The following is a 109,002-nucleotide window of genomic DNA, read 5'->3' as shown; positions in this document are numbered from 1 at the left end:
AACATTGCTTACCCTCTGACTATACCAATTAAACCACCTCTCATCTCCATTCACCTGATTAAACCTGCCCTGCGACGCCTCTGTGTATTCAAACAGTCTCTGTAAGGCAATGAAAATGTTCACACCAACCAAAGTCAGACCTTACTGCTGCAGGAAGACGAAAGTTCCCCATGGTCATCTATCTGAGAATATCTGTTGTGTAGCTAATGTGTGCTGCTGTGAGGAAAAGTTTATTATTTCATATGCAGTAACTATTATGGAAAGTTCAAAGTATCCACCAAATCCAATTATTAGTCACAGCTGCTCCAGAAAAAGGACTTGATATTAAGAATGAGTGGCATGAAGATTTGATTATATTAAAATATAATGTCCAAATCATAATGTTATTATTAAATTATCCTTGTTTCAAATCTATATTCTCTATCCCTGCTGCTTGTCTGAGAAGACAGTGTGTTATTTTAGCTCTGGCTGAGTTCCCCCCCTAGAGACTGAGAGTCTGTAATCCTTCACTGGTTTACTGTAATTACTGAAGACATCAGGCTATTATCATGACTCCTCCTCATCCAGACTCCTCTCCTTTCTCCTTAGCTCACCTTCTCTTCTACTCCACCCACGGTTGGTACTTACCTTACTTCTGTTCTTTCCTCAACCTCTCTGTTTTCCTCATTCCTCAGTGAATAGGTTTTTTGATATGATATCCACGACTTTTGTTTGCTTTTTTGTTCTCAGTGTCAGTGTAAATATGATTTGAACTTGCATAACCCAAAGGCAGTATCTCTAATTATATCCAGATATGTAGTTCAGTGCATGCAGTGAAGAACCGGGCTTTTCTTTGGATGACAAATAATAATGTACTTTACTGCAGAGCATCATATAATTTGCTGTGCGCTCAAAGCCTCATTAAAACAAATGTATGATGCGTGAGAAACTAAGTGGCAGCTTTTTCAAAGGAACTGGTTGTGCATTATGGTGACAATGGTTTTCTTGAACCAGCCCATGTACATACACACTCATTGCTGTTCTTAAACTTATACTCATTCAAAACTTGCAAGTGAATCAGAGATTGACGATTAAAACAAGCACACAAACGAGTATTAACTTGCACATATGTCCAAAGGTATAAAAGTCAACAGAGATTCAGAAGAGGATAATCATACCAATTTCGTCATCAATGTCTAAAATCCTACCCAGAGGCCTTTTGGATATAGATCAAACATTGCGGTATGTAACTGCCAGAAGTTCATGACGTTCAACAATTACAATGGAAAAATTATGTCTGAAAATCATAAATCATATACATTACATTATATAGAAAGATGGCTACTGAGGTCATGACTGACACGGTCACAATGGAGAACCATTGGGCTATGAGTCTGTAAGGCCAGTGTGTGTTTACTTTGGGCTGGGCTTTTTAGAGAGAATTGGCTTTTGAATTTGTGTCATTGTTATCACCAGAGTAATTACCCCATGAGGTGGCACACACAAAGCAAAGGTGTTGTATGTATTGTGTTTCAGTGATGTGTACAAAGTGGCTGCTTTCATTTGGGTGTCATGGAAAAAACAGCTCTCAAAATCTTGGCAAGATTATGATTCAAATATGACAAAATGACATGGTGACAACCAAGAGCGGAAGAATATCATGGTAAAATAATAAAGTAGGCTTTCTTTATTATTATAAGTTCATGGTTTAACCTGATTTGGGGATTAGGTTCTGGTCTTTCTCAGGTTATGAACTCTCATTTCATGAAAAGTAGCTACACCTCCCTGAAACTATCACATGCAAAAAACTACTTGCAGGAAAATAATACACGTGTGCTATGAAGTTACTTTGTTAACACTTTATTATATTAACTCCAAAGTCATTATGTTCACAGCATATAAATTGACAACTGTTCACTATGCCTGTTAAAGTCCTCAATAATGATATGGAACTTATTACCTTTAATATTCCCTCTCTACCAAAAATCTAGTACACAACTCAGCACTGATTGGATTAATCCACTGTTCAATAAATAAATGGCAAATGTTCTCACATTCCCACAGCTACATTTTGCCAAGTGTTGAAAGTAGGACATCTTCTCTGGGCCTACAGTATGTGTTATGAAACTCCATCTCACAAAAGCTGCAAACCTTATGCCACCAAAGGTAAATGGGTTCAGCCATATGCCAAACAGGTGACTAAGTAAGAGTAAGTGACAACACACAGAGCCATCTCTAAACCTCACAGAGACACCTGACATGTGACCAGACTGTATCAAACAAGGCTACATCCTATTTGCTGCTCTGGCAGAGAATTAGTTGCAGAGCAGAAGCAGTGTGGATCACCATGAATCCATCCACCATGTTCCTGATGCTGTGGTCTTTCTCATAGCCTTTCTGGTGGAAAATGGGGGAGAGATAGAAAAATCTTTGTTGAAACCAATATAGAGAGGAAGATAGCATATGGGCTCAATCTGGAAGAAGATCAGGCAGGCTACAGAGGACAAAATGCCCTGGTTCAATACTCACATGAAATGCCTGCTGGATGACATGGTCATCAACTTCTCTGAGGTCAGACAATTCATTCTAGCCAAGTGTGTTTTTGAGTAAATTAGTCACTCCCATCCCCATAGATCCCCTTTAACAACAAGACAGTTGGTCCTGTTATGAACTTCAAAATGGTGGATTTTATCCAACTCTGTGCCTTGGATTTACAGTATACAGTATGGCTGCCACTCTGTGAATCTGATGTGTTGAGAAGCATGTCTTTAGACAAGCACTGGATTTATTAGACCTATTGCCTAAAATTGGTCTAATAATAATCATTAAATATTTAATTTTAGGTAGCCATTTATGGCCAGGTACTGCAGATGGAAACTGGCACATTTACAGAACTGTTTATTAATGTGCACTGTGCCTGTCAAAAAAACAAAACATATAACAACAACAAAAACAACAACAACAACAATACTACTACTAATAATAATAACCTTTATTTATGGAGCACTTATCAAACCAGAGTTACAAAGTACTTTAGAAGATAAACAATAAATAAAAAAGAAAAAAAACTACTAAAGGACAACTGCACGAGGAAAACAAGGATAAAACAAAATACAGAAGGCAAGCCTACAATAATGCAACATCTCTGCAACACTGCAAACGCCTCCATGTGATTCGCACATCCTGATTTATGATTCGGTACATTCCACTGAGATGAGGCACGCGCAGGTAGAAGACCTTTGGCTCGTTAACTTTTTACTATCTGGACAGACAGGCAGAGACACACGAGACCATGTAGCGCAGACTGGCTCCAGGTGGCTCATCGTATGTTCGAGGAAAGTTATTTGTGAGGAGGAGAGGTAAAGGTTTAGACACAGATAGACAGGGAAACTTCAACCCAGACAGTTTCGACATCTAATTTCTTCTTTTTTCGCTCCACTTTCCCCGAGAAGATGAGTGGTGGCGTTACGCGGACTGTGGAAAATGTTGGAGAGGAGGACAACAAAACTAATGTGAGTAACGAAAAATCATCGTATCAGTCCCACATGGATTTGTAGTGTGTCTGTGGTTTGTAGTGTGTCTTTGGTACTTAATTGTGAGATTATAGTGGCTTTATCGTACTTTGTGGCATTGTGCATCTTATGTATCTCACTATAACATTCATGTAATATTACTGTAATATTCCTACTATGTAATAGTCCTACAGTGTATCTGTGGCTCTAAATGGTGAGATTATAGTGCCCTTATCGCACTTCATGGTATTTGTATCTCCTATGGTATCACTATAATATCACTATAGGATATTAGTATATGAGGTTTATGGGTAGGTTTGATTGTAACCAGTGATGTAGTGGTAAATAAAAAGCTAAATGGACTCCAGTACGTGATCACCCCGTGACAAACAGCCACTACAGTCATAGAGCATTAGTTTATATTTTCTTGAAAAGCCCTATTTTCATGTAACTGCGGCTATGTCAGTCTGGTGGTATTAACTATAATGTATACTGTGAATTTATGTAGATTTATAATATCTTGGCTGAACTCATATTTACTAACTACTAACTAACTTACTAACTAATTTACTTTAAAAAAAAAAAAACAGCTCAGGTGGGTTTACTTGCCACTATATCCCTCATCCTCACAAAGGGGTAAAATAAAACTGTCTATGAATTCAATGGCTGGTATTTGTACACTATAACTGTTGCATGTTATGTTCTATAAAACCATTAGAAATACTTAAAGGTCACACAGAGCCAGCTATGAATCTGTGTATCAACTTTAAAAGAACATGTTCTTCTTACATTGCATAAGAGAACATTACTCGTGTTTATCATTAGGCTAACCTTTTCTCAAACAGTGACTATCCATGTCACTGTAAAAGTGACACTTTCACTGGGACTTTAACTCTCCTTTTTCCTTTGAAGAATTAGATAGAGATCAGGTGAACCATAATGCTCACACAGAAAAAAACAAACAATCTAACAAGTGGTTTACTCCTTCACATCAAAATGGAGTGAGATGATTTCACAACAAAACTCAACTTGTTTCAAGAAGGCTCTTGGATGGAGTGATATCTTGAAACAAGTGGAGCGGTACTTCCGACTTCACTGGAAACTAGTGAAATAATTACACCCCACTGCCAGGCCTGTTTACAATAAATGGCTTGTCCCAGAATGAGAAGGCCATTGACCTGCCATTCCAGAATTTGGAATTTACAGTGTGTTCCATGCCAGGAGTTCCAAAGAACTCAATAAAAAGAGAGCAAAGACCTGTTGTGTTGGCTCGTTGGAGGAAGAATCTTTCTACTCAAGGCCAGATATACAGTGTATACAGATAAACACAATATAAAAAAACATGTGCATGTGTCCATAAGCATAAATAATGCTCATTGTCTTGGTAGCCCACTTTGGAAAATATCCCCTGTTAAACGGGAACAGAAGAATGGTTTCCAGCCAATATATTTCATTTCAGTAGCATGTATCAGGTTGAATCCTGGATGATAGTGCTTTGACCTGACAAAGTAAGCAATGTGTCTTTCTCCTCTTATAACTGTGACACAATTTGTGGAAAATCCGGCCTTTCACAGCTTGTTGCATAATGCTGTTATACACTTACTTGTACCCAGATACCGTACTGATGGATGTTTAACAAAGGGACAAACTTTTATGGGAATTATTCAAATGTTTGCTTGACTATAAGGTAACTTATTATCAAAATGAAAGTTATTCATTGGCCTGTCATTCAGTTTCTTCGTACTGCTTCCTGTCATAATGTTATTACATGCTGGTGGTGGTGGCATGAATGAACAAATAATTTGTTTATACAGTTTTCTGGCAGGACCAGGAGAAATACCTAGTCATGCCCCAGCGTAGGCTCACATGTTGGCTGTGGATCTCTGGCTCTGCTGCCAGCTTTGATGGAAGCCAGCTAAGACTGCCAGAAAGTATAAATGATTAGAAGAGAACTCAGCTTTAGGCCGGTTTTCATGGGAGTTTTTCCTTGTCCTCAGTTGAGGGCCTGCGGTTTGGGATTGTCGTTTTCATCTATTGTTCTTATAATGGTGATTAAGGGCTATACAAATGAACTTGACTTGACTTGACTAGGCTGTCGCTCTGAAGTCACTGGTTATGATTGTTACCCAGTGTGTTGTTTCTGTACTGACAGTGAGTCCTGTAATCTCACAGCGAGCATTAGCCTTGACTTATTTTGCATCCTGTTCTGCAAACCCCATGGCTTCATATTTGTTCAGTGGATCTTGTTTCTTTACACTTAAGCAAATTTATGGGATTAATTGCTTTTTCTTGATCTTGACAAGTGACATTTAATTTGATGGGTGTGAGAATGGCGTGAGAACGTATAGAGCAGAGCAATTATGCAAGAACTGCTGAGAGCGGGCCAGGCCATATTATTAAAATAGCTTAGCTGTAGTCTTATGTGTGTTTGCCACACACTATATACTTAAATGGGGCTACGTAAGATAGATCCACTTTCAGCTGGATGTGTATGTGACACTGAGGATATTAAATGGTATGGGTGCGCAATTCACATGGGAACAAAAGGATAAGCAAATATAAATATATGCAAACAGACTGAGAAAAGGCAGGTCATAATGTACACACTTGAGGAAGCCTGCTTCACATGCATAAAGTCTAGAAAAAGAAGAAAAACTATACAATGGAAATATATATATAATATAATATACATTATTGGTAATGAGAAACAATGAATAAAAGACTAGTAGATTCAAATGTTCAGTTCAGAAGTTTCAGGTATGGATATTCAGGGGTAGACGGAGTGGAAAATAATCAGATAGTTAGAGATACATGGGAACACATACACACACACACACACACACATACACACACACAAACAATATGCACGTATTTGGACTGAATGCCATTGGCCTTGTGTTTGCACAGTCCTGTTTACACTGCACATCTCACCAGGCCAGTGCCTGTTATATAAAGAGGCTTCATTAATCACTCTTATATAACTCACACCACACATTCCTCATGGTGCCGCTACCGACCACTGTCACCATGTGGGGGGACAAATGAAGCCTTCTCCATTCCAGAGTTATATTTAATGATGAATCATTGTCCCCACTGAGTGATATGAAATATGAAAAGCATTTCAGCAAACGTGCAGAGATTACTGTAAAACTGTTGGAAACTATTGGAACATAGCAACGTTTAACCAATTCACCTACTTACTGTGAATGATTTTGCTTGACAAAGATTACGCATGAGTTTCAAAATATTATTCAGTTTGGATTCACCGTTAACAAAACTTTCTGTCCAGGACTGTGTAATCTAATCAATGATTCAAGGTCCCTTCCAGTGAAGTCCTCCTCTTCACTGTGTACTTGGCCTTGCAGTCCTGCAGGGGAGGCTAGTAACTGTGTGCCTCCTGAACTGATGGCTCTGACTGGAGAACAGTCTGGAGTGAAAAGGGTTGGGCAGCTGGTGGAGCCTCTCCCAGCCATGTAAGGCAAGACAGCCGTGGCTTCCCATGCACTTAGTCACACACCCACAGACAGTCCCGCTCACATCACCCTGATCATCACCGGGAAGAGTCACAGACATCTTCCTCTGCCCAGGTAAATATCAAAATGATCCTCGGTGAGATAATGGAAAGGGTTTGCGTTTGGGTCTGTAGAGTCTGCAGTGAGTGATGGTTTTTGTGGTTTGTTGTTTTGTCTGCTTATGAAGTACAGCGAAATGTTTATCTACATGATTTAGTGTTTGGTTGTGTCTTTGTAGTGACCTTGTCATACAGACACATCATGTAACAAACTGAACATAAGAAGAGATATTGCTTTTAAATCAACATTGCCCTTTTTTTGCATTAATGTGATTCATTTATTGGGTTTGAATGGGTTAATATTCCAGGCTAGGCGGTAACGACAAACAACATTTTGCTCAATCTTAGTTCTTTCTGTGAGTTAATCCTGATAATGCTTTGCTGGAAACACAACACTGGTGCAAAACCATTGCCATTGTGTCAGACAGAGAGCAACCTTGAAACTTATTTAGAGACACCACCCATTTGTCAGTTATGTCACATGGTAAAGTGATTCAATTTCTGTTGACATGGTGACACATACTGTAGGCATTAATCAGAAGAGAAGAGTTTGTAATTAACATTGGACTTGGCATTATGTGGAGCAGGACTTGCTGATATCCAGAAGTTGCTATCATGGTTCAAGTTTTTTATAACTATTCTTATCATTTTAAATAGCCTCTGTCTGATCGTTAAACCTTACAGAGGAAATGAGTCCATAACAGTATTGCTTGGTAATAAACACTCAGTGTTTTGACTGCTCTCAGAAGATTGATGGAAGTCACACTTGGCTGTGAACTCTGTTGGTACTGTGTATGGGGCTGCAGGTGCTGATGTATTGCTCCACTGTGCATTCAAAAGGTCAGCTACTTGCCATGAACCTAGTAAATTAAAATGCTCCTCGGTAATTACTACACATTAGATTTTATTGTCCCAGCAGTATTCAAAATATTCAACAGCAGTTTCCAATCTTCCCATCTCAGTTCTCTTGTATCTAGTCATTTAGTATATAGGTTTATAACTAGGAATGGTTGTTTTCTTAATCATTTTAATTGGTCACTTAAGATATCAGTCAGGTCCAGCAGTGATGTCACCTCCGAATCAGTAAACAGCAGTCATGGAGGGGTTTACGGCTCGATAACTGGGATTGGTTGCGCTGGTATTGATCGTGGGTGGTCGCTAACGGTACGAGGATGCTGTGGCAGCCCAGAGGCTGGGGGGAAGCAGTGATGTCACCTCCAAATCAGTAAGCATGAGTCATGAAGGGATTTACAGTCTGAGTGTTTTGATATTTACTGCAGGTACAGTCACATATGGATGATGTGTTCTAGAATGTTGTTGCTTTGTAAAGATCTACTTTCTACTCTACCCTACTCTAAACTACTCCTTTATTCTTTTGTACTCTGGTCTACTCTTTTGTACTCTAGTAAACTTTACTCTACTGTACTCTACTTAACTCTATTATTTTTTACTCTGCTCTATTCTCTTGTACTAACTCTGATCTACTCTACTCTGCTCTACTCTATTCTTTTGTACTCTGCTCTATTATTTTGTACTCTAGCAAACTCTGATCTACTCTGCTCTGCCCTACTCTATTCTTTTGTACTCTGCTCTATTATTTTGTACTCTACTCCACTTTGCGCTCTTCTCCACTCCATTCCTTTGTACTCTGCTGTTTTCTTTTGTATGCCACTCTACTCTATTCCTTGGTACTACTGGTGCTCTGTTCGTTGGTACTCTACTGTACTCTACTTGATGATGATGCTGATATCTCCAAAACAGTAAACAATTTAGTGCACGAGTGTTGAGCTGTATTCCTCTGCAGTTATTCGTGTCGTGAATTAGATGAGTGCAATGTTTGTCTTTACTGTACATGTTGTTATTATTATTGTTGTGTTATGGGACGCATGGTGGCTAACTGAGTTTCCCTCTCTGGGGATTAATAAACTTTATCAATCAATCAGTCAGTCGAGAGCCGCGGAGGGTGAGAAATGTCCACACCTGCTACAGCAGCACTGTGACTTCCTGCTGCCCGGGCTCCATTGTGTCGTGTGACGGGAGCGGGACACTGGAGACAGAAAGCAGACACCCTCTGAGGGACGACTGCTGCTGCTCCGCCAAGAGCTGACCTGTGAAAAGAGAGCTGAATACGTGCCTCCAGTGGCAGATTATTTACCGGCTTGTTTTTTTTAACACTACATCCGTGTCTCTGTGTTTTTGTTTTTATAATAACACAGTTTAGTATCAATGGATGTCGTGAAAATTAACCTCCAGTGGCAGATTATTTACTGCCTTGTTTTTTTAACACTACATCCGTGTCTCTGTGTTTTTGTTTTTATAATAACACAGTTTAGTATCAATAGATGTTGGGAGACTTTGTTGCAAAGTGTGGGGTGCACAGTATGGAGGCAAGAGGTTTGGGTCCAATTAATGTCTGTGACCTAGATGGAATTCGCAAAACCAGTAGATGCTAAGATCCTCGGTTTGGACTGTTGTGACCCCCATACCGAGTTGTTTATGTAAAACACAGATCACGGTGGATAGTGGCCACACATTGCATGTGAAGGTTAAGATATGGTCGACTCATCAAAGCTTGGCAAACTATTTCTGAAATGTTGTTTTGCCATAAACATTCACATTGATTCCAGATCTTCAGCAGTGTTTGGCTTGGTATTAAGACAGATATGGATTATATGCAGCATCTGCATGTGAATGAATAGCATGCCGCTGAAGAGCATTTTTTCTAACAATCGCTGTCACATTTATACACAATGGCAGCGTAAGAGTTCTTTGTATTGTATTTGTTGGATGTAGTTTGGCTTCTTCAGTAGAATCCATTGTGTTATGCAAGACATGAGGAACAATTACCTGTAGGCTTGATGTTGGCTTTTGATGTTATCAGACGCACAGGGATCTAATTACAGATGATTCATGCCTCGGAGGGAGAATCAATCAGTTGAAATGGAACAGTGGAATGGAACAGTAACCTAAATGACTGTTATTGTTATTGTTATGAAAGCTATTCTCATCAGATACACAGAACCTGGAAGATGACTACATAACACTCGCCTTGCAGCCTTTGTTTTCCCTGTCTTCTACCAGTGAATTCACGGTCATTCCTGCCAAGATGGGAAACACAATAGAAATGTAACTGAAATGTTGCCTGAGCTGCACAGGCAGGCCTGATGGAGCAGCCCTCAGGTGTCTCTGCCTCTCTGCCTCACCGCTGGAGCCACATGTTTACTGCACTGTAAAGGCGCACAGCAGATAAAAGGACTGATCACATTATACACATTATAAGAGTATGAGTTTACACATGCCCACATGGCAGAGAACAGATATGGAGTAGAATTGGCAGTACAACCTTCTTTTTTTTTTTTAACCTCAGCGTCTCATATTTTTGTAGCCATAACCACAAAATTATCCAGTAATTTACCATATAACTTCCCGTTGGAACGCGATCACAAGTATGGGCCATTTGGGCTGTAATGAGGCTATTTGTTTAATTACCGCCCCATAATTAGGAGTGTTTAATATTCACCTCTCTATCATACATGATGACTTCTTGAAACTATTGTCAGGCTGATGCGACTTTGACTTTTGCACTCCTTGGTAACTGCAATGTGGGCAATTAGGGAATTTAAAGTGATAGTCTGCAAGATTCTTGTTTTTCTTGATTTAGACGATACCTTTAGTGATAAGCAGTCTTTGCTTTGGTGTTTTGCACTCAATATAGACACTGGCCCAACATACTGTAATAACAAAGTCACTCAGTATAGACTGTGGCCTCTTACTTTTCTTCAACCTTCTTATGTTTATTCCAAACAAAGTGTTGTTGCTGCTTCCATAAACAGTAAAAGCATCACTTTCTGTGCAACAGAGGCTTTTTCCCAGGAAAGAGGGACCAGCTCATTGGTATTTAGAACAGCAAATAAACTGGCGATGTCACTATTGTATGGGATCAATTGGCAATGGAGAGTAGCAAAACAGTAATTTATTTATATGAAAAAGTTGTGGATTATTACTTTGAGCTCATTCTACTGTTGTACTTATTGTTTTCAGTTTGGATAAGTGTGTCAGCCAAATGCCTAAAATGCAAATATTTTTTGTGGTGTGAGCGGCAAAGAGACAAAGCATAGCGAGGAATAGCGTGTGGTGAAGGCAGAGAACATTGTGTCCCTTGAAAGCGCCTCCCAGGGCGTGTTTCTCCCGCGGTCCTCTCTAGAAGAGAGAAGCCCTCAGGCTGCCGCTCGCTCAGATCAGAGTGATATATGTTGGCCCATCTGTCTGTCACAGCCTCAGCTCTGATGGTTTTCAGACCTCGCTATTACACACAAAAGATTGTCATTCAAGTAAAACCATTTAGCCTGTGGTTGACATGCAAAACAGAGGAACGGTTGCTTATGTTACCCACAAGAGTCATAATGTATTGCTCTTCTCTGATCTTTTAGGCCCATACATCTTTTGTGTACACAGACCATATTATGGTAGCCATGTTCATACATACTCTTTAAAACCATTTATATATACACATTCATAGGCAAGCTTCTTTTTTTTTTTATCTCACTGGGTCACATGCGCGCGCACACACACACACACACACACACACACACACACATACACACACACAAAGCATACACAATTCCAAAGTAGATAAGAAGATAAGATAAGAAAAAACTTTATTGTCCATTAAATTTACATAAAATGGAAATTTGTCTTTGGCAATCTGGCAACACAATAAAAACAGACAGTACACAGTATAAAACAAACAGTGCACAGTATAAAACAGACAGTGCACAGTATAAAACAGACAGTACACAGTATAGAACAGACAGTGAAGAGCAACTAAAATACATAAAATACAATACATAAGATACAATACAATACACAATAGACATTTTGTCAGCCCCAGCATGTGTCTATTTCAGTATTGTCCTTGCTTTTAATGCTCTACATGGAGCTGCTCAGAAAGCCTCTCATCTCCCACCTTCAAGCCTTTTTCATCATTTCCTTGTATAGACACACACACACACACTAACACATTACAACGGCTCCTTCCCTCTGTCTCGAAACTGATGAGATCTGAGAGGATTGATTGGAGAGTGATGAAGGTTAGTGCCTGTGCAGACAAGCTGCTGACGCTGCTGCAGGGAGTCTGTCCTGTCATGCTGTTATGTGGTAGTAGGATGTGGTTTAGGGCCGTTTCTCAGGAAAAAGAGGGAGTGGTGGACTGGAGTCTGTTGATTGGTGCTCCCAGCAATCAAGTGTGGGATAAGGTTTATAAGACGCTATCAAGCACAGCTGCCAAATTGCTGCATAATTCTGGGTCCATTTTTTTTTTGTAAGTATCTGCTGTTAGGATACTTTCTATATTCCTATAGTCTTTGATTCAGCCTATTTTTACATACGCTGATGCATGAATTTTTTTATTTTAATGGATAATGTTCTTGACTAACAGTAGTTCTGAAAAATGAATATTGGATTACAGGTATGTATGTTTGTGGTGTTGGAATATAATTTGCATATTGTTGAAGAGTTATTATTGGTGTAGCTGACGACAGGCTGTGGTATGTAGAGAACGTGTCATCAGCTCTTTAGCATTCCTGCACTGTAACTGCTGGTGTCATTCCCATGGAAAGCAATTAGAGGTGTGTGTAGTTCTTTTATTAAATGTACACTTTGTACATTGTGTGACCAGTGTCACTGTATCGTGTGAGAAAATGTTTCTACCAAAACAGATTAGGCTGATTAAAATATGTGATGTTACAACTAGAGATTAAGGTACTGGTTTAGGACAAGGGCATGAATCTAAAATATTATCAAGGTAAAAGTAAGAAGATTGCTGATATTCAAGAAGTTCCTTTGCGTGATTTAAAACATTGGGAAAACACCTGCTTCTGTTGCATTTTATGTGGTGTGGAGGAGTCACACCTGCCTGTGAAACCTGTAAAAATACCTGTGCCTGTCATGGAAAACACATTTTTGCGAGTGCAGTTTCAGTGAGGTACCAGTGCAGATTAGTAACTGTAAAATAAAATTCAATACGACAAAAAAAATCAAGATATGAGATTTAGGTCAGTCAGAAGCTCCAGTTGTAGTTTGAGTATCAAGTCCATGAAAATGGAATAAACCTTAAACACTTAAAAGTTTGAAAGGTTTTGAATTCCATCCACTAACTGAGTATATATAGTTTTATTATTATTTTATTGTGGCCAAAGTATCATAATAATCTGATGGGTGGTTCTCTGATGATTCCTACCTCTGGCATGGACCCAGATCACCTCAACAACGAGGTTATTAGAGATCAGTTATTTATTGTTTAAAGCAGTGCTGAACTTTTCGAGTTGGTGTCTCCTGTTGCTTTTGGCTGTGAAAGTGACTGTGCCATTTGGCTTTTGGTACATATCTGATAGCTATCTGGTGTATTATGTAACAATGACGCCCATGGAGTTTAATCAAGGCCACTGATGATAGCACATACTGTCACGGTTGTGACTTTCAGTCCCTTTGTTCATTGTCTAGGTTTTGTATTTCTTTGTGTCTTGTTTCCCTGTCTGGTTCTTTTAGTTCTATGTGTACCTGTCTGCCCCAGCTGTGTCTGATTTGTAATCACCTCCCCATGTGTATATTAGTCTTGTTCCCCAGTCAGTCTTTGTCGGTTCATTATTTTCTGTCATGTGTCTGTTAAGTGCTCCCGTCTTTGTTTACCTGTTGTTTCCTGCACCCGTTATATTAAACTCCCAGTCTTGGGGTTTGATCACTACCTGCCTCGCTGTCCTGCATTTGGGTCCTCACCACACCTCACCGTGACACATACAGCACAAACTAAACCATAAAAAGAGCTTGAGAGTTTTTATGGGCAATCTTCCTGAATATTGAGTGATGATATCAATTCTGTCTTCCCCTCATGTGGGGTGGAGCGCAGTGTTTACTCTTCAAACTGCCCTTTTAAAGAAAAGACACTGCACAAAAGAGATATACTGCATAGATGCACGCACACACACAAACAAAAGACACATAGGGGCAGGGATTAAGCATAATTCAGGCTGTTGGTAGGATAAAAAGATAGAGCGGCAATGACAACAATGTTACATAACAGCACTAACCCACCTGCGCTGACTTCCCTCATCCTCCCCTGAAATGGATTTTGTTCGTGGAAGAGCCATAATGACTTGTTTTCTTTGCCCATTCAGAGGAGCAGCAGTTTGTCTAGAGCCATTCCTCAGGTCCTTAAATGGGTGTTGGCAAGGAGGATTATTTCTATTCAAAGCAAGATGGAATTTGTTTACCTTGGGGAGAGTTTAAATGTCAAACACTTTTGTTATGTAAAAACGATTTAGTAAAAAACATTTAGAATATAGATGGCAGGGGAGTTCAAGGGAATTTCAGTTGAGGGACGTCCCATCAGGCACACTACAGAGACAAAAACCTGTGATCAACGAGTAAATGAGCTATACATTAGTCAATACTGGGCACACTTACAGGACTACTTCAGAAAATAATAAGCCAATAATGATGCATTATGGTGAATGCAGGAAAAATATGCAATATCAAGACTAGGGCGGGTGAAACAACAGCCAAATGTACAACGTCTACTTGAAACAACTTACTGTATCTCTCATTCTCTTCCTATGGCAGTCACTCACTGACACACACACACACACACACACACACATACACACACACGTAAAGAACAACACAGCAGGTTATGACCAGCCTTGACCAAGTAGAAAATAAAATAGAATAGAATAGATTTGTTTTTAAACACGTGGTCCTGTGGCTCAAAAGTGAGTCAGCCCATGTGGATTTTCCCAGAAATGCCGGAGAGTCAGCCCGGGTATGCTGCTAACCCAAAATAACTTTCGAAAGTAAAGTTGTCAAAGCATACTGTACAAAACTGACAATTCTCATATTATCTGGTTATGTTGCTATGGGGACAAAGCTGCTGAGAGTGACTCAGCGGCCACAGATGCGTTAGTGTTGGTATTTTTGGCCCCGCTGGACTGGACTGGTTTCACTTCTCCAGTCACTAAATGGGCTGTTTGGTCAAACCTCCAGACTTGGCACGGGGACACAGTGGAAACCTCCCCTCATTGTCTGTTGCTCATGGAGACTGTGTGGCATTCACTGAGGAACTTTACTCACTTTATGGCTCACGCTACCCCTCCGCTCTCCTCTTTCTCTCACTTTCCATTTTGGTCCTCTCTCCACCAAGCCCACTCCCTCTCTTTATTGGTTCAGCCTCGTTTTTCCTCATAATCCCCACAGCTCCTTTGGCCCTCCCGTTCCTCTTATCCTCTCATCTTTCATTTCAGGACGGATTCGGGCGGCTCAGACTCGCTCTGCAAGACCACAATCAGACGGCCCAGACCTCAGAACAGCTCAGCAGAAAGGTAGGTACATGATCAAAGAGGAAAAATCATTTTGTCATGTAGTTTATTGATTGAAAGATTGTGTAGAATGGAACATTTACTCTTAACTTGCTCATAGATTTTGACGTTGTCTAACATACAGTATTGTTTTTATTACTCAACTTTTTTTTCTCATTAAGACAAGATTTCATTAAGATTTTTCACTCATTAACACAATTATCTTTTTTTTTTTGGTTCATTTTGCTGACTGTAGGCAATCAGCATAGCGACAGCACTGCCACAGCAACCCACTGAGGAGCAGCTTGGACTCATCACACCCACAGAGGAAAAAGTAGAAGTCATCAAGGTGTGTTTGTGTGTGTATGTCAGCATGCATTTGTTTTCGTGTATTTATGTGTTTGCGCATATAGCTGCGTGCCTTCCTGCATACCTGCGGCATGCATGTGCTCACCTGCGTTACCTAACATAATCCTCCTGTTGTGTTGTGCTGTGCTGTGCTGTGTTGTCCAGGTTTACCTCGAGGCACGTCAACAGAAAGAGGAGAACCACCAGGATAGTCTGAAGATGCTGACGGACGAGGTGTCGCAGATACAGGAGGTCAGTGGCCCACTGGCAGAGCTGAGCAACATTCCCAACAGCAATTAGAGACTGACTCAACAGGCATCAGCTTGTGAAGTAGCCCACATTAGAATGGCATGAAAATTAACTGGCTACAAATAATCTGTGTGTGTTTGTGTGTGTATGTGCGTACATGCTTAGTATTTTTAGGTTTTTATATGTGTGTGTGCTTGTGTGGGTGTTCATGTGTGTGTTTGTGTGTATTGTGACCCTTCTGAGTGACAACATCTTACGTTTATAATGTATTATGTGTATTTGTCCATAGGTGAGGTACTGTCTGAAGACTCTGAGAGAGCAGATGGCAGCCAGGCAGAACACCAACAACAACAAGGTACACACCCTCTATTTTAAAGTTAAAGATGCCATGCTGAGTGAATTCTGGTCCATATTTAGAAGAATACCAGGAGTAACTAACTCCTCTAACCAGCCGCCACTCTCTTTCCCAGTATCCCGCCAATGGCTACAGAGTCTCCGTGCCTAGCAACCAACCAACTGTCACCAACGGCAACGCTGGTCGGACTGAGTCAGAGGATCATGTAAGTCAGCCTTCTCTGTTTGATTTGGAATGTTTGATGTGACTTTTAGGCACATGGTTTGATTATTCATCAGTGCTACATGAGTGCTTCGTGGGAAATGGTTGGATCATGTGTCTACAAATAGAAACTAGTTGAAACTACAGTAGTTGTCCCTAGTTTGAATACATTCAAATTTCTATTCAAATGATAGGCATAACTTTCATAATGGAAAAATGTCTGGTGCTCCGGTTCTTTTCCACTCATGCCAGCCAACTGTTTGCTGTTCCGTAAAATAGTGCCAGACCCTCAGACGCTGATAACAAAACTTATCACACACAGCGCAAGTGTTCACTTACATACTGTCTAACAATGCACACACAGACATACTGCCCACACACTGACACACTGACACACCTACGCACAGAGCATGATATCCTCTTTCCCATGCATTATTTGACACTCAGCACATCATAACATCTCCAGTAACAGAACACCAGTCATCCATTATCTGCCTATGAAGTAGTTGTTGGAACAGGGACTCCATCTGAGGGAATGTGTGTATTGTGGCTATCCAAAACCCAGTGACCTGTATGTGTGGTATGTAGGTAAGCGAGAGTCAGGTTACACTGCCCTCCGTTCTCCATTCTAGGTGGTGTCAAATTATACAACAATGCAAAGTCCACTGTTTGACCTGTAGGGAAAAGCAATTACTGTGTCCACCCAAGAAACAGCCGTGAGATAAAAGATTACACCTGGACAATTTAATAAGACGTCCACCTTCATGACTACCTACTTAAAGCAGTATTCTACTTAGTTTTAACATGGGGGCTTATTTGGCACTTGACCAGCATGAAAACCAGAATATAAACTACTCACCAAGATCGGATGCAGCTGGGACGAGTTTGTAGCGTTTGAATGAGGCCACGAAAATAGCCTGAAAACTTAAATTTAACACGTTTGTGAACAGATTCAACAACAGATCCCGCTTTTAAGACAACAAAGCAATTATTGGTCCATCCTGATTTTGCATCTCTATTCTTGGTTTACTCTAAAATTAGTATTTAGAAATAAAAGTAGATCCGGTTAGATCCTCCCAAACAGGACCTATCTCTCCTAAATGGTATCCCTCCGCTATGTTCTCTTCTATCAATAAAAATGCTACTTGCCGAAATTATGTTCTAAAACGTTGGACCAACAGTCAGTTGAATATCACAGTAGCAGGATCTGTTGTTGAATCTGTTCACGAATGTGTTAAATGTCAGTTTTCAGGCTATTTTCGTGGCTCATTCAAATGAATGGGAAGTAAAAATCTGAACGATACAAACTCGTCCAGCTGCATCCGATCTTGCTGATTGTTTATATTCTGGTTTACATGGCAGTCAAGTGCCGAATAACCCCCATGTTAAAACTACGTGGAATATTGCTTTAAACGCTCCTGTTACCTCAGGCTAGATGAAACAACCTTTCACTTATCATCCTCCCTTCGCAAATGGCCTCTGTTTCTCTTTGTGCTAGCTCTGCCTTGCCCTCAGGTTCTAGCAGTGTTAAACTTAATTGAGCATGTCACTTCCTGTCTGCCCCCGCCCTGTGCTCTCAGGTCGGAGATAATCAGGAGGAGAGTCTGAGGCTCAGGGAGGCGACCAAGCGTCTGTACTCGCAGCTGAAGGAGCTGGAGAAGAGGCACCAGGAGGAGAAGGACAGACTGCAGGTCTGTCTTATTAGATCAATAACGTTACTAAGAGACTCCCTGTCTTCAGTTATGGCTCACTCTGTTGCTGCTGCTCTCATGTTCCCGTCCATCGTTGATAGTCCTCATTATGTAAATATTATCTCTTTCCACATGCTGCTCTACATTCATCTATGTCAGGTCATCTAGGGACATCGCCCACATGAAGTCATTTGTGCCAATGGAAAGATGGCAGAACTGTGCTCGATTATATAATAGATTCACCTCTCACATTATATACTAATGGATCAGTACAGTAGTCTCATTATTGTGTTAGAGGCATTGATATGACTGTCCTAGATGTAGAACCATTTAATTTGAACCCTGACTCATCCTCAATTACTCATTTTATTCGTTTTAATTGCCTGTGATCAGCAAAGAAACCCATATCAAGATTCAGACGACAATACAATGTAATTCAATACATTCAGACAGCATAAAAAAGAAACCAAGCAAAAATTACGAGACAGAAATCCCACTTTCTAATACATGAAGTGAACAGTAAAAGCTGATGAGAGGAAATAGTGTATCTCACAAATCATCAGCTAAACAGCATACATCACCACCTAATGCCATAGGAAACCCCAGAGCAATCCTTACTCTGTGGCTCCCCACGCAGGCGGAGAGCAGCGAGTACCGCCGTCGTCTGGAGGAGCAGACCGAGCGGCTGCAGGAGGCAGAGGGGCGGTCGGAGGAGAGAGGGCAGCGGGTGGAGGAGCTGCAGAGGCTGCTGGGGGGCATGGAGATCGAGAGCGCCATTCTCAGAGACAAGATGGCCGCAGGCGAGGCGGAGCTGCTGCAGCTTAAAGAAGGGAAGGAGCAAGGGCAGGAGAAGGATCAGAGGTGAGAGGAGGAGAGCCACTGCGACGACCCGAAGTTCAATCATCGGCCCGAATGAAGCTTAGAACCTAGTTTTGGTTTCTGACAAGCCAAATAATTATATCCCCTAATGTTAGTTTATTTGTTTCATTATTAATTTTAGTAGGATCCGCTTACATTAATTTGGTAGTTTCATTATTATCCCTGACACTTTGCCAAAAAGCATACAGGCAGTGCCAACTAATATGACTCCCTGTAGGAAATTACAAAACAACTTGCTTATTAAGATGGTTTTCTTGATGTGTGTGCGTGTGTGTGTGTCTGTGTGTGTGTGTTGGCAGGAGTGAAGAGCTGGAGAGAGAGCTGGCCATCCTGAAGGAGAAGATTCATCACCTTGATGACATGTTAAAGAGTCAGCAGAGGAAGGTCCGCCACATGATCGAACAGGTAGAAACATGCATGAACTCACGCAGCTTGTCGAGCACAAAGGAACGCACACGTACACACACACAATGCAAATGGACTTTCCAATGCACACAATCAAACAGGAAGCCGGTAATGGGGAGATTAGAATTCGAGGAGGCGGACACATAAAGTGTAATTGATTTGAGGGAGTGGAGCCAGGCGGAAACGTGCGGTGAAACTCAAAACTCACTTGTCATGAATAAGTGATGCTGCATCTGCTCGTGTTGGGCAAGTGAGTTGTTTTCCTCTTGAGTATCTCACAGTGTGTGTGCGTGTGTTTTGTCTGAGTACAGCTGCAGAACTCCCGGACAGTCATCCAAGAGAGAGATCGAGTCATCAGGGATCTGGAGGAGAGGGTGGCTTACCTGGAGGCTGAGGTCAGAATTCACAGTCAAAGCCTCATATTACTGCAGTTTAAGTGACTTTTTTCCTGCCTTCTGTGCTGCTGGCACATCAAGTTGAAAACTCTGTATGTTTCCCAGTAGAATAATAGCTGAGATTGTTGTCCTAGATGCAAAACCCTCACACACCAAACTGCTTTACACCAGCAGCCTGATTGAGGACACACGTTCTAACCTCTGCAACCTCTTCCCGTCTGCAGAACAGAGAAATGCACGACCACATGGAGTACTTCCTGGCCGGGCAGAACCCTCCGCCGCTGACATCCACTGAGAACAAGCCTCAGGTCATTTACAGGTGACAAAACACATCCTGTTCTCCATTTCTGCTCATATTTCTATTCTCTGTACGATGCAGTTCTCATCATAGACTTAGAGGATGTGTGTTTACCAGTCATGCTAGAACCAAGTACCCAAGTTAACCCTCATAACACTCATTTATTTGATTTTCATTCCTCTCTCCCCACAGCAAACCACTCACACCGTCAACACTTACCAACAAGTCCCTTCCTTTCATCAAAGTCATCGAGATCAAGTCCTGAACAGTGAGAGCAAAGGGAGGGATGAGTGAGAAAACGCCACAGCCCACACCTGTGCAAACCTTTCTGATGCAAGTGAAATACTGTGTAAATATCTATTTAATCACCTACCCGTATATAAGATGTAGGTTTGTAGTGATTTTGAAAGGCTGGCTTCACAGACCTCATGGTGACAAAGCACACTGGTCTACTGTTATGAGGCATGGCTGCTGTTGAGGCTGTTTTGCATACCTGCACTGGCTTTGTCAGTGTCTCCCATACAGAATCTAAACAAGGAAAGTAAGAGGGAATTCAAACTGGGATCCGATGGCAGGCAGTATCCTAAAAAGGAGACAAGGAAGGAAGCGGTGCAATGCAAAGAATTTCACTGAACTACTTGCATGATGTGCATAGACATAAATCCACACAGTACATGCAGTACTTTGTCAGCAAGTCAGGCTGGATGCAGTAGCAAGAGTTCAATAAAGTTCTCTGTAATGGAAAGTTTTACGCCTCCACTCCCTTACCATGCAGAATTTGAAATATGCAACTTTAATAGGTCATGGTAAAAGGAGGGTTGGGAGACAGAAATGGCACAGTGGCAAGAGACTGCTGAGTTATCTTCCTAGATGTCTCTGTCTTACACATGCACACATTGTGTTGAGTGTTTCGGCACTTCCTGCATCCCACAGCCTATGCAACCAGAATCCTAAGCATCCGGGTCCAAGGGTCAAAATCCTCAGTGCTTTGCACCTCGTTGCCAATGGCGCGCATGCAGTTGGCAACATTGTAAAAATGATTTATGCTTAACCTAAATATATTTCACTGACATTAACATGGGGTGAATTTCATGATCTAAGAGTTAAGAGTGGTGATGTTATTTTGTATATTAGAATTTCGACTTCCTTTATTTTAGTTTTACTGGAAAATACGTGAGAGGCTACATGTAGTGATAGTGGCTAGTTGATGCTATATCATTAGGTTTATAGCTAATTTTCTTATCTAAGCTGCCAAGTGCTGCCTAAACACACACGATTATAAGAGCATATCTGTGCTAAGAGTGCACATTTAATACTATCAACCTGTATTCAGTTGATGAACCTCTGATGCATACTTAGATTCTGTAATTCTACATTGTTTATACAGACATTGCTGTTTCTTTCTATGAAATGTTTTCTTCTGTTACAATCTGTGTTGAACACTTTTATAAACCGAGTGACTATTTACTGTGAAAATGATCCTCCACTGTAGATAGATATTCTGTAGCGGGCAACTGAAGTGCAGTCTGTGTCCTTTTATTGTGATCTTTGTCCTATTAAATATTATTTAAATGTGTTAAAAGAACTGGCTTGTTTTCCTCATTTGTTCAACTTGTAAAGTGTTAGAAACCTAAAAATCGAATTACCTGAAAGTCAACTATTGTCATTAAGTGTTTCTCTATTGTTGCAACGTTACCATCACTGCTTAACCATCTGCTGCCACCTAGTGGATATATTAAACACACTGATAATGGTATATGGTATATGGTTTATGTCAAATCACAAAAGTGATACAACCTCACAAAAATACAAATCACAATATCATATTCCATATAAATAATATCTTACAATTATACAAACACGCAATGGCTCAAAATGTACATTTACATTTGCACATTTGAGTTGAGTAAGAAAATAAAATGAGACATGGCCAACTGCCATCCATTTAGTCAATTTTACAAAAAGTTGCAGTAATTCATGAAAAACAGATTGGCCAGGTGGAGCTGTGATATTTGTCTTCAGCTCATTAGGTCCAAAATAAGAACAAAAGCTGTGGTATGAACAATGTGCACATTAGGGCTGCATAATGTTGACAGAAACAACTCTTGACTGCAATATGAATTGCTCTAAAATTGAACCTGATGTTTTCTACAGCATTAATTTTTGAGTACTTGAAAAAAATGAAGGGGATTATATGCTAATGCTTACATGAGGCATTGCCCTGTCTGAATATAATGGAGGATTTTTCTCCAATGCCAAACTTCATTTGTAGGCCAGGATTCTGCACAACAGAAGAACATCTTGTACAAGAGGCTCTCCGAAACCCCTTTAACTCTGAAAAATAAAGTCTCTTACAATTCTGTTTCCCAGATAATTGTGCAACTCTTGTGCACACGCATACACACAACTCTCTTAACATTTTTTGCTGCTGTCACGGCCTCGTTTGCGGTCTCCTCACTGCACACGACAGTCCCCAGGGAAGATGGTCATAGTGGTTTCTGACAGTCGGTCTCTCACAGCGTGCTCTCCAGTGTGTTGTAGTTGTCCTTGAAGCTCTTGAGCTCCAGAAAGTGTTTGGGCCTCTTGCTGCGCTGGCCAGTGGAGGGCAGGTAGGTGACCTGGATGGTGGAGGGGGTGCTGCGGACAGGAGAGCCCGTCAGGTCCTTGGCTGCAGACTGGTGATGCTGGTCCAGGCTGGTGGTGCTGGAATAGGCCTTCACCCTGAGGGAGGGAGGGAGAGAGAGCGAAAGAAAGAGAGAGATACACAGAGAGAAGGAGAGAGATGGGGAGGGAGGGAGAGAGAGAAAGAGAGAGAGAGGGAGATACACAGAGAGGGAGGGAGGGAGAGAGAAAGAGAGAGAGGGAGATACACAGAGAGAGGGAGGGAGAGAGAGAGAGATACAGAGAGGAGAGAGGGAGGGAGGAAGAGAAAAAGATAGAGAGGGAGATACACAGAGAGGGAGGGAGGGAGGGAGAGAGAGAGAGATACACAGAGAGGGAGGGAGAGGGAGTGAATGAGTGAGCGAGAGAGAGAGAGAGAGAGAGAGAGAGGTTACTATGAGGCTTACTATGCACCCTAGAAGGCACTATACAAATAAAATGTATAATTAGTAGTAGTACTAGTAATAGCAGTAGTGGTAATAGTAATGGAAATAGTAGCAGTGGTAATATGGAAATGTCCAACAAGAACAAATTCATATTTAAAATGATGGGCTGTCATGTCACAAGCTGAAAAAAGCCAGTGAGCATGTGCAGCACTGATGCCATGTAAAGTCTGAAGAGTGCAAGCAGGTGCTTCTTCTGCAGGCATACTACCACAGACCTACTGTACATAATGTATGTTTTACGTACGTTTTATGTACGTCTTCAATAAATTAAACTGTGTGTTCCATAAATGATTTGGTGGGCCACACTACAGCATGAAGCTAACTTTACCTAAACTGGCCTTAGTGGTATGTAGATTCTGAATTTTACCAGCCAATGTGATTTCTTATCAGTCAAAGTAGTTGTTTTACAATACAGAATATCTTCCATCTATACAAACACTCAACAGATCAAAAGGTACATTTAAATGTGCACATTTGAGTTGAGTAGGAAAATACAAGGAGACTAGGCCAACTGCCATCCATTTTGTTGTTTTAGAAAAATCAGCAATGATGATTAATGAAAAACAGATTGGCCAGATGGACTGTAATATGTACTGCTCTAAAACTGGACACGAGTCTTCCTACATCATTTCTTTTTGAGCACTTAAAAAAAATGGAGGGGATTACATAATGCTTACACCAGGCCTCGCCATGTCTGAATGAACACATGTTGACCGAACACTTGTTAACTTGCCAAAATGGCCAGTGGAAATGACCAGCCGCAACACAATTTCAAGTTCGGACCATAGTATAATAACACTTACACATCGGCTAGTTCATTGAGAGCCTGCTGGTATTCCAGAAACTCAGCTTCCCCGAACACCTGAAACAAAGAGTGAAAGTCAGATCATCAACATGTTAACACAACCAATGACAGAACTACTGTTTCCCATAATAATCTTGTCATCACCTGTCACTGTCACACACACACACACACACACAGACACACTTGTACCCACCCCGGTCCCGTGGCGGGCGCTGTCGTAGCCCTCCAGCAGGCTGTCGATGAGTGCGCTGCGGCTGCTCTTGATCAGAGAGTGGGAGTTGCGCAGCTCCAGCAGCCAGTTCCTGAAGTTGCGTCCGGTAAACGCACTGGGACACCGGCTTATCTCCTGCAGGGGGATTCCTGAGGTCAAAAACAGAAGTGAAGATTAGTTTAGATGAAACTTTAATGATCGCCGACATAGAGCACATGAGGCAAATTAAAGATAATACAACATAGAATTATGACAACAAACATAATAAGGATAATACAATAAATACATTAATAAAGATACAGTGTCTTCACAGACAGATTTGCAGATGTTTGCAGTTTAGAAAGTTACAATTTACATCACATATGTGGGGTGTGAAAAATATGCACTGCTGCCTCTCCACAAGAGGTAAGAAAGGCAGTCGATTGTTGTGAGAGATGATGATGGCAGTGATGAGATGAGAATAAAGGATTTCTCATTATGTGATGCTGCACTGATGAGAAGAATAATACATACAACTGCAAAGTCGGGGAGTTGAAGTATCAAGATATGTTTCTCACCTGAGTCACGAATGGCATCCAGAGCCTTCATTCTGTACAGGTAGTTGTAGCAACCTTTGGATTACAAACACATTTTAGTCATGTCACATTACAGAATATAAGACAATGTTGACGTCAAAGAGTTTCAGAAGATTGCAGAATGAGCTTAGATGGTGACTCACTGATCTGTGATCCATGTTTTAGCCTGTCGTCTTCTTCTGATAGGAGACGAGGCTCGAAACGGATCTCCTGAACTTTAGACAGTCGTGAGTCGATCTCCTCCTTCAAACCCTGTAATCCATCAACAACAACAGATTATGAACTCTCTCTCTGCACTCTCTCACTCTCTGCATGAAAAAGATGTGGAAAATAAGAGTACCTTGGGAGCATTGTGTCCAATAGGGGCATGGGGACCCCGGCGGGACCTCATTGCGAAACGCATGATCTGCCTCTTGACGAAGATGAACAGCAACACAAACACCTGCACGAAAAACATGACGCGCAGGGGCATCAACTTCAACTTCCCCCTGGAACAAGCTTTATACTGTCAAACAGATGAGACGATGGTTAATATCCAAGACATATACTTACCAAGCTTCCATACGCCATGACCAGAACAACATTAACCCCAGATAACGGTGATGATGACTCTGCCATTTTCTCTCTATCAGGTGTTTTAGTTTGTCCCCAGCTTGATTATGTGGCTAACAGGTTAGCTACGTTAGATAGCTATTTAGCGCCAGTTTGCTAACTTTAAAAGAATGAGCCCGGCGCCAATCGATTGGCTATCTTGCGACTAGAACTTGTATATTACTTTGTAGCCTTGAGAGGATATTGCTAGACTAATCTGTACTGTAATTCGGCCCCTCTTCATTTTCAGTAACATGGTTAAATGCGCAGTATGGCTAGCTAGGTGCAGCAGCGAGGACGAGAGCGAAAGCTGTTTTGCGACGCTCCAAATTACCGTAATAACTGTGTAAGAGTGCCTGACAAAACAAGCTATGGCTATGTTCAGTTTAGAAGGCACAGAATAGAACTAAGTAAAATTGCCATTAATGTTATAACCATGGAAGTATTATATTATCGGTTATAACAAATAGCTTGCATTGCACAAGGTAGCAGACCGAAAAAATAGGACACCAAGTATTTTTCTGCTGCTAATTGGGCTGTGCTGCGTTCTTTACGCAGAAAATTATAATTTTGTCAGTGGCATAAAGAATTCATGGCTCTGGGCCAGTGTCCTTCCACTGAAGTGCACACTAGGATCAATGTGTCAAATTAATATTAATAAAAAAATAATTTAAGGGATTCAACACTCTTGTGTTGACAGCAAGATTGTAAATACATGTTGTTGTTTTTTTTATCAGGGAGGTGGCAACCTTCTGTCATATGCTTCTGTTTGCCAAAAGTCTATTATCTGTGTCGTGCATCCGTACCATTGAAAAAAAATTGTCAGACGTTCATATTACAGCTATAAGTGTGTGGTCACATGTTGTGGGTCCAGTTTCCTGAAGCGCTCTGTCAACCACGTGACGCAGCTATCCGTGGTGTCAGAGTGGAAAAGAAACAGGTAAATTCAGAGTCTCTCGCTTATTGTGTGAGCGAGTCGGTTCGTTATATTTTCTCAACTTAGTTGTATCAACTTGGGGTTCAGGAACTATATCCTGTCCTAAATCCGACTAGGAGGTCGACAACGAGACCACTTGGTCGGTTGTATTGCAGAATATCTAGCATTGAACCGGGTTTCTGGTCAGTATCGCCTGTTATTTATTTTCATTTTATGGGCCTGCAGGCCTACATTGAGCCTCGGTGTCTTGCATTTCGATAGCCCAACCATCTCATTTCATCAGGGTCAGAATGGTGGGGGATGTTGCAGAGTGGTGGTGCAACTTGCGAAGCTGCTACATAGCTGACTAGCTAACGTTGCCTAGCTATGGGAAACGACGTTAGTTCGTTTAGTTAGCATAGCTAACATTCGTTGGCTAACAACCAGTGGCAATCGAGTGGCATGGGCGTTTTTGGTCTGCCTCGCCTAACATGAAAGCAGTAGTATTAGCCGTGCTGGTCGGTAGTAACGTTAGTTGGTTAGCTAATTAAGTATAGTGGTGGGTTAACTCTGAAGCGAGGTGGCGTTAGTTAGCTATCCAGCTAACGTTGCCAACACACAACGTTCTAGCCAGCTTTCTGCACCTAGCTGGTTAGCTAGCTAGCGGTAGTTAAGTTAGCCTCGTTGTCGCCATGAGGTGAGGCTGTGAGAAGCGGAAGCCCACCGAGACTTAAAAGCTGGACGTTTTCCCTTCAAGTATTAGCAAGTTGGCTAGCATTTTGGCCATGTGGTTGGCTAATGGTGTTGAATATGTTCGACGGGCCCTGGCTGTAGGCTTGATCGTAGGCTAGTCCAAATAGGGCTTTACGTAACGTTTGCAAGATTAACGAAACGCCAACGTTAGCAAGGTTACCAGTTTTGTTATCAAGCAGACAACTAGTGAGCTGCCTAACTAAGTATGTGTTTGTGTCCTGTCTTCGTCATTTTAACTATCGGATACGATGCAAATCTGTCTTCCACTGGCTTTATGATCATACCGTGTCGTTTGACAACATATTTTAAGCCGATATACACATCAATGTATCATGTTGTGACGGGGTAGCTAAGTTCTCTACTTGTAACTTACAATGCAAGTATTGTGTGTATCACCCAGTCGTACCGTGACACACTACTAACTCCCGGGTGAGACCCCGCTTTTAGCTACGGCTTTAGACGATGCGTTGAAAAGGCGCAGTTTGCCACTGTTTTCAGTTCGTGTTTGTAAACGACGCTGCTGCTGTCTTCCTGGATACCACTGTTGGTATTCTTTTCCCCGCTAGGCCATAAACGACATTGATCTATGAGGAACTAGTGTGTCAGGTGTACTTGACATAAAGTAGGTCATAGTCATCTGTAACACTTATCCATCCTTTCCTCCTCAGGTGTTATCCCTTTGTAAATACTGTTATTTGTATATACTGTAAATGATGACGTCCATGGGCGGAAACCGAGCCCGGGGCAGCTGGGAGCAGACACAGGGCCAGACACAGAGCCAGACACAGCACAAGCAGAGGCCTCAGGTACCCTCACTTCTACTACCTGTCACAGGGGGGACATGCACAGAGATACCCATCCTTGGGGCTCAGCAATACGCAGCAGAGCTGAATATTATCAAATTAAATGTATTTCTAAAGTTGTTTTTTGGGCCTTTTTTTATTTATTTATTTATATTTTACAAAACCAGTTTACCACTAAGTTCTACATATATAATACGCCTACTCAAACAATTGGCTATTATTTCACAATGTAATTTTGCATGACTGTCCCTACATCATGTATTTATAGGCAAAGCTGCTCTGTTGCACTATTGCTGTGTAAGAGCATATGAATACAGTTGCCAATTACAGTTTTATTACAAAGAATATTCTTTAGATTAACATAGGCTATTGTCTCACACTTGACAAAATGTAGGCTAGTTGTTGAATTCTGTGAGTTGATGTTTTTAGAATCATTTGTAACTAGAGATCTATCAATCTACGAATGGCTAAATGCAAGTTTGTCATTTCTGTTTCCACAAGAAAACACAAGTAGTGCTTATTTTTTGTTGACTCAAATGTTTGATGTTCTTCTTTTCTCGCGTAACAGGCTACCGCAGAGCAGATCCGACTCGCACAGATGATTTCGGACCACAATGATGCTGACTTTGAAGAGAAGGTCAAACAGGTGAGAAGATGCACAGCATCCCATCGTACCAATTCACCCACACACAGCTTCCCTGTGTGGTCTCTCTGGCTCATGTGAAAATGGTAAAGCAGGACTACTATGGAACAAATACTATGAAATCTGTTTTGATGTCCTAAAATTTATTGTAGCCTGAAATTGCTGAGAACTGAGTTGAGTTCTCAGAAGCAAACAAAGCCAGTGTCACTGCCATCCTTGCTTTATATTAAGTGTAGCTGTCTATTAGATACACTCTGATCAATTCAGACCCAAGCCAACAAGATCCTATTTACACAGGAAAAAACACAGGCCTTTTCCATCTGGCTTAAAGATTTTTAGCTGTAGGGAGAATTTCTGTAATGTAAACATGGAGAATCTGGCTTTAAATCTAGCTTTGATCTGTCCACTATGAAAGTAGTGGGATCAGTCTACCTGCTTTACTGTTGACCAAAAAAAACTTTGTCAGGCAAGTGCTAAAAACATCCTCTAAGGTCAGAAAAGTCATGTTTTACTTCTGTAAACAGGTCACCAGGACCTGATTTTATAAATCCATTTGTTTACTTAGTCCTTGATTATAGTAGGCAATCAGAACATGATAAAAACTAATTTATTAGGGGCAGCAGGGTGACAGTGGTTAGACTAGACAGACACATTAATTTGTATATTACTTCTATAATGATAGAAATTATATTTGCCTTTTGATATTGCTACATTTCCAGTTGATCGTTTTTTAACACAGCTTGTTCATAAGAACCTTTATAAATCAGACCCCAGGTGTGTCGGCCTTAGGTCACCTCTGTGCAGGGCCAGTGTCTCATCACCCCACTCTTCCTTTTCCAGCTGATTGACATCACAGGCAAGGACCAGGATGAGTCTATGATCGCGCTGCACGACTGCAACGGAGATGTCAACAGAGCCATCAACGTGCTGCTGGAGGGCAGCCCAGATACTGTGAGTATTGGCTTTGTGTGAGGGCTTAGTGCTGTGAGGGCCAAATCCCGGAGTAAACAGCGTTACATTGGGTTAGATAACTATGATGAGACTAACACTAACTGTAGGAGTATTGCTCCTGTGAAGATTGATGGGTACAGTATGACGCTGTATGACAACACTGCTGGTGGTTTCCTACTTTAGGCCCCCACTCTAAAACTGCATGAATGCATGTAAAGGGTAAAAGCGGTGCACCAATCAGGGTTCAACATGAAGAATTTTCTCCACTTGCCTGGTCGGGTCAATATGTCAGAGGTCTACTTGCACCTAGTATGTTTTCACTGGCCCAGCAGGCAAAAATGAAAATGACTTCTTTTTCATAAATTTAATTTATTACTAGAACATGTTTATAATGTACATCAGCAAAATGATTGAAAAAATACATGACAAAAAGGTAAATAAGTGATTGGAATTTTACAGAATTATTAAAAAAAATCATACAATGGCATTCACAAAGTATGAATCGGCCCTTGTTGCACTTATTGTATTCATAGATGAGCCCTAATATTTAAATGATATAAGCTTTTCTGTGAATATACCCAGTAGAATATGGAGAAAAAAAATGAAACAAAAAAAAAAAAAGAGTAGAAATTCTTTGATTCATCCGTCTTGCCAATACATTAATCAGACCTGATAAGGGGTTGTCAGGGAGTCTTTTTGCCAAGATACTGCCTCGGTGCTGTTGGCTGTTTTTGTGTTCATTAAGTGTGTGTTTGCGGTGCCTTTTTAAAAACGAGCCGACTCGATATCCCTTACTTGGAAATCACCGACAAGCAGGACAGGATTGATTTTAGATTTTGCTTTGTAATTTGAAGTAGCCAGTGCCATGTCTGCTTCACACAACTATGAGTTGCTGCATCCCTGACAAACTCAGAAGTGGCATCCAATCTTATTGGTCAGAAAAAGCACAACAATGAGCTGTGGGCCAGAACCTTCTTTTTTTCCCAATTGGGCCACTGACTGAGCAATTAACTGGCACAAATCAATGTTGTGCTGGCTCCGGACCATCAGGCAATCCTTACTGTCCAACCCTGCCAATATTTTTGTATCGACCGTATATTGGCATGGCTTAGGTGGTTGCATGTTGTAATGGCAGTGGTCTGTTAATTCACTTGACTTGTGTTAACCTGCACTTACTTGAATGTGTTTTTTCCCCCCTTGGTGGTTCAGTAAAAGCTCTCAGTATGCTCAGCAGGACTTGTCCTTATAGGAAAAGTGGTCTGACTCTGTCTTCACTTCTTCCTCAGGACTCTTGGGAAATGGTGGGGAAGAAGAAAGGAGTGTCGGGCCAGAAGGAGACCGGCCAGGCTGAGACCGGAGAGGAAGGAAAGGAGAACAGGGAGAAAGGAGGAGAGAGGGATGTGGCACGTCGTCGAGGTGGAGCCCCGCGCAGGGGCCGTGGGGCCAGCAGGGGACGAGAGTGTAAGGGTTTTTTTCTTAAGTCTCATTTCTTCACTTTGGCCAGCATCTTTCAGCAAGTGTCCTCTTTGTTGATTTTATAGCTTATTCTTAATTTTGGCTTATGAAACCTCAATCCATCAAACTAACTACAGGATGCACTATTTTAGAATGATCTATTTTAATTATACTGTACCTGCATTCTAGCTTGGAATTGCTTTTGGCTTTCTGTTATCATCACCATCACAATTTCTCTCTGTGAGAGAGCTCCACCCTCTTCCCAAACCAGTACAGGCTGTAACGCGCAAGAATACTCACTAAGTTTGACATTGTTCATTATGCTACTGCCAACACCAAATTACTCATTCAGTAGCTGGTCATTATTTTATGGCAGATGTTTTCTTGTAGGTTTCTTCTATTGCCATCTAATCTAGTGTCACTAACGGAACATGTCAGACAGCACACCAGTAGACCCTTCCTAGCCCTAACTATGGTCCTGAAGGGGGGACAGTGTGTGCCACAGCAAAATGAAAGCCAGCAAGAGATTCCTCCTTCACCTTCATTCTGAAAGAGGGGTATACTGGGCTCTCACACAGCATCACAAATTTTTTTAAAACAGTTTTGCGATGAACTACAACACATGTTGATAGTGCTGAAGACACAAGCTGGCAGAAATTACTTGATGTTTTGGGACTAACTACTAAAACGTTCTATTTTTCTTTGTGTGTGATTGAATAATTGCAATTTTCTATTCAGTTATTTTTATAGTTGTTTTTGCTACTTTTATCACTTTCTTTTTTTTGTTTTGGCAACAGATACTGAAGTATTTAATGCCAATAAAGCTCATTTGAATTGAATTGATAGTTTTAAATGATTCTTCTGGACTGTGCATATAGTTGTGACATAGTGATCATGTCTGACGCCGTTCTCTCTTCATCTCTCAAGTCCGTGGTCAGGAGAATGGCTTGGATGGTGGCAAGGCTGGAATAGCTGGAAGAGGCACAGAGCGAGGCCGAAGGGGAAGAGGCAGAGGAAGAGGGACCGTTGGTAAGTGACAACCCCGCCTCATCCCACATCCCCATTAGTGGACCTCATGTATAGGAAATGTATCTAATCAAAATGATGTGGGGGGGGAAGGGGGGGTTCTTTTTTTATTCATTTCTTTTTTTTAAATTGGTACCATTCTTTCTTGTGACAATTGTCCCACTAAGAATCTAAAATGAGTTCCCCGTGTCTCCCCAGGAGTATCTGGACGGCGGGGAGGCAGGTTTTCGGCGCAGGGCATGGGGTAAGGGAACACCTGCGTTGCCTAAAACCAGAGGGCCTTTTGTTCCTCTTTTACCTGTTGCCATGGTCACCAGAGAGCAGGACCCCAGCCTATTGTTTAGCCTTAATCCAAAGGAGGGAGGACATACGTCAGCCAATGGAATGGAACAGCGTGGGTCGAATACAGCATTTATGTAACTCAACTCTTCAGAGAGTGCATGGTGTCTATAAACAATTCATCTAAAGTGAAATTTGGATAGATCCACTCAGTAGAGTGACAGCAACCCAATTGGTTAACGCTGAATGTTTCTGCTCTCTGGTCCTGGCGTATGGCTTTATTCAGTTTGTGTTTTGCCTATATCGGGCATCAGTTTGCGTGTGTGCAGTGAGTAACGCGTTTATTTATGTGTTGGTGTCTCTCACTGGCAGCCCTTGTCCTAGTCTGTGTCATGAAGGAGGAAGTGGGTCTGCCTTCAGCTGTGATGACATTATTCTTAATTCATTACACATTTCATTTTCACTGTCATTTCTAAATGGGCAGCATCACAGTAGGCGTCAAGTTATGTCATTCTAATTCCTTCCCATTGATGATAAGCAAGGAGCAATGAGGTGTAATGAGAAAATTCACTGCGATTATGAATCTTAAAGCTTCTTGTTGGGTTTTGCTGAAGGAGCAAGTCTGACATTATGTGGCTTCCTCTGGTGAGGCCATGGGTTGGGTGGCTTCCTCCTAAGACGAGCCTGAATGTCATTTTCACCTCTGCTGAGACAGAAAGTGGTGATCGAGTAGTTCCAAGCTAACGGTGTAATTAATGTAAACAGAGGCTCAGAAGTTAAGGGGATAACCAAAATAAAACAAAGAGCTTCCTTGTAATATGCAGTAGGATGTTTGTTGAAGTGGTGGTGTGCACAGTAACAATAAGGTTAGGAAGCGTCATGCATCTTCAAGGGATTTTATATGCCCTGAGTTTCTGTGATTCTGTGAAAATGTTCCACAATTGTGAGTTTATTCTTAATCTCTGCACAAATGCGTATTACAAGGAATACTGTAATGTGCTTTGTTTCTTGCTGGTTCCAAACTAAGCAGCATGTTTGGGTGAGCTGAGAGCGCGGGCTTCCCACTTACAAAAGCATGCGGTGCTAGCCAGTAGGTTTTCATGTAACACCCCCCGCCCCCCTCCTCCCCCTCCCCTGACTCCACCCCAAACATCTTGTTGCTAACAGTGACAGTTTGCCAGCTTGGTTTCAGTGTCAGTTAAACTCAGTGGCTTCTATCTTGCATTGTAAACATTTTGAGCTGGTTTTGTCTCTAGTGAGCCTCACTTTGTCTTGCTGCACAAAAGTATTTAGAGGAATACAAAGGCTTTTTGGGCAGATAAGCTCTTTGATCAATGTAATGTTGTGTGATAAGACGATTGGCAGCAGTTTTGCCTCTTTGTGTGGCAGTTGGTGCCTTGTGCTGATGCTTTTGAGATGATGTTAAGCTAGCTTGTACCATCCACTTAACATACTTGGTGTGCTTAAAAATGTTAGCATGCACCTAAGCAAACTAACACTGTACACACACCAGTGAAACGGCTACCACACTTCATTGCTCAACAGCAAGTTGATCAAAGAGATTTGTCAAGAAGTTGGTGTATTCCTTTAATGACTAGTGTGCTTGGAGGAATAACGATACATGATATCCACCAAGAATACAAAGATGAAATGCTGTTTTCCACAGGCGCTGGCTGTCGGCCAGATAGCTGATTACTGTCTCCTGTCCAGACGGTTACTTTTTTAAACGTTAGGCTAATTTTTGTTTTTAATGCAGGCGATCCTCCTTAATCTGATCGTCATATTGATGTTAGGAACCTTGAAGTCGCGTGTTAGACAGTGCAGGAACCAGTGCCAGGCGCAAAACTGCTTTGCATCTTAGCCAATCCAACAGGGCGTCCTACTGTGAAAACTATCTATGTCTTTATATATGCTTCAAACTGCTTGCATGTGTTTGTAACGTTATTCTAACAGTTTTTACTTGTCAGATGTGTTACTTGGATATAAGGTGAACCCACGCACGTGCGCTTTGTTGTTACTCGCCAGTTTGATTTGACACAACACAGTGCGCTGACAGGTGCCAAGGACGATCAATCGTTAACCCACGACAGGCTGCGGTATATTGAAATTACATAAGGTGAATTGTCTGCCTGATAAGCAGATAGTCAACAATTGTTTTAGCGTAGCATTTGTTACTCTGGGATAGTGGGTTTCATCTAACTGTTGTAGTTCACTACCCATTGTATTCATCTACCTAATATCTTTTGCAGTCACTTCTTAGTGATTAAGGTAGTCAATAATGAATTAAAGTTAAAGGAAGTTTTTTATATTTTAGTCTTTTCAGGACTGCACACGCATGAATAATATGAATGATAGTGGTTTAACTTAAAGTTACACAAATAGTCCTGATGACAGTATTTGAGGTAAGCACATTAAAGTTGCAAATGGTGGGTCCATAAAATGCGTTTTTTGTGAAAATGAAGGCAAAGATGTTTTTAGCCCCACGCCAGCAGGGGCTCTATGGATGGTATTGTCAGTCGGTCAGTCGGTCGCTCTGTTCACCACTTCGTGGGTCACATGGCCCGCAGGGAGTTAGACTGCAGACTGTCAAGTGGGAGACCCGAGTTCGATTCTCAGCAGAGATGCTACCACAAAATTCAACGGCTTTTAAGGTGGTGATTGCCAACAGCAAAAACTGAATTTTAAAGTCTTAAGTTTTTCAGATTGTTGAGGGTACACTATGTAAGTGGAGAGGATTAATGCATTTGCTGTTGTATAATGACTATGGTTGTCCAGCTACCATTTCTGTCTGCATGCGGGTTAGGGCTTATGGTGAGTTTGGTTTCTTGGACTGTGTAATGACCCACCCAGGGTAAAATCACACTGACCTGCCTTGCATTGTAGAGTGACTGACGGGTAATTAGTGTTTGTTCCCAACACATGCAAGTTGAAGGGCTTTCTGCTTACGCTGCTGCTCTGGAGTGTGTGGCTTTTGGAGCTTGAGTTTGGAATCTGCATGAGTGTTTTAACTTGTTTCCTCTCAATCAGATGCTGTATGATAAGTAGTATGAAGTAGTTGAGTTTTATTAGTGTATGTTAGCCCTTTGTTTTTAACGATCTAACACCTGTAGAGAACTGCCACTGCCCTCACCGTGCAGTGTTCATAGATGTGTTTTTGGAAGTGTACAGAATCTATAGTGACAATGCATGTGATTTCCCTAAACTCAATACTTAACCAATAGTTGCCTGAAAAACACATGCTTTATCTTCTACATTCCCATTGTTGTGCTTCTTGTAATCGTTGCCATTATTTTTCCTCTAAAGCCAGATTGATAAGGGGCCCAGATATGATTTTTCAGGAGATGAGAGGTGAGTGCACCGCCACTGGTGTGTCAGTTTTGCTTTTTGCGGGGGGTTTTAGTGCCATGACACAGGATAATCTGATGAAAGACATTATAATCACAACATATTAGAAACACACAAGCCCCAAATATATAATATAAGGAATACTCCAGATTCTAGACATAAATGAAAGTTGCTTGACTTGAAAGTAAGTGTTGTACTTCACTAGGCTGCTGGTTAAGTTCAGCACACTCTCTTGTTGGCAGTAAGAAATCAAGTAGCTTTAAAAGTTAAAGATTTTTTTACAGCTGTTATTTTCTCAAAATACATGGATGTGTCAAGATTATTGAAAAAAAGAAAAGAGTTAATAATGAGGGACAGTGAAACAGTGCTTCGATGCTTACCGGCTCCTCGTTTCATAAGCCTTCCATTGCACATACTCTCGCTGACAGTGACCGCATCACCTCAATCTCCTATCACTTCCTCTTCCTGTCTTCCTGCTACAACCTCACTTCCTCCTGTAGTGGTTCTGTAGTTAAATGATTAGCCCATAACAATATAAATGCCAGGGTTAGGGATTTATTCATGCTGTACTCATGCACTCGTACTGTAAAGTGCTATGGAGAAAACCAGCCACCAGATCAGTTGGTGTCCACTGGTTTGATGCCCTTAAGAACTGAGTAGGGATCTGCTTCCACTTACTCTCTCCAGACCAGTGGTGGAGAAGTTGCAAAATGGACCCCAGATTTGTATGTGTGGGCACCCAGCTCTGGTTGATGTAGGCGTTAGCACAGATGTCCATTCAACTGTTTGGTAATGTAGTCAGTAGATGGACACAAACACTGTAGTAATGAACTCTTTTATCGCTCTCTTTTCCAGAACATTCAACCCTGCTGACTACGCTGAGCCAGCCCAGACAGAAGAAAACTACGGAGGGGGCAGCACCTGGAACAACACGGGCAGCATTGAGCCAGAGGAAGGAGCTAGTAAGTTAATTTATTGAGAAATGTTACCCTCCATTAAAATAAATTAACATAATAAATAAAGCACCTGCTTTCAGTGTGTACAAAGTTGAAAATCATGTAGAGATTCCCAAGGAAGTTCCTTCAGTGAAGATGAAAAGAAGGTTTACTTGCATGCCAAAGAAGACTTTCCTTTTGATGTTGGGTGTAGAAGCTTTCTTCATTGACCATGCACACTGTTTACACCTACCTGAATCCCTGATATATTGTCATCCTCCCAATTCTTTGAGCCAATGTCGGTGTGTGCAGGTGACAAGAGGGTAACCATCTCGTTCCATTATATCCGACTCTGATCTCCTCTCCTCACCCCCATCTTTATTTCCAGGGCTGGAATACTCTGCAGGAGAGGGAACAAATTACCAGCCCAAGTTCGACTCCGCTCCTGGTAAGCCTGTCTTTCTTCTGTCTTGTTTTTATGCATCTCTTATTCTGTTTGAAGCTCTGTTTGCCCGTTACGTTGGTATTGAACTGTTTCTTTCACATTTAGGTGCCTGGAGGACTGCTACAGAGGAATGGGGCACTGAGGACTGGAATGAGGATGTGAGTATCTCTTGAGCTCAACTACATGTTCGTGCTTCAACTGTAAACGCTTAATTGAGCACTTCTAAAGAAAAATCAAGGCTCTGATGCAGCTGTTAGTGCACAATGCGAATTAATTTTGGCCAGGAAAACTGGAATGTTTTTTAAATGCATATGTGTTTGTGTTGATTGTTTTTGTTTCCCTCCCAGTATAACTCATCTTTTTTTCTGTACTCCTGTGTAGCTGTCTGAGACCAAGATATTTACAGCTTCCAGCGTGGCCTCCATGCCTCTGCCTCAAGAGAATGTTACCATCACTAAAGGACAGAGGTGGGTCCCATACACCATTAAGACTGACTCATGCTTCCCAGCAAAGTCATTGATTCAAAGAGAAATTGCAGTGTTTGCTTGGTTCAACTGTTGTGAATTCACCTTACAAAGGATCAATCACACGTATGTCCAATCACTAGGAGTCGCTAGTAGTTAAGGAATAGAATGGCGCTTCCTCCGCACAGCTGAATTGACAGCCTCACATAGATGTGAAAAGTAGCAAGGAGTGGCCAATCACTGGCAACGATTAAGAATCTAAAAAAAAAAAGATTGCTGCTTCAGTTGACATGGATCATGTTCCTAAATATTTTTCTGTGCTTCTGAATATTTCTGCCTTGCTGTAGGATTGACCTTGCGGTGCTCCTGGGGAAGACTCCCCCATCCTCCTCCTCGGAGACAGAGAACCCCCCTATGGAGGCCACCCAGCCCCCCTCCCTATCCCAGTCACTGGTCTTCAGCAACTCCAAGCAAGGGGTGCCACTGTCCCAAACATCCTCCAGCACCCCTTACACCCAGCACAGCATGGTGAGACTCGATGAAAAAGTTGTCATCATACTGAACCTTTTTAATGAAATGGGTACATGCATCCTGGCTCTTACTCTCCTCTGTACGCTATTGGTCTGTTGTGTTCCTTGCAATATTCTGCAGGATGTTTTTTTTTGTTTTGTTTTTTTTTTGTTACGGTAATTTAGGTTCTGCCTTATGTCCAAAATATTAAACTGGTTCTAATCTATGATTTATAGCCTGTGAAATTCAAAACACAACATCAGAAATGAACTGTCAATGCCAGATGGACCACATGTCTACACTACTAACGTCCTTTTGGCTGCCGCAAATTAGCTTATATTTTTATGACCTACATTGTTCTTTTCTAAACAATATGTTGTCTTATGTGTTATGTTCCAACATTGCAGGTCAGCATGCTGAGCAAGGGCTTCGGGGATGTGGGCGACCCTAAAGGAGGCAGCACCGGGACCACCACTGGCTCCCAGTTCCTGGAGCAGTATAAAACGGCCCAGGCACTGGCCCAGCTGGCTGCCCAGCACTCCCAGTCAGGACCTCCCAACACAACCCCTTCCTCCTGGGACACCAGTGCCACCACACTGGGGCAATATGGTGAGACGACACGCTGTTGTGTCTACTCTGCAAAACACTTGCTGGCTTTTTTCAACCCCCTTGAGGATATGTGATAATCATTAATGCATTTAAACATGGTTGATATTGTTTACTTTTTTAAATGGATGTAAGAATTCTTTTCAGTCTTTCTTTCTAATTGCCTCCTTTTTTTCCTCCATTGTCCAGATATGAAGACTCAGCCAGAGTCTGCGGTGCATACGCCCTTCACCAAGCGCCAGCCCTACCAGGCCACCACCTCAACTTCGTCCATGCTGGATGCGTTCCTGCAGGACAAAGGCCTGCCTCCTTCCTCCGTCTCTTCCACTTCCTCCTTGCCCCAACAGACAACACCCTCGCCCCATGTGGTGCCTCCCCCTGCCTCTTCCCTCCCCAAAATGGTGGCGGTCCCATCTCTAGGTCAGCAGGTTTCTCCAGGTTCTTCAGACGCCCAGGGCTCCAGTCCACTGCCACTGCAGCAGCACAAACTCAAACAGCAGAAGAAGAGGACCTCCATTACCACCAAGGTAACTGCAAGTGTATTTCAACAATTTTTAAACACTGCTGGTTGCCTGATCCTGGAGCAGGTCTTGATTTTTGGAATTGCACAAAAAAAGCACACAAAATCTTTCATGAATGATAACATATTGATATCATTCATACTGCCCAGCCACTTGGAACATCATATTGAGCAGTGACTGTATCTGGGCAAGAAATTAGAGGCAGTCACAAGAACTGTGTACTAGCTGCTTACAAGTGTAGGCTTGAGTTTAGCTAAGATGGACATCAATTCTTTGACATACCGAGCTGATGTAGCTACACCTGGAGAAGCAGGGGGATTTATGAGCCTGGGGAATGTTCATTGTCATCGCATTCCATAGCTGAAGGCCCTCCCCATCATGGATATTTAAGGGAATACCAGTAGACCAAAGCAATTGGGCCAAGACAATTCATGAAAATATTGTGCAAATGTAACTTCCATCATAAAGTCCATTAATCCACGCTGATCTTACTTTGCGTCCTGCCTGCTGTTGCAGATTTACTGCATAATCACCCCTTGCTGTCATTACCTAACGGCCTTCTAAATGTTACTTCAGATTCCGGCAATGGCGGTGGAGATGCCTGGCTCAGCAGACATCTCTGGCCTCAATCTTCAGTTTGGAGCGCTGCAGTTTGGGTCTGAACCAGTGCTGCAAGAATATGACTCCACCCCCACCACCACCACACCGGCCAACCAGGTTCAGAACAGCCTCTACACGAGCCCCAGCAGGTGTGTACATCTCTCAACTAGACGACACTGCAAAGGTGTTCCAACATGTGGGCAGATGTGATGTGAACCATATCGGAACCACTCAGTTCAAGAGAAACTGATGTGATTGCCGTCTTTGTATGTCCCACCGCTGTGGTACTGCATGCAGGACATTTGGTCATAATGGTGGTGTCTTGTCTGTCTGTGTGTAGACACATTCTTGTGAACACAATAACTCAAGAACAATACATGATAGGAACTTTTTGGAGCACCTTGCTGCATGAATTTGTATATTAATGAGGAAAATTGATTTTCTGCAAACTACTATAACTCCTTAATGCTTTAAGATAAGGAGTTTATATTTATACCCCCTTGTGTTTGTGAAGACAAGTATGTTGATATAGAAATATTTGCTAATTAATACATGAATTAGCTTAATTAATGACCTGATAAGCACAACTGGTTATGTTTAATATATCATGGTGATTATGGCAGGACATTAGGCAGCTCAAGTGCCTCTTGTCTGAGAAATGAGAAATGAAAAACATCAATCAAACAGCTTTTTGTAGTAGTATTGGGTCATAATGCTAGCTTCTTCATACCGATGCAAATTGTCTTAAAAATGTATTTTAATCTTAATTAGAATTTTACCTAGTACAAGTCAGAACCACAAACTACTTTGCAAGAACACAACCAAATTACAGTGTAAAAAAAATGACCCTGTTCTCTAACGTGTTCTTGTCTGTGCTGTTAAAATCCCCAGTGAGTCGACTTCAGCTCTTCCCAACCCCAACCAGATGGACCTGTATGATCAGAGAGCGTCTCAGACACGCCGCTATCCTCCCTCAGTCTCCTCCTCCCCTCAGAAGGATATGCAGCCCAAGGTGAGGCTACAGTCTCACTCCTTTTTACTTTAACCGATAAACGCTCTGTGTGAAGCATGGTTAGCATTGAGGTTAGAGAAGTGACCTTGTTAGGGTTGCAGTTTCAAACCGCCTGACCAAGTTGGAAATCTGGGCAGGGTAAAGTAGATGAGTAATACTCTCCTCACCCTCAAAATCAACCTGAAACCTGTTTCCTCCCCTTCATCTACACCTCCTTTTCATGACAGATGTGTGTTTTCTAGGTTATATCAGTAAGAGATCATTGCTTTTGCCTGGATTCAAGTGTAGCAGGTGTTATTAATAAGTTGTACGCGCAGTGTAGATGGTCTTACAACTTACATCATCTTATCCTCTCATCCCCCAACCTTCCAGTTTTTTCGTTTTGTTTATTAGGTCATGGTCATTATAATGCACTAATGGTTTCAAACCTGACCTATAGTTACAATGCTCTGCACATCAAATGAGGTTCTTGGTGATTCTGTTGCCAAGAGCCCCGTACCCGTTCAACTACTTATCAATGGACTGTTTCCATAGAAACCTGTGAGCTCACCTTCATTGTTTTTTTTGGGGTTTTTTTACAGAATGGCTTCAGTTCAATACAGGCAACGCAATCTGTGGAAGGTGAGTGTCATGTTATTCTTTCAGGCATTGTTGAAATTGCCTGTAGATTTGGCATTCGTCATCCGATTTTTGTTTCCCAATCTCCATTCTAGATGAGAGTTTATTCCAGAAATCTCCTCTTTCTCTCTCACTCCCCAGCTGCAGCAGGCCCTGCAGTATCAGTGAAGCCGGTCTCTGATTCGGTCACACCGGCGTCAGTCTCCAACATGGGCACTTTGACGGACAGTGGCTCGGTTCCCGCCTCCTTGTTGACTTCATCCAATCAGACGTCCCTTAGTGCTCTGGGGCACAGTGAAGACCTGCCCCCAAGCACCATCCCCCCACCTCAGCACAACAAGTAAGATTCAACTGAATTTACACACTCATAAACTGGAGAATTAATTCACATTTAATTTTATGTTCCCTGGAGGGACTTGAGTGTTGTGAATTGAAGAATTGTGATGTGAATTGTCTTATTTGGTGATGGTTCTTGCCTTCATGCCTGAAATGCTCTGAACATACCTTTCCTTCTTCAGCTCTCTGCCGTCACAACAGAACAGTCTTGTTCCATCTTCAGTCCGTACATCCAACTCAAGCTTACTGGTGAGCTATTTGTGTGTTTATGTCTGTATCTGTACCAGACCCTTTCTGGGAAGGGAAGAACCTCCTCAGGGTAAAACCTTGTTAGCATGTTGTCTTTTGCATTACGTGCTCATTGAAAGAGCATGTTAAACAATTTTTTTTTTTTTTTTTTTTTTCTTAACCAGACAGAAAAAATGAGTTGATCTTCACTTACGTTGTTTATCTGTGTTTGTGTGTGCGTACACGCTTATGCAGGGGCGTGTATCTGACTCCATCTCTGTGAGCAGCATTTCCAAAGCTGCATTTCCTCTGATAGCGGATACATTAGACAGTTGTCCGTTCACCCTAATGGAAATGTAATCTCATTTATCCTAACCACATCTTTCTGGCTGCCCTCCTTCCATCTCAACAGCACCCCAGTGTAGACGGTGACTCGAGCCTGCACTCCTCCTCCTTCCCTTCCTCCGTCTCAGCCGTGGCCTCTTCATCAGTCCCCTCCTCCTCTTCCTCAGCGGCTGCTGCAGCACAGGTCTCCTTAGGGGCACCTCAGGCCTCCTCAGTGGGCTCCTCCACAGTGTCGGCCCCCTCCGGCCTCGGCCCTGTCAGCAGTCTGGCCATGGGCCTCAACACTGCCTCCATGGGCACTCCAGTCGCCGCAGCCGCCGCTGCTTTGGTCTCCACAGCAGCCTCAGCCATTCCCTCTTCAGCTACTTCCTCATCCTCACGCAGCTCTGCAGCATCCTCAGGTAAGACATAAGACATGGACTTTTTACAGGTGCAAAAAGAGAAGCGAGAAGAACACTGTAGTGAGATACACACTTGCTTGATACACGCTGCCTCGCTCATAGATTCCTTTCCAAGTCATGTATGTTTCAGATTGTACTCTGAAATATTTGGTCTATCTGCAGTGTCAACACTGTAAGATGTTAAGAATTAATAACTTTGCTATTCTAATATGGATAGAGAGACTGGCAGAATCACTAGTGAGTTAGATGTAACTTGCATGTACTTTGGCCCATGTGTATTTATAGTTTCTGTTCTGAATTGGCATCTAAGTGGATAAGTTTTTTTTACAAAGTCTTGGCTTGTTCAGCAAATAGATACATTTATTTTTTATGTTTTACATGGTCTTGTGCATACAGGGAAAGCACCTCCAAACCTGCCCCCTGGAGTGCCCCCTCTGCTGCCCAACCCGTACATCATGGCCCCTGGACTACTGCACGCCTACCCAGTAAGTTCCTGACACCACACCGTGCTTGATGACATTTTCCTCTACTGAAGACAAGCTCAATCTAATCTGATCCATACCTATATCTACCACATTGTTGTTCGAATCATAGTAATGCCGTTTTCTGACACATCCTTTGTCTCTCTTAGCCTCAGGTGTACGGCTATGATGACCTACAGATGCTACAGACCAGAATACCGCTGGTGAGTTTTGAATTGTGAATATAAAGATCAGCTGCTACAACAATTTAAGTCTTTACAAAAGTCATTATATATATTTTTTGATTCATAACCAAATTTTTATTCCATGAAAAGCCTGATTATTTTCTCTCTGCCTTTGCATGCCATCAGGATTATTACAGCATCCCTTTTGCGACCCCCACAACGGCACTGACTGGCAGAGATGGCAGCCTGACCAGCAACCCTTATTCTGGTGAGACATCCTCTAGTAGTTTGGTCTGTTTGCATAATGAAGATGGAGCTTGCTTTCTCTTCTAGGCAGTTAGTTGCATGTTGAAGAAGCTTTATGTGCGACCCATTTCCCTGCCTAATTTTCAAGGTTGATTGAGACTACATGTCAGCAGTGCACACCAGTTGACCCTGTTCTGCGTCTCCATGGTGATAGGGAGTCAGTGTGTGTCAGAGCAACTATAGCAGTAACCACCAGATACAGTCAGAGTTAGGCTGTTGTATTGAATGGGTGTTGATGTTACACAGATGTGGGCACTGGATGCACTCTGGCATGTTTTCTCTGTTTGATTGTTTTCATTTTACTGATTTATTTATTCATCTCCCCTAGAGTACATTAGTTTGAAATGCCAACATAAAGTCCTAGTAGAAAGGTGTGGTTCTAATACATGAAAGACGCATCCCATGTTGGATTCTTGATGGGAGCTGTGCCTGGCAGGATGACAATGCCCAGCCCCCTTTCACTGGTCACACAGTGGTTTTAACAGCAGGATAATATTGGGCACATGCCTTGGTAAACTCATTAACTAAATATAATACCAACAGATCATTTATAGGACAGAGATGGCACTCCCAATTTGACCTTGCCGAATCATATTAATGTACTTACCTATCAGTCTCTATGAGACTGTGACTGTGTGCCCTGTCATAAAGATATAGGGCAGTGGGATAACTTTAAATCATTGTTGGTTATGATTAGCAATGACCTTCCCCTCTAGAAGATGAATGGATTAGTGAGTCTTTTCTGCTGGTGTTTCCTTTTGTCTATGTCCTTTGTTGGTCCTTTGTTGTTTATCTTGGATTTTATTATTTTTCAGAAACTTAAAGGAATACTGAGCAGGATTTCCCCCCTTGAAATAGCATAAACTCATCCAAAAATGACCCTACTCAATCATTACTTATGGCCCATTGGTAGTCTGTGACAGTGTGTGTGTCTACAGAGAGTCTGCCTATTTCTGAATGTTCGGGACGTTTCTGGGCGTCAGCCTTTTGGCAGTGGGTGTGTCCTCCTGCAACCAAAACCACTGCTAAATCATTTTATATCTAAAAGTCAAGCTGGCTACAGTAGTGGTCCTGAACTCTAATACAGAGTAACTGGAGTTCTGGTCAGAGCTAGTCTGTCGTGAGCTGCCAGCTAGCTACCGTAGTAGAAAAGCTGATAGTTAAGCTAACCGGCCCCTACCTGTCCAACAGAAAACAGGCCAACTCCGTGTCGCTCTTCGTCCCCATCCTCTCCTTCAATACTTGCCAATGGTTGAAAGCCAACTCCAGATTCATTCTCGTTTTGGAATAAGCCTTGTCTGCTTGGCGTTTCACCTCACTGTACTTTTTTTTACTGTTTTTTTACAGTTCTGGCAACCGCAGGGAGGAGGGGTCAATTTTGAAAGTTGTGTTTACAAGTCACAAGCAGCAAAATCCTATTCAGTATGCCTTTAACTACCATTGATTTGATTTAGAATAACTGATGTTTTTTGTTGTTTGTTTTTTTGTATTCCTGATTACATCCCTGGTTTATATTCTCTTTGACGCTTCTAATCATTTCCCGCTTGGTTCCGTCCTGTCTTCCCCTGTCTGCAGGTGACTTATCAAAGTTTGGTCGAGGTGATGCATCATCCCCAGCTCCAGCCACCACATTAGCCCAGACACAGCAGAACCAGACCCAGACACATCACACCACACAGCAGCCGTTCCTCAACCCTGCGCTGCCGCCTGGCTACAGCTACACTAGCCTCCCATACTACACTGGCATGCCAGGCCTGCCCAATACCTTCCAGTACGGACCTGCTGTGTTCCCGGTGAGGAATCTTAATAGTTTCCACTTTGTGAAAATATCAGACAGTCTCTGAATCTGGATGGGCGGGGACTCACTTATTTGTCCCTCCTGTCTGGTTGAAGGTATGCAAAGTATGCAAATTAATTAAAACCAGCTGGTGTAGTGCCCTCCATGGCACATAGTTGCCCATCCCTGGGTTATGAGGAAGTAGTTCGAGAAAGGATCAAATATTAATGAGTACTAGTTTAAGGCCTTCTTGGGAAAATCTTCAAATGATTGATGTGACGTCTCTCCTGTAAAGCCACAGCATAGGCTACATCTGAAGAGTCCCAAAGCAGATATACATCATTACAGCAGGGGTGATGGACCCCTACTCTCTAAATGATTTCTAACATGAAAGTCAAACTTGTCATGCAATCTTGGTGAGGTTGTAAACTTTCATAATTGTCCCCCACAATGAAATTGACTTGGGATCGTCCTGTCTGTCCATCCGTCACGTGCAATACCTCAGACACCACTGATGGAATTTTGACACATCTTGGGGAAATGATGCATCTCACCGCTGCACTTCATAATTAGACTGATTGGCTCAATAGGGGGCACTACAGTAACAGGTCAAAACAAGGTGACATATTTGTCATCGATTTGAATGAGACTGCATCTTTAGTGGGGGACGACATTTACGATTTCCTTGTTTTATTTGCAACACGGCACAATTGTACGGGATGTAGTTGTTTTTCTTTGTGATATTTGAGTAATATTACATAGCCATTGTTTGTCTGAAATAGTGTTTAAGACTGAAGCCCCTCTTTTTTTTGTTTTTGTACTCGCCGCCTATACAGTTCAAATCGTTCTGCATATTTATTTTTAGATTGAGGAGAAATGGCATGTCATGTTTCTTGTTTTTTTGGTCCAGGTGGCTCCTACCTCGTCAAAGCAGCATGGTGTGAACGTCGGTGTCAACGCCTCAGCCACACCCTTCCAGCAGGCCAGTGGCTACGGTTCCCATGGATACAGCACTGGTGAGGCACCAAACGATACTTTACAGCACAGGTCACGGAAACGGCATGTTTTGAGTGGTCATGCAGGTCCAGCTCTATATACCTGCATACCTATAACTGACTGTTGATTCTCATAATCAACCCATTGATGTCTCATTGGTTTTGGATGCATATTTCATTTGAGCTGTGCAATATCTATAAGCATAAACATGATGCTGTGTCAAGGCATTTGTTCATGGGTTGTAAAACATTTCTTAAACTTGTCTGCTGATTCTCACTTGAACTGTTGGTCTCAAAGTTAAGAAAAATGTTATTGTTTTCAAATTAACAATGAGCATGAGTAACGTTCGGTTTTATTTGTGTCCAAACATGCTGAGAGAACATGGCAAACTCATTTGCATCTTGAATAGCAATTGTCATGCACACCAGGAAGTACTCTGCACAAGGAATGTGGGCAGTGAAGTTTCGTTCCTCAACAGCTCATCAGTGTGTAGTAGCAAGGAAATATCTATTGTCCCTTTTTTTCTTTTTTTAAATGGCTTCCCATGGCTTATGGGATTGCCAATTACAATTAATGGGAGTGGAAAGGGGGGCTCGAGCAGTGGCGCCTGGCTGTATCAACTTATAAGTAACCGAGGGGTTAGGGTTGTCGGTCTCCTGTTGCTGTCTTCCATGGCTTGCTTTGCTCATTTCAGAAAGCGGAGTTTGCCCCAGGGCTTCACCCTCCATCCCATCTCATCACACGCATTCAGCATACACACTTTGCCTTCCACCACCAAACAAAGCACCAATCATCTTCCCATATTTCTTAACTTGACTCTCATTTTCTCTGTGCCCATTTTCTGTCATCAATTTCAATTCTTTTTCAACATTTCACTTCCATTCATCAATATGCCTCCGGTCATCTACATACCTTCTGTTTTTACAATCTTTTTTTTTTTTTTTTTTCTTTTCAATTCTACATTATTCTCATACTTTAATTCATCACTCATATCCACCTTTGGTCACACCACGCGCAGCACCTGTTATTTGTTCCAAGCTGCACCATCCGCTGCTTTCTGCCATCACCCAACCCAAGCTCACTTTCCACCCCCCCTCCCCACCCACCTCCTCCCTCCACACACATACACCCTGCCTGCCCCTCACCTCCCCCACCCCCTCCCCTCAGACTTGGGTCAAATAGTACTTGCAAATGATTGTTAGCGTTGATTCTGACCTGTTTGTTGTACCAGATGGGTGGGCCTTGCCGCATAGGACAATGCAGTTGGTGCCAGAAAGTTGAGGCAATCACAACAAAGTATTCAGATGTCAGCATAGTCTATTTTTCTCGAATTGCCTCAACTTACCTGATACTATCTGTGTTGTCCCAGTGCAGTAAAACCCACCCATCTGGTACACGGATTAAAACAAACGCTATGAATTATTTGCAAATACTATCTGAGACGGGTCTGCGTCCCCTGCCTGGTGTGTCTAACGCTGTGGGCTGCGGCTGTGTGTCTGACTGTTGCAGGCTATGAGGATGTGGGCCAGGCTTCAGGGAGTGGGGATTTCTGTAAGGGCGGATACGGCACTGCCGTGGCCGCTGCCGCTTCTGCACAAAACAAGCCAGCCAGCTCTGTCACCGGGCCTGGAGTCGGTGAGTGCCGCCACATGCCAAATGAAACCAAAAAACCCTCTCCCCTCCCGTCTTCCTCCTTGTGTCACCAACCATCCTTCTCCCCTCTTTGCTCTCGTTCCTTTGCCTCATCGCTGATGAGCTGCGCCTGCGGGAAGACCCCGGGACTTTATGTACGCTGTTATGCAGCCCGCCTCTCTTACAAGCCTAGTCTGCCACTCTGTCTGTTACATCTGCTCCTCCAGGGCAACTCATCACCAAGGTCCAATCTGTTTTAGGTTTTTATATCGTCTTACTAGACAGCTGTGTAGTATCCGCTTTGGAGTCTAAAAGGTGATAGCGCTAGTCAAAAAAAGGGCTGTGGCCGCCTTAAACGGGTGATGAGTAGCTGTGGTTGATGCTGTCCCATTTTCCCTGTGTGTTGCTTGCTTTCCACTCATGTTGTCATTGCTGATACGTGCGTTTCCCAGAGGAACCTGCTCGCTGTCCTGTGGGTGAATTAGGTTACAGCCTAGGAGTTAAAAGCAACAAAACATCTACAGTACCTGACTACACCACAATAATGCCGTGTTCTACAATGATGCCTGAGTATACTTGGTTTTAATATTGCTTCTCGTCGAACGTGGCTGTGAATTGCAGTCGATCCACTGAACCAGAAACCTATGATGCTTTTGTTGTAAAGGCATAACGACTTCTCAGCTCAGAACGGTGTCTGAATGAAAATAAAGTTGTGTAGTACAGGTGTGCATGAGGGTTTGGTCATCTGTATTTGTGCTCTTATTAGGTTTTGGAGTATTGTATAGTGACATTTCTCATGACAAAACTCACGAGAATAAGTGAGAACCTGCATGTGGGCAAGAGGACTTTTGCCCACCCCAGGAAATGGCACCACTGCTCACTCTGGTACTTCCAGCGAGTGCAGTGACGGCTCTTGCACAAGAGAGCTCTTCTTCTTTGTGAGCAATGTTGCCACTTGCAAGCAGAAATCCATATTTGAGCGTGCATACGACCTGAAGGACTGAGCGAAGTTGATTCCCCCACACACAATTACTCTGTGTGCTCTCCAAACCTTTTTTTTTTCTGTACTCAAGCTTTATTTCATTTTGACAGTCAGGGACATGCTCAGCGTTTGCCCATCGTGTCCATAAATTTCATCAGTTGCTGTAAAGTCCTCATCCTTGTTTGAAACAGTGTTGTGGTTTTCTGTGACTCTGAATCAGAAAACGGAGCCCCTCTAGTACAGAAGCACTCCATCTTTTTCTTTTTAATCTGTATTGATGTTGCACAGGGTACAAGCCAATCGTAACGGTTTTGGACAAAGGAAGAGACTTTACAGTGAGCAATGAAATTTATTGACACAATCGCCCTGCGCTGAGCCCGCCCCCGACTGTCAGAACTAAATAAAACTGAGTGCAGAAAATACTTGGAGAGGTCACAGTAATTGTGCGTGGGGAATGAACTTTACTCGCTCCTGCAGGCTGTGTGCACGCTCAGATGTGAGCAGTATTGCAGCTTGCAAGCAGAAATCCATTAAGATGAAGTTCCTTCTCATGCGAGAGCTGTCACTGCACGCGCTTCTCACTTCTCGGGTGTTTTGTCATGGAAGTGCCGCCGTAGGTTTGAGTCTGTCCAGTTTGAGTCTCACTCCTGTTCGGCACACCAGTTGGCCTTGTTCTGCATCTCTGTGGTGATACAGGGGGTCCGTGTGTGCCAGAACAACTACAGCAGCAACCACCAGATACAGTCAGACCTAAACTACTGTGGCTGACTGGAACTGATAAGCTGCTACACCATTTCTCTCTCCCCCCTCTTCCTCTTCATTATCTCACCCCATCTCTCTCTTTACTGTCCTTTTTTAATGCCGGGGAGTTCTACTGAAATAGTCTATGAATTTGTTATTCTGCAAAAGGAGATATTTACGTGAAATTTCCCAAGATTCTTTTCAGTTGTTTTGAGCTATTAGAAAAAGTGCAATCCCTTTACATTCTCAAATTGCATTGTTTATTGTTTATTTGGATCCCCATTAGTTGTTACCAAGGCAACAACTACTCTTCCTGGGGTCCACAATTGCCTGAGATGGGTGGAAGACAGTGTGGACAGTCGTGTTTCCATGACTATAATAACCATCTACATTTTTTTCAGAATTGTAGATATTTGATGTAGGTATGGGGGAAGTGGCTGTCCATAAAATTTTATTTCAACCATCTCAGGCAATGCAGTTCGATTAGTTAATAAGCCAAAACAAAATATTTTGGATGTGTGTTTTTTTTTTTTATCTACTTTTGCAGAATAACAACCTGTTAAATGAATTTCAATGGACTTCCCCATGAACCGTTACTGTTATTATAGACTCTATAGCAATTATGCTAGCTGGAATCAGAAAATAACCTTGGACAATCATCTTGAACCTGGCTCTGCCTCATTTGATGGATGTTCCTTGTTTCTCCTTCAAATGCTCAATTTTCCGATTTTTGGACTAAGTTTGTCTCCTCTTTCCTCTCTGTTTTCTCTGCAGGAGTCTCTGTGACATCAAGCAACACGGGGGTACCAGATATTTCAGGGTCTGTTTACACAAAGACACAGGTAATTATGCCAAGCCACTGAGCAGACTGTCCTGAATTTGCAATGACACAACATTTATGTTTAGATGAATATTTCCAGCACCGACTCTCAGGAAAGCACTTTTTACTTCATGCCTATCTTTTACCAGTGAATATATTAACTAAATGAATGAGAATGTCTTAGCCTTTCAAAATGAAAATCAATGAAGTACTGATTGATAGTGACCAGATTTGCCAAGTTGGACCAATAGAATGGTTGTACGTCGCCTTCTTGCTCTGCAGTCATTGATTGATATTGAACAAATATCATTTGAACCAAACATAAAGGTGTTAAGTCTGTTTTTCTCACTTCATCCTGCAGTCGTTTGAGAAGCAGGGTTTCCATGCCGGCACGCCGGCAGCTTCGTTCAGCCTGCCCTCGGCCCTGGGGAGCGGGGGACCCATCAACCCCCCTGCCGCCGCTGGCTACGCCCCGGCCCCCTTCATGCATATCCTGGCACCGCACCAACAACCCCACTCTCAGATTCTGCACCACCACCTGCAGCAGGATGGACAGGTAATGTCGTTCTCTGGGTCTCTGTGGCTGTTTCTGTCTGTCGGCTAAAATACACAGCACCAGAACAACTGTATACATGCAACACAAGTTTCTGTTTTGTCAGTAAGGCAAATCTGTGGCAGATCTGCCTGATTATGTAATGGACAGTCGCAGTGTGCAAAAATTGACACCCACCAAGCGCCAAATGCTGCTAAAATGTTTTAAAAATCAATAAAGGTCAAGGGCTGCCAACGTTTTAAGACGATAACATTTCAGTGCCTCTGCTCTGTTAACTCTAACATGCTCTGTTGTCTTTGGTCTCTGCCTGTCTTCAAACTTTTGGCAAATTGCTGGCCACTGTACACTGACTGTGAGCCAATCAAAGCAAAACAGTGTTTCTAGATCAAGCAGGTGCTGGCTCTACTCAAAGCGGTTGTGTCTAAACTTCTGTTTCTCCACTGCCTGGATGGTTAACTAGCCTAAAGTTAGTTGAAACTTAATGTTATTCGCATGTGACAACACATAGCAGGTGTGAGTCCACCAAAAAAAAAAAATGGTGAAGACAAAAAAAAAAGACCACTGTATAAGTGAGCAAGTTGAAATTCAAAACAGAGCACCAAAACACAGCACCTGGAAAAAATTAAATTGGTAGGGTGACATATCTCTATGAAAAAGGTATAGGGACCTATTCATAATTTTGTATGCAAAAAATTATTCTTGGCAGATGATGTTTTTTGACAAGTGAGCCAAAAAGTTCAATTTGGGACACTGGGCTGCTCCAAACCATCAATATTGGCAGAAACGTGTGAGTGTGTACATGCCGCACCTAAAGAGCGAGCTGCTCGGTGTTGGGAGTAAACACACAAAGGATGCAGCAGCATGACTTCAGTCTACAGCAACAGACTGACCTCTCTCCTCTCTCAACAGAGTGGCACCGGACAGCGCAGCCAGAACGCCTCCATTCAACAGAAGTCTCAGATCAACAAGTCGGCGTACAACAGCTACAACTGGGGGGCGAACTAACATCCACCGCCGGGGCCCCCCAGCGTTTCCAAAGTGATAGAAACGGGGAGAGGAGGGGGGGGGTCATCGCTCCTCCACATAAACGGTCTCCATATAACCTCCCCCTCTCTCCCGCAGAGATTCCCTCCCCACTCTCTTGGCCCAGCACCCCGGGCAGAAGGCGGTGCTGTGCCGAGAGAACGAGCGCTGTCGTGCGGCACGGACGGGTGGGAGGGGGGGAGAGGGTCAAGAGAGAGAGAGAGAGAGAGAGGAGACGGGAGCTAAATGGTTATAGTAACACACCGCTAAGAGGTGAAATATTGAGTGTTGGGAATTTGTATCGTGTTCATCCCCCACCCCACCCCACCCCTTTTTTTCTTTCAGTTGTATGTAACATAGAACTGTTTTCTAAAAGAATGAATGTTTCCTGTTTGGTCCTTTTTTTTTTTTTTCTTTTTTTTTTTTTCTTTTCCCTTTTTTTACTGATGGGGAGGAATTAAGTAATATCTGAAGGTGGGGGGACAGGCTGGTTTTGTATTTCTCACCCTCAACTCCCCACTCCTTAATCTTGGTGGAAAAACTATCCCTCCCACGCATAATATCCAAACAGATTAATTGTTTCATTTTGGGTTTTTTTTGTTTTTTTTGTTTTTTTCCATTTTTATGTCATTTTAAGTTTCAAGAAACGATTCTCTAAATTGGCAGAGTTGTGAAGTTTATTTTTTACCAAATATAGATATATTATATATAAAGACGTATAAGCGAGCGCACTGGCTTGGAATGTGAGGAAGGTGTGTTTGTTTTCATGTGACTGCGTGCATGTTTGTACACACGGAAGCCGTGGGTGTGTACTGTGCTTTCTGTTTCCGCCTAGCACAGGATTTTTCATAGTGTATAAAATTATTTTCCATTTTCAGACACTTGTACAGTAACTGTTCCCATGCATTATAAATATGTTACATAAAATCCCACCTATTCTGCAAGAGATGTTGAGAATGAATGCCAAGGCCAATACACACCCAATTTGCCTTCCAATGTGTGTGTTGTTTATTTTGTTTGTTTTTGTTTGTTTCTAAGCCCCGCCCCCCCACGTCCTCCCTCTTCCACCACCTGTCCCCTAACATATTGTAAGGAAAACTGCAGCATTGAATACTGATGGACAGAATTGTACTATGGGTTTTTTTGTCAGTGATTTATTTTTCTTTTTGTACTGTGCGTTTTAAAAAAAAATTTAAATGGATAAACTTGTCTTGTACATATATAAAAAAAACACAAGTACTGTAGTCCTTGTTTGTTCGATGGCTTTCTCCCTTCCCTTCTCAAATCCTCGCAGACTTGTTAGCTTTTTTTGTTTCATATGTTTTTTATTTTGTAAAAATATATAAATATTAAGTAAATAAACAGGAAAAAGACATTTTCATCATTTTGGATGTGAATGTCTTTTTTTAAGAAACTTTATTTTTGTATGTCATGTGGCTTGTAAATACAGCAGCATCTTTTTCAGAGTTGGTTTGACAGCGATGCCCAGCACTTGGTCCGTGGACTGGCATTCTGCACGTTGGCCTTCATTTGTCCAACAGTTTGAAATGTGAAATTCAGATTTAATAATATTACATTTTGCTAAAGTGGATTCACAAGAACACTTACAGATAGGCTCGTGCCACCAAGTGTTTGGCACCTCCGAGACCGTCCAGGGTCGAGGTTATCCGCTGGGTTATAGTACTTTCATCTCATAGTTTACTCTGGAGGATCAGCAGCACCAAATAAAACTCCACACACACTGCTTCCCCATACATTTGATTTTTTGTTGTCATTTTACACTACAAGATTTTTGCTGCAGTGTTTGCTTCAAGGTAACCCATTAGATGCAGGCTAAGTGATTGACAGGGAGATGAACAATGCTCTAACAGGGTAAACCTAAAAATAATCCGGTGTCCACACTAAACTTGCCAGATGATTGCTTATATGAAGACTTTACCTTTTGTTTCAAGTACATAATTACACATTTTTAGAAGCCATAGCCACAGGCAACAGTGCTGCTGGTCCTGAAGTGAACATGCTCTTGGAAGTGGTTTAACCACAAGAAATATCCAGTTTTCCTCCCCATGTGGAGTGATATAGTATTTAAGTCAGGTTATCACAGATGGGATGACTGGGAAGCTTTAGGATATACACTGACAGGGTTTATCCTAATGTGACTGGTATAATTCATTAATTGATATTTAAGTAGTGGAGGGCAATATCAGCATCTATGGTCCCAAGAAAATAGAACTGTCCTATTTTGGGGAGAGAAACACAAGGCTTCATTCAGAAACTATCATGTGTTTTTATAATCAACAGTCAAAATACCTAGTGAACACATTTCAGCAACCATGCCACTATTGCCACATAAAACAAAGTATTTATTAAGACACAGTGGCATTGTTTAATATCAGTAAATTGCAGTGTAGTTTGTATGTGACAGTTTAAAACTGATTATCCTGAGGGGTGACATCCCTGTTATCGTCATTCACAGGTTCCAAAGATGCTGTCTTTTTCTACAATAATTTTCTCGGGTAAGTGGCCCAAGTTTAAAGGAAGAAAAAATTTAGACAGAATAGTGCCTGGCATCAAAAGGCGTGTTGGATATTGATGATGTACACTCTAGCCTTTGGGACGTGCAGACCGGCATGTATCGGGGGCGGGCCTGGGACGCAGCCAGAGCAAGGAGGTTCTATATTACTGCGAGTGAATACATGAGTGCTCTGTTTTACGGTGCGCGTTGTTTCTGTTAGTTAGGGTAAAATTATAGTTACGACTGGTTGCGTCATTCTCAGAAACATCGAGAGCACTTTACGGCATTGTTGACAAGTGCGACTGTCCTCCGCCCCACACTAGTTTGTTGAAGTTCTTCGTGATGATTTAGTTTTCTACAAAAGTTGACATTAAATGAGTGTTTTTGATTTATTTCGCGGATTCTTCGGGGTACCTGGAGGCCACTACCGTGGAGAGGGCCGAAGGTGAGTTTATGGACTTGGAGACAAGCACACAGCTGTTGTTAGGAAGCTAACGGAACAGTTAGCTAGGTGCCTTCATTCGGCTGTGTCAGGTACCCTAATAGGTTTAGGTAAAGTTACCCTTGTCCCAGGACAAGATTAGCTTGTTTGTGTCCAGGCTGACTACAGGGGTCCGTCGGCTTGCCAACCCACCGAGCACTAGACGTCATTTCAACGTCGCGTCTATGCTTTAGTTCCCAGGATCTTTGGCAATGTGCAGCTCAGTTTTAGACCAAGCAGTAAATACACTATTACATATTTAAAGAATGCATAAACAGCTGTAAATATTTAAAAAAATATGCACCAGAGAAGTCAATAATGCTTTATTGTTATAACGTTATACCCCAGAAGACGTAGACGTCCACTAAACTTGGAACTTTTAAACTTCATTTAGTCTCATTTTAGCCTAGACATCTACAACTTTTAAACGGCTAGTCAACGTAAAATTGCTCAGTGGGAAGTTGTTTGATTTTAGTTATCTAATCTATAGTTATAAAATCTATGCAAGCCGCAGGATTACAAATATTTAATACTTGCTCTGAATGATCCAGTATGGATTAAATATGTTAAATTGCTGGAGATTTCATGGTTTCATCCTTTTTTACATCATATTATCAGGGACCCCTTCTTCGACGGCATGACCCATGATGATGACGACGACGACGACGATGAAGATGACGCGGATGGATTCTACTACGACGGTTACCAGGGAGACCAGCAGGACCCCTTCGATAACGCCTGGAGGTTTGGCTTCAGCCTCGGCCCGGAAGGCATGAGGATCCAGGAGCCTGCTGTCTTCGGCCAGGTGTTCAGGGAGATGGAGGAGATCTTCTCCCAGCTGGGCCGCTGGGAGGGCCAGCCCGGGTCGGGACACTTCGGTATGACAGTCCTGATCCCTGTCCACACATCCAGTCCAGTTCCTTTTTCCATTCAGCATGAAACATCTGTTGAATATAGATAAAGAAATGACAGAAGTAAGCCATGACAATAAATGCTTTTTAAATGTCAAGTTTTTAATCTCTTCCCTCCTTGCTGGATTTAGAGTGTCTTGGACTTTGTGTATACAGCTCAAGAGTTTACTTGTTACTCACTGGAGGTTTTCAATCTCTAGTATCTCAGTTTTCTATAGTTAAAGTTACATTTTTGTGTCTTGGCATCATCTCAGTCTATTGTACTTCTCTGCTATAGATACACACAGGCCATCCAGGTAGTTGAGGGGTGCAGCTAACTTGTTCTGCCTAATATCCTCTCTATCTGTCTCCTTCAACTGTCACTGTGTCGTCTTCCAGATGTTCCCAGCATCATGCCTCCACCGCCACGGGACAGAGCAGAGAGGGGTGGGGGAGGATCCAGCGGGAACTCCCTGAGAGACTTTATGCTGAAATCCCCAGATGACCTGCCTCGAGGACCTGAAGCAGGACCGTCTGGAGAGCCCAGACATGGTGGCACCCCTCCTTTTCAGTCACCAGACTCGCCCGGCTCTCCATTCCATGGCTGGACTCCTTTTTCTAAGGTAAATGAGACTTCAGCCCCTACTTCCCTTCTTCCTTCGAATGTCATTTTGTAGAGATAGCGATGTTTGATTATTTTCTGTCCTCCTCCAGATTGTTTCTTGTTGTCTTCAATGAGCTTAGTCTTGGATTTTCTTTTCTTTTCTTATTAGTTCCATGATATTTGGAGACGGGGGCTACAGAGAGGTCCAGAGGAGGAGCGTAGAGAAGACAGAGGTAGTTGATATTTTCAACCTTTCAGTTAAATAAAGGGTAGTAAATGCATTGCAGGATTTTGCTCTGTGTTGCAACTGATTTTTTTGTCCCGTCCAGATCTGGATTCTGCGGTGTCGTCTGGAGGCCTGGATCAGATCCTGACTCCTCCTCCCGCTCAGCCGCCCAGCCAACCCAGGACCAGATCCTTCTTCCAGTCCGTCACTGTCACCAAGGTGGTGAAACCTGACGGGGTGAGAGACACAGTTCCCTTTATTTTTTAATGTATAATAATAATAATAATAAATTTTAATGAACTTTCCATTAACAGCACATTTTAAACAGCTAAAAGGACAATTCAAATGGTCTGTGAAGCTGAATGGGTAGAGCATGGCACTAACACTGCCAGGGTTAAGGCTGTGATTCCTACTTTTACCATGCTAAAACGTATTCACTTATGATACTGTAAGACCCTTTGGATAAAAGCATCCACCAAATGGCAGATGTTAAAAACATATATAAATTGTTCTATGACATAATACCAGTGCACAAAATGTTAGAGTATCTATATCCATTGTTCTAATCTTATTTTATGAGACCTTTTGATTATGAAAATAACTTAGAAGTCTTAGTGTGAGAATTCCTGTGAAGATTGTTTATTCTGATGTGTGTGTGTGTGTGTGTGTGTGTGTGTGTGTGTGTGTGTGTGTGTGTGTGTGTGTGTGTGTGTGTGTGTGTGTGAGATAGACTGTGGAGGAGAGGCGTACAGTCAGAGACGGCCAGGGAAACGAGGAGACCACAGTCACACGCTCAGGAGGTCCTGGGAGCCTGGAGGGGCGAGATGGTCAGGGTGGACCAGTCACTTCAGGTTAGTTTATTCCCACTGAGTGTTTTTAAACTGCTACAGAGCATTTTCAGATTATTTTGACCAGTGTAATCTGGGATCAGTTTAGCAGTACTGGTCTCTTTACACCATTTTGAGCAACAACATGAATGCAGTTCTAACACAGTTATTTTTGTGTTTTTTATTCCAGGTGGTCCACACCCCTTTTCTGACATGCGGGATGATGACTCTTTATTCTCCAAGTTCTTTGGGGGGTTCAGATAACTTGTATAATGATAAGTAAAGTGAACTGTATGCTCTGGACTCCATAGAACATTGATTTTTTTTGTTTTGTTTTCTTTTGTTTTTTCAAATATATCACTGTTTGAGTGTTATTTTAAAGCTGAGTGTTGTCATATTTATGGAGGATTTGAAACCTTTATTTTGTTTTGCCCCTCTCTCTATATATGGACAGATTGCTTTACCTTTGATTGCCAAAACGAACGCTTCGCATTGAAGTTAGTGGCCTGTTTGAAGATGGCGCTGGGGTTTCCAGTTGACCCAATCTAGACTAGAGGCTGCCAATCCCGTTGACTAGTGATTTTGTAGGATAAGACACATCAGGCACTAAACAATCCACATTACATATTTTATTTTTGTATTGTCCTGTAGATAGGCCTATATGAATGTGACTGTATGATGGGCAAAATAAAGACTCTTAATATATTTATATAGCTGTTGTTTGCCAGTTATTTTTGGTTTAGTCCGATAGTGAGTTTAGGCTAAACCGTACAACTATGAACCTATTTATCTACAGAACATGAGCAAAGATTCTGGTATATGGGACATCTGTGTTACTGAATGTAAGCTGCTACTCTTATCATATGGTTCCAGGAACTAGAAAACATTACAACTTAAAATAGAGTTGAAAACAAAGTGTATAGATTTGGATGGTTGATGTAACTCGACTATGAAGGGTTAACTTTTATGTTCTTGTTTACCTGCATTCTGTATTTCTACATACTGTTGTATTGCAGATGCTGTGCTGTTTTTCAATTTTACCATTCTTATTTCTATAACAATTCATATGGCCGAAGTGCTTTCCAGTTTCATTCAAATTCATGGCAACTACAAAACTACAGAATTGTCTTGATGAAGCTCGTTGACGTTGGGTATTATTGGCTAAAACTAGCTTGAGAAACAAAATTGCAAGATACATGTGGCTAGTTTGATCTCATTATCTGATTGGATACTAGTGCTGAGGTTTATCTTTCACAGTAACAGCATTTTGCTAGATTTTTCACAGTCCTGGATATTAAAGAGCGCTTGAAGCAGGCAAACTCAAATACAGAGTATGTATTGTATGAAAGCATAAGGAACAGACGGATATTGGTCATCTTGAGGAAGAGAGAGCTGAACTGGAGAAAGATTTGGACAGACGGCAACAGCAAGGATGAAGAAAAGTCTGAATACATGGAGCGCTTTGGTTTGGGAGTGTATGAGTTCATTTTTAGGTTCACATCCTGATAGGGTATTGTTAAACCCAACCTTTCCTTGCTTGTATTTTGCACTGTGTACTATTTTTGATTCAATAGTGAAGGAGTGTTGTGCTTGAGGAGAGTCCAAAATTAGATGCCAGTGGAACTGAAGTGAAACTGAAGCAGAGCAGCACAGCATTAAAACACACTGTTCTCTATTCTGTGCTGCCAGGACTCTCTGTTGAACAGAATGCAATGTCCTACCAGCTCTCTCTCTCTCTCCTTTCTCTCTCTCTTTTCACCAAGCTTATGCCAGTGTTGCGCTCTCAGTTAGGATCCAATTTCATTCCTTATCAGTTTACAGCTTGTTTATCAAGGTTTGGTATGCATGGATGCAACAAATAGAGCAGACCTTTGGGAAATCCACCTATCCACCTCTCCTCATTTGCCTCTTTCACCCTCTACCTCCTCTCCCCCTTTCTGCCATCCTTTCTCCCTCCCTCTTTCTCCTCCAGATGTTTGCAGCGGCCCAGGTGAAGACGGTCCAGGGAGCGAAGGGCCGCTGGCATATCTGTCAGTATGACCTCCTCAGTCGGGGTCGTGGACCTCGGCAGAGACGTCTCCGATGAGCACGATGACTAGATTCGTGTTCAGTTAATATAAAGAACCCAAGGCGCTCTTTCATGTGCGAAGATTTCAAAAGCCCTTAGTGGAATGGCTACTCCTTATGTTTTGGAAAAGCTGCCTTCATTAGGGGAATGGAGATAAGAGTGGCTCGGCTTCAAACAGGCACTGCCTCTGGCTTCAGTGAGCACCTTTCTTGCAAGCAGTTTTCACAAACATACTGGAATTATATAACACAGTGCACAATCTGGTGTCCTCGCTCAACCAGCTACATGTTCACGGTCCTGTCTGGGCCTAAAAGCACTTACAGGGACTCCAAATCCTCTCATTGGGATATGCATTTTTAACAGCTTAAGATGATCTTTGCTCACTCCTTCAGCTCATCCCCTTTCTGTTTCTACACCAACTCTCAAAGGAGCCCGTCTGAACCCAGTTCTACCTCTGAGCTGTCCCGGTCTGAGCCCCTGTCATACTAACTTTCCCAGGTCCTGGGAGCCTACATAGCAGTTTTCCTCATGCATTATGGTAACATCAATCTAGGTTAAGAAATTCTCACATCTCTCGCCACTGAACTATCTAAAGCAGAAATGGCAACAAAAAAAAATCTCAGTATTTGTGTTTTATTTTCAGAATAAATAAAATGATTGAGGCTTTACAGCTCTTTCTCCAACCTTCTGTCTGTCTGTTAGTTGAACTAAATGTCATTATGGATTACAGTGGAGGAGTCCAGCAGGGGAAGGACCAAACGAAACAGCCTCCGTTTTTATCACCTATCCATCCAATTTCCTCTCTATGGGGTGCAGTTTCCACCAGGTAAAAGGGAGGTGAATGATTATCAGAAAATACATACCACTCATGCCATATGCACTGCTGGCATCTAAAATATTTGGAACAACTTCTTAATATTGAGTTGCATGAGCTTTCGAGCCATTGCAGAATAAACTCTAAAAAAAAAAATCTTCTTTAACCTCTGTCCTCCCCTTCATCTGCATGCTCCCTTCATGACTGCAATGGTTTTAGTTGGGAAATCTTTATAGCAAGGATATGTGTTGTAATATCTTGCACACTGTATACTGTAAAGCCTTTGAGACAGTATAGTATAGTGAGTAGTGTTTATTATTATTACAGAATATAGTAAGAATGTCAACTTATTGACATTCATACTATATGCCAAATATTTCCATTTCTTGTCAGCTTTATTATGCTGTGACAGTTTATATAGATGTGGAGAAATGTATGGCACATTTGATCAGAGCAATCAAAGAGCATTACATACATACATGGAAATATTATATATTGCTGTGATACAAGCAGACCGCACATAGTTTGCTTAAATTGTTGGACACAACCTTTGCAACGTTTGAATTGTTTATCTTATCACCTGAGTCAGATGAAGACACAGAATTCTGAGTTGGAGTTTCTTATAGAGGGACAGATCCTGCTTGCACTCATCCATGGAGGGAAAGGCATCCTTCACATGTAGAAGAGGAAAAGAAATTTAAGAAATTTAATAACCAATCAAATGAGAGGAACAATCAGAGGCAATCCCAGGCAGGTGAGACCTCAGCCAAGCAGTCAAGCAAACCAACGTGAAGCCTATTTGAAGGAGTCCTGATGTATTTTGGCCATGCAGGCTGTGATTTTGGCACCAGGATGTCCCACAAAGCCAGCTACTCTCCTCTCATGCGTGCAGACACACCACCACCTGAGCCATGCCATAAAGCGTGTGACGTAGCTCATAACTCCAGTATGAAAGGGCAAAGCCTGCTCAGTCAGGCAGAGAGCGGAGAGCTGCCCGGGTCGGATCCCCCTGATGAGGCGGGCGCAGGTCTGAAAGCTGCTTTTTGGCCGGACGGTGCAAAGGAAAGCTCAGGGATGGAGAGGCTTCTGAGGAAGTGTCACATCAGAAACCAGCTGGTCAGGGAGTGCATGGCTGAATGCCTGGGAGTCTACGTCATGATTGTGAGTGCTTTTCTTACTTTCTCATGTTTTGGAAGTCACTTTATGGATTTGATCTTTTCTCAGTTGCTTTGGTTAAGGTAAAAGAGGTGAACCACGTGTGTTGTCTTTATCCAAACCGTAGTAAGCAGGAGTCTCTTGGGGATTTGCTGACATGTTGGTGTGTAGAGGTTTTGTGTGACAAAATCTCTTATCAGTTTGTCAAAGTACGGCCAAGGATTCAGTGGAACAGATAAAGTAGATGCAACCTCTGTAACTTCAAACTCATATTCAGGTGGATTTGAATTATTACATGATGTGTCCACAACTATTCATGATTCCATCATAGAAACCTGCTGAGGCAAAGACCGTTCCTGGTCATCTTTGTGTGTAAAATACAGGTTTCTGCATTTGTTTAAGTGGTAAAATATAGAATGTGATCAATTCATTCTTAGCCCATGCATACAAATTCTCAATTGATCACTGTATTCCACAGTATGAAGTATTTGATATAGTTTCTTTGCGGTCTGGATTTAACACAAATGAAAAGGGTTTACTCTGTTGTTTTGGTGCAGCTAGTGGATCCTCACAATGGATAACCAAGGACTTTGGCCCGAAAGAGAGAGAGAGAGGGAGGGAAAGAGAGGGAGAGAGAGAGAAGGAGAAGGAGTGAGAGAGAGAAAGGGGGAGATGGGACAGGCGAGGTGAGAGCGAGGATTTAGGAGAGAGAGCAGTGTAGGAGTTCCCTAACAGTAGATGGATGATAGTGATTTGGAATAAAAGATGTTTGTCCATCTCTATTTGCAATGTTTGGGTGGTTTTGTTCTCTCTGAACAGTCCAGACTCACGGTCTGTGTCGCCTGGCAGGGCAATTAACAATTACAACTCGAATCATAAAGCAATACGCTTCCTTAGAAATGGGGGTCCATAAAAAGTGAAATTACACTGAGGCAGTCCTATAATCATTGCTTACCCATGCCAGAATTGCCTTAACTGTTCAATGTGAATATGATAATCTAAATTAGGCGTTTCTGTTTAAATCAATAAGTCTCATAACTCACATACTTTCTCTATATCTGGAATACTGCAATCTTCAAATACAGTGTAAAGTCTTGCAGATTGTATTCAGGTTTTCAGATGTTAGACTGCTCCGTACCTTTTTATTTACACTCAATGTGTCATATTCTGCTGCTACAGCTCTCCTGTGTGTGCAATTGCAGCTCTTTGGATGCGGCTCCGTTGCCCAGGTGACGACAACTCAAGATAAGAAAGGGCAATACCTGTCAATCAACCTGGGCTTTGCTCTGGGAACAACGTTTGGGGTCTTTGTGTCTCGTGGCGTTTCAGGTGAGATGTGAATGAAGGATGCAACCAACACGGACCTTTTTCAGAAATATTCACAACTATATACAAGATTATCAAGGAGTATTTGAAGAGTTCCTTTCCAACATGCAATATAGCAATTTTAGGGGACAAAAAATCATTACCTGAAATTCATCATTCAGTAGAAGGAAAGAAAGGAAGAAAAAAAAAGGATCCAGTCTGTAAAAACATTTTTGTCACCCAAGCTTTCCTACTGTCCTTTAAAAAATATCAATGTTTTAGATTTGTGTGATTAATTCACATTACTATTAATTCATGTAAAAGTGGCACTTATTTTAATATGGCGGATATGTCATTTCGGAACCAAACTCTTGATTTTATTCTCCTTTTAAGGTGCTCATCTGAACCCCGCTGTCTCTCTGAGCCTGTGCTTTCTGGGCCGACATCCTTGGATAAAGCTGCCTTTCTACGTCTTCTTCCAAGTCCTTGGAGCCTTTCTGGCTGCAGCCACCGTTGGCCTGCAGTACTATGGTGAGGCAGCAGCAGTGATCCCTGCAATTAGAATCCGTTTATTTGCCAAGTACACTAGCTGCACGAGAGTTTGTCTCGGTGGCCTTGAGGCAGAAACATACAAGTAGAGTGCAAGAGGCAGTTCCATACATACAACAAACAGCAGACTATACTGTACACCATTCATCAAATATACATTCAAGTTGGTGTGAATTCAGAATAGAAAGTCTGGTAGTGTCTGGACATGTATATAAGTGTTTGTGTGTGTGTGTGTGTGTGTGTGTGTGTGTGTGTGTGTGTGTGTGTGTGTGTGTGTGTGTGTGTGTGTGTGTGTGTGTGTGTGGGATGAGATGCTCGCAGATGCCATCCAGTCGTACAGCGGAGGTGAGCTGACAGTGACGGGTCCCACTGCCACAGCGGCCATATTCTCCACCTATCCTGCTGACTACCTGAGTCTGTGGGGAGGCGTCATGGACCAGGTCAGACCCTGTCGCCCCCCTCAGCCACATCAGGCGGAAAGAGAACTCTCTGCCTGGGTGGCACGCCCAGAATTTAGTATTAGGAACATAGAAATCTGTTGAACTCGACTCGCCAAATCAGCAAAAATCAGTCAGGTTTGGATGTCTTGACTTCATGGAAAGAGATGTGTTTTGTAATATTTCACACATTGATTGTATACTGTATAATTTAATGTGGTAGTATCACTGCTGTGGTGTGCTCACATTGCCCTCTGTCCATGTGAGGAGAAGTATGACAAACCATGCTGGCAGCTGTCATATTAATGTTGGTCATTGCAGAGGTGTGGTCACCGACTCACCGTATCTGTTATCTAGATAATGTGTGATATGATCTGTGGCTTCCATGCCACACCGTACAGGCGATGATGTGTAATCAGAATCAGTTTCCTGCACTGTAATTGCACAGAAATTTCTCATGGTGACCTTGGTGCAGAGATAAACTTAGAAAAACATCTGAAGCTCTTGGACACATCATTGGTGACATAACCGGGCGATGTCTTGGGTTTCAACGTGCGTACAACATGCACAAGATGTGACGTAATGGTACCGTGTTCTCCAGGTGATTGGCACCGCTGCCCTGCTGGTGTGCGTCCTGGCTCTGGGCGACAGTAAGAACTGCATGTCTCCTCCCGGTCTGGAGCCGGTACTGGTGGGAGCGGCGGTGCTGGTCATCGGCGTCTCTATGGGATCCAACAGCGGCTACGCCCTCAACCCCGCCAGGGATTTTGGGCCTCGCCTGTTCACGTACATCGCTGGCTGGGGAGTCGATGTTTTCAAGTTAGTGATGATCTAATTCATTCCTTGACTAAAGACACTGTTAGTGGGAGATTAATGACGATGATGGAAACGATTATTCTGTTACTGTCTCCCCAGGGCCGGAGGTGGCTGGTGGTGGGTGCCATTAGTGGCCACGTGCGTCGGGGCGCTGCTGGGATCGCTGATCTACGAGCTGCTGATTGAAGTCCACCACCCACAGAGTCCGACTGAGCTGCAGGCCCTGGGTCACGGGGCCACTGAGGGCAAGACGGGGGTGGAGCTGGAGGGGGTGGAGCCAGACTCTGAAAAACCCAAGGAGGGGCAAAATGGGACCATGTAGTATAAAAAAAAAAAAAAAACTCCCAAGGTTCGACAGTTTGGCATTCTCTATTACGATAATGTCCAAAACAATAAATTATTTTTAGACCTGGGGACTATATAAATGCTATTTATGATGTAGTACACATTGAAACTGCTTGTGTGTGTGTGTGTGTGTGTGTAGATGTGTCAGTCAATGGCTTAAGTATTGGAACCACTGGGTAAGTCGGTTTTGATTGCAGTAATCTTGTTTTGTGACATAATTTTACATCCAGGCAAAACATAACCTCTACTTTTTGCTCAGTAATATGAATTCCAGGTGATTATAATAAGAACCTCTTTCACTCCACTATCCCAATACATTCCTATCTGTGAACACAAATAATCCTCCGTTATCTCACTTTCCTTCATTTCCCTTCTGCAAGTTGTAAAACGCTGCTCCGAATGAGACGCTTGACTCTGGAGATGAACCTGCTGCATGAGGCAATCTTCTCTCTTTCACACATTTATTTTGAAACAGCACAAAAGTGTATGGCATTTCAGCAAGCAGACCACAACCATGGAAAAGAAAATGACATGAATTTCCACTATTTTGCTATATAAATATGATATGACATATAAAAGATACAAACAAAAAAAATCCACCCATAGGCCTCCTTCACGCGACCATGAAGGCTGGTTTGAAACATACAAAAGAAATGTGAGTACAGCAAGCACTGATTCTGTAGATAAAAAAGAACCGTCTCAAAGAGATAAACATTTGTATTCATACACATTAAGACAACACAACCCCCACGCTCTCCCTCTGCTTTTTAATTACAATGTATAGCTACCTCTGGGGGGGGGAGAATTCTTTTTTTAAACTTCAAATCGTTTGGAAAAAAAGGGAACGGTACAAGTACAAATACTATACGTATTCACATTATCATAGCAAGTAACTAAAACCAGAACGCTTTCTTTTAGTGTAATTATATGTATTTACATGTCAAAACTCGTACACATATACTACTGGCAGGAAGCCTTACCTCTCTTGTCTAGCTTAACGGTTAATAACATCACATCATTCACGCTACACAGGTTACAGTATTCCAGTAACCTCGTTTTCCTAATGAAATGCCTTCAGAGATTCACATCTCCTCTCTCTGTTGCATGTAAATCACACTACTTCTACTGTTGCATCCAGTAGTAAGATTTGACGCAACAGACTCGCACAAATACCAACAGCAGTAATGCGTTTTGTATAAATAAATATTACAATATCGTTGCAACATAAAAATCAGTGTCTAAAATTCTCCAAACACTCCCCTTTTTGCTTCAGATGTCTACGATCAACTGGGCACCGACTTGAGAACAGTACTAATCAGCCTCTGACACAGAAATAGGGCTGGAAATACTGATCTGAGGCCAGCAAGAAGAGTGTTTCTTCATACAGTGGGTTTGAGAGAATGAGTTGGATTATTCAAAGCAAGGACTTGAGACAAACGATGAGTGTGAACGCCATGGACAATGTGGAATACAAAAATGTCGGCACGACAATTATTAGAGTACAGTGGGAGATGTATTGAGGAAGTTTGTGTTACATGAAGAGACAGGCAAGTAGCTACAGTCAGTGCAGAGTGAGAGTGATGGTAATGGAAGGACAAGACGTATTAGACAGTATGGCTGATATAAATGCTTTGCTCAGGGGGATTGTTCGAGAGCCTTCCACTCAAGAGTCTATCACAGGTGTGTTCAGTTAGGTGACCAGTAAAATGATCAAACATGCAGTTACAATCGCACAGAGAGGTGCTGTAGATAGAGTAAAACACAGTTTATGGTGGCTAAAAAACTGCACAGACGATCCGAAGCAGCTCTCTCTCCTTATAATCAACATTCATCCTTTTAGAGGAATATTCTACAGCCTCTCTTCTCGGTCAAGCGCGTGACTCTTAGCTCCTCGTCTAGCCGATGTGTCCGTCTCAGAGGCCCCGCCCCCCTCTACTGGGGCTTGTCTGTCTTGTGGGCGGTGATGAAGGCCATGCCGTGGGTCCTGAAGTGGGTGTTGAGGTCCGAGGCCTTGTCAAAACGCCGGCCGCACACCTTACAGCTCAGACTTCCCTCTCCGTCCTCTCCCTGGCCCTGAGGGGAGGGAGCGGGCGACCCGTCGGGAGAGCCGGAGGCGCGCGGGGTGCCGCGGTCCGCGTCGCTCTGGGGGTCCCGCACGCGGTGAGTGATGAAGCGGTGCCTGCCGAGAGACCCGGCCGACGCGAAGCAGACGCCGCACTGCAGACACTGGAAGGAGGCGGTGTCCGCCCGGTGCTGGGGGATGTGACGCTGGAACTCCGCCCCGTCCTCGGTGGAGAAGCCGCAGGGGACGCAGCGGAACACGTTGTCTTCCTCCTCCGGCTCGGGCGCCGCCGCCCCCCGGGTTCTCTTCGCCGGGCCGCCGCCTTCCTCGCCGTCCTCTGTGGCGTTTTCTTCCTCGTCTCCCGCCCTGGCTCCGGGAGGTCCAACCTCACCGTCTTGCTCTGAGGAGCTGCCCGGGCCGTCTCCTCCGGTGGCTGCGCGCTTCCTGGTCTGGGGGGCACCCTGGGGAGACAGAGAGAAAGGAGTGTGTGTGGGTTGGAGAAGAGGAAGACAAAAACACATATAGCTAGGAAGCAAACGGTAGGGGGGGGGGGATCAAACCTGAATGAATATTGTGTAAGTGCAGTTGGCCTATTCATGTCCACTTGGGTTAAAGAATCAATACTGCAGTGTGCTGACTGACCTGTCCATCTGTGGTTCTGTGATGGAGCCGAATGTGCTTGTCCAGTAGGAACCGACTGCCGAACGTGCGCTTGCCTTCTGTGCAATATCTGCAAAATAATCATGCACACACACACACAGAGGCTTGAGTTAAGTCACTATGATCAATAACCCCTATTAATAGTGACTTCACAGGTTTAAGTCACTAAAATTCAGTCTTCTCTGAGGTGAAGCCAGACTAGAAAAATTACAGGCCTGCTCAACATACCCTGATGGTTAAAGACTAAAAACCTTGTTCGTGAGAAATCTAAATTGAAAAAAAAATTCAGTCATAGATGAGATGTCTAACAATTTCCGAAAAAAATATTTGGTGAAAGCCAAAGTGACTCACTGGCAATGGAAGACTCTTTTGTTGCCCTCATGAATGACGCGCTCATGACGCCTCAGGCTGGAGGATGTGCTGAACGTGCCTCCGCAAATACGACAAGGGAACTTTGGAGTTGGTAGCGTGTGCACACACACACACACACACACACACACACACAGTGAGGGAGAAGAGAGAAAAGATGGTTAGAAAGATGTTGTGTCTCAGTCAATAGTGCTATAGTAAGGGTGGGAAATTAACACCAGCCACCAGCAAATACTGGTAAATTTAGATTGTGGCTGTTTTTTTATGATTTTTAATGACTTTAATGATCTAAGCATGGAAATTGAAACAGCAACAGCAACTGTGTGTGTAAGAGAGCATGTAACACCTTGCCATGCTCCATCTTCACGTGACTGAGATAGTCTTCGTTGTCGGTGAAGGTGGTCTGACACTGGGGACAGGTCCACTCTGTGGGGGCGGCGGGGTGACTGCTGCCCCCCAGGGAGCTAGAGAGACTCCCCGGAGCCTCGTAGTCCTCGTCCCCATCGTCGTCGTCTTCCTCCTCCTCCTCTTCCTCCTCCTCCTCCTCCTCCTGATCCCGCCCCCAGTCCTCTCCGTCGGAGTTGTCCGTTTTTCCAGAGGATTTGGACTTGGGGCCCGAGGGACCGGATGGGTTGACTGGGATCGTGGCGGGGGCGGAGGCGTCTGACTGAGCCTCCGGTTTGACTGACAGGCCTCTGTGAGCAGTCTGAGAAAAAAGTGTGTGACAGAAAAATGTGAAACTTATGACAATACGAAGGCAACCAGCATTCACATCACACACACACAAATAGACAATTTTGGCACTACTTCCTTTAATAAATTGAATTATTTGGACTCAGTGACATCAGTCCTGGTGCATTTTTGACAGTGTGCGGACAATTCCTTATTCTTATTTTCAAACAGGCTCACAAAAAGATAACCTTGCTCATTTCCATTACTAAAATAACTGTTGTACTTGGCATAGAACTTAGGACAAGGCACCCAGAGAGGGACCTTGCTAAGGCCGACCCAAGTATTGTTGTATGCCTTTGTTGACACCACATTCACTGTAGAAAGCAATGAATGGGCAACACATAAAGGCAAAAGGCTCATTTATGATTGGCAGAATAGAATAATGTTATAATGTCTATGGATATCCATCTTAATATCTAAAATCTCTCTAAATATTTATTCACGCTTGTCAGAAAACAAACCTTAATATGCTCCATCATGGAACCTTTCTGAGCATAGAGCTTGGTGCAATCAGGACACTTGAACACGTGCACTTTCTGCTTGGCCAAGTGAGTGTCGAAGTGCATGTACAGCAAGGGTTTTTGGGTAAAAACCGTATCACACATTACACACTTGTAGATCATTCTGCAGAGGGGGAGAAAGAAAGACACAGGGAATTAATATTTCAGCGATCTATTTCCAACTTCAAGTAAGAGGCCTGTATATGCGTGGATAGAAAAAAATTCTCTGGTCTGGCAGGCGCGGGGGACGTACTTGGCCTGTCCTCCGGTGAGCGTGGGGTGCTGGGTGCTGATGTGGCCCTGGGCGCTGGGGGAAGACTTAAAGGCCATGGGGCAGCTGGGGCACTTGTGGAAGACCTCGCAGTGGGCAGTCTGAATGTGGGACTTGATGGAGTTCAGCCCTCCGAACACAACCTGGCAGCTCGAGCACCTGGACGGACAACAGCATGATGCGTTATGGCTATATTACGAAAATGAAATCATCTTGAATTAAAGTCAGTCAGTGATATACTTAATTCTGAATCTGACTTGTATATGTGTACCTTAAAACTTCCAATAAAGACGGGGTTTCAAATAGTAGCCAAAAATAGCCGGGGAGTGTTGTGTGCATGCATAAATAAAGGCAGGTCACCAATAAACACCAGTAAAAAACAATATGACAGAACTATGTGAAATGTCTAAGCTCCTAAAGTATTTATATCCAAAAATATAATTAAAATGACTAAAGTATCACAAATATATATCACCAAAAATAATGCTGACATGTTTATCTCGTTGCCATGGATGCAGGCACTGGCACAAATAACTCTACTGCTTGGATCGCCATACAACATTGCACCTGTTTGTGAGTCAATACCTGACAAAAAGCTTTTTCTGATTCACTTTTGTGGCTTTAGCAATTTTTATTTCATTCCATTGTGGTGCTTATTTGCAAGATTGATGACCAGTATGTTGTGGTAGCCCAGTGGTATGTTACCGATAATAAATCACAAGTAGTTTATTGTTTTGCGTGATTATTTCAGCCAGATCTTTATCATCATTCTGATTATTATTATTATTATTACTACAATTATTGTTAGTAGTAGGTGGTATCTGACATCAGCTGCCTATACCAGTGACATTTTTATGCTATAGGACTAAAAAGGCAATTATATAAATTTGAGCACTACAATTCTTTACTTTTTTCAGTATTTTTTTTTTGCATTTTGCCTTTTTTTGACAGTCACAGTGAGGAGAGACAGGAAAGACAGGGAGAGAAAGAGGTGGATGACATGAAACAAAGGTCTGGGGTTGGATTTGAACCCAGGACGTGGCGTGGTGGTTACATGGTGTGCAACTTTAGTCCACCGAGCCACCAGGACGCCCAATCACTTTCAGGCATACTGGGTACTGTGGACCCGCCAACAGAAATACTGGCCTGTCACTAAATACGGCCTGGTGCTCTCATTTGTTGAGGTAAATGAAGGGTTAGGGTTATTGGAAGTTTTACAGTACGCTTGATCTTCTAACCACTTTCTTTTAGAAATATGTTGACTGCTGGTGCATATAGTTACAATGCTTATGTAGCCATCATGTGATATAATGACAAGTTTTATTTATAGTTTTGGGAGGCCTCTCCAAACCTGTAGCCAATGCGTCTGGCAAAGTGCAGACAGGCCTCCTCCAGATGCGTCTGGAAGCTGGCCTGCCGGGCGATCCCCCCACACTCAGGACAGACATGAGGCGCTCTGTGTTTATGGATCCTCTGGTGGGCGGACACAGCGCAGGAGTTAGGCAGCATCATGGGAGGAGAGCACTGAGTGCATGTCTGAAACAGAGAAGAAAAGCAAAGTCAAACATCAGAAAATACATTGAATCAAAGAGCATAAAACATTTTGAAGCCCATGTATTCAAACTGAGTTAAAATGCTTTTGATTTTAACATGCAGTCAAAAGTGACCACTAGCATTTCATGACAGCAGAAAACAGCAGCAGGACACATACTGTGTCCTCATCACCAAGACTCACTGAGTTGGGGGCAGCTCTGATCTGCTGGAAGTGGGTGACCAGCTCGGCCTTGCCAGAGAACTGGGTTTGGCACTCGGGACATTTGAAATTGCTGTACTGCAGCACCTCGGCCTTCTTGCAAGGCAGAGGCATCAGAGCCTGGGGGCCCTGAGGTGTGCGGCGGACTGGTCTGGGCTGAGCTGCTGCTGGAGAGGTGCTATCCTTCATCGGACTGGAGTTGGCAGAAACGGCAGGGGCCCCCGATGTGGTAGAGGGGGAGGAGACTGGAGGAGAGGAGGATGAAGAGGAGAGCATACCTGGTCAGCCAGAAGATGGAAACCAGACAAGACAAATGGGAGGTGGTCAATGGAGATGAACCACAAATGAATGGTGGACTGTGTGCTGACTACATGACATGTTTTTTTTCATGAAACACCATCGGCAGACATAACAGAAAACTTTTATGTCGTTCTTCTATTATAACCGACATTCCACACAAACATCCAACACACTTCACGCAGAACTTTCTTACCACCAATGGGTGTGGTGTCCTGCTGTCCAATCATCTGCTCCACGGTGACAGGCCTCATGACCAGGTGGGAGCACTGCATGACCAGCCCACGCTCCTTATGCTCCCTGGCATGCAGCAGTAGGCTGCACTTATTGAAGAAGGCCAGCCTCTTAGCACAATGGTTGCAGGTCACCTCGATGCGGAGCGATCGCCGGTCGTAGTGACGAGCCAGGCTGCGCTCCAGAGCGAAAGCGTCTCCGCACTCCAGGCAGCGGTAGCCCATGGCTGGGAGTGGGAGTCCCCACTCCGGGGGTGGAGGTGCGGAGAGGTCAGGCTTGTAGCTGGGCAACAGGTTCTTACTGTTAAGAATTTTATTGAAAGCCTCCACCAGACTAGACTGACTGCGGGAGATGACGGCACCTGTACTGTTGACTATGGAAGCGGGCTTGTTTGGCTGGAGGGTGCCGGCTATGATGGTGCCGCTACCTCCGTTAGCCGTCTTAGTGGTGGCAGTGCGTACGCTGATCCCACCAGCAGCAACTGAAAACTTGGGAGAGGAAGTCACAGCGGGAGTCACAGGCAGGGCAGCAGATTTAGTGATGCTGACAGCAGTAGCAGAAACCTTGGCCTTGTCAGATGCAGCCATTTTGTTTTGGACCTTAGTAGCAGCGGCTAGCATGACGCTGCTGGCTGCTAGTGTGGACACCGGTAGAGCATTAAGAGCCTTTACTTTTTGTTGCTGAGATGTTGCTGTCATGTGACCAGGAGAAGCGTCAGTTTTTTGGGCCTTGTTTGCTAGTACCTTGCGTCCCCCAGTTTGAGCTTTAGGGTCCAAGCCTTTCCCTGCAGCAGCACCACCTTTAGGTGCTACCCTAGTGACAGTTCTGGTGATTCCCCCCGTGGAGGTTTTGATGGTCTTTATTCTGACTTTTAGGGGTCGGGATGGAGCCCCAGAAGCAGCAGCTGCTGCTGGGGTGCTTGCTCCTCCTCCTGCTTCAGTGGACGGGGGTTTAGGCTTGCCGTCATCTACCTCCATCTTCTCCTCACTTGTTCTTGTGCTTTCTCCCTTCCCTGTGTCTGCTTTGCCATCTACTACCCTATCTATCCCATTCCCCACTTCCATTTCTTCCTCCTCCTCCTTGGGCTCCCGCAGGTCTGAAGGGGGCGGTGTGGAGGCTACTGCAGGGCTGGAGCACCTCTTGGCTGTAACTTGAGCAGTTGATTTGGGAATCTCTGGTTCAGGACTCTCTGGTGAGTCTCTCTCTTCTATGACATGTTCTGGATGCCTGTCCTCCAGCGGGGGACTCTCTGTGGAGCCAGACTGGGGGGTTGATGATGTCAGACCGGCACCCGAGGGAGTGTCCCCTGGTTTCGGGTGAGATGCAGTAGAGGATGGGGGCTGGGCGGGGACAGAGTCTGCACTGACAGACTTGTAACGCCGGCTCAGCTGAGGAGGATTGCATGTGGGGGAGTCGGGGCTCTCCTGGATCACCAGCGGACCCCCCAAGTCTGTGTCAGAATCATCCTCCTCTGATTCCCGGGGTTGAAATCCAGCAGGACCACCTTTGGGAGCTCCGTTAAAAGGCTGAGATGAATGCAACGGGTGTGATGAGAGGGCAGAGGGTGGAGTAGGAAGTAGAGGCTTGGAAGGTGGAAAGAAAGGAGAGGCCAGTCCAACAGACCCACTTGCAGCCAGAGGAGAAGACACAGCCGATAAAGAGGAAGATGAAGGTAACGACGCTTTAACCCCATCTGCCCTCTCTTGGCCTGTATCCTGCTGTTGCTGGTGCTGCTGCTGTAGAAGCTGCATCTTCCTGGCCCGGCCCACAGGGTCCCCCGACCCCTGCGCCATAAGAGGTTTCAGTCTGTTGAAAATGTTACCACCCTGCTTGTGAGACTTAGTAGCTCCAGCGCCAACTACTCCACCTTCTGAAGACACTTTAGGGGTGTTCACCGACCATGGTGCTCCATTGGATTGGGCCTGGCTCAGGGGTAAGGGTGTGGAGACGCCAGATGTCCCAAAACCATTGTGGTTGAGAGCCTCAGATTCAGCCATCCCAGGGGCGCACGCACCAAGCCGAGGACCCACGTCCACCCCTGCAATCACATCAATAGGGTCCTGGTCTGTGTCCCCATCCCCTCCATCTACAGTCTCAAGACGCACTTTATTCTTCACAATAACGCTGACAATTGAAGTGTCAGCCTGGGGATCGGAGGGGCTTGGTGGTCTCAAGGATGACCCTACACCCACCACACTGTCTGCCTTCCCCAGAGGTGCACCAGTGGGTCCATGGGGCCCCTCAGCCTCATCCGGGGCTGACTGGATGGCCTCTTTGGCATCGATGTCAGGAATGTCAAATGCTGCCAATAGGTCATCAAAATCTGGGGTCTTCATGTCCCCCATACCGGGATTAAATCCTGCAAAAAATATGAAATCACACAAGATAGAGTATCAGAAAAGAGTAAAATATCCAAGCAGGAATCCGTCTCCATTGTTGTTCATCAGTCATTACTCTACCTTGCTAGCAATTTAGCTTGCAAACAGTAACATTACAAAACCTCAAGATGCAAAATGTGCGTAAAACCGCTTATGGTTGTTAAGGTGTTGATAACAATACTTTCCAGGTACGTGCAGTTATTTCATGAAGGTTCGCCATGCACGCACTGACAAGATGCAGCGGGTTAGCTTGTTATCTGGATAGCTAGCTAAGCTACACAGCCTGTCCTAGCAATTATGGCAACAACTAACGTTAGCTAGCTAGCTAGCTAGCGCGCTAGCGACGGGTTAGCGTTCCTGCAAGCAAAACCTTCTCTGGGAACAGGTTCAGCACTAATTTGCTATGGATGGTAAACACTATTTCATACATGCTTTCATTGCACACTAATAGTACTGCAGTGGTGGCCACCTGATTAACAGTACAAATGGGATAGCGTCTCGCAGCAGCGACTTCAGCTATTTTGACCTGTTCCTTCCCGACTGACGCTGGCTAGCTGGCCGTTGAGCTCCAGCCAAGACAGAGAGGGGTCATTTAGCTAACTAGCTAGCGTACGCCATTAAATGCAATCAGAGCGATTTGCTGAGGTATGGGTTCACAACAATATCAATCAAATGATCATAGGGTCGACGATGGCACAGAAGAGGATAGGTGGGATGGGGTTTTCTGTTTAATATTGCATGTATTTTGATTGTTTACCTGGATATGCGATTCCCGACTATCCTAGCTCGTTTTCAGCTGAAAATGCTGTGCTTCCCGTCACATGACCAAAAGAGATCCTATCAGATTATTATAGCACTAGAAAAATATATCAAAGATGCTCCAAAACGACACGTATGTTTGTTTTCTCCTGGGAATGACACAAAACATTTATGCATTTTGTTTATTTCTTAACCAGATTGTTTTTAACACCATGCAAAGCCATTTGGAGTATGGTTGTGCATTTTGCATTAAAAAAAAACATTTTGATATTTGCAAGTTTACCATCACACCTTTTATTTTTCGCAGTCTCCCCCATTCTTTCCCGGTCTGTGTACAGAACTCTGAAAAAATATGTGATCCTGAGGGCAATGAAATACTGAAGGACATCACATTTCCACATAGCTTTTATTGCAAAAGAAAACAAAGACATGACAGGAGTATGGCTAACTGTTCGGTTTATGAACCTGTCACCACAATACAAACCAATTCTAAAGTCTGTTGGTAGCTCAATCAGTAATTAAACCATGTATGAAAACGTAGGGTAAAGAGGGCAAAAGGCATAGTAGGCCCATGTTATACCTTAAAATGAAATCCATAAATGTTATTGGGCAAATTTTACACTCCAAATAGTCATTCAATACTAGAATAATTTTGATTTCTCCTATGTTGGTGTCTGACAAAAAAAGGATGGTATTAAATGTCAGTCTGTGAGTGCTGTCATGCAGGCGCGTCAATCAGACGATGCATCGGTCATCTTTTCGTATATTAAGGTAATCCTGCATTAGTCTGCAATTGTTCATGTTTTTCTGGTCAGTGTCTGATGTCCAAGTCTCCGTCCGTCCGCTCCGTCCCTCTCCGCTTCCTCATTTCTTCTTCTCCTCATCCTTTTTGCCGTCCGGCTTGTTCCCAGTCTGGGAGGCCAGGGAGCCCATTGCATTGCGGATGGCCTCGTTGTTGGGGTCGACACCCGGCAGGTTCTCCAAGACACTCTGAAGGAACTCCGGGTCTTGCATCACATCATAGTCATCTTCCTCCTGTCCAATAACAAGAGGGGACAAAATGAATTAGGGCATTCATGAGGGGAACACAGTGCAAACTGCTGGTGTAAATAATTAAAAAAAAAACTAGAAATAACCGCCTCGCGGTTGTATGCCTCCGCCAATAAGTCAAGTTGCAGTTTACATCCATGTCTGTCCAGACTCATAAAATATATGTAGTAGACTTTGAAGGCATTTAATAAAAGGTATTAAGTGTATTTTTTGGCGAAATGGAAGTTATCACTATATTGACATGTATGATTCCAGTGAATAATTTCCAGTGAGAAACATGCTGTCTTCACTTAGAGACTATTTTTACAGAGGAGTACAGAGGACTGATAGAGAGCTTCGTCACATGGTGCAACGACAATCACCTGAAGCTCAATATCAGCAAAACCAATGAGCTTGTGGTGGACTACCAGAGGAACAGGAGGCCCCCTGTCCTGGTTGTCATCCAGGGAGAGGAAGTGAAGAGGGCGGACTCATACAAGTATCTTGGGGTCCAAATCAATAAAAAATTGGACTGGACTCACAACACTGAAGCCCTCTTCAGGAAGGGACAGAGCAGACTGTTCTTCCTGAGGAGACTCAGATCCTTCAGTGTGTGCAACAGGCTCCTGCAGATCTTCTATCAGTTTGTAGTAGCCAGTGCTCTGTTCTTCGTGGTGGTATGCTGGGGTGGTGGCATCAAGGCTTGGAGGTCAGCAGTCTCAACAAGCTGTTAGTCTATGAATCAGTCTTTTCAACAGGTTTTTTTTTTCTAGTGACAGCACTTCCACCGTTTTTGTAGAAAGACCCAAGATCGTTTTCTCAGCTACAGTGGTAAGCAAAACATTATGATGTCACAGTGAAGTTGACCTTTGAACTTTTGGATATAAAATGTCATCACTTCATCATTTTATCCTATTAGACATTTGTGTGAAATTTTGTCATAATTAGCGTATGAATTCTTGAGTTATGGCCAAAGTTCATCCTTGAGTCCAAGTGGACGTTTGTGCCAGATGTAATGAAATTCCCTCCAGGCGTTCCTGAGATATCGCGTTCATGAGAATGGGACGGACGTGAGGTCACAGTGACCTTGACCTTTGACCACCAAAATCTAATCAGTTCATCCTTGAGTCCAAGTGGACGTTTGTGCCAAATTTGAAGAAATTCCCTCAAGGCGTTCCTGAGATATCACGTTCGCGAGAATGGGACGGACGTACGTACGGACGGACAACCCGAAACATAATGCCTCCGGCCACGGCTCTCGCCAGCGCGGAGGCATAAAAACAGTTGGCGCTTTGTTTACAACTTGATTTCAAAGATCATGTGGATAACTCACCTTGGCTGATTCTGCGGTGTCCATTGGGGCTCCTGTGTCCATGTCTCCATACTCTATTAACAGAATAAAAAAAAAAGAAAAGGAAAAACCAAGGAACATTGATATCTTAACATTCACACATGAATCGACAGTGAACGGCTGAATATGAATGATAGCAAGAGCAGAAATGTGTATGGCAACCAATTATAACTCACCTCCTCCTGCGAGAGACATCTGCATGGCATAGGCGATCTGCTCCTCCTCTGTCATGCTGCTGAAGTCAGGAAGCACTGCTGCGCCTGTCTCAGGCTGAGATACTGACATCTTCAACAAGGCCTCCTCCGATTCTGTTCAAAGAGCCAATCAAAAATTAGTAATAGACCACAAATAGCGTTATGTGTAGAGTGGTTTGAAATCCTAGTCCTGCTTCACAAGTGATATAATCTGTTCCTACACCCTCTTCTTACCGTCTGCAGTGGGTGTGGGGATTCCTGCCTCGGCTGCAGAGGCAGCAGCCGCTCTGCGGGCCTCTTCCTCCTGCCTCTGTCTCTGCTCCTCCATGGACACACGCAGGGCCTGGAGGGCCACAGAGAAACAACACAGCTTACAACTCTGATTCAAGTTTTCAATCCTGACAAAAGGCACCTTGTACATGAGAACTGGTTTATTTCACCAAAACGTAGGAGCATGGGGAAAGAGTCTGACTGTCTTTCCTTTGTTTGTAGTACTACTGACTAGAATCCAACTGATATGGGATTATTGGATACCGATAGGACCTTGGAGTGCTTACAACAACTAAGGACATCTCCTAGAAAACAGCCCTTGAATTTCTCTCTCAAAACAATATATCGACACAGATGTATCTGTTGAGTCCTAGTACTTACTCTCACCTAGTTGGCACCTCTCCAACATTATCATCTTTATTTTTATACATCTTACCAGGGCCAGCTCTGGGTCAGCACTGGGATCCACACCAAACTCAAAGTCACTGGCACCCAGACCCATCATGGAGCCTCCCTCACCAGCCAGGATGGGAGAGGAGAGCAGGGCATCAGCCAGGCTGGGTCCTGGAGGGACAGTAACCAGGTGGGAGCCTGTCCCTTCCTTTCCATTTAGAGTGTTAATGAAGGCAGTCAGCTTCTCCGTGTTCAACTCCTTAAGAAGAAGAAGAGAGAGGAGGATGGAGACAGAGGGCGGGGGCAATTGAAGAGTCCAGTTTTGAATGGGAAGATGTTTTAACTATGGAAATAACCAGACATTACAAACTTTGACAAGAAAACTCATTGAGGTTATGCTTCAATTTATTGTAGTCTACAATGGAAGATGAACCTATAATTTCTCACCTCTTCTCCAAAGTTGATAATATCCACATTCACTTTCTCTTTTTTCAAGCGCTTCGCCAGTTTAACAAGCTGTAGGAGTGGCAGGATGGGACAGAAGCAGGGAGAGAAAGAGAGAGATAGAAAGAGAGGTAGAGAGATTGACAGAGTTGTAGACAGAAGGAGAGAGTCAAAACCATAGTGCACAATTGGTGAAAAAAATAATAATAATTGTGTGTATGTATGTATGTATGTATGTATGTATGTATGTATGTATGTATGTATATATATATATATATATATATTTCCTTGTGTGGGACTGGCACTAGCCAATACAGCTCTCTAAATTTAGCAAAAAGTGTAAAATTCTTTGATATAGTCAGTATAACGTATCAGTGATGTCAGATTAAATATGAAGCAAACTCACATCTTTCTCATTGTCCTCCACAGGACTTCCCACAAAGGCAATGATCCTCATCTTGTGGTTTTTTCCTTGTCTGTGCTTTAGGGCCAGCTACGCAGGAAAAATACAACAACAACCACTCAATAACACAAACTCTGATTCACCCATCAATTAACTCAGAACAGCCTTTGCTTTAAGTTTGAAATGATGGAATAAAATCAAAAACAGCTATGTTACGCACATGAGCCACTCTGATGCCTGTGCAGAAGCAGATCTTTCCACGGGGCTGGACGGCATGTAGTTTGGACAGGATGCGGCCAGTATCTGGGGTCAGTGTGGTCAGGACCTCACAGTTACTGCAGTGAAACATACAGAGTCCAACGAAGCAGCATTAAAACATCAGTGGTCATCAGCAACACAATTAAAAAACTACTTGTGCTAGCAAATGAACTAAAGTTATATCCACCATCACTTAGTCTGAATATGATAGTTTGAGTAACAGATAAAAGCTTACTTTGCCATAGTGATGAGGCCCACATTGTTCTCTGGATTGCTGCGTGTTTTGGAGTGGCAAACAATGTTGACAGCATCTTGCTGAGCCTGTAGTCTCGTGGGTAGAAAGTCTCCATTTCTCATGTACTCACTGTTGTCGACACTGAGGGTAAAAATAGGTATGAGTGGTCCTGATGGATCACTTTGCTAACCAGCCACTAGTTAACGTCACATTCACACCAAGGCCAAGACTTTGTTACGCCTGACAGTTTATACTGACAATGATTTCTAAGTCCAAATTTCATCCTCAATCCCCTGACTGCAAGGTTACGAAGAGGAGTCTTTCTCTCTTCACTCCAGCAGTAAATGCAGGCTGAGAACAGCGTTAATAACGTTTGCTAATGCTACAGCTAACGTTAGCTACTGGTAACGCTTATGTCGCTAGTCAAAACCGTCAAATCAGCGGGATTGTCAACTAATGATTTAAATGGTTATTGTTGTATTGTAAACAGAAACCTTAATGAATATGACCCTATATGCCGCAGCTAAACAAATAATTAGGCTAACTGATATAACCTAGCTACAATGACTCAGCCAGTCCAAGCGATGTTGCTAAACGTTAGCTAGCTAACCTCTAATGGGCCGGTATCAACCCAGTAACAGGGATATTTTCTCGGCATTCAGGCTCATAAAGTACACAGCCGCATAGTTATTTATTAAACTTTATATGAAATATCGTACTTTCTAACAATAACGAGAATAAAAGGCAATTGTATGATTCTTACCAGACCATAGTACTTTCAAGCCCCATTTTGAAAACTTCTTGTTGCTCTCTGTCGTAATCTTAAAAGCTCACTGTCTATTGGACAACAGAAACTTCATGGGTGAACAAAGCGAAATATGATTGGCTAAAATTTGTAACCACCGAAGAACTGCCAACCTTTTCATTTATTGTAGTCATAATATAATATAAAGTAAAATGTCTATTGTGCAACATAATCACACAAAAGCAACATTTCTGTCTTTTTTCTTTAATAACTTCGGGTACAACTGTGTGAAGACATTACAGCCCCAAAAGAGCATGAGAAAGAAAAATGGGAAATCCATATCCTGTGAAAAGGCATTGCTGTGATTCATATATACAGATTTACACAGATTCATACAGTTCAAAGACAAGTGAATAATAATGTAAGGCAGTGGACAGGAAAATATACAGGAAGATTTTACAGATGTTATACTTAAAAACCAAAAAAAAGTCCGTCTTTCTAGACGAAAGCCCATTACCATTCCCTGTTATTTCATACCATCAATCACAATCAACAAACATTTCTGAAGACATTTCTGAAGAGGAAGACATAATAAATAATAAAATAAATGACGAATAAATATGACTATTTACATACTTGGTTCATAGGCTGAGTGTTTCTTAGTTGTTTCAGAGTTTATACAATATAGCACATACGTTTTCTCTTCAACATTGGGACAGAGCATTGTCTGGCAGTCTGATATAAAATCAACAGTATAAAATAACTCTACATAACATTTACATGATGTATAAAAATGGCCAAATGATGCTGGTTTTGAAACTGTTAGTTCTAAATATTTGATCCAGACCGATTGGTGGATGAAACTTCAGGCTTTCTCTCCTAATTTTTCCAGATGGGGATCAATAAAGTTTCATCTTATCTTAGTTGTCAGAATCATTAAATATAATCTATTGCACAGTCCATTAATTAATGCATACATGTGTGGTGCATACAAATTGTATTGCATAGTTAAACAACTTATCAAAGTGATTCAAATCCTTGATCTGACTCCTTTTATGCTATCTGGCAACAAATTGACGAGCCATGACTATATATATATATATATCTGCATTTTCACATATCAAATTACATAGTAACACTTATGTTAGTGAAAGTGATCTAATTATAAGAATATCCAAATTTAAACACTGCACACCCCCTTTGAGTGCTATAACCAACTGGAATGGCATTGAATCTTAAACCTCAAAACTCCACACCTACTTCTACCAGTTTGAGTTGTAGTAGTTTATAGTTTGACTAGGCACACTGCATTGTCTTTCTACTTTTACACACCAGGCAGCCATCACCATTTGTTGCTAATGAAAGAGAAGGCAACTAGAAGATAGTTCAGGTCAAAAGTAAACAGCCGACACCTCCCCTTGTGGTCCAGTCTCCACAGTCATCTGAGTATCAGTTCTTTGGTCACACTCAACATGCCAGGCTAAATCAGAGTTTCTAACACTAAGGCTGAAACTCATATTAGATCTTACAGTATATAAACATAAACAATAACCTCCACGCAAAACCACTGTCTGACCTGAAGTTGAGAAATAATACTTAGGCTTCACAGTCTCTAAAAGGAGGAAGTACAGCGGCTCTCATTTCAGCTGATAAAAAACAAACCGCAGGCTGAAAACCATTCTTCTTAGAATATACTGTACATTCCTGTCTTTCCAGCATGATTTGCATTCACAGTAAGCTCAGAAGGAGGGAAGCTTACTATGCCTGACTATAGTAAAATACAATTTCTCTGAAAAACAGAAACAAAACAACACACAATTATGTTTAAAAAATGTGTTCCCGATAGTGTAGTATTGTGTTACAGCACCGACTTTTGAATGCCAACAAAAACCATAACGTAGCAGTAATAGCAGTACTGGATGATAGTACAGACAAGCGACATGACACAACATGACTGACGCGACAGCCAAGTGTGAATGAGGACGATCGGCAGCGATTCGATTCACGCAAAAAAAGAGAATCGAATCACAAGAAGGAGACGGACTACAGTCACCTCGGCAGAACTGGGCTAGAATGAAGGAGGCTTGTTCTCAGATAAGGCAAAGTCTTCATGCTTCATTCTGTACCTACTGTTGGCTTGCTTAAGTACATCAGTACCAACAGCAGTTTTTGGTTGTGCAGGTCCTGACAAGCATACCTCTGAGATGAATAACCGCAGCATTAATGTACCCGCTTACTATTAGTCAACAAGTCAGAAAGCAAAGACACCCACATATATGCTCATATCATATTGTAATCCAGTCCAAGGCTTGGAAATTTAAAAATCAAAGTAGTCATTATCATCGGAATTTGGAAGTATGGTCTCCGATTTTATTTCTCACTTGGTCTCTCAGATACCGTATGTTTCTATTATTTTTCTTCCATTTCTTGTACCCTGAATCGCACCGAGGCAGGTCCACGCACATACCATCTTCCAAGTTTCTTTTCTCATTGTTCATTTGAGTCCATTTCTCTTTCCGTCATGTCTACACCTGAAAAATCAAAGCAATGAAGGGGATTAGATAATCATTCCGCATGAAGAAAAAAAAATGTCTGCCTTAGAAATTCAAGTTAACAACTTACAGAACATTTGCTTGTGTGAGGAACCAAGTCACTGAGTGAGATTGCATCAGCTCCGATACTTTCTTCAAGAGGCCCACACTCAACTCTGCAAACAACACAGGGGAATTGTGAGAGTGACCTGAACTAGCAGCATACAATGAGGAACACTGGTTTTGTATGCATGTGAAAGAATAATTTCCAAAACACCAAATCAAACATTTTGGAGAAGAAACATTACCATAAGTTCATCATTAAGTATCTCTATCTAAACAGAGGAGCCAGTCTCTAAATGTGCTATAATTTTGTAAACCAAGGACTTCTCCGTATGTGTAGTTTTCCCTCTTACCTCCTGGGGGTGCTGGACTCCTGGTCTGTGCTGGATGACCTGTGCACTTCTACTCCCACTGACTTGCGGGTGTCAAGAGAAAGAGGAGAAGGCTGATTCGTGGGAGGAAGCCCAGAGCTTCCAAAGGAGGCGGAGAAAGTGGTTTCAGCAGTGTTACCAGAGAAGTCATTGTGCATTGAGGTCTTTGGGAGTAGGTCAGGGCGACCTGACTGCAGGACTGAGTGGAAAGGAGGGGGGAAAAACTGTAAATAATGTGTTTTGAAAAAGGGGAACATCACATGCTGGTACATGCTTAACAACTTAATCTGTACTGTGATATCAATCAACTTTGTTCCCAGCACTCAGTTTAAAACCTCCCCTTCTCCCATTTCCAGTTCTTACCGTTGTCTCCCTCCGTATCTGTTTTGGACTCGGTGCTTATGTTACGTTGGACTACATGCTGTTGGCTGCTGGTGCTGGTTTGGGTCATTAGAAAAGGCCCAGAGCCTGCCGTGTTGCCCTTTCTCAGCGCACCATGGGCCACCGCACGGCCCTTCTTAGACGGAGAGGTCTTCACTGGAGACAAGAGGAAAAAAGTTCCGATCAAGAAGCCACAAAGAGAGGCTGATATTATGCATTCATGCCCATGCACACATGTACGTATGTCCTTACGTGAGAGCTTCCTGAAGACTGTATTGCACATGAACTTCTGAAACCGATCCGCGTAGAAACCCGGTCTGTGTACTGATACAGTATCCTGGAAGGAGAGGGATGATTCCAGGTTTACATGGATTTCTTTCCCGTTTATATACAACAAAGATTGATGCAGACAGGTGGAAGAACTACTTACCCCATCGTGGACCAGAGCTTTCCAAGAGTGTTCAAGCATCTTGGTAAATCTAAAACACAAAACATGGAGCCTGGGTTACCTATAGAAGTTACTTGTAGGGGTCCAAGTATTTGATTTCACATAACTCATACATTTGCAGCAGAAACATTAAATACACATACAATTTGCAGTTTTCACTATGGCTTTTACAGAACTAAGAGAAACAGAGAGCCAAAGATGTGCAAGTATTGTTTACCTATAGGACTGCAGAATGTCAATGATGCCAATGTACACCAGCAGCCTCTCGCCTTTAGAGTTTCTTGCTGGGATTCCTCCCATTCTGCAGGAAGAATAGCAAAGAAAACAGATAAGTTTAGCACACTGGCATCCCTCTCATAATGTGTAAACATTTCAGCAGCCATGCCAAAGAATAAAACCCACACCCACTGTAGCTGTAAGTAATCTTATTACAGTTTGTCTAGGGAACTTGTCTCTTACATGACCCTTCTACGGTCACAGAAATACTGCCACTCACTGGTCCTCTGTATCCAGGGATCCCTTGCCCCCCGCCTCTCCCTGGATGGCCTCTATAGCGGTACTGTACAAGGACTTCTGGCCTTGTGGCCTCCTTTGGTCCAGACCTCCTGCCACTGCCTCTTCGCTGGCCCGCTCTCGAAAGGCCTGGTCTACATTGTGGATCCCCACCAGAAGGCTATAGTCCATAATCTTAAAGCTCTGCAACAGCTGAATGGAAAACAAAGCACAAACAAAACACTGTGAATAAAAAGAGTGAATGAACAGCTCAGAGAAGACAGATGAATTAGAGAAAAAAAATGTTTGCCGCTCATTTTTTTTGCAAATAGACTGTGTGTTTAAGCCAATTCTTTGCTAAGAAAATCTACATTGAATTCTGTTAACTTGTGTTTGTAGTGCCACGTTTAGACAGACAGACACATTTCTCTGTGGTTCTCACCAGGCAGTCTCTCTGTATGGTCTTGCTAAGAGCACTGTACTTGTCAGCCTCCAGCAGCAGGCCATCAGGCATGTCCTGTATGAAATCCAGGTCCTTGTATGTGGGCACGGCCTTGTCCCTCTCCTTGGCTGAGGCCCGTCGCTTATAGGTGGAGCCCTTCAGATCATACTTGAGGTGCATTCGTACAGCGCAAGGGAGCAGATTGTTCATGACTACAATACGGATGTTCTTCCCCCCTGCCTGGACACAGTAGAGTCCATAAAACTTTGGTAATAAGGTCCGCTTGTTCTGGTTCAGGTTCTGGAGCAGAGTAGAGAGGAAGGAGGAAGGTCAGAAGAATTCAGGATAATTGTGCAGAAAGTGAAATGAGTGGTTGACCAAAATAATATATATAAAAAAGTTCACATTACAATCAAGGAAACACTAAACATGTCGTCCCCCAATGATGCAGTCAGTAACAAAAATGTTTTTGTTTTTTTTTAACATCTAATTGTAGCACCCCCCTTGGGCCAGTCACTGTGATTTTTATAATGCCAGAAAACAATGGTGAGATACATGATTTCCCCAATTTTTGTCAAAATCCAATCAGTGGTGTCTTAGATGTTGGGTGTGAGACATACAAATGTTTAATGTAGCACCCCCTCTTGGACTAATCAGTCTAGTTTTGAATGAATCTATTCTATTATATTTGGAATATGCTATCACACGGAAAAGGGGTTTAGATACATTTATAGAATAGATTCAATCACTTCCCAGGCTTCATCAAAACACGATCAGTGGTGTCTGATGTCGCATGTGACAGACAGATGGATGAACAAAAGAACAGACAGATACCAATCCATAGCCGCCCAATAGTTTCACCTTGGGGGAAAATCACAAACACATTTATCCTGCAGACACCATTTTGTACCTACAGCCACTCATCTCGTCTTACCATGAAGTAACCAGGAAGTAATTTCTGCAAAAACTCGGCCTCTTTGTGCTGCACCGTCTTAATGATGAACTCATCATCACTGGAGACGTAGAAGAGAGATCCGCTGGCCCCAGAGTTTGACAGCTCAATCAGCGACTCGTTACACAGAGAATACTGCAAGCAATTAAGATCACAGCGGCGAGTTCAGACATGCGATAACAAAACCAAACCAGAGACTAGTATTACACCATAGGCTTGCGTAATTAAAAACAGGAAATATCGGGGTCAGCACCTCCTATGTAGTGCTTCTCACTTCTCTATTTTCATTCTTTGGACATTTCCTTGTCACATTAACAGATCATCACTTTCTTCTTACAGTTTACTGTTCCCACTTCTTCAGAACACTTTACTGTTCTACTATCTTTCTTTGCATTATTTTCTTTCTACAACAGATTCAGATTCAGAATAAACAGAGGAAATACCAGGTAGTCATCAGGCCGGATGCCAAACATCTCCCTGAAGTAGCGAAAGGCCATTGGAGCGTACGTCTTGAACCTGAAGTCACTGTAGTGGTGACCTGGAGTCAGGTTACTGCCCTCACTGTCAGAAAGGACAGAGAACAGACAAAGGAAAGAGACACATACAGGGGGGGTTTAAGTCATTTTTGGTGTAGTACAGATCATACATCCAGGCGGAGAAAATTAAACATCCTACTGATCATCTTTACAGCTGATGTTTACTGTATTATTAAAGACTCACCTGGGAAAGAAGATGCTTTCCACCACTTCAAAGTCCTGCATCAGTACGTCTCTCTCAGGTTTCTGGCTCAGGCTGCCCACAGTGTGGGTGATACCTAACTGGATGGCACCTTTCAGGGCTGAAGAGGTTGTCTTGAGGAGAGAGACATCAGAGAAAGAAAAATAACCATGGTATCCCTCAGTGAGGGGAGGGATGAAAAGAAGGACAAAATACCATAGTGTGAAAATATTTACATATCTATGCAAATATCAGCACTACCCAGTTTGTCTTTGGTAGATAAATCAATAAGGGTCACCTGCCACACCAGCTTGTAACTTTTTGAGGCAGGAACATTTGGTAACATACGTGTCAAAATGATCACATTTAATTTGAATTCTGTTGCACTTCAAGATTAATTACAAACTTTAAGTTTGTGAGTGAGCAAGGTTTAAATTAACACCCAGTACCCGATTCTATACACAAAATAGCATTGGAAAGGGTTAGGGTGACGCACTTCTATGAGAAATGTATATCTAATTATTGTGGCCCGTAAAAAAAATATTCTTGGCAGGTGATTTCTGTAGTTTACCAGTCCCTGGCAGATGAGCCAAGAAGTTAATTTCGGACACTGGCACTACAGATCCAACAATCTTGAATGAGCAATCCCGATAAGTTTTATCACAGGACTCTGACCGTTTATAGCAGCTAATATGGCCATGCTCAGCACAAACACATCAAGAAATAAACAAAACCAGAAAAAGGTTTGTTTGTTCAGTAATTGTCAATAAAAAGAAAAAACTAGAAGGGCACTCGGAGAGCGCAGACCTCCGCCAAGGTTCGTGCTATTATTGTTTATTCGTGAGTCGGATCTGGATCCGCTCCAAAATTTAATGGGTTCTTCCTTGGCCCATGCTACACCCTTCCACGAAGTTTCATGAAAATCGGGCCAGTAGTTTTTCCGTAATCCTGCTAACAGACAAACAAACAGACAAACAAACAAACGGCACCGAAAACATAACCTCCTTGGCAGATGTAAAAATCAGATTTCAGAGTTTGCACTGCACAGTTTTCCCTATGGGCTTTCAACACAGTAGACGTTTTTCATAAGCTTAAGATGAGTATAAATGTGTTTCATTCAATGATGAGTGATCTCCCACCTTCTTGTATGTGGTCTCCCCAGTGGGATCAATTCCACGATGGCCAATAGTTTTTTTCATGTTCTGAGATGAACTAGTGCCTAGACCCTGTCAGCAGAAGTACAGCAGGAGAGAGAATTACTTGGAGAAATGACTCATCACATGTGTACAGCAAAAAGTGATATTGTCACAGCACAAAGAGGAAGGAACAAAAAAAAAATCCTAACTGTCAAGATAACCACAAAGTGTATTTCCTAACAAACACAGAACTAGATTACACAAATCCTCCAAGCCATTCTGTTGTTTCTCACCTCTGAAGAAGCAATTTTCCGAGCCCCAGCTGAATCTGTGGAATAAGAATGAGAAGGGGAACAAAACATACAGGTTATACGGGATGGAAATATACTGGAAGGCAGAGAGTCTTCATCAAACAAATGGAAATAACACAGTGCATGCATTAATATCAGCTGAGAAAGAGAACAAAAACAGCTTGAAAAGAGATGGCTTCCGTCATTTGCTCATGTTGAAATCAGAGAGTGCAGCTGGGCTTTCATACAAGCATGCAGACACACCTCATCCAGTACCTCTGTGAGAAGAGAGTCTCCTCCAGAACTGACTCTGCAGGTCTTTATGGTAGCATGGGAGGGATTAGATAAGCATGCTATTACTATTAGAGCGTGTTCATATAAGGCCAATGAATCTCCTAATTGGGACTAAGGCTGCTGGTGCCCGGTAGGTTAGGCTATGTAGGATAGGTAGGATATTTTGCTAAAATTTGCTACTATGTGTCTTATGCTCTATCCTGCTTCCTTGTGCTTGTCTTACTTGACTCTGTTCTATGGTTGATTGTGGATCAGTTAGATCTAGTTAGGCTCATTCTCTGTAAAGTCCTTTGAGACATGCTATATAAATAAACAAACTTGAACTTATAACTATTAGTGACCCCAGACGCCCTGAGTCAATATGTGACCTAAATAGTTCATTCTTGTCTCTTAAACACATGAATGAACTATCTCTTTATCAGTGAGAGATAGCGTGTGATGGTGGAATGGTGTGTGATAACAAGCTTTAACTTTTCAGTTTACTACTGGTGTACTGTACGTGCACGGTGCGGTGGTGCGTTTACTTACTGCCGACAGCGCCCGGCGGCCCTGGCGGCTCTGCTGCGGCTGTGGCCATCCTGAACCTCAACTCAGACGGGTTTAATGATGGGGGTCTGCCCGGGGCCTGGCAGGCTGACTCCTGGACATCAAACTATGTCAAGTTTCCCGGTGTGAGCAACAAAAGCTACTGGACGACCTGTGTAAACAAAAAGAGGCTTACAAATAGCAAACAGTCTAGTCGATTTCATGCTATATTGATAACAGCCACGTTGGCTGGCTGATGTGATGGAGGGGCTTGCCAGTTGTGCCATTAAGTTAGCTTAACTCCTTTGACGGTTAACGTCTCTACAGAGTTATGAGTTTTCTATATTAACGTTACATATCGATTGAACAAATGGTAACCAGGCATTCTTTAAACACTTCTTGATATAATAGCTACCGAGCTGGCACAGCCGCGACATTTAGCAAAACAAAGCCGAGCTAACTCTGCCTTAACTTGGCTAACTAACCTAGCTAACGTTAGTTTAGCCGCGTGACTAACAACAACACAACCAAACAACCAGTGGACTCACTAGCAGGGCGTCTTCTCACATTGTTGTTTTTTTGTTATAGTAGGCAGTTTCCCCCGGTGTTGCAGAGGTGGTGTACCGGCATTCAGAGCAAGTTAAACTTCAGGGCCAACAAACAAAAATGTTCTTTCTTCTCTTCTGTGTTGGTCTCTCCTCTGCTGAACTAACAAACAGGGAAGTGCAGAGCGGAAGCAGCTGGAGTCTCATCCTCCTGCAGCTGGTGGTGCTAGAGTCACCGCAGCTTACTGTAAAGACCCTTGGACTGTAAGACTTATTCATTTGAATATCATGTAACTTAGTGTTAAGTTGTTTCCAAAGAGCTGGTAGATGTGATTTTAGTGGTTGGGTACTATGCCGCACACATTCCCATCAGAACATCAACTTTATTATCACAGAATCGGTAAACCAAATATCGTCACACACCCAAGTTTTGAAACAAACAGTGACCTCTGGTGGAGACATTTTTCATTACATGTGTGCAGGACTGAAGAGCGAAAAAAAAAGAGGACACACGTGAGATTTTTTTCCCCCAACATCTTTATTTTTCTGACAAAGAATATGAAGTCTAAAAACTGCCATTTGAAGTTAAACACTGCGGGTAAAACTGAGTTGTGAAATGAACATTGCAAACAAAGTGTGATTAAAACTGTTACTTCTTGTTGTGACAAAGCTGAGTTAAAATATGGAGTTGTCTATATAAAAAATGACTTGTCCTTCCACAGCATAATGGTCCAGATCAGCATGCCCTGTCCTCTTCAGAAAGACCTAGGGCAAAGACCTGCAGGTACAATTTATAGCATCATTAGTTCATCAATATCTTACACTTTTTATAGGTTTATTTCTTTGTCTAACAGAGGCTGTGGACATATTAACTCCCCCAGAGTTAGCAAAATTATAATTTTCATCTGTAGAATTCTATACATTACTGCTTCTTTTTTCTGCTTTTTTTTTTAGATCACATTTAGAGTTCCTTATTCTACTCACCTTTAGCAAGCATTTGGGTTGAAGGTAAAGCCTGGCTCCTGAGGCAGTGGAGGGGCTGTGTAGCCTGGTGTTGGGTTATAGAAGGGGTTTGGCAGCTCACTGTTGAAGCACGTCCATCGCCCCTCTCCCCTCTCTGCGCAACACTCGTACGGGACAGTCATGGTGGCATATTCCTCCACACAGAACTGGGAAAGGGCTTGTTTCCACTGCAAGAAAAAGTCACACAAAGCCAGAGAGCTGTATTTTCTCTCTCTCCACCCCTCTCTCTCTCTCTCTCTCTCTCTCTCTCTCACACACACACACACGCGCACACACACCAACACACACACAGACTCACAGCTTGCTGGGTGCAGCAGAGGATCTGGTTGCTCTGTGCAGTTTGTCCACCGCAGCACACACTGTACCACGACTCCAGGCAGTTGATGGCGTTTCCACGGCGGCGGAAGTGACTGGCACCGGAGGCGGGGAAGAAGCTGGCTGGGTATCTGGGACGACCGAGACCGTGATGGCATATGGCAGCAAGATTGTCAGCAGTGGGGCAGGCAGGGGGGAAAGGGACATCAGGCTCATTCAGAGAGTTCCTTTGGGTCTCTGAGAAAATAGAACGTAAAGTAACACAGAGGGTAACTGCATTAAAATAAGAAGAAACTGTATGAACACAACTGAATAGTGACAGTTTGAAGAGTACATATAATTGTTAAAAGACACCAAAACATAGGACAAAATACCTCCAAATTTGGTTCCATCAAGAGTCAGCAGTGCAAGTATCCAAAAGCCTGTGATGCCTCCGATCAAAATCATAACTGTATTATGATGTGGTTTGAATTGGAATTTAAAAAAAAAAAGACAGGTTTCTCTCCAACAAGTTCATCAAAGATATTTTGACTGAATCCTCAGCCTGCTTATATTGAACAGGGCTAGGGGAGTGAGTCTGTGGGCGTGCGATGCTTGGAAGTGAGGGGGGGATCCAGGGGTGGAAGAGGTGAGCGTGGGGGGGGGGGGACATGATGTTAGGAACTGTCAAGATCAACACAAAGTGGAAATCCACTTATGTATGCAAGTTGCTCCTGTCCCAAGGTCAGGCTGCCAGTCTGTGTTCGCTGGACAGATCGTTAGTCAATGTTGATGTTGAAACATTTTCTGTAGAAAAGAACTCCAGTTTCCATTTCTTGCTTTGCCATTTGGAATGTACAATCAACACATACAGGACAAACATGAATAAACTAAAATATGACAAATACACTATAATAGAAAATGCAATTAAAGGACATTTATGTAAAAAAAAAAAAATCTTAAGTTTATCTTCAAGTGAGTCAGAAAAGCTTTGCTGACTAGATAAAGCGGAGAGAGAAACATGGCAAAGAATGTCATGTTTAGCAAAGCACTCCGCTCCCCTTCCCAAAACTCACCACAGCTGATACTCCCTCCATCCTTGTTTCCAAAACCTTGTCTGAGTTGACCTGTTGTTATCTAAGGATGGTTTACACTCACCAAAAATACTGAACATCTCGTCTCACGTGAACAGTTTTGGTGTTTTGACTTGCTACATGCACGTGCAATGAAGGATGCTCTCACTGAAACTCAGTAAAATCTTCTAATCAGTTGGAGTCCCTTTCACCTCCTGAAATTCAAACAATTCTCTCACAATTATTTTAGCTGTCTGTATTGTACAGTTAGAGAGGTGCTGATTGATTGCAATCACCACCTTTTTTTCCAGCCGGTATTAGGAGCATATTCATCTCCGTTAATGATACAATATTCATTTATCTCAATAACAACAATAACTGTCCTTCAGTCTTTGATTTGTTTTTTGTGTTTCAGGTTGTTATTGGGGTGTGACTCGAGATATGGCTATTCACCACCCTTAACTTGAACAATGTTATCACCAATGACTCAAGCTGGATTTGTTCCCCTATCATTTCTGCTATAACCAAATTATAACATTTTGTACTTCAACACCATAGATAGATTAGCCATCAAAGCCAGATGGAAATTTGACCCCTACCTGTGAATGTTTTATATTTGGATGGGAATGCTGATGCCATAGCTATACTTAATGATAAAAAATCACCAAAACCTGTTCCATATACCACATACCTAAGTCTATGATACTATATTAATGGCATTCAATTTTAACATTTGAACATAAACTTCACATTTAAATGAAACTTTTGAAAAGTTGTCACTCAACAGCGAACTGAGCCTGGCGTTACACAACCCACCCACATTTATCAAAGATTGCCAACATCCAAAGACAAATTTTTGCCATGTGAATAGGTGGAACCTGAGCTGGCATCCATGCAGGCAGCGTGACACCTTTTCCCTGATTGGCTTCTGCTTTATCACCAAGCCAAATAAAAGGCCATCGATCTACAAGCCCTTTATCCAGATTCCTGGCTTTCTGGTTCAGGTAAGACTGATTTACGAACTCTAAATCTTTCGATTGTTTTGATTTTGCTTGAAAGATTGATATCCTGAACAGATCTCTAAAAATGTCTTTGAATGGCAGATCGGACTGATATAGCTTGGGTGCATAACCATTATTTCAATTAATTACAGCTTTGGGGCAAGTTTGTGCACCTCATTTAACTTTAACTTAAGATGTGGTTTATCACCGTATTTCTTAAACTCACAGCACAGAACAGGTTCTGGTCCCTGAGCTAGTTAACTGACATAGATATAGGCTGTTTTCCAATATTTCAAGAACTTTGAGAGTTAGACAAAGACAAACAAGACAAGCTGTTTATTGGTCCCCAAGACTAGTACTTGTTATAAACAACATTAATATTGGTTAAACATTATGCATCTTCTGTGTTTTCCAAATTACCAATGTGTGTGTGTGTTTTAATTAATATTGGTAATATGTTTTCATTGTTTTTAGGGGTAAAAATGAAAGGCCTAACGCACTGTTTTGCAGTTTTACTGCTTCTCGGTAAGTCACGATAGGATTTTAAGCTTTTGTGTTTTCCTGACAAAGATATATAATTGCATAATAGACAAAGCAACTAATGATAATCAAGTCCTGAATAACAAGAGCCTTGCACTTCATGAACACTGCACCAGTCAGAGCTGCCACTCAATTCTCAGCATGTCAGGACACAATTTGGTACTGTACAGCTCAATGGTTTGATCAAGGATGCTGACTGGGAGCCATCCATGCTAAAAATGTATGCACTCATGGTATAATAAGGCACTTTGCATAAAAGCATCCAAAAGTTATATTGCTATGTTACAGTTTTCAGAAGGCTACACTTTCACGTTAAAACTTTGGTGGCTATCATAAGCACATTTTGTTGCATCAAAAATGGCTAACAGATGATTTTTACCTGCATCTTAACCTTTTGGATGTTGAATGAAGTTTTCATATCCAACTATTCATCCTTCTGCTTTTTGTAGGACTCTGCTCTGCTGTGCCAGCAGGGAGAGAGTTTGCCACATCTTTCATGCAAAACATGGCGGGTGACACTAAGAATACTCGTTTCATGGTCGAAGTCTCGGCTCTGCCCACTTCACAAGGCAGCACCAAGGTGAAGGTGACTGCTGTGGGTCAGGTCTACGAGAAGGAAGTCGAACCCGGTAAAGGTGTATCCTTCAAACTGCCTGACAGCGTGGAGATGAGGGGCAGTAAAAAATTTCGTCAGACTGTCCTGATTGAGGCTAGCCAAGACGTCACTGTGTTGTCCCTCAACTACAAGAAAGACACGGCAGACACCTCTGTGGTTTACCCAGTGATGGACTGGGGCACCGAGTACTACATATTCACCCCCTCCAGCTCCATGCAGGGCACCTTTAAAGAATTTTCCATCACCAACCACAAGAATCGCAACTCAGTCGAGGTTTTCCTGAAAGGCTCTGCCAAATTCCAGGGGAATTACTACAAGTCAGGGAGCAAGCTGACCATAAAGCTCGAGGCCTTTGAGAATGTTCAGTTTCAGAGTCAAGATATCCTAAGTGGTACCAAAGTAGTGTCGCAGCTTCCCGTCGCCGTCTCCTCGGGACACAGCTGTGCTGAGAAGTACACGGCCTGCAACCACGTCTACGAGCAGCTTCTTCCTGTGAAAAGCTGGGGGAAGGAGTTCATCATCGCACCCCTGCCTTATCATTACGTCTGGGGAACGCATGACAGTGTTTACGTCCAAGCATCCCAGTCCACCAAAGTCACCATGAATGTAAATGGCAAGGTCCAGAATTTCCCTATGTTCGCCGGACAAACAATCGAGCTCTACTCTGAATGGCCAAACCCTATGTATTTGACATCTGACAAGGGCATCCAGGTCCTGTTTGAGTTCAACGGGGGTCCTGAGTATGGGCAACAGTATTTTGATCCCTTCCTGATGACCATCCTGCCCACAAATCAGTTCGGCATCTCCTACTCCCTGGAGGGACAGGGAGACTTTACCAACGCCATCATACTTGTGGCTCACAGCAATGACCTGGACGGTTTGAAACTAGACGCGAATCCCCTGCCTGCTGACGTCCAGTGGCGCAAAGTAGATGGGACTGACTACTCCTGGGCTGAGTTCTATTATGGCACTGGAGCAAGTTTCAATCAGTTATCTCACCCCAAGTCTCCATTTGGTGTCTACAGTTTTGGTGTTGCTGTTGCTAATGGTTATGGATCCCCTGCGTCTAGTAATAAAGAAGGTAGGTAAAAAGTTTATAGTATAGAGTCAAAATATAGTCTAAGTTTACAACCAACAATTTGTGCAGGTGGGATGAAAAAGAAACCCATATAAAAGAGATGGCTTATAAAAACCATGTGTGTGTGTGTGTGAGAGAGAGAGAGAGAGAGAGAGAGGGAGAGAAAGAGAGAGAGAGAGAGAGAGAGATTGTGAGTGTGCTAGTGTGTGCTTATGTGGAGAAGAACAAGGAGGGAGAGAGCGTATTGTGTTGAATTTGTGTGTTGAGTTCCTTGGACAGTACAGATATACTAAGTCCTGAGTGTATATTTGAAATTGTTAAGCGATGTAGAATCATTGACAATGTGGATGGCACTATTGCAGAGTTGAGATGTTCTATATGTAATGGAAGACACTGTAATATAATTAACATAACATAACATAACATAGTATAGTATAGTAAAACCTACATTTTTCTGTATGTAAAATGTTCTTTTTTCCTCTCCTTTCCTCCCTCACTGTCGTACAGAGAAACATGACTGCAGCACCATTAAATGTCTAAAAGATGAAGGGTGCCAAATGAGAAGTGGCACCCCAACATGCGTCAAAAAGCCACCAGTTATCAAAGCAGGCACCTGCTGGGCCATGGGTGATCCTCACTACCGCACATTTGATGGCCACAACTACAACTTCATGGGCAACTGCACCTACACCATGGCCAAGAACTGCCACGTTGATAAGAGCCACCCAGCGTTTGAGGTGGAGGCTCAGAATGAAAACCGTGCTGGCTCAAAGGTCACATTCGTTGGCAAGGTGATCATTAAGGTGTATGGATACACTATGAGCATTGTTCGGTCAGAGTTCGGCCTTGTCAGGGTAAGTAAAGTCTTCTTACAGCTTGAACTGCACAGTTGAACTGGCTCAGGGACGGGCGATCATGTGCCATGGAGGGCTGAGAGACTGCAGGTTTTCATTCCAACCAATCACTACACCAGATTAGTTCCTCTTCTCTGGCTGAAGATGTGTTAATCAGTGAAATCAGCTGCTGCAGTCTTTGGCTGGAATGAAAACCTGCAGACTCTCAACCATCCATGGCACAGGATCGCTCATCCCTGAACTAACTACTGGTGGAATGTTTCTGAATTTACTGAATTTATATATTTACATTACTTTTTATAATATTAGATTACTAAATGTTATTTATTCAATTAATTTTACAATATCTCAACATCTGCCCATCTGTTTTAGATGGACTACACATTGTGGAATCTCCCCATCAACCTGGACAACGGCAAGGTGAAGCTCTCCCAGAGCGGTCTGTCTGTCATCATGGAGACAGACTTTGGTCTGACGGTGCAGTACGACTGGGAGCAGTATCTTGTCATCACTCTGCCAGGCAGTTTTGCTGGCAAGGTGTGCGGCCTGTGTGGCAACTTCAACAGCAAACAGGAAGATGACTTCACAACTCCCTCTGGTTCACTGGCCAGCAGTGTGGCGGACCTGGGCAAGAGCTGGAGGGTTTCTGGCGCGGCAGACGATGCCTTTTGTCGAGACGAATGCACCGGCCAGTGTGAGAGCTGTGAGAGCGACGGCTTTTTTGAGGGCTTGACTGACAGGCTGTTCTGTGGTTTGCTCACCCAAATCATGGATGGACCCTTCAGAGACTGCCACGCTGTCATTGAACCCGAAATCTTTCATGAGATCTGCCTGTATGATGTGTGCATGGGTGAGGGGATGAAGAACTTCCTGTGTAACACCCTGCAGGTGTACTCCGATGCCTGCCAGAGGGCGGGGGTCAAAATTCATGACTGGAGGAAGGATGCCCATTGCTGTGAGTAACCCATACAGAGGATTGAGATGAGATGGAGGAGATAGTTATGTTTCTGATTCATTTAAATAATGTGAAATAGCATATGTCGACTCATAGTTGTTAGAGGAATTTTTTTATGAACATCAGACACTCATTCTGTCCTTTTTCTCTCAAATAGCTAACCCCACATGCCCAGAGAACAGCCATTATGAGTTCTGCGGGGCTGCCTGTCCTGCCACATGTGAAAACCCAGACGCTCCCTCCAAATGCAAAGAGAGCTGTGTGGAGACCTGTGTTTGTGACAATGGCTTCCTGCTCAGCGGCACCAAATGTGTCCCCAAGGCCCAGTGTGGCTGCATGTATAAAGGCCACTATGTGGAGGCTGGAGCCTCCTTCCTGTCTGATGACCACTGTACCGAGAGGTGCACATGTAACCCAGCTAACAGGATGGTAGAGTGCAAGAGTCCAGGCTGTGGCCCTGGGTACGAGTGCAAGGTGGTGGATGAGCTCAGAGGCTGTCACCCGATGGCCTATGCTCAGTGCAATGTGTCCGGTGACCCTCACTACCAGACCTTTGATGGATACCCCTACAACTTCCAGGGCACCTGTGTGTATCAGATGGCTGGTGTCTGCTCCAAAGATCACAATCTAGAACACTTTGATATTCTTGTGCAAAATGATGCCCATGGCAAGAGAGTGGGTTCCAGCGCAAAGCTGGTTGAGGTCAAAGTGTATGGAGTTTCCATCGTTCTCAGTAAAGACCATAAGGGTTTAGTCCTGGTGAGCTACAACATGTCAGATTTATCATGGTTTGACATAAAAGTTAGTTGATAGTCTCATCTCTTGAATTAACCAATCTTTTGTTTTGCAGGTAGACGCAGAATTTGTCAACTTACCTGTCAACCTTGGCCACGACCAGGTTACAATCCAGCAACGCGGTGAATTTGCCGAACTCAAGACCGACTTTGGGCTGCAAGTTTCCTATGATTGGCTCTCTACAGTATCAGTCCAAGTCCCCAGTAGATACACTGGTGCAATGTGTGGCCTGTGTGGCAATTACAATCACAACCCCAAAGACGACCTCCAGTTGAAGAATGGGTCGCTGGCAGCTTCTGCAGAGGAACTGGGCAAAAGCTGGAGGGTTGCTGAGATCCCCGGCTGTGTTGACGGCTGCAAGGACAAGAACCACTGTCCGAGCTGTGATATCACCCAGATAGAGAAGTATGAGGGCAATCGCTACTGTGGTGAAATACGAAACCCCAACGGCCCCTTCCGCAATTGCCACAAAGTTATAGACCCTCGCATCCGCTTTGAGAACTGTGTTTATGATGTGTGCCTGAACAACGGCCACATGGGTTCCTGGTGTCACAACCTCCACATCTACACTGTAGCATGCCAACAGGCAGGAATCGAAGTCTACCAGTGGAGGAGTAATGCCTTCTGTCCCATATCTGGGTTTATGCACCCTAACAACAGTCACTACGAACATTGTGGCAATGTTTGCCATGTGTCCTGTGCCACCGGCTCACCTCCGGGTGGCTGCAAGAAGCCCTGCCAGGAAGGATGGGTGTGCGATAACCGCTTTTTACTCAGTGGACACAAGTGTGTGTCTATTGACCAGTGTGGCTGCACACACAAAGGCAAATATTATAAGCACGGAGAGGTTTTCCACCCAGATGGACTCTGCAAGGAGGAGTGCATTTGCAATGGCACAGTAGGTTTACATAGTATTTTGTTAACCAGCATATTTCTCTACCATTTTAGTTTAGTTCATTTTGATTTTTACATAATGTTGATTGAACATATATCACACTTATTGTTGGATAATATATTAGAATCTGAAAAAATGGACTACATGTATTGGGTTGGTTTTTTTTTTGTTGTGCAAAGTAAGTTGTTATGTAAAATAAAAAAAAATGTAAATGTATAAAAATGTTTAAAAAAAAAGTTAATCAAACAAATGTGTCTTTCATTTTAGGTGCAGTGTAAGAAGTTTTCTTGCGGACCACATGAGAAGTGTGAGGTGAAGAATGGTGTTCGATCCTGTCAGCCTGATGGAAAAGGAGTCTGCTCCATCTCCGGTGACCCACATTACAACACCTTTGACAACAGCAACTATGACTTCCAAGGCACCTGCACCTATACTGCAGCAGAAGGCTGCCATCTGGAAGGCACCCGGCTCAAACCCTTCTCTGTGGTGGTGGAGAACGTGAGGTGGCCCAACGTAGAAGGCCACCCAAATGTGTCTGTTGCTAAGCTTGTTGCTGTGGAAGTGTACGGCAATACTGTGATTCTCCGAATGAATGAAATCGGAATTGTCAGGGTTAGTATGGAATAATATTGTTTTGAAAATGTGGATTCACTTGCTATTTCTTTATTCATTAATTTCAGTCCTAATCTTTCTCAGTTCACACAAGAAATTAATCTTTTATGTGAAAAATAATCCAAAGAATCTGATTGAGACATAATTCAGTTATAACTCAATATCTCAAAATAAAGCTTAACACAGTTGTTCTGTTTCTGGTTCTCCAGCTGAACGACATCATTTTATCCATCCCAATCAACGTCAATGAAGGACAACTGCAGGTGTACCAGGAAGGCACTCACTATGTCATCATTACCGACTTTGGCCTGAGGGTGACTTATGACATGATCTACCACGTCACTGTCACTGTCCCCGGAAACTACAGAGGCAAGACCTGCGGTCTGTGTGGCAACTTCAATGACAACAAAGCAGATGAGTTCCAGCTGCCTGATGGGAAAGTAACCAAAAACCTCCTGACCTTTGGGGCGGCCTGGAAAGTGGCCGTGCCAGGAGTGTTTTGTGAAGATGGCTGCAGTGGGGAGCGCTGCCCCAAGTGTGACAGCAGCCTAAAGGAAACCTTTGAGAGAGACTGTCAAATTATCACAGATGCTTACGGTCCCTTTGCTGCCTGCCACAATAGGATAAGCGCTGTTTCTTACTACAACGATTGTGTTTATGACGTCTGCCAGGCGAAGGGAGCGCGCAGCGTCCTCTGTCAAAGCATCTCGGCGTACATGAGCGACTGTCAGACTGCTGGAGTGAAGATCAGCAACTGGAGGACACCACATTTCTGTCGTAAGTACCAGTCATCGCTTTGCGCTCATGTCTGGGGCAGAATCCTTGATGGCTGATGATCTGTAATTGATGTTCACTTTTAACACCAAATGTTCTGATGTTTATTTCTTCATCTAGCATTTATCTATCTCACATGATCATTCTAGGGACACAACAATATTTGTTGCATCTAACATCTGCTCATTTTAACCATGGCACTCATGATTGACACTTATTATTGTTTGGTTGTAATGTTGGCATTCTAGGAATTTAAGCGTATTCTACTGTTGCATTGATTAATCTTGAAAATGCACTCTCTTTTCCCAGCTCTTTCCTGTCCTGCACACAGTCACTACCAGATCTGTGCTGAAGTGTGTGCCACACCTTGCCCCGGTCTCGCCGACACCATCACCTGCCCCGACAGCTGTGCTGAGGCCTGCGCCTGTGATGATGGCTACTACTTCAACGGGACCGGCTGTGTTCTCTGGGACAACTGCAGCTGTTACCACAATGGACGCACCTATAAGGTGAATTCATCAACATTTAATCAGAAGTAGAATCAGATTTATTTGGCCAAGTAAGCTTGTATATACAAGGAGTTTGACTTGGTGATTTGCCCCTGTGAATCACATTTAATATAAAAACATCACAAAATTATATAAAAAAACAAGTAGTATATTAAAAAAGCTTATTATTATTAAATTAGGGAACCATAACTCACATTCTTTCGATCAACCAAAGATATATCAGTGATCTATATCAATGTGAAGAATAAAATAAAAATGACCTCTCTTTGGTATATTATACATGGTCAGTGTGATATAGCTAATGTAACTGAGACTGTGCTCTTTGTCAGCTTGTCTGATTAGGGTTAAATTTAGGTAAACATTGCATGAAATAGCTTTGTGACCCCACCACAATATAAAAAGTGCTATTCTCATGTAACTTTATAATATATTTGCTTTCCTCTCCCACAGATTGGCGAGTCTGTGTTATCTGACAACTGTCGGGAGCTCTGCACCTGCACTGCAGCTGGTTATGTCCAGTGTGAGGACTTTGCATGCAAGGCTTCAGAGAGCTGCCAGGTCAAACAAGGTTCCCTTGGCTGCTTTCCCAAGCAGTGTGTGATGAAGGCAGGAGGCTCCTTCAGTCTTTTCAGTGGGAGGGACGGCATCATCAGTGCTATGGGGGCCTATGAGATCATCACACACTGCGACCAATCAGCCGCTGACTGGTTCAGGGTGGTGGCAAAGCTCCAGGAATGCAGTCTGACCGGTTTGAAGAGTGTTGTTGCTATTTACGTCTACTTCAACGATGTGATTGTCACTGTCACTGACAAACAGGAGACTTGGGTGGGTATTTATCAAGCATACACGCATTTCATGAATGATATCAGGTCCCTTTGTTGCCTTGACTGAACACAACCTCTAACATCATACAGTAAAACCCGTCTCTGATGCTGTTTACAGGTCAACGGTAAAAAGGTGACCCTCCCCATCCTGCCAAAAACTGATGTCTCTGTGAGGATCTATGAGAAAATCATAGTTATTGAGAAGAACGGAGCCTTCCGGCTGTCGTTCAGCCAGACTGAGGAGGTCACAGTAACTGTGAGCGGCAGCATGGTAGACAAGCTGTGCGGGGCGTGTGGGAAACTCGCCCCCTCCAGAGACGCCATGGGCCTCACTAGGGACACGATACAGGAGTACATGGCTGCATTTGTTGCACAAGACTACCCAGCCTGGTGAGTAGGCTCTAGACCTGGTCGCATAGCTCCTGCACATTACTCTTAGTTACTTTCACCGGCTTTGAGTGCCAGATGGATGAGGCTTAGTATATTTTTCTGTGATTATCATAACATATCTGAATTATCACCATGCAGTAAATACTCAAAACAAAGACTAAGAAATATTTGCAAATACCATTTGACTGAGGCCTGGTGGGACAATGTTTATGTGAAACAGAACTGCAATACACAAACAAAATCAAAATAATATAGTATCTCATTTCATTTCATTGTATCACATGGAAAAGATGCCAAGAGTAGAGTTTTAAGTGACACATTGTAGTGTTAATTATTGGGTTTTTTTTATGTCTGTCTTTCAGTGGCTTGTGAACCTGTCAGATCATCTTCTCCACACCCAGAGATCAAAGCAACAGTGTAATCAGCTACAATAGATTTAGCAATAAATCAATCCTAAATGCTTTGTTTGGAATATGATATTGGAATTAATTATTTTGGCTTGAAGTAGGTTTGTAAACTATTTAAGCAATAAAGTTTTAAGTGAAAGGATGGATGGAGTTTTGCCTCTTCATTGATATTAAGATTTACACGCTACTGTATCAGCTTTTAGAAAAGAGATTGCAGTTAGAATGTGGAATGAATCAAATAATTTATATGGTGGATCAATCAAAATAAAAAGGACAAAGGAGCACAAAGCAGAGTTTGGTTGTGACACGTTAGTCGTGGAATTAATTATTATTTCAATTTCAGTAATAATATGACAGTTACCGATCCAAAAAATAATTTCATTTTGTTATCACTCTCTCTGAATATCCCATTGAAGTTGAATCATCCCAAAACTATGTCACCCCGATCCCCTGGTTCATTTTCTTCATATTTGGTTGTCGTCCTCTCACACTAAGCCAGCTGAGATGCTCAAAAGTAATGTAACGACTAGTGTAAGTTTACTGCACCCAGGGAGTAATAAGCAAAGTGATAACATTACTTTTGAAATGAGCAACAAGTAATGAGTAATACATTACTTTTTTGAGCAACAAACCCAACCATGATACAAAGTAACTGGAAAACATCAGTTACTGCACTAAAACAAATTATGCTAGTAAAAATGACAATTCCATGCTCAAAAATAGTGTATAAGTTACAGTGGCTTGTGAACCTGTCAGATCATCTGAGTTAACAGAGGAGGTCAGTAGTGATCATATATTTGCTACTGGGGCACTAAATGCTGATTTCACAGAGGAGGAAATTGCAAAAGGTATAGCGAGCCTTAAGAGTGGTAAGGCTGCTGGTATAGATAAAGTTTTGAATGAATATATTAAGAGCACAGCTTGCATCTTCTTACCTGTCTATGTTAAATTGTTCAACACGATCCTGAGCTTAAGGATAATCCCTAAAAATTGGGTTACTGGTCTTATTGTTCCAATCTATAAGAGGAATGGGGATACTGAGGATTGTAATAACTATCGGGGTATTACACTTTTGAGTTGTTTTGGCAAACTTTTTACTAATATACTGAATGTAAGGTTGCACAAGTTTTGCGAAGATAATAGTATTTTGAAGGAAAACCAGGCAGGTTTTCGAAATGGGTATTCCACAATTGAATATTTTTGAATATAATTAAGAAAAGGAGTCTGTTCTGTTCTTTCATTGACTATAGTAAAGCATTTGATACAGTATGGAGAGATGCACTCTGGTTTAAATAGCAGAAAGCAGGTATTAATGGTAGATTGTTTAATGTCATTGTGAACATATATAACCATATTAAGTCCTGTGTTTTTGTTAAAGGAGCCAAATCTGAGTTTTTTGTTAGCTTGACTGGGGTCAGGCAGGGTGAAACCTATCCCCAATATTATTTACACTATTTAAAAATGATCTTGAGGAATATCTGGTACAAAATGGATGCGAGCCGGCTAGATGTGGTGACGCCATGATTGATAGTTATATTAAACTCATGGTATTAATGTATGCAGACGACACTATCGTTATGGCTACAACAAAAGAAGATGATTGATCAAATGTGTTATTTCTGTAGGAAATGGAAGCTGAGTATAAACAGTAGTAAAACTAAAGTTACAATATTTGGCCATCACAAAACTGATGTTAAGAAGTATCAATTCTTCTGTGATGGTGAGGAGTTAGAAATTGTACATAGTTTCAAATACCTGGGTATTGTATTTAATTACAACAGTTCATTTAAAATTGCTATTGAGGACTCTGTAAACGGGCCTCTAGAGCTATGTTTGCTTTACTGTGTAAGTGCAGGAAGTTTGATTTACCGATAGACTAGAGCTTTTTGATAGGCTTGTGACACCAGTTATGCTGTATGCATGTGAAGTATGGGGGTTTGAGAAGAAAGCCATTTTAGAGAGGTTACATCTGAAATTCCTCAAGTATACATTGAAAGTTAAAATGTCAACTTGTAATAATATGATATATGGGGAGTTAGGAAGACACCCACTATGTATTGGTATTAAAAAAAGAATTATTGGTTACTGGGGGAGTTTGTTGACGGGGAAGGAAACAAAGATCAGCCGGGCAATGTATAATTGTTTATTTAACTTGTATATCACTGGAACCTATGTATCACCATTACATCTGTTCAGCAAATATTAGATGAATGTGGTTTCTCCTACCTTTGGTTGGATCAGAGGGGTGATAATATTAAATGCACCGAAGCTGGCAGTTGAGCAGAGGTTAAAAGATCAGTTTTTGCAGAAGTGGCATTATGAGCTTCAGAGTATGTCATCATGTGATTTATATTGTGAATTTAAAGAGGACTTTAAGTTTGAAAAGTATCTACTTTGTGAAAACAGGAGGTATGGCCAGGCTATTTGTAATTTTCTAATTTTCTTCGAGTTTCTAATAGCAGAATTCCCAAAATAACAGGAAGATACAAAGGTCTGGAAAGGAATAAAAGGTTTTGTAATTTATGTAATGACAACTGTCTGGGGGATGAATATCAGGTTTTGTTTGAATGTAAAAACACAAGCAATGTTGAGAATAGAAAGAAGTACCTGCCAAAATATTTTGTAAACCATCCGTCTATGTTTAAACTTATATTATTATTGCAGACAGATAAACCAAGGATAGTATGTAAACTGGGTGCATTTTTGAGTAATGTTCTGCCTCTCTTTAAATGACTTAATTTGTGTTAAAGATCTATTCTGGTTGTTTACCATTGTACTGCTGTTTTGTTTTATGTTTGTACTCCATACCACGATGTGTGGTCTAGAGTAAATAAAATCTGAATCTGAATCTGAATCTGAATCTGTACATTTCTAACTTCATATGTTGTGTGTATAATATATATTGTTTATTCCCACACAAAATCCCACACAAACTCAATAAAGTTGAAAATTGTATCTTGGTTCAAAAATGTTTACGTTTATGTTTATTTTATTGCACTTGTGTCCGAATTTTTAAAAGATATAAATAGTTTACTGCACATTTTTGAGGATTCTGAAAAAGCAAACTTGTGTGCCAAGAAATTGGATTCTTACAGAAATGGAATTCATACAGAAATGGAATTCTTACAGAAATGGAATTCATACAGAAATGGAATTCTTACAGAAATGGAATTCTTACAGAAATGGAATTCATACAGAAATGGAATTCTTACAGAAATGGAATTCTTACAGAAATGGAATTCATACAGAAATGGGATTCTTCAAATTAATGCTGATGACATAAATCAATGGTGCTGGCAGTTTGGTGCAGGCAGTTTGGTTATCGCTGGAGGATCTGGATCAATGCAGTTGATAAAATGTCAGCAGGGTTGGAATTTACAAAACACTGAAAAAAGAAACAGACATACCATTATACATGTATGTCAAGCTGAATTAAAGGCCTATGTTTTTCCTCAACATTTCTGCTGTTGAAAAATACTATATCAAGGATATAGTCTCTATATAGTTCAGGCTGAATATACATGATTCATTCAAATTTTCCTAAAAGCACCAAAATAAATATACATGTACATTTTCATAATTAGAGCCATTGGAGAAATGGTACTAATTGACTGTGGCAGCCAATTATAACTCAAGTATAACTCCTACAATACAATTTCATTGTATTCTTTTTGCAGAATATCAAGTTTGTCATTACATCATGATCTGAGCAATTTATGATGTTTTCCTTAGGACTATTGTATTCCTTGGCCAAGGAAACATGTAGTGTAGGCATATTGTTTATGGTCAGTTTAGCAGACATGGAGGAAAACCCATTTGCTGACACTGACAGAAAGATAAATGACCAACACTGCCGATTGGTGCTATTTTTATGAAGGCTCCAAATCTGAAAACGTTCATGATATCAAAACGTCCTTTTTGCGCTGGAAAAATAGTCATTATTTGGAGATAATGAATTATGTGACTCACCACTGAGGGAAATCAGGAGCCTCCCATTTCCCAATGTTCAGTGATGCCGAGGTCCCTCGAAGAGAGTTCAGCAGCCTCTTTCCCAGTGTGGCGTCACCAGCAGGGCCGAGTCTCCCACACGCCCCACATACCAGCTCAGCTACGTCATCACTGACAGACATGCTGAGTTCATTGGAAGCACTGAAGGACAACTGCAGGCTGGAAATGCTATTAACTGTCACTGTGTTGTCAGAAACCTTTACTATTACGTTGTTCTTTGAGAAAAGGGGCTTAGTCATCAGCTTTCCATTTACCTGTGAATCAAGATTGAACGCTTTAGAATAACAAATCAATGTATTTTCCAGTAGGATTCATTTTGGAACTGAAGGCAGCTGTTTTTTATCATGACACTCACCCAAATACCATGTTTGTTGTTAAGTGTGATTGTCAGCTCATTGAAGAAGGCATACACAGCCACAATGGTGTTGACTCCAGGAGTGCACGTCTCCAGCTTCACCACCACCCTGAACCAGTGTGACGTCACGGCCTGGTCACAGATCTGGATCATCTCATAGGCCCCTGGGTGTGCGATGGTGCCGGCTTCACCGCTGAATGGATTGAGTGTGCCATTAGCTCCCACAAGGCACTGTTCCAGGTGGCAGCCCATCGCGCCGTTCTTGACCTGGCAGCTCTCATCACTTTTGCATGCCATGTTCTGGGACAGGACGACTCCAGAGGCCTGGCAGGTGTGGATCCTGTGACAGTCATCTGATATAATGGATTCTCCAATCTGCAAATGGCACAAAACACATCCTAAGTACATACTTCATTCACAGATGATTCATCGTTAATCGTTTCATACAAAATGTTAAGTGTCGCATTCACACCCGATGAATAGCAACAGTATGGGAGATTGGATACCTCTCAAACAGATCTGATTAACACATTTTAAAGAATATGTCATTTTCAACCCATTTGTGAATGTAGTTTGAAAAAATATTGTGTTAAGAGTGCACTATGAACAGGGAATCCTTTTAATCCATTCAAAAAGCACTCAGCGTTTTGTTTGTTGAGATGTTGGAGGCAGAGTTCAGTGGAGCTAAAAACTATTTTTCCCCCAAAATCATGTTGTGCAGTCCAACAGTTTCTAACTGCTGCTTACAAATGTTAATAACTTATGATCCCACTTCATCATTAACCACAACACAGGTGCAAGCGCTTTATGGATGGACTGAAAGGACTCTGGTTTCATGATGAATTGAGAATCTCAAGGATAGTCCCTTAACTATCCTTTTTCAGATCTACCTGCATTATCTGATTATACTCTCACCTTGTAAGTGTGTCCATCGTAATAACAGCCGCATTGGTCAGAGGCAACACAGCCAGTTCCATTCTGGTAGTAGCCTTCATTGCAGGCGCAGCCCTCAGCGCAGGTATTGGTGCATGTCATGGTGTCAGAGAGACCAGGACATGGACTGAATGCACACGACTGTACACAGGTGTCATAGTGGCTGTTTGCAGGGCAGTTAAGAGCTGTGGACAAATAATAGGAGATGTGAATTGTGTGGGGAAAAGAAAGTTTGGATTTTAATGTGTTTGAATGTGGAACAGATGTGCACTGAGAGATGGATGTTAGGGTACACAGAAGGGAATAAAAATGTGCAGAAACCCACGGCAAAAAGAAGGACTTCTCCAGTTCTGGATCTTTGCACCAAAGTCTTGGCAGTCTGTCATATATGCAGCAATACTGTGGCAGAGGATGTCGCGATCTCCCTTGGCCATGCAAACATCGTAGACACAATCTCTGTGGTAGGAGGCGGGATCTATTACATTATGGCAGGCAGCAAAGGGACCCGCGGGATTGCTGATGATTGCGCAGTCTGCCTCTAACGTAGCTTTCTTTGAGTCGTCACACTTGGGGCAGAGGTCTCCGCTGCAGCCGTCTTCGCACACCACTCCTGGCACGGCCACTTTCCAGGCCGCCCCGAAGGTCAGGAGGTCCTTGGTTACTTTTCCGCCAGGCAGCTGGAACTCATCTGCTTTGTTGTCATTGAAGTTGCCACACAGACCGCAGGTTTTGCCTCTGTAGTTTCCGGGGACAGTGACAGTGACGTGATAGATCATGTCATAAGTCACCCTCAGGCCAAAGTCAGTTAGAATGACATAGTGAGTGCCTTCTTGGTAGACCTGCAGTTGTCCTTTATTGACATTGAGTGGTATATATAACATGGTGCCGTTCACCTGGAGAATCCAAAGAAACAGATCAACTGTGTTAAGCTTTATTTTTTCATTTCATTTCATTTGTGCCCTCCTGATAAACCTTTACTGCACCCTTGTGGAGGCTCAGTGGAAGGTGAGATAGGACCCCATTCACCTGAAGAGATGCTTAAGTAGTTTAATTAGATTCTCTTTAAACATTTGAACCATCATTTCCTCTGATCTGACATGTACACTTTCTGTCATACAATTGTATATCATTGTTATGAATGCTCATGGCTATTTTGAATGCTTGTGACATCTCACATTGCCCTTTTTTTTTCTTTTTAGAGATATTTCTTTTTTGCATTTTTGCTGAAGCCACTGAGCCACCAGGACGCCCCACCTTGTCCTTATTTTCATTTGGATATCTTCTTAAAAGCACCTAAGCTCAGCTAAAATGTTTAAACAATG

The 109,002-nt window shown here is 42.7% G+C and overlaps 8 protein-coding genes and 1 non-coding gene across 17 annotated transcripts; 4 read left to right on the top strand and 5 right to left on the bottom strand.

The window, feature by feature from the left end:
• The first annotated feature begins 3,263 nt into the window (after nt 1–3,263).
• tuft1b (tuftelin 1b) lies at nt 3,264–21,816 on the top strand. Of its 3 annotated transcripts, none has more exons than XM_071903087.2 (12): nt 3,264–3,491; nt 15,357–15,434; nt 15,667–15,759; nt 15,924–16,010; nt 16,297–16,362; nt 16,478–16,567; nt 18,144–18,254; nt 18,892–19,115; nt 19,433–19,538; nt 19,850–19,933; nt 20,158–20,252; nt 20,424–21,816. In XM_071903087.2, exons 1-12 carry the CDS (start codon nt 3,432–3,434, stop codon nt 20,494–20,496), a joined length of 1,167 nt encoding a protein of 388 aa, XP_071759188.1. In that variant the 5' UTR covers nt 3,264–3,431; the 3' UTR covers nt 20,497–21,816. The 3 variants fall into 3 exon arrangements, with proteins under 3 accessions (XP_071759188.1, XP_071759187.1, XP_078146578.1); XM_071903086.2 differs by having other exon boundaries at nt 19,430–19,538; XM_078290452.1 differs by lacking the exon at nt 3,264–3,491 and adding an exon at nt 7,014–7,078 and having other exon boundaries at nt 19,430–19,538.
• Nucleotides 21,817–21,998: 182 nt separating this feature from the next.
• LOC139914705 (protein C1orf43 homolog) lies at nt 21,999–25,813 on the bottom strand. The gene is made up of 7 exons (XM_078290353.1): nt 25,482–25,813; nt 25,270–25,371; nt 25,073–25,181; nt 24,917–24,965; nt 24,337–24,508; nt 24,142–24,200; nt 21,999–22,952 (listed from the first exon to the last, which is right to left on the bottom strand). The coding sequence occupies exons 1-7, from the start codon at nt 25,545–25,547 to the stop codon at nt 22,745–22,747; spliced, it is 765 nt and encodes a 254-aa protein (XP_078146479.1). The 5' UTR covers nt 25,548–25,813; the 3' UTR covers nt 21,999–22,744.
• A 562-nt stretch (nt 25,814–26,375) lies between these two features.
• On the top strand, nt 26,376–53,432 carry ubap2l (ubiquitin associated protein 2-like). Of its 5 annotated transcripts, none has more exons than XM_078290299.1 (30): nt 26,376–26,460; nt 27,858–27,995; nt 28,561–28,638; nt 29,476–29,586; nt 30,873–31,047; nt 31,969–32,070; nt 32,266–32,311; nt 35,650–35,694; nt 36,547–36,653; nt 37,015–37,074; nt 37,177–37,229; nt 37,453–37,538; nt 37,883–38,063; nt 38,453–38,654; nt 38,841–39,178; nt 39,749–39,921; nt 40,664–40,784; nt 41,366–41,405; nt 41,544–41,742; nt 41,921–41,987; nt 42,379–42,712; nt 43,109–43,197; nt 43,344–43,397; nt 43,545–43,626; nt 45,240–45,457; nt 46,352–46,457; nt 47,947–48,072; nt 50,567–50,634; nt 50,974–51,168; nt 52,075–53,432. In XM_078290299.1, exons 2-30 carry the CDS (start codon nt 27,900–27,902, stop codon nt 52,168–52,170), a joined length of 3,648 nt encoding a protein of 1,215 aa, XP_078146425.1. In that variant the 5' UTR covers nt 26,376–26,460; nt 27,858–27,899; the 3' UTR covers nt 52,171–53,432. The 5 variants fall into 5 exon arrangements, with proteins under 5 accessions (XP_078146425.1, XP_071759174.2, XP_078146426.1 ...); XM_071903073.2 differs by lacking the exon at nt 26,376–26,460 and adding an exon at nt 26,491–26,639; XM_078290300.1 differs by lacking the exons at nt 26,376–26,460; nt 35,650–35,694 and adding an exon at nt 26,491–26,639.
• A 1,553-nt stretch (nt 53,433–54,985) lies between these two features.
• On the top strand, nt 54,986–58,440 carry hax1 (HCLS1 associated protein X-1). Its single transcript, XM_071903094.2, has 7 exons — nt 54,986–55,148; nt 55,803–56,062; nt 56,474–56,697; nt 56,848–56,911; nt 57,008–57,141; nt 57,635–57,755; nt 57,922–58,440. The coding sequence occupies exons 1-7, from the start codon at nt 55,078–55,080 to the stop codon at nt 57,993–57,995; spliced, it is 948 nt and encodes a 315-aa protein (XP_071759195.2). The 5' UTR covers nt 54,986–55,077; the 3' UTR covers nt 57,996–58,440.
• Nucleotides 58,441–61,465: 3,025 nt separating this feature from the next.
• On the top strand, nt 61,466–65,197 carry aqp10b (aquaporin 10b). Its single transcript, XM_071903065.2, has 6 exons — nt 61,466–61,774; nt 62,971–63,097; nt 63,467–63,604; nt 63,944–64,062; nt 64,661–64,878; nt 64,975–65,197. Exons 1-6 carry the CDS (start codon nt 61,466–61,468, stop codon nt 65,195–65,197), a joined length of 1,134 nt encoding a protein of 377 aa, XP_071759166.1.
• A 475-nt stretch (nt 65,198–65,672) lies between these two features.
• Nucleotides 65,673–75,268, bottom strand: znf687b (zinc finger protein 687b). The gene is made up of 10 exons (XM_071903063.2): nt 75,234–75,268; nt 72,061–74,457; nt 71,550–71,845; nt 71,166–71,350; nt 69,797–69,973; nt 69,505–69,667; nt 68,658–69,017; nt 68,294–68,394; nt 67,925–68,012; nt 65,673–67,743 (listed from the first exon to the last, which is right to left on the bottom strand). The coding sequence occupies exons 2-10, from the start codon at nt 74,441–74,443 to the stop codon at nt 67,153–67,155; spliced, it is 4,344 nt and encodes a 1,447-aa protein (XP_071759164.1). The 5' UTR covers nt 74,444–74,457; nt 75,234–75,268; the 3' UTR covers nt 65,673–67,152.
• On the bottom strand, nt 69,259–69,393 carry LOC139914717 (small nucleolar RNA SNORA13). The gene has a single exon (XR_011784787.1). It is a non-coding gene; the product is annotated as a small nucleolar RNA SNORA13 (small nucleolar RNA).
• A 354-nt stretch (nt 75,269–75,622) lies between the features above and the next one.
• Nucleotides 75,623–80,623, bottom strand: LOC139914707 (26S proteasome non-ATPase regulatory subunit 4). Of its 2 annotated transcripts, none has more exons than XM_078290289.1 (10): nt 80,576–80,623; nt 79,813–79,953; nt 79,540–79,666; nt 79,323–79,409; nt 78,920–78,988; nt 78,516–78,731; nt 78,044–78,152; nt 77,792–77,923; nt 77,598–77,650; nt 75,623–76,270 (listed from the first exon to the last, which is right to left on the bottom strand). In XM_078290289.1, exons 1-10 carry the CDS (start codon nt 80,599–80,601, stop codon nt 76,100–76,102), a joined length of 1,131 nt encoding a protein of 376 aa, XP_078146415.1. In that variant the 5' UTR covers nt 80,602–80,623; the 3' UTR covers nt 75,623–76,099. The 2 variants fall into 2 exon arrangements, with proteins under 2 accessions (XP_078146415.1, XP_071759185.1); XM_071903084.2 differs by having other exon boundaries at nt 79,540–79,654.
• Nucleotides 80,624–81,205: 582 nt separating this feature from the next.
• LOC139914704 (phosphatidylinositol 4-phosphate 5-kinase type-1 alpha-like) lies at nt 81,206–89,899 on the bottom strand. 2 transcript variants are annotated; one of them, XM_071903079.2, is made up of 16 exons: nt 89,748–89,899; nt 89,203–89,371; nt 88,384–88,418; nt 88,094–88,180; nt 86,958–87,088; nt 86,681–86,798; nt 86,220–86,372; nt 85,286–85,585; nt 84,848–85,056; nt 84,569–84,652; nt 84,334–84,382; nt 84,156–84,240; nt 83,886–84,059; nt 83,505–83,721; nt 83,180–83,264; nt 81,206–83,088 (listed from the first exon to the last, which is right to left on the bottom strand). In XM_071903079.2, exons 2-16 carry the CDS (start codon nt 89,249–89,251, stop codon nt 83,083–83,085), a joined length of 1,782 nt encoding a protein of 593 aa, XP_071759180.1. In that variant the 5' UTR covers nt 89,252–89,371; nt 89,748–89,899; the 3' UTR covers nt 81,206–83,082. The 2 variants fall into 2 exon arrangements, with proteins under 2 accessions (XP_071759180.1, XP_078146414.1); XM_078290288.1 differs by having other exon boundaries at nt 89,203–89,314.
• Nucleotides 89,900–109,002: the final 19,103 nt, after the last annotated feature.

Source organism: Centroberyx gerrardi, chromosome 19 (assembly GCF_048128805.1).
Source record: "Centroberyx gerrardi isolate f3 chromosome 19, fCenGer3.hap1.cur.20231027, whole genome shotgun sequence".
In the NCBI taxonomy this organism is placed as follows: Eukaryota; Metazoa; Chordata; class Actinopteri; order Beryciformes; family Berycidae; genus Centroberyx; species Centroberyx gerrardi.
Note: the sequence above shows the minus strand (reverse complement) of the source record. Positions and strands in the feature narration are given on the sequence as shown.

Bases quoted from the DNA above. Each gene is read 5' to 3' on its own strand.
- tuft1b (XM_071903086.2), top strand. From the start codon at position 3,432: ATGAGTGGTGGCGTTACGCGGACTGTGGAAAATGTTGGAGAGGAGGAC. The intron at 19,539-19,849 runs GTAGAAACATGC...GTCTGAGTACAG, and splicing joins TCCGCCACATGATCGAACAG to CTGCAGAACTCCCGGACAGT. The intron at 20,253-20,423 runs GTGACAAAACAC...CTCTCCCCACAG, and splicing joins AAGCCTCAGGTCATTTACAG to CAAACCACTCACACCGTCAA.
- LOC139914705 (XM_078290353.1), bottom strand. From the start codon at position 25,547: ATGGCAGAGTCATCATCACCGTTATCTGGGGTTAATGTTGTTCTGGTC. The intron at 24,509-24,916 runs CTCAGGTGAGAA...TCTGTTTTTGAC, and splicing joins GCTCTGGATGCCATTCGTGA to CTCAGGAATCCCCCTGCAGG. The intron at 24,201-24,336 runs GTGGGTACAAGT...TCTTTGTTTCAG, and splicing joins GCGCCCGCCACGGGACCGGG to GTGTTCGGGGAAGCTGAGTT.
- ubap2l (XM_078290299.1), top strand. From the start codon at position 27,900: ATGATGACGTCCATGGGCGGAAACCGAGCCCGGGGCAGCTGGGAGCAG. The intron at 29,587-30,872 runs GTGAGTATTGGC...CTTCTTCCTCAG, and splicing joins TGGAGGGCAGCCCAGATACT to GACTCTTGGGAAATGGTGGG. The intron at 40,785-41,365 runs GTGAGGCTACAG...GTTTTTTTACAG, and splicing joins AGAAGGATATGCAGCCCAAG to AATGGCTTCAGTTCAATACA.
- hax1 (XM_071903094.2), top strand. From the start codon at position 55,078: ATGAGTGTTTTTGATTTATTTCGCGGATTCTTCGGGGTACCTGGAGGC. The intron at 55,149-55,802 runs GTGAGTTTATGG...TCATATTATCAG, and splicing joins TACCGTGGAGAGGGCCGAAG to GGACCCCTTCTTCGACGGCA. The intron at 56,698-56,847 runs GTAAATGAGACT...TTTTCTTATTAG, and splicing joins GCTGGACTCCTTTTTCTAAG to TTCCATGATATTTGGAGACG.
- aqp10b (XM_071903065.2), top strand. From the start codon at position 61,466: ATGTCCCACAAAGCCAGCTACTCTCCTCTCATGCGTGCAGACACACCA. The intron at 63,098-63,466 runs GTGAGATGTGAA...TCTCCTTTTAAG, and splicing joins TGTGTCTCGTGGCGTTTCAG to GTGCTCATCTGAACCCCGCT. The intron at 64,879-64,974 runs GTTAGTGATGAT...CTGTCTCCCCAG, and splicing joins TGGGGAGTCGATGTTTTCAA to GGCCGGAGGTGGCTGGTGGT.
- znf687b (XM_071903063.2), bottom strand. From the start codon at position 74,443: ATGGGGGACATGAAGACCCCAGATTTTGATGACCTATTGGCAGCATTT. The intron at 71,351-71,549 runs GTGAGTCTTGGT...TCTCTGTTTCAG, and splicing joins TCAGAGCTGCCCCCAACTCA to ACATGCACTCAGTGCTCTCC. The intron at 67,744-67,924 runs GTCAGTCAGCAC...CTGTCTCCCCAG, and splicing joins ACAGAACCACAGATGGACAG to GGTGCCCCCCAGACCAGGAA.
- LOC139914707 (XM_078290289.1), bottom strand. From the start codon at position 80,601: ATGGGGCTTGAAAGTACTATGGTCTG. The intron at 79,954-80,575 runs GTAAGAATCATA...TTTTACCCTCAG, and splicing joins CTTGAAAGTACTATGGTCTG to TGTCGACAACAGTGAGTACA. The intron at 77,651-77,791 runs GTGAGTTATAAT...TTCTGTTAATAG, and splicing joins GATGTCTCTCGCAGGAGGAG to AGTATGGAGACATGGACACA.
- LOC139914704 (XM_071903079.2), bottom strand. From the start codon at position 89,251: ATGGCCACAGCCGCAGCAGAGCCGCCAGGGCCGCCGGGCGCTGTCGGC. The intron at 86,373-86,680 runs GTATTTCCTCTG...AATTGCTTGCAG, and splicing joins TCCGGCCTGATGACTACCTG to TATTCTCTGTGTAACGAGTC. The intron at 85,586-86,219 runs GTAAGACGAGAT...ACTCTGCTCCAG, and splicing joins TACTTCCTGGTTACTTCATG to AACCTGAACCAGAACAAGCG.